Source organism: Dermacentor variabilis, chromosome 5, assembly GCF_050947875.1.
Source record: "Dermacentor variabilis isolate Ectoservices chromosome 5, ASM5094787v1, whole genome shotgun sequence".
NCBI classification, from domain to species: Eukaryota; Metazoa; Arthropoda; class Arachnida; order Ixodida; family Ixodidae; genus Dermacentor; species Dermacentor variabilis.
The window spans coordinates 62,336,747-62,480,834 of NC_134572.1; the positions used below are offsets into that span (position 1 = coordinate 62,336,747).

Sequence of the window (144,088 nt, forward strand, 5' to 3'; positions counted from 1 at the left end):
CTCAATATTCATGAGGGTTTACTGTATTGTAAACGTAGTGGGGTTGCCACTCCTTTCTAATAAAGCAGCTGTCTGGTGTGGGTACTCGACTCCACCCTAATGTATGTGTTTTGAAGTGTGGCATGCAACGAGAGGCGCACATTACACCATGGCCAACACCTCATTTTTCTTCTTTTTTGCCACAGATTAAGGCTTGCGAAGTGTGCAGTGTTTCCGCAAATATTAGCTTCACAGGCTCTTTGATGTGAAGTGTACTATTCCTTTATTCTGCACACAAGTACAAACCACAACCTCGAGCACTGCAGAATGTTCTGGAACTGCGTTGGCTACACATTATTCAATATTGATGTGCTGCATGATGTTAATATTAGCCAAGGTGTAATGGCACTGTGTGACAATGTGGTGACATTTCACATGTATTGGCACAGGTATTTGACAGGTACTTAAATGCCTACAATATTCAACATCTGCATTTACAATGGACTCTTCTATACATGAGCTGATGCAACTACTTGTATATGTTGTGCTGTCTGCATGTGTTGCATATAAAAATTTCGTAAAAGCAATTTTTTTTTTAAAAGGCATATGACTAAGGTGTCTTGTAGCAGTGTGTGTGCCATTGAATGTGCATATACAACAGTGCATTGCATTGTGTATAGCCACATTGCCCATTCAAAAATGCATAGCATAACCCACTGGCACAACATTAGACCGAGCCCCAAGGCAGCATGGTTTTAAAGCTGAGGGTTATTGAAAATAGAGTTGGGCACACGACACAGCAAAAACAATTGGTATGTGGTATTACGTGGTAGAATGCCAGCAAATGGGAAGGAAACCAGAAAAAACATGAGTAAGAAACAGGCAAAGTGACGGTAAGAGTGCTTACTCTGTTTTTTCTGGTTTCCTTCCCATTTGTTGGCATTCTACCACGTAATACCATGTACCAACTTAACCAAAAAGCAACCTTTATTTGCCTCTTCTCTGTACTGAACTGTCTTGCATGTTGGGTCCTGGATGGTCAGGGCTCTGCTGGCTGTTGTCTTGCATGACTGCTTGATCTTGTAGATAGTAGAAACCAAGGTGGTTTAGGGCAACCAGGGACAATTGACATTGGTCCCGTAGGTGGCGCAAACTGAAGAAGCTTGGGGCAAGCAGGGCTTCACCCTTTAACAATGAAACAGGAAAATACCCCAAAAAAGTGTTCGTTCTGCATAGCAATATGCAAAATACACCAAGAACAAGGATACTTCAACAGAAAGAAAGAAAAAAAAAAATTCTGGGAACATTTAGGCAATGCGTTTCTTGCCTGTGGGCACCTCCAGGCAGAATACTGGAAGCAAGCTTCACCCCGAGAACCCTATGGCTTCATTTGCAAGTTGTACATGAAGTTCTCGTTGAGTGCGAAACAAGTGTTCATTTCATTTCCTCTGCATTAGCAGTGGGATACCACTGCAGCCAGGTATTTATTATCTTTTTTTTTGCATTGGTCCTCCTTTTCTAACTGCACTTTCAAAAGAAAGTGAGTCATGTACCAAACTATTTACTCATCCTTTGTTGCTGCTCTAATCCAACAAATGATGCTTGCTGCCTATCATTGAATGTTGGCTGAAGACATTTAGCTAGAAACTTCATACCCTGAGCTGAAATTTGGAATGAAAAAAAAAAAAATTTTTTTTTTGTTGCCTGTAGGCAATACTTGTCTATAAAGGGTTAAACACCAGTCCAGCATGTAGCGCAATCCCAGGCAGCCTGTGGCAACCAGGGTCTTATACAATGAACGCACATGCGAGCTCTAACACAAGCAAAATGAGGATGAATTGTGTATTTAGTGCGGAGGAGACATTGGCTCGAAAACAGCGTTGACCAAAGCAAGGGTGTCTTCGATATGACCGCTGCAGTAGCTCAGTGGCTATGGCGTCACACTGCTGAGCTTGGGTTCATTATTCAAAGGAAAAAGATTTTTAGAAGACCCCTTCCAAAACCTTGGCTTCAATTTGACCCTTCCAGTAATTCTTTCCTTTGGGGCTACCATACTGTGTTACAGCCACATCAGCGTTTGTGTAGGCCTCTGCGTCTCTGTGCGAGACAATGAGAATTTTTCTTAATATTTATTATGCTCGCATAACTTTTTTCTGTAATATTTAGATATTTGATCAATCATACCTGTAATAGTAGACACTTCAAATCCCATTTACAGGATGCTTATTTTCATTTCTCCGTACTGTGCCTTTATTCACTATCCTTTAAAAAAAAAAAAAACTTTACCACCCAATTTATGGTTGATCCCCCAAGGGGGTTGTGCTATTTCACTAAGGAACAAGAACGTCACAAGTTTGATCCCAGTTGCGGCGGCTACATTCTGATGGGGGGAAAATGCAAAAATGCTTGTGTCCCCTGTATTGGGTGCATGTTAATGGGGGACACTGGTTTTAGAGACCAAGGTATTGTGAAAGAATTGATTTTTAAAAAAAATTGTATTTGGACATCTGTCGGCAGGTTGATTATATGCCTAGTGGCTACTTGCTGTCTAGCAATGTAAATATTCCCAGGTGGCCAAAATTAATCTCCACTAAGTCTTCCACATTGGCATACCTCATAATCGGATTGCAGTTTTGGCATGTAAACCCCAGAATTACATTTTTACGTTTGAAGTGCACAGTGAAGCATAGCTTATAATGTGAGCTTGTGCTGGGTCGTAATTCTTGTGGACATGAAGTGGAGCTAGCAGCGATGAGCATTGAGGAGCATGGTGAACATTTTACCCACAAACGTGAAACAAGTGTCTATATGCAACAAAGAATAGCTTGGAATGACCGGTCCTTGCTAGACTTCACTCGTCAAATAAAGTTGTTTGTATACATGTGATTTTTCCATGGGGCGAACTTTCAAATAAAGAAATTGATTGCACACATGCTTGTTAATCCGAATGCAGGTAGCGTCAATGCGCAGCAATGCAACAGCAATGAAAGGAGAGGTGTTTTCAGGTAGAAACATGACAAACTTTGTCCTGTGCTCTATAGTTGTTAATGGTTGCTAAACAAGAATGGTGAATGGTGTTGAAGAATAATAAAGTGAAACTAAGCTAATTGTTGGCGCCACTGTTTGTGCATTATTTTACAAGGTAGGCCTGACTTACCTTTCCTCCACTAATAGCAAAAATATTTTAAGAAGTTCTGAGAGGGTGGTCTATTGGTGCCAATTGATTTTGGGTTTCAACCAAGTAAACGTGTAGCAAGTTGGAGCTTCGTACCACATAAATTTTCTTCTGCAAATATTTCTGGCTCTGAGCAGTTCAGCATTTTTGTTACGAGTGCCTTTATACATAGCCAACGCAGTTGCAGAAGTTTGAAGTAGCGTGACCCTATAGGCGGCCACTGCGAGCTTAAAGACTTCCACATATGATAATTGATATGATAACTGGTGCTTTTAACGGAGTAGTGACACAAAGGTTTCCGAGTTGTCATTTTTTTTACCTTAAATGGAGGTCTAACCCCTGCATTCAGAAATGTGCCTTAATTAGAAGCCCTTGCTTGACTTGGTGAATACAACACATGGCATGAACATGCCCAAGAAGCTCATTGCCTTTCCTTGGACGTGTTAACGTAGGGCATCCACTTGATCGAGTCGGGCTTCAAGGCGCATTTCTGAACATGGGGGTAAGTAATCTAAACATTCAAAATTATGCTAGCAAATGTCAGAGCACGCTAAATAATTACCATAATACTTGTTCGTATGAACCAGTTTCAGTTTTGGTGCCCAGGAAGCGTATGCGTATATGCTTTATGATCTGATGCACTGACCTGCTCTGTTTCTGCTATTATTGCTACTGCTACCTAGCGCAGCCAGAAGAAATGCAAGCATAACTTGTTTTTTATGAGAAATGTCATCATGTCTAACCTTAGTGCCCCACACTATCAGTAAATTTTGTTCATTATCATAATGTCATGATAATGTCAATGGCATGTATACCTGGCATTTTGAGACCAACTTTAGCATTAAATTACGATACCTGATGCTTCCCAACCTTCTTGCAAGTGTCATCTCTTTATCTATGAGAAGTGTGTGGTAGGGTTTCTTCTACTTTCAAAATATATGTTGGTACTTCTTTAAAGGTTGCATGTCCGGTTTCATGAAACTGCAACAGGCTCTAAATGCAAGCTTGCACGAGCTCACTTGCCAGTTTCTTAATGTTCATGTGTTTCTGTGGTTTGGCAAGTCAGTATGCTACTTTACGAACTAGCTTTTACTTTTGTCTACTATGAGTTTATGTCCTCCATTTGCTGTAAAGTTTTATATAGCATACACAAAGCCACTTTAGCATTGTTGGCAATTTCAATCTTGTCGTGCCTCCATCAGGGGTGGCATGCAACTTTGCTCGGATCTTGCAGTCTAGGCTTTACAAGGGGAGCAAGTAAAGAACAAGTGCTACCACGCAGCTGCTTGTGCCATGTGTAACAATACATAATCAGATTGCAAAGTAGGCGAGGTACTTGAAGAATTAGCATTTTAGTGCTAACGAGGATTGCCTGCACAGCTGCAAGTGCCATATCACTTTTGGGGACCTTACTAACAGTACACATGCATTGGATAACTTGGTCGACAGGAAGCCTATCACTCAAATGAGGTATAACATTGAATATTGTGTCATACAAAAGTGAAAGTATCGCTGTTAATGAAAGACTGAAAATACAACCGCAGGCCTTATGGTACAATGGCTTGGTACAGGCCTTAGGAGTGTGGATATTTGAAGAAGGTTGCACACAAGCATGTGAAAGAGGCAACCAGAGTGTTCATGCCCATGACCTGAATGTGAGCAATGGATTTTCCTAAAGTTGCCAAGGGGAAATGAAGCTTAGAAGCAGAGATTCCAGAGCACTAAATGGCTGAGCAGGTAGCAGTGCAGATTCCAAACCACTTTTCTTTTTTTAGGATACTGTGACATGAGTGCATGGAAACATTACATAATATAGCTATGCATTGCAGTTTCAATTTAACTTTTATCTTTCAATGTTCGCATTGCATACTTCGAACACCACTTTTGGGACCAAAACCAACCATGACTACATTCATTATTGCATACGCTTGCATCATTTTCTTGATTCCAATGTACACAGTACTTGGGGGGAAAGAAAGCAGTTCTTTTTGCCTAAAATGAAATATGGCACAGCTATAAGTAACACATAAGTAGCACAATGCACTACTTATTAATTTGAGGTTTTTCTTACATAAATGACAAATTCCCCATGTTTGAAATTTTGCTACAGTCATACTCCCCTTTCAACACCAACAGGCACATTTAGAAGTGCATCAGGTCAAATAAACATTGCAGAGATGGAAGCAGAAACCTAGCCAGTGAATACACACGCACACACATGCATGCACACAAAAATTCATTGAAGTTGGATTTCATTCAAAAGCCCTTTACCTAGCCCTTCAGCTCCATTAGAGAAATTAAGCAGAAACAGCAGTATACAAAGCACAAGAGAGGGCAACTACCTAGGACAGTTGATGACACCGTGATGCACAGAATGGCTAACAAGACTATGCTTTTCCATTGTTGGCAGTTCTGCGCTGTCTATGCCCATGTGAGACTAACACTGTATGTAACACTGTATTAGCATTCAACCAGTAATTTGCAAGCACTACACAAGCATGGTACACTGCACCTTTTAAAGCAGATAAATCACACACCAGCTATTCTTGTTAGGTCGTTTTTATTTCTAGACTGTTACATGTTGGCAAAGAAACAATAGGATGATGCCAGTGGCGTAAGCCTTCACCATGAAGCTGAGAAGAGTACACACTCCAAAGAAACATTGCAGATGCATCCAAGTGTTCAAAGCTGTGCATGCTTAGTGATGTGCACCACATTCTACAACAATATCAGAGAAAAATAAACATCTTGGTAATGCAACTCAACTGCAAGCTACAAACATTATGGTCTAATACTTAAAACAGCAAGTTTCTTTCGCCATTTAAAGGAGATAAAAAAAAAACTGCTGACACACACTACATCTATGTGAATGCGACATTGCTGGACACCAACTCTGGTGATAAGTGCTGTCAGATTACTTTTCAAGCACAGCTAAAAGCACTCTAGTGGTTGCACAGCCAAGAATATGAAGGATTTATGACTTCCAAAGTATACATCTTCATCTTGACAGGCAGAGCAGGATTTGAGGTTCCATGTCTCATGGTTAAAAATTCTGTGCATACTCATGCTAATAAAATTTTAGCTAAACAAAGGTGAAGGCAGGCAGTATGATGGCATAAAAAATGTTTAAATAGAGACTCCTATTGGTAACACAAGAATATAACATCAGCAGAAAGCATGAAACCAATAGAAGACGTGCAAAGCATGAAGATAAATTTAGTCGAAAGAACACATGAAAGGACGTGCTGTGGGAGGGCCTTCCATGGGCGTTGTAGTGGACCAGCTTTCAACATTGGCATTGATGAGTTCTTCAATGACTTTCTGGATGTCTCCTGAATGTTTCTTAAGCAGGACTGAGTTGAGCTCCCGATTCCTGAAGCCCATCTCAAAGAGCTTGTTCTCAGGTGCAAGGTGTGTTGGTGGAATCCACTGCGACGAGCTCATTCGCTGCCTCTCTTGTTGGATTCCTGTGAAGACTGTCTTGGCTGTATTGAACACTGTGGCTGCAGCATTCAAGGCTCCAGTGACAAGTGCTTCTGGAAGTGCATCACCAACTGCTTCCACTTTGTAGGTCTTTCGAGTCGAAAATGCTGGCTTCGTCGCCGATGTCGCAGCATCTGGGTTGTCGCCAGTTGAGCTGGCTTCATTTCGCTTCTCATCATGGTCGGAAGGCCCTTTGATGTCACCTGTGCTTGTCTGGGTTGTTGCGGTTGAAGAGTTTGATGCATTAGACTCAGTCAGAGGATCTCTGAACCGCAGAGGGAGGATAGGAGTACCAGCATTCTCTCCTTCATTATCGCTGTATCCCTGAGGAGGTGCAACAGCAGATGAAGACATGCACTGTAGTGGATCACAGTAGTTGCATTTGGGAGGCTTGGCAATCACTTCGCAAGAAGTTGCCGCACTCTGCAGGGCAGATTCACTTCTTTCCTCAGCAGGCTTTGGCTCTGTGAGATTGAATGGGATGTTGAGATTGAAGCATGATGGCAGAGGCACAACTTCAAAGTCAGCCTCTGTCTCCACGCTGCTCAGGCTGAGCACACTGGCAGACTCTTCAGTATCGTGAAGGATTGGCATGTCCAGGATCGACATGTTTGAACCAAGAGCTGCTACGTTACTCTCTTCCACCTCTTCAGGTTCAGGTGATTTGCGAGGAGTAACTGCAGCTGGAGTATTGAACGGGGTTGCAGTGTGCGACACAATGTTCGCTTTGAGTCCAGTGGCGAAGTCCTCTGGCTTGAGAGTAGGTTCATGGCTGAAATCGTCATCTGCTCCAGCAACAACCTTAAGGCTGGACATGTGCTTCTGTTTTGGCTCAAGGGTGAGAGCAGGGTCCACAACAACATTGCACCACAGTCGGTGCCCAAAGTAGCCTTGTGGACTGAACATCCTCCAGTGGGTCTGGTAGTGGCCGGGCTCGTGGGGTGCTGTGAACTGCACTTCCAGCATGCCTTCTTCGTTCGGCAACAGTCGAGGTGCCTCAATGTCCGTGTCATTCGGCATAAGCCCTAAGGTGCCCCAGCAATACTTCAGAAGGATGTTTTCGTCCCAAGCTCTGTTCCCCGAGTTTCGCACTTTCCACCGCTTCGTGAAGCGCGTTCCCGGTTGGACGTGAGTCCAGTCCGGGATGGTGTCGTCGCAGACGAACTCGGAATCATAGGCGTCGGGATTCAAATAGTTCTCGGAGCTTGACGACGCGCCAGGGAGTCTGTAGATGTTACTGTCCCTGAGATTATACTTTTCGAGCTTCTTCATAAGCTTCTGCATTTTCATCTCTTGCTTCATTTCCCGGATCGCGGACGCGCGATTTGGCGAACGTATCGGCCGGAAGGTGCAGCCGTTGGACCTCTTGCGACGCGGGATCTGCTGCTGAGAGCCAGCGGGTTTGCGAATTTTCAGCATTGCGTGAGAGCTGTCGTGTACGCTGGGCAACGATTCGCACACCTCACACAAGTCATAATTCGGGCAAATCCAGCACCTGTAGCGGACTCCCTGAACCTGGCAGCGGCAATTACCGCACGTCGGCGCGTCCGGGAATGCCTCTGCGGCGGTGGCTGCCGCCGTCCACTTGTCGACCTTGCGCTCGTCGAGCCGCTTGAAAACCTCTGCCGTAACTTCATCCTTGAGCTCGTTCCTGAGCGTTCGCACAAAGTCGACGAACCAGGCTGGTGGGCTTGTACCACCGTCACCTGCGTCGGCTCGAGGAAGGGCTGACGACGTCTCCGATGAAGCGATGGCTGGTGCAACCGACGCGTCTGTCCGCGTCTCCGACGCGTTGTTTCCGCCAACAAACACGAACTCCCCAGAGACGCTGCCGCTGTGGAGGCTACTTAACGGCTGCGTCGCAGCGCTCGAAGACAGCACATCTTCTTCTGTGATCTGTACTTGAAGTACGTTGCCTTTCAATTCGGCGATGCGGATTGCTTCTTGCATTTCGAGCTCCGAAGAAAGCAGCACCCTCTCGTCCTCGTCATCGGCATACGTTACGCGGACGGCAGACGCAGTCGGGGACAAGCCACAGCCTTGCAGCAGCGTGCTCTGTACTGTAGCCCAGCTTGAGTCACTCGGCAAACTCAGTTGAAATCGTATGGGGCGCGGCGTAAACTCCACAACGAAGCGAGTCTCAGCCATGTTCACATAATTTTCGTCATCAACGAGTGCAGCTGATATGCGCATTTTCCTGTCCTCCTGCCCAGCCAGGGTTTAGCTATGACGTCATGAGAAAGACGGTTACCGCCAGGCCGCGCGCTATGCGTGATGCGTGAAGCATCGCAGCGCCATCAAGTTTCAGTTTCGATTTCGGGTAGCTGAAAACGAGCAATGCTCGCGTTTGGCAATCGCTGAGCTAATCTGAATTGAATTTGCTGTATTTAAAAGAAAATAGGTTAGCCTATAGGAGCTCTATGAAGCAGTTGTACATGAAACAGTTTTAAAATTCGACATCAATAACCAATGTAGCAACAAACTAAGTCTATCAGAACTTCTAAACTGGACAAATCTCATAATATATTAATTTGCACTTTGCACGAAATCGTATCTGCGCATTATTATAGTATGTTTCTGAACAATATCAATTCTGTCTGCTTCAGAGGAAGCATTTGGCAGAATTTTGCAGGACTTTAGCGTGTTTTGTGATAGCCGAGGTAATGTTGCGAACCTGATGCTGCCATTAAAAAAAAAAAGAACTTGTTATTCAGTCATTTTTACATGAGCAGATCACAAGAAGAAACATATATTCCCTCATAAACTAAAATTCCTATTTTTATTTCAAATGTGCAACAGTTAATCCAGGTCGGTAATGAATGAATGAATAGAATTTATTGATAGGAAAGACAGAGAGGTCGACCTGAGCTAGTGCGCTCTAGTCTGCTACTCTGCACTGGGGAAGAGGGAAGGGGAGTGAAAGTATTCGAATGGATGATGATGATAAGAGAAGTGGTGAGTGCTTATGTACATGAGACAGTTGCCTCGTAAAAATCGTTCATGTGCTCATCAGAAAAACGACGTGCCAAAGTTAAAGCGACAGCAGGAGCATAAAGTCAAACGATTGAACTATATAATTATCTAATAGTAGGCCAACTGCATGTCTAGGAGATAAAGTGATGGTACGCTAACGCACGTCCTCTCTTGCCTAAGAATGCAGATCAACAACCAACGGCAAAAAGGCAAGGCTGCTCCTTGATCCTTCCTGAGTAGCATCGGCCGGTTCGTCCTACAGAGTTGTGGATGCAGGACAGCCCGATGTCGTGAATGACCGCCCACGAGGTGCTGCGAGTGCTTCATGCGCATTTGCTCGCATTGTTCCAGAGTTGTTCGACGCACAAGCTAAAATGCTTAAAAGAAGTTCGGCGGCGGATCATTCGATGTGGCTATGTGGCCTCTCACAGTGTCGTTTTCGCAGCTCGAGAGGTGAGCCATGACATATAAGAGTTGTTGAAACGTTGAAGGCATGCGAAGACACTTTGCGAGAGAGGAATGGTTGTCCCAACAATCAAGGCTGCAAGAAGTCGATGGCCATACGGTCATAGAAAACGCACGGAGGGATATCAAAGGCATATTCAAGGATAATCAAAGAAAAGGACAAAATTAAGCGGTAATGCGGTATGAAGCGAGTGACTGGCTGGCTGCCGCTTGTCCAATTCGATCGCATCTTATTAGAGTGCGAAGGAACTATTTTCGCTCTTTCTTTTCATCGTCGTCACTGTTTTTCACGATAATCGCTGAAAGCGGTTGAAAGCAATGAACGGATATACAATGCGTTCGGATTGCGTACGTTGGCGCGTAGTGCTTCGTGACACGTCCTGATGTGCCACTTGTTTCTCAGGGTCGGCTTATCCAGTGAGCCGGCCCGTACATTTGCCCTTATCACTTTGGCGGGACCATATAGCTCCATATAGAGTACGGGGATCTTTGGCGAAGAGGATTAACTGATTCGTGTAATAAAATGTCTATAAGTGACACCGGGAATATGAGAGGAGGGCTCTGGATTAAATTTGACGCGCTGTGGTGTCTCGAGCATTTTCGCAGTGCGCCTCTATCAAAATGCAGTCGCCGTGGCCAAGATTCGAGCACGTGACCTCGTGATCTGCAGCAGGACGTGGTATACCCACTGAGCCAGCGTGGTGGATTGGGGATAAGAAATGGGCCGCATCGACAAAGACGTGCTGCATATTGCTTTTCAATATTTGACACTTGTTACCAGTACCCATAAGGACGGTGCTGCGCGAATAATTACAATATATAAGCTGTTTTGGTAACGATGTTAGAGGGTGCGTTAAGTAACAAAGTACTCTTACAAAAACATAAGTGTCTGCGGGCACGTCGACTATATATATATATATATATATATATATATATATATATATATATATATATATATATATATATATATATATATATATATATATAACACCAGCAGTGAGTGAGCACGCAAATGATTTCTATTACAGTGTTAATTGGAGTCGCTTGATTTCGCTCAAAAATATACTCATTCTTTTTTTCTAATTTTACAAATTGGGGTTGGAATTCAAATACCACAGTAGGTTTTTCATTTCAACCGCGAATGGAGAGTGTAAAGCTTGCTGTACCTTTGTGCAGCTTAAGCCGGCTTTCAGCTTCACGGCTGACAGGGTTTGACTGTACTCGAAGACTGACGGCAAAAGCTAAGTCCCGAAAGAAAAAAAAAAAAGAAAGCACTCTGCCACGTTTTGTAACCTGGCAGAATGACTTTTGAGGTCCAAAAACGAAACGTTTTCCTTAGGTGCCCCCCACGAAAGTAACTCCGTTCAGGACACTCCTGAACCGTTGACTTTAGGCGGACAACCATCCGTTCTGGCTAAAAAGGGCGCGCAGGGAAAAAAAAAAAGAAAGCCGCAAGAGGTAATCAGAAGCTTATGCAGTACTGCATAACAGTGAACACTGAATGCGTCAGTGAGAGCCCCGCAGGGGCGCTTGCTGTCTGCAGGCGTTTGGTGTGTTGCGACACCACGGACCCGAGCACATGTGCGTTGGACCCACCCCCACCGTGCCATGCGGCGGGGCTTTGCTGTGTCTGGGAAAAAAATGGAGCTGGTGGCTGCGCCGACGCCAGAAGCATTATGTATACTGTCACGAGTAAAAGTGTAGATCATAGATGCCGCGAGAAAAACTTTATTTTTCCTTCGCAGGCTAGGCATCGTTGCGACGCCTGTTTCTCGAACCTCAACTGACGTTACTATTGGGTAGCGTGGCGTTGTCGGCAGGCTGCAGGCGTCCGGTAGACCATGGCGAGCAGGCAAGGACGAGACGATTTCTAGTGCGAAACTTGCACTGTTTATTCAATGGTTGGTGAAGGATAAGAAGGAGATAATGAATGAATATAAAAAAGTACACTGCGGGGCCCCTTAAATTGGCCCACTAAAATCGTAGGCGGGATCTTGCTCAGGTCAACGTCACGTGACATGCACTGAGTTCCCCTCGTCGCTTTTTGGCTGCTCCCACTTTCCTGGACGATGTTTTCCCGAGCTTGCCTCCGCTGGTGACAACCCGCGGGTCTGGTTGGTGTTGGGTGGCTGATCCATTATCCCAGGTGATGTTTTCCCGAGCTTGCCTCCGCTGGCGGCAACCCGGGGGTCCTGTCTGGTTCGCGGGAAGCGTTCTCCCCTAGAGTTGGACAGTTCGCGGAGAGTTCTCCCCTTGGTCGCACACACACAAAGGGGCCTGTCATCACTCCGGGGTGCCTGCCAGACCGGCAACCACTGGAGACAACCATGGCAAATTAGAAATGCATCCTCCGTTTCGGCTAGGCATGATCTTTGAGCATCCTTTTTGCTCGGGGTGTTACACGCCAACCGTAACAGCATGCAGGTTGAAGTCAAGCAGCGCAGCCTACGCACGTGCGCCTCTTCGGTCAGTGTAATGCGTTGAGACATTTCCGCATGGTACCGCTGTGCTAGCAGAATTTTAATTTTTATTGCGCCAGCGCTTATGAGGACACGCCAATCGAATTTCCATACAACATCGCGGCCGCGCGCCGTATGCCGTATATATATGTGCGAGCGACAGCTTGCGAGGGTGAGCCGAATAGTATGATGGCTATGTGATGATAGCTTGCAATGCGGAGGTGTCTTCTCGCGCTCGCGAAGGAGGAAGGCGGGGAGGGTGCGCGCCGTCTTCTGACGCGCGCAAGGCGGGCGGGGGTAGACGGGCGGGGGTTATCTGCAGGTTAGTACGCATCTGCTCTGCTATTCACGATGCGGCGGCTGAGCGCGGCCGCGGGTGTTCTATCTTGGAAGCAATCTGCGCTGGGTTCCAAGGCTAGCCGGTCGGATATAGCTAATGACTTCTCGTGCGCTGTGTTCTCGCGCTCCTAGTTTTCATTCAAGCGATAGGCAGCACGAAGGGGAATTTGCTCGCCGCTGCTGCCGCTCTGCATCACGCCAGCGTTCTCACAGCGAGTGTCCGCGGTCATCGAGTAAGATGTGTTCGTGTCTGCCTGTGCGCGCGTGACAACGAGCTTTTTAATTTAGTTGGTAGAGAATGTTTAGAGCAGTTTATGCAGTTGATAAAACGATTAACCCTACTTCGTTTAGCTGTCTAATAATTTGCTGTCGCAATCAACGCTTCGCCCGTCGGGCGAAACTGTTACTTTTTTGCTGCTGCCGTCGAGTGCAGACTTTTGTTCTCGACTCTAACATTACAGTCTCTAGGTGAAGGCTTTTGAACGTCACTATTTTCTTAGTTTTGTTCTCGACTCTAACATTACAGTCTCTAGGTGAAGGCTTTTGAACGTCACTATTTTCTTAGTTTGACGACTGTACAAAATGGAAAGAGCTCTCGGAGGCGATATTGTCAAAGGGTGCCAACAAAACGTGTTGTGGGGCATGTAGGTCAATAGCCAGCATGTGTACAGCGTGGCAGCATTATTTTAAATGATTAAAAATGACAGAAATGCACAATAAACCGAAAAATGCTTGCTTGCAATTGTTGACCTACGTTGATTAGGTGTAGCCCTTTCAAACAATATATGTGCATCTACTTAACGCACCGATAGTAAGGGAAATATAGATCAAGAGAGAAGAGGTAGGAATATGGTCTGAACTGCTCTGTTCAAACCTTTGGAATGAGAAAGAAGAGAGGAGAGGGGGTGTATAGAGAAGGAAGAGTACAGATGCGCATGAATATATATAAAAAAGAAACTGTAAAAGCAGTATTACAGTCGCGTATCAAGTTATTTCCCTGAGAAAAAGCAACACTGGCCTTCATGGCCTGACATCTAGAGTATTTCGGCCATGGACCTAAAAGAAAACATTCAGAAAGTGGATGGTTGTCGATGTGTACCAAATACCATCCAGCCATTGACCGTATCTCTTACAAGTGCAGCGTGCACGCACAAAGCACGTGCTCTGTATAGTCTCCGGCACGGTGCAGTTCCCATAACACGGAAGGCCAATAAGATGGCGATAGTGTTGAGTAAAGGCCGCGCCAAATCTCAATCTGTGTGGTATGCGTGTGTGCTTGCGCGGCTTGCGTGCAGGTTATCGCAGCTGAGAATATTTTGACATACTTGAAAGAGTGGACCACTTCCTTAGTGCTTGCTCCTATTACTCGCACGAACGGCAGGCGTTGACTGAACCTCTGTCCACAATCGGCAGTCGACCGCTGACTGAAGACGTCCTACTGGTATACCTTGGCCAGACTCTATATCTAGTTGCAAAGTAGTTCATGCGTTATCTGCATTCCCACGCAACACGACGCTCGAATCGTCGCTCTGTAGTGGGCCCATTTGGGATAAGTACATCTGACAAACAAACAGAAGAATGACAAATAATCAACCATTGTTTAGGCGAGACTGGAATGAGGAGCTGCAGGCGTAGGGAGCGCTTTTACGAAATGGATCCATGTCACCGGGGAGCGGGCACACTAGGCTTATGCACGCAGCTTTCTCCTTTTATGTGAACAATGCACATCTGTACACCATGACAACAACCATTAACATGTGAGCAGCGCTTTGGCCGCAGACTGGCCACGAAAATTCTTTAAATTTTTATTTGCTGGTATACGGTTATACACCTTTCCATCCGACACCATCACTTGATGACAACTTCGTGATAAACTCAAAAGGAGAAGAATAAAAAGAAGAAAGAAGGAAACAAAGAAATACCTTTAGAAAGATCGAGGATGCTGACTTCAATAAGAAGCAAGCCCGGCTGACGCCCTGCCGCGCTAATCGAAGTCAGGGCAGGGCATTAGTACCTACAAGTAATAGACGTCCTACACGAATGCTAGTCAAAGAAGATCCCTTAGCTATGCGTGATATTTTCTGTGTTCACAGTTAAAATACCTTTTGAAGCACTAATATACCTGGTTTTGTGAGCAACTGCGCCACTCAAATCGAAAATCACAAATAATTCAATCATCCAATAAGAGTCTATGGGTTCAGCTTCTTCTGCTCAGTGCACCAAATGAGAAGTGTTTCAGCACGAGTCCTCCCTTTAACCACGCATGCCACGTGAGCATACTTACTACTTATTGCTTCCCACATAGAATCGTACGCACATGTGGACTTGGTTACTGTGCACCAAGGAGCGGATACACTGCATGCGCGTATACTCCCGCAAGCAATACGAATGGATGGATGAATGCTATAAGCGTCCCCTTTGGAACGGGATGGTGGGCTGCGCCACCAAGCTCTTCATGCGCACTAGAAAACACCCCCCCCCCCCCAAAAAAAAAAAAAAAAAGTACGGTAGCTTTACCGTGGCAAAATTTCTGTACCCCTCGAAGCATAAGCATGGGAGCAAAACGGTTCTTTCGTTTTTCCGCCCACTACAGACGCCTGCTGTGCTAATCGTGTCCAAGGCGAACTCGTCATTTTCCCCTCATGCCGGCGATTGCGCGCGATATATATGGAACCGAAGAAGGGAAGTGTAGGGAAGTCGGCTGAGCGCTCGCCTGTAATCCAAGATGATCGAGTGAAAGCCAAGACTCAGACATGGGGGGCAGGGAATTAAGAGGCCGAGGAACGGATTAGAGCGGATTCCAGGGACTAACTCGTGCTCCTGGCTCGTTGGGCGCATCTTTCTCCTGACGATGCAGCCATCAGGCTTCAACGGGAAGCACGCGCGACTGGTCGCACAAGCTGTTTACTTTTCATACCTGCTTTTTGCCGCGAAGCAGTTGTGCGACTATATAGAAGCGCTCAAAAGCGGTATATGTCAGTTATCACGGCTTTCTGAAAAAGCTAGATCACTCTCAAACTTTACGTTTTGAGGAAATGTGGAGAATGTTAGGGGCAATATGCAGGTAAATTGCGAAGTGTGCGTGCGTGTGTGTGCGTGCGTGCTAATTGTCTTCTTTTTTTTTTTCATTTTGAAGAGGCCTGCCTTACGGCATCAAAAAAAGTACCAAAAAACAGCTTATAAATTTGGACACAAGCCTGCATCACACAGGAAGTCCAACCAGGCTCTGTATTTAGAACCGTCTTGACTCCACTTGCTGAAGTCAGCATGCCAGTTGCTGCGGACGCCAGCCTGTCTGAGCAAGATCTACCGGGTAAGTCTTGGGGCAAGTATACAGCAGGCGATACACATGCGTGTGTGTGTGCTAATTAGGCGTTGAAAGGAAATTGCTATACAGTCGATTTGGACCCGGTTAGATGTGTTATATGAAACTCTTACAAAGCTTCCTCGCTTCCCTGGAAGCCCCACCAAGAACGGCAGAAATATTATATTATAGAAGATGGGAGCCACTATATGAATGACGTATACCGAGAGATTGAAGTGTGTAGGTTAATTATGGGTTTTAGAACAATTACTGAATACTCGTCTTTTTTATGCGTTATACTAGACATGGAGTTGCTTCTTACCGGTCTCCTCGGTGAACAATACTAGGCACGTTGTTTATATTTCGTTGAAGCAGAAAGTATGTTGTGAGTGACGAACGATGTCCGTAAATTAATTACATCCTTTGTTGAAAGTTATTTAAGGGTTCCAACGTGTCATATACCGCCGTTATCCGTACTGCTTCCAAGAGCCTTAAAAGAACTGTAAAATACAGCAACTTCCCATTAAGTGAAGAATAGGGAGAATGTCGAGTGTAATGTGTGGCGAAACTTTCACGTTCTTGTACTGATTAGAAGTTTTGCAAACACCTTGCTACTGAACTATCATTTCTTCCCTATATTTCATGCGTATTTCGTGCGAGATTTTTCTCTTCACCCCTTGAGAAAAAGTGAGCTTTGCTGGCGTATGCCAGTCCCAACAAATCACATGAAAGACAGCCGAAGCGGTATAAGGGATTCTCACACACTCCGGGAGTCCTAAGGGTCCGTTTTGTCTCTTCCCGAAATCTACCCAAGGCTTTGAAAGCCTATACTTTATCCCCCGGCTTTGTACCGACGTCGGCGTCTGGCCGAGCGGTTCGACGGCCTGGTAGGGCTATACGTTGCTGACTGTTATACAGTCAAACGCCTTTATAACGAAACGCTTGGGACCTCCAAAAACCTTCGTTATACAGGTCGATCACTTCGTTGTAAAGGTCACGCACCGTACACGCTCTCAATAGAGCAGGCTAAGTAAGCTTACCAGAAGGAAACCTTTATTTATCATGAACCCAAGAGCGACTTTGTGGATCAAGTCGCTAATTTTTTTTCTGCACACTTCGTCCGGCGGAAATGTGCAACTGCAGCCGACGCTATATGACATCGAGGTTCGCGGCGTGCTCAGCCGTGAAATCCGGGCTGAAGCAATTAAGGTACAGGGGCTGCAGAGCTTCGAATGCGGCTATTACCATGCTGCCCCATCAGAATTCTTAGTTTGTCACGCACGCTCTTCGTCATTGCTTCGTTCGTCGACTTTCGCTTTCATCACATACTTGATGGCCTCTACGATGTCGTCAGTACGAGCAGATAATCACGTTGGTTTAAAGTAAGAAGAAGAAGGAGGAAGGGGGATGGGGCTGTTGTTGCCATGGCTACAACGGTGTCGACAGGCGCTTCCTATGCGTGCCGCCGCTCTGTGGTGCACTGCGGAGGGAAGTGGCGGTGCTGCGATAAGTGCGTTTGTTGCAAACCAACAAATCAGCTCTCGGGGACGCCTGTACTACTTCGTCGTACAGGCAGTACAGGCGTTCGACTGTAGCTCATCACCCATGACGGCGTCCGGCTGTCCGTTCTCGCCAAAGCGTTGCCTGGTCATATACGGTCTCTATACGGAGTTAGGACGCGGTATGCGTTGCTGATTGCTCTACGATTGACATTTGGTACCGGCCGAACGACAAGAAAACCATTTGGGATACTCCCCTTAACAAATTCGTTGTGTTAAATCCCGGCGCAAAACGATTCACGTTCACAAAATCGATGATGTACTGCCTCCGAGTCAGGATTAAGGCGCGTTATACACACTGTTTCTTTTGGAGCGCCTAGGCTGCCAGTTCCTGCGTCGAGCGCCGGCATGCGTAATTAACAAAAATCCATTACTTAACTCTAGCATTAGTGTCTTGTGGACAGTTATCTAAATGGCAAATTTGGAGGCAATAACATTTTCATGCACATCCACCTTTCAAAGAATCTTGAAAATCGCACCTAATTCGAGATATTCATCATCAAATTCCCTAAGCTGAATTTTGTTTAATTATGGGGTTTTACGTGCCAAAACCACTTTCTGATTATGAGGCACGCCGTAGTTGAGGACTCCGGAAATTTTGACTACCTGGGGTTCTTTAACGTGCACCTAAATCTAAGTACACGGGTGTTTTCGCATTTCGCCTCCATCGAAATGCGGCCGCCGTGGCCGGACCTCGCGACCTCGCGACCTCGTGCTCAGCAGCCCAACACCATAGCCACTGAGAAACCACGGCGGGTCCTAAGCTGAATCGAGGCGATATCGAGGATGAGCGCATCTCGCTGCGCGTCAGACGGCAGCGCCCCGTAAAGAAGTGTGGGGTGACGTTTGAAAGACGGCATGCCGCGGCACTGCCCGGACCCGACGTATACAGTCGCACATGCTTGCCAGACAAAGCGTGACGTATCGGCAGCTGCCGCGACTGGACGAGGCGTTCGCTTTTCAACTCCCTCGCACTTATCGTCACGGGGCGTTTCGCTCCGATATGATAGTGCACTCCCGTGGCACTCGCTTTCGATATTTGTCTGGATTCACCGTTGATGTTCAATTAGAAATATCTCGAATTAGGTGCACCTTTCTAGATTTTCGAAAAACTGAGGGTGCATTAAATGTGGATGTCAAGTAAGCCATTAAAACACCCTAAGGCACTAACAAGAAAAGTAATTGATACATCTTATTAATTGCTTTTCTGAAGCTCACGTTATTAGAGACAAAGTGTGTCCTCCTCGCCTAGGTGCTCGTCTACAAAAACGCCACGTTCGCTGCGATTATAACCTTTTTAAAAAAAGATCGGTATTGTCCAAAAAAAAAAAAAAGCACCCTGTATATTTTGTGTGATAACGAGAGCGCATATAGTACGAGCTGTCGCGAATGTTTAATGCATTCATAGGGGGCCAAGGCCATAATTTCTATCGCGCTTCCTTATGAAAAATCATCCATATGCAGCCCCTCATCATGAATGCGCAATGTTCATACTTCAACCGTCTTCGTTTTTTTTTTTTTTTTTGGTATGGTTACCATTCCTGAACCTGAAGTACCTATCGTGCAGCCAGCACAATAATGTGACATCAAAAGCCTATTGCAAGGTTATAGCTGGAGCCACAAAAAGTTACTCGTTGGAAATGAGAATGTACAGAGAATAGGGGGAGTTATCGTGTGGTTGATGAGATGGAGAAAATCCCGGAATCGGGCGCCTTTTAGAAGAATGGCAATTCGTAATCCACGCCGGACACGTCGCCACCGAATTGTGGCGTCAAGCTTTGTCTGAAGCCACAATTCGGATGCAGACAGTATAGTAACACGAACACAGATGATCGCAGCAGTCGCTCATCTTACTTCCTGTTGCTTTGCGCACTTCACTTTTTTTATTTTTTTGGTAAGGAGCCAAACTGTGTAGACCAAACTGCTTATGAGCTGTGTGGCCCAAATTTATAGCCGGACCTACACGTCGCAGGAGATCGCAGGTTCGAAATCTGTTGTAGACGGTCATCCACCGAAATAAAAAAAAATATATATATATGCGGATCCCACGCACTGTGGGAATCGATGTAAGTGACCGTTTCCGCGATGGTGTACCACTGTGGGAAGGACGTTGCACCCCCAAAATCTTGTCTACATATCTCTAATTATAGCACGACAAACCTATTCGCCTGGTACCGAAACAAGTTCGGAAGCAGGGCCGGGCCGAAATAAATTTCTTCGTGAAGACGGTACCAGGACGTTTATTGCGTTACTTTTTTTTTCCAACTGCGAAACTCGCTTTCTGAGCACACCAAAACAAACCGCTTTGTATTCGGATGTGGAGTCAGGAGAATGAAATTCTTTTTTCTCGCATGCTTTTATTTTGTTTGGTGTCATCTGCACTGTCAGGTCAAACAGTACGCAGACAAAAAAAAAGTTAGTCCTGAGTCATCCGGCCGATCGGAGTGTAATCGCAAGGGCCCGTTATCGCCTCGCGCGGGACTGAAGTGTCTCCGCGGCGTCGTCACGCAAACGATTGCGAGGACGTGACGAGAGCCACGCCGGGGGAGCGTCTCGGCGGCCTCTTCGCACCGAGCTTATCGCTGCCTTGATACGGCGGTGACGTCTAGACACCTGTTCCACGGATCGCATTACAACATTGTTGCTGTACAAACAGTTTTTTCACGTGGTGACCTAGACATTGATCGCTTATCTCGCATGACGTGCACATTGCTCAATGCACACGCGAGCTGAGTCACGAGAAGCGAATGAGTGAGATTATCGCGGAACGCCCACGCCAAGCCTTGTATACCTTATCAACGCGGTCACACGTCATCGCACTTCGTTACGCAACGGAAGAAGGTAGCGCTTCTCCGGTACATAAACCGTGATGCACGTCTGCAGAGCGCGTGCACAAACACGTGCACTCACTCGTTCTGTCATTAAATCAATTAAAGACTGTGGTTTTACGAGCCAAAACCACCATCTGATTACGAGGCGCGCCGTAGTGGCGTTGGCAGGGAAGGGGGGGGGGGAGTTCTCGGGTTACTTTTGGCTACCTGGAGTTTTCTAACGTACACCCGATGACCGCTACACGAGCGCTTTTGCATTCCGCCCCCATCGGAATGCGGCGGGGATCGAACGCGCGTTACCTCGAGCTCGGCAGCACAATGCTATATAGCATGTTTTGGTGGAGGTCATTGTGCCATATATCGAATGGGCTACCGTGGCAGGTTACTTGTATTCTGACTGAAATCAAAGCAAACAAGCAGAATCGCGCAGTGCGTTGCAATGCATGGAATACAAACCCGATGACCGATTTGAATAACGGAGTTCGTGAAAGGCAGACGCTGCCCAGAGCGCCACGAGTCAGATGTAGTGGTGAAATGAGGGAATTAATTGGCAGGTAAAGGGTGGACATAGCCTGGCGAAAGACCGAGGGCAGTTATACACGCGCTCTAAGAAGAAAAGGAGAAAATGGGGTATTGAGGTTGCTACTTTAGGCAAGGAACTGGTCTGCCACAACCATTCCTCCCTTTAGGGGGTAAGGATATGCGAGGGGATGAACTGTTACTCCCCATGCGGTTACTCCTTCGAGGACTAACTGTTGCTCTTTGCCGATGTCCCTCAAACGAATAACGGTCATTGTTTCCGATGGTCCGCAAAGATGGAGTTAACGAAATTAGCGGTTTATACCCTGATAAAAAATTACTGAGATGAAAAAAAAGAAAAAAGAAAATGTACCCCAAAGTGGGATTCGAACTCACGTCCTCTCGCTCACAAGTCAGGCCTTCCAACCACTTCACTTCTTTTTTTCTTTATTGGCTCATTTGCAAGTGCACTCATTATCAACACAAGAGTTAAGACAAGCACGTGAAATGCATATGTAACATCTACCAACAAGCATGATTGCAATCACATCAAAATTCTCTTAGTTTTGTCAAGGGTTCTAACCTCGACAACCATTCCGGAGGGAATTCTTTCGTTTTTTGCACCTCCAGGTAGGCGTTTATATTTTCTCGGAAGTACATTCGCCTCGGTCGTGCGTCTGGATCACAGTAATACACAGCCATTCTGGCGCGCCAGAGGCTGTGAAGGCCAACGAGCATTAGGGGATCAAACGGAAGCCCATCTTCATCGTTTTCTATATACCTGATGCCGTGGGGCTCTAGCGGGAGTTCTTTTTTAACTGTCTTTTGTAAAACATCCCTCAAAAAACACTCCTTCCCAACAAAGCAGGAAAACATGATCTATGGTCTCGGGATGTTTACAGATTAAACAATGAGTAGTCTAACCTAGGTAGGGCATTAGGCAGTATAGTAGCAAGAGCTTGGTGGCGCAACCAACCGCCCCGTTCCAAAGGGGACGGTCATAACATCCATCCATCCATCCATCCATCCATCCATCCATCCATCCATCCATCCATCCATCCATCCATCCATCCACGGCGGCGACAACCGCGCGGAAAAAAAAACAAAAACAGAAAGCGTGCCTACACACATTCGTGGCTGCATGGTAACGAAAAAGTAAACGCTTTTTAAACGAGCAACGTAAACGAGCAACGAGATGCATTGGATTCGAATTCTGCTACGTTCGTAAGCGCATGCTGCCTCTGAATGCATGATGCGTTCAAGGCGTCCGTCGTACTTGCTGGTAGTCGGCAAGTCTGCTTAACAAAAGGCTAGGTATAGTTTGTGTGCGCCCACGCTTGTGTGTGTGTGTGTGCACGCGTACTCGTGTTTCGACTCTCTATGCACTCACACAAAGCTTTGCTGTGTAGTACACATTACAACTTGTTGGATCTGCCGCAATAATTTTCTCTATCTCGTTCCTTTATATATGCATGCTGTTTTCTTAACAAAATCAGTTGAGAGTGTCAGCGCGTGGTGGTCGTAGTCTTTGCCTGTTTTTATTGCGACAGCAATTATATGAACTATCCAGGCACATTTCTGCTGTCGGTGTCACCGTGAGGTTCCATATAAAGTCCAAGGGCGATAAAATCGTCGCCGCGCGCCGCATACTGCATGTTCGATTGAAAGCGTGCGAGGGTGAGCAGGCGATCGCGGCTCAACTCACGCAGACGAGGGAGGAAAGCGGGAGGAAGCGCGCCGTCTTCCGTCGCGCGCAGGGCTCCGTGGGGACGGAGCGTATACGGCGGACAGAGTCTGCCGTGCGCTGCGTTTTTGCGGCTCAGTTCGCGCTGATGCGAGGAGGTCAATTCACTCGCAACTGCTGCTGTGCTTCCTCACTCCAACGTTCTGACAGCGAGTTTCCATGATCATCGAGGGGAGTTTATTCATGTTTACTTGTGCTCGCCTGGCACCTTGCTTGTTAATTTAGCATGCCTATGTTTACGAGTTCATAAGGTTAATAAAACTACCATCCTCACTTCGTATAGCTGTCCACTAATTTGCTATCACAATCAGGGCTTCGCTTTCAAGCGAAACTGCGACTTTTTACCCTGTTCGTTCGTGCTGCGTTACAATTATTACTAGTTTTAAAATTAACTATTCGTGTGCTACTGTTCCCTTGTTGGATTAACGACTGCAACGTCAGATTTCGCGCTGTGGCAATATTAGCGTTGACCTCCTTCGGTTTTTGTTATCGCGAATCGTTCACGGCCCATTCTTTACGTTTGATCTCTTGTTTGTTTCTCCGATCGCTGACTTGCAAAAGATAAGAGCGACGTCGTAGACCCTGCTATTTGTGCAGGGCCATGTGAAAGCCGTGCTCGGTCTACTTCACACTGTCAAACAAAGAGGAAAGATAAAGAAACGATAGTGTGAACTGAGTGAGTGTCGAGTAATGCAGAGAGAGAAAGAGAGAGAGAGAAACAGAAAAAGAAACCTGAATATTATTTTATCTTTATATTATGGGCGACGTCACCGACCCTCCGCTCGCGTGTTGCAAGTCTTAGTGAGTGCAAATGTGATAAAACTGGGGGAAACATACAACCTGGATTTTACAAATCTTAATGCCGACATGATGGCAGGCATTAACAGAAGCGCCAACAAAGTGCTTCCGGGGAATGCCCATGCTTGAACTGGAACTGCCATTCTGACCTGCTGCTTCTTTGATTCGCGAAGCGTTGTGAAACAACGGTATAGTCGATCTCCGTAAGAACTCTAGAAGATAACTTTCGATGCCTAAACTGACCAGCAGCTGTAGTAGTGTATATAAATGCTCCCGTCGTGCATGTTATGTTATTCCTTGCCTACCTTGCCATGTTATGTCCTCAACGGTAATAAAAGACTCAAACTGAGTTTTTTTTTTGATAACTGAGCTATTTTTCATTTTTATTTTTCTCTCTCTCGTTATAAAGACGACGAAGTAAAAATTGAGAAGCCAGGCCGAAGCTTTTACTTCGCACGTAGTCCGGAATATAAGTTCGTCATCATCATCATCATCATTACTATTATTATTCGTATTTATTATTATTTGTTTTGAACAAATATACAATTAACAGGAAAGGAAAAGCGAGGAGCAGACTGGCGACTGCCACCAGAAGGGGCACAACGCCTGCCTACTCTTCATAAGGGAGATGACAGCAACACAGAAATGGAAGATAGGAACGAGAGGAGGAAAGAGGAAAGGATACAACAGGACAAGTCTAAATAATAAAGTAGAACACACAGTACAGATCACACACAGTCGGACCGGTCACTGAAGGCCACGCTACTACAGAATGTTGAATAGAATAGTTTCGACGCTACAAACGTGAACCGAAGTTAGTTAACGCCAGAAAAGTAAGTAGAGCGCGATGAGCGTGATCACGTTTAGACGCACAACCAATGGGGTACAAACATTCGTCGAGTGTCGTACACCGCAGGCCAAGGAGATGATAGTTTATCACTATAGCGACGTGCGCTGCGCACTGAAAGCGGGACACTCAAACATAGTGTGCTGAAGCAGCCACAAGACGTACACGATGGACTGGCCACTTGTCCTTGTCTGTACAAACGTTCGCGCACGTTCACGCAGCCAGCCCTCAGCTTGAGTATATATATATATATATATATATATATATATATATATATATATATATATATATATATATATATATATATATATATATAGTTGCGCTTTAGCGCGACGAGGCAAGCTTCGACCGCGAACACAGGGCGGGAACGTTCCACTGGCGACGCGCTGGTCTGGATGCTGCTTGAGTAGGTGGCGACGAATCAGCAGACGAGCGTCATCAAGCTTGCGCAAACTTTCTGGGCCGTCACAGTTGTTATGAGCGCAAGTTGAAGCCAGTTGATCAGTCTTCATTTCTGGCGATTTTTACGTGTGAAGGTATCCACTGAGCAACGAGATATACCCCACGTGATGAAATTTTGCTCGCAGAGTCAGTATAATGCCGCGCACAACTGGGCAATCAACCTCACTGCGCTGTAACCTGCTAAGGGAGGGCAGCGCGGGAATCCGTAAAGATGGCAATCTTCGATGCGGTTAACTCCTCGTGCACAGATTTCAGTGCAACATTAATCGCTGCGAACTCCGCAGTTGTTGACGAAGCTGGATGAGGTACTTGAAAAAATACACCGTACTTGAGTCGAAGGGCAGAATAAAGCTGCAGAGGCGTCGTGACCGTCGCTGCGTACAGATGCATCTGTGAACACTTGAAGATAATCTGGAAACCTTTCGAAAATGTGAGACTGAGCCAATTGGAATATTGCCGAAACAGGCATATCGGACATTTTGTGTATGTCAGGGATTGTGAGGTAAATAAGGAATACGTGTTTCGTGATATCTTTTGGAGGCCGAGGCGTAACTGAAACAGCATATTGAGAAATGGCAGCTATATTAATAAATAATGCCGCCTTTTTGCCCATGCGAGATAACGGACGGTGAATGAGACGATCGTCCCATTCATCATCGGCGCACATTCAGTTAACACACAGTAAATAGTAACCGGATGCGTTTCCGTTGTCCGACAAAAATTGGAAAAAAAAAAACGAATTAAAGAAGAATAGGCACGCATGAGGGAAGTAGTGCAATTGTTCTACATCAGATCGACTAATTGAAAAGGCAGCCATCACTTTCACGACACATTAGAATGTACACATAAGCTAATGAACAAAAATGAACTAATTAGCTTATTAATTATTTATTTACTGCACATGTGGAGTAAGAACCAGGCAGTACTCAAGCACGTCTGTATAGCAGAAATAAAAAAGGCAAACCAAAACTAGCGATAGCTTCGACACACACACACACACACACACACACACACACACACACACACACACACACACACACACACACACACACACACACACACACACACACACACATATATATATATATATATATATATATATATATATATATATATATATATATATATATATATATATATATATATATAGATATAAGGTGCGCTTTGAAATACGCTGGTTAACATTTTCTTGTAAAGTCTCCCTAGAATGGTTTGAAACAAAGCAAAACAAGCGACAATAAACTGAGAATCAGATGGGAGAAACTCGCTATTAAAACTTTGTTGAATAAGCGGAAGTAACTGCTTTAAGGTGTTTCGCACGCGTCAATGCCAATGCTTGATAGCTGGAAGCTAAAAAAAGAATCATGCGGGTCACACGCACTGCGGGAATGTAAGCGAAGCTTTCCGTGCTGTTTACGATGCTTGGTGGTAAGCGGCCGGGTTTGTTGACGGCGAAGCACCGCACCGCCTGTGTTTGTCTGCGTAGTACACAGAACACACGGTGAGGCGTGTTTGCTTGAGGAGTAGTTGTGTGCCACTGTTCGCAGCCTGCTAGAAGGTTAGCTTAATAGGTTATCGGGACACACGCGTATAGTAGGCAAGCTATGTGACATGAAAGGTTAGCACTGTCAATTAATGAGTTTCAGTAGTGGCGCACCCAAGCGTTTTTGCGTAATCAGAACGCCACATCCTGCTCGCGTTCTTTTGTACGCCCGGCCTTATTTTTTTCTCCTGTATTTATTTTTTTCACTCGTCCCATTCCCTTCCTCACATAGGCTAATCCTGCACGTGTGTACAAACGTAAGCGCTGCAGCTTCTGCAATGCTTTTGTGGGAGGTTCAGGGAGCTCCATTGGGCACTGTGGCGACGCCTAGGCAACCCTCGTTGGAAAGGTCCAATAGACCCAAAACGAGGCAGGCTTTTTGACGCCGGCTTTTTGACGCCGGCTTTCCCCACTCCAGCAATATTGCCATTTAGATTATACATGTCCTCTTCCGAGGATGCAATTACATTTGTTATACATTAGAGTTGGCGAGGGGTTTCTTGAACTTGTGGGGTTTATACGCGGTAAGCCAATAAATAACGCTAATAAATACATACAAATAAATAAAACAATTCTGGCCTAAAGAGAATGAATGAATAGAATTTATTGATAGGAAAGACAGAGAGGTCGACCTGAGCTAGTGCGCTCTAGTCTGCTACTCTGCACTGGGGAAGAGGGAAGGGGAGTGAAAGTATTGGAATGGATGATGGTGATAAGAGAAGTGGTGAGTGCTTATGTACATGAGACAGTTGCCTCGCTAGAGCCGCTCGTCGAGCTTGGTGTCCTGCAGGAACTTCAACAATACTTTTGTTGCACGCATTAAAATTGCAGTGTCAGGCCATGGGCCGAGGATAGCTTCCTCCGACAGTAGTTGCCTGCCAACGCTGGCTAAGAAACTGTCTAACGTCCTTCGCTCCAGCATATATGCTGGGCAGTCGCACAGTACGTGTTGCAGTGTTTCGGGCATCTGGCAGTGTGCACAATCAGGGCTGTTCGATTGGCCGATGAGGTGTGCGTAGCGACGGGTGAAAGCAACGCCGAGCCGAATCCTGTGTAGCAATGATGTTTTGCTCCGCGTAAGCTTCGGGGGCAAACAGAATTTACCTTCTGGGTCAATCATATGTAGACGTCTGAGAATGTTATCAGAGTGGGCTCTGTAAGCCTTTGTAAGGTCCTGCATGAGTGCCTTGATCATGGAGTTGGTGTCAGGTCGCGAGTAGGCAATCCGTACCTCATCAGAGGAAGAGGAGGCCGATCTTGCCTCACTGTCAGCGAGTTCATTACCAAAAACACCACAATGGCTAGGCACCCATTGAAAGGTGATCACGTGGCCACTTAACTCGGCACTGTGATAAAGTTCGACGATTTCCAGCACGAGCAGATAGTATGGTCCTTTGTTTAAAAAGTATTTTAGCGCCTGTAGCGCTGATTTGGCATCGCACAATATTGTCCATTTATGGGGTGTCTGCGTTCTCATAAAACGGACAGCCTCCCGTATTCCCGCAGGTTCCGCAGCCGTAGATGTCGATTTGAGGTCTAATCGAAATCGCTGAGTAATTCCAAGTTGTGGGATGACAAATGCGGCCGTTGTGGCAGATGGCGTGACCGAACCATCGGTATATACTTGTACAGTCCCACTATATAAAGTAAATATATGGGACAGGGTGAGCTGCTTCAAGCCAATGGAGGAAACGTGAGATTTCTTCCTAATTCCGGGTATCTGAAGCCTCACTAGTGGTCTTGGCAATGTCCATGGAGGTGTCGCGGGGATGTCGGTTGCCTGGAATCTTGCAGGTACAATGCTTGCGTGACATGCAATAGCTTTAGAAAAAGCACAGTCAAGGTTGATGCTTGGAAGCGTTGACAATGGATGGTGGGAGTGTCTGGTTAGCAGGCGAAGATATGTTCGCACAGGTTCACAAGACCTGTATATGTCGATAGGACAAGCCCGTGCTTCCGCTATTGTGCCCTTAGTTGACGTGCAGCGTGGTAAGCCAAGACATATACGTAGTGCTTGAGCCTGAAGGCTCTCCAGCGTGCGTATACAAGATGACCCCATGTTAGATAACACAGGCATGCTGTAGCGTATGTAGTCCACAAAAAGTGCCTGGTACACTTGGAGCAAACTTCGCTCAGAGGGGCCCCAGCTCAGTCCTGATATTACACGAAGAACGTGTATGAAGTTGGTCAGTTTAGCCCTAAGCGCAGTAACATGTTTGGTCCAAGAAAGACTGCGGTCTATTATCACGCCAAGAAATCTGTGGTGGGTGACTAAAGGGAGCGCCGTTCCGTCGACAAAGATTGGATAATTTGACATCGATTTGCGCGTAAATGCCATGACTGCACACTTAGTTGCTGAGAGTTGCAGGCCTCTACGGCGCAAGTACTTCGCCGTTATGGTAACCGCACTTTGAAGCCTTGCACGCACTTGTGGACGTGTGACCCCGGATGACCAAATACAGATATCATCCGCGTACGTACTGATACGCGCTGTTTCAGGTAGCTCGTCTGCAAGGCCCACCAGTATCATATTGAACAATACTGGGCTAAGGACACCACCCTGCGGAACACCCCTGCGAACTTCATGTCTATCAGTCTCGCCATCCGAAGTGGACATGAAAATGGTGCGGCCACTGAGGTAACGCTGCAGCCATGCATACATCCGGCCACCAACACCAATATGCTCAAGCGCCTGAAGAATCGAATGGTGGAAGACGTTGTCGTAGGCACTTTTGATGTCCAGAAATATTGCGCATACCAGACGACGGCGTCTCTTTTCCTGTTGAACAGAAGATACTAGGCCGATCACACCGTCAATGGATGATCGGCCTCTTCTGAATCCATTGATGAAATCAGGAAGTCCACCACTTTTCTCTAGTAGCCATTCCAGTCTGCTCAGTACCATCCGCTCCATCACTTTACCGACACAGCTTGCCAAGGCTATTGGCCGATAATGTGAAAGATCATGCGGGCATTTCCCAGGTTTTAGCAAAGCCACAAGACGACTGCACTTCCAGTGATTAGGCACAGTTGCTGTGTCCCACGTAGAATTGTACAGCGCCAGGAGAATTTCTCGAGCTGCTACTCCAAGATGACAAATCGCGGAGTATATTTAGGAAAAGTCATTACGATCGTTCGTTAACTATCTAACGTACGTATAAGTCGCTGTGCGCATTCATTTGGGGCACACGCGTAAAGTAAGCAAGTCATGTGACATGGAAGGGTAGTTCGTGCTGGCGGGCGGGCGTCGTAAATCACGTGCGTTGACTGAAGAACAGACGTCATACGTAAACCTCGAGCATAAGTTCCACCTACTTTAGGCTTATTAAATCTTATTATGACACGTGATTTGTAGAGGAGGTTACACTATTACACTATTCTATTCCTCAACCGCTGCGAAGCTGCCCTGTGTATGAGGTGGCCAGGTTCCCCTCAAGCTGCAACCTGTAGCTTTTCCGCCTGGTCATCTTTCTAACATTCATTCAGAATACATTCAATTCAATTCACTTCAATTCAGTTCGCCAACGTTCATTGCCCTCCATTTTGCCATGTTATGCACCGGTGCGATCCTCTGCGTAATGCGATGTGGTCTCCTCCTGAAGAGCTGTGATATTAAGAAAGTCTGTAGTATGAGTTACCACAGACGTCGCTATAAACGAGCAAGATTACGTATATACGTATCTATGTCGGATGAGAGCTCTAACAGCCATCGCCAGCCATCGCTTTAGAACGCTGTCAAGCACACCGTCACCTTGTGCATGTTTGTCAGAAAGTGTGTTAGATGGAGCAACATAACAGCCTTGGTCCCCTCAGATATACAGACTGACTGACTGCAGACCGACAATCGTTTTGTTTACACAGCGGAGTCATGTCTTTTGCGTTCACCCAAATTCAGCGTATGTTTTGGTTGTAAGGGGTTGATATACTTTCGTTATACTTGGACGATGTTGGAGTTAACGTAACTTGAACAAAGACGCAGCTCCTTAGCGTCCATGACAACCACATATATGTTAACACTCAGCTTTTCGCCAAACGCTCACGCGTACATTTTTAGGCATCCCTATATTGCCAAAAAAATAAAATTTAAATGCACAAAATCGTGCCTCTATAAATATTTGCAAACTGCTGAAGCGTTCTGCGAGTCGGAAACGGCGGAACTGCGGTCGATGCGCGGAAACCACAGCCTTCCTGTCTCCTCACCACAAAGAAAGAAAGAAAAAGGAAACAACCCACTCATCGACATACGTTTATAACTGCTGAAATTCACGTGGGTATAAAGAAAGAATAAAGTGCACGCCATTCCTCACATCCTCATCGGCGGTTTTCCTAATGCCACTCGCCCTGCTTCGCGGAAGCACAGCAACTTTGACGTCATTTACAAAAATACACGTTGTGTTTCATTATTTTTGGTGATATTTGCGCACCTTCGACAGAGGCGTGCTACAAAGTGATTTCCACACCGCTCGCTCCCTAATCAACCTTCCTTTCTTCCTTTGCCAGAAGTTCCGTAGCTCTAGAGGGCAGCGTCTTCCATATATAGCGAAGCTTTTCGGAGGTGACCTTGTCGAGGATGCCCCGCTAAATGTTCACCACCGCACGTGGTGGGCCCGTCATCCGTGTGGTTTGTTGATGTTTCGACAGGACACGCGCCTTGCGTTAATCTCGACTTTGCGTCAGGCTATATAGCGACGCAGCCTGTGACGCAACTCAGTGAGCAGCATCGTACACCGTCACGTGGAAATCCACGATTTATTTACAAAATACCCGCAAATATCTCCGAAGGCCCGCTCCTGTTTTTGGTCACCACCTTCTGCTCACTGCACGGCATTTTCTTTCCTGTTGTAACCTGCTAAGGTCGGGAAGGCTAGCGTGTTAAATCTCTCCGTTGCTTTATTAAGAAATATCCTCAAGCTATTATAGATGTATATATGTCCCACTCACTAAATATATCTGCAGAAGAAAGGCGTTGCTGAGCAGCCATAAGGCGACATTTGTACACCGGACTAATGACCGCGCCAAGGTTTGCTAAATTTGTTTCGTTTATCGAAAAGCTTGCAGGGTTTTTTTTTTTTTGCATGCTAAATTGTTTTATTTTTGTTCACATAATCATGATTGTATAGATATCCAGACCGATGGCCAGGGAAGGCTAGTTTCCAGTCCAGTGTCAAAATATACCAGACAGCTCAGGTGCAGATTTTAACAGCAGATTATTCCGCAACACGTCTAGATTTAAAACAGACAAGAAACATTCTGAAATACTTCTAATTAATCAATGGAACCAAGTTATACATACTCATTATCAAGAAAAAAAAAAGGATTTGCTACATTGCTTAAAATTACGTGCCGTTTTAACCTCTAGGGGGAACATATTCCAGATTTTTGTGCCACTGAATTCAATTACCATTTCGCCGTAGACACTGAAACGCTTTGGTAAGCTGATGTTACCTTTTAAAGCGTGTCTAGTACTGCGAGTTAGAAAAGAAAAGACGTTTCGAAGAATAATAAAGTTACTGCACAAAATATTATTCACTGAAATTGAGATCTTATGATTACTTAGTGCCTTAACCGATAACACACGTGTTTGGAAAATATCATTAGATGTATCACTGCTGTAGTACGAAATAATAATTATTTTCAGGGCCCTTTTCTGTAGTTCTTGTAACGGTTGTAAGTATGTCATGTAAGTCAAGCTCATTATTCTAAGCGATAACTAATATGGCTATGACAAGACGCATAGTAAACAGATTTGAGTGCTTCACGAGGGAAATATTGCGTTGCTTTAATTAGGGAGTGACAACCGTATGAGACCTTCTTGCATACATTATGAATATCTGCTTACAAGTGTATATGTTGGGCCAAATATGACACCCGGATGTATAAACGAATCGGCTTCTTGAACGGGGCTATTATTTAACTTAACATTTATTTGTCTGGCGTCAACATTGTTTCTCCTTGATCGAAAAACTACACATTTTTATCTTATTGCTATTTAAAGTTAAATTGCTTTCTACAAACCACGAGAAAATTCTTGATAACTCGACCAGCACATCTGTTTGCAGTGAAGAGAATGTGTCACCCGTAGCTAAAGCTGTGTCATCTGCATACAATAGAACGTTTAAGTTGTGAAGAGCATCAGGGAGGTAATTAATGTACAACGAGAATAACACGGGATAGAGCACAAAACCTTGTGGGACTCCACTGGTGACTGTTCTGTATGTAGAATAATAAGAACTCATTGCTACTATTTGTTTCCGTGAGGATAAATAGCTGGAAAAAAAATTTGAGAGAGTTTTTTTGTAACATCTGTAAGAGTTACAAGAGTTGTTTTGTTTTTGCAAGAGTTGGGGTCGGGCATGCCGAAAGGGGTAGCTGGCCTCTGCCACCGTCCGGCTTATCCACGCTAAGGACGTTGTTGAAGGGGGGAACGTGTTCACATCGAGAACTAGGAGTACTGGGTTTATTTACAATATCTACATGAAGAGTCGAGAATGTTGCTTCTCATCAGTCTAGCATGACTGAAGTGAAGCACACCGAGGAACCCAAAAAGTTCGCTTAAAGCCCCCCTGTCCTCCCTAGATCCCTAAGCGAGGGAAATCTGCTCCCCCTCGCCCCCTCGTCCAATCGGAGCGTCCGAAGTTGTCGAAGGACCCGCGTTGAGGGCGAAGGTTCGCACAAGCACTCCCGCACCTTTGTTCACTGAACTCCCAGAAAGGAGGGGAGCTTCGTAGACGGGGATTGCCACGCTCGACTCAAGCTGGCGCGTCTTGGTTTCTGGGATGACCCTGCAGTTAGCTGTAGCGTCTGTCAAATGACCGTGGCGGTTACCGGAGTCCGTGAGGAAACGCCTTGTAGCACCCGTTTCCAGGAGCTTTCCTGCTCTCATTGGTCCGTGAAGGCGACAGTGAACCAACACGCCATACTCGGTCCGCCAAAAGTGTCTCGCCTTGCTGTCGCCGCAGGTCTGTCCGAGGGCGACGCATTGTTAGCTTCACGAAGCGATTCGTCGCAGTGGGGCAGGAAAGGCTAGAAGGTCATTACCCCGCTGACCGATCATAACACACCATAACTTTCCAGTTTTGCAATACTATAGAGTGAGAAACAGTATCAACTGATTTTTTTATCGAAAAGCTATTCCTATAATTAGTTTATTTTGATGAAGTGCAGAATTTATTAGTTGCGAAAGGGTTAAGACTGCAGTTGATGTCGATCTAGAAGGAACAAAGCCATGCTGCTGCGGTCAAATTACATTGTTTTCGTTTAGAGTTTGCTTCAATCTCTTGGAAATTAGGTTTTCAAAAACTGTGTTTATGACACTCAGAACAGAAATTGGTCTATAACCCTCTGGCTGGTTCGAATTCTCGGACTTGTATGCGGAATGACTCTGGCGGTTTTCAATATATCCGGATACGTGCTGGAAGCAAACGCTAGATTAAGTACATGTCAAAAGGGACCGCAGAGAAGGTCACTATTCTCTTTTCAAATCTTAGTGAGTATACCATCACGACCAGCCGCTTTCGTTAGATGTATTTCTTTATTGTTGATGTAAGTTGGTTATGCGTTATTTCTTCTATGTGAAAATCGTGTTCAACTATTCTAGGTAAGACTGGTGCGGGCTTGCAGGATAAAAACGGATTAGCTAAGTTCATTTCTGTATTAGCAAAATAATAAGTACAATTGCTAGCTACTTGCGTCGACGATTTATCAGGTTGAATGCTCTGTATTTTGCCTTTGCCTTTAATTTCTTTTATAATTTCCCATATCATTTTCGTGTTACCGCTCTCATCCTTAATAAGGTTGGTATAGTATTGCTTTTTCGATTTTCTAATCAAACGAATTGAGATACTACTAAAGTATTTAAGCTCTCTCTATAATTTGATTTATTGCGTTTCCATTTACCGTAAAAATAGCATTTTTGTTTTAAAGTTTACAGTATTGTATTGGTTATCCAATGAAACACTGATCGCCCATAATTGTGGTGCTCATATACCCTTGTGGATAGCTTAAGAGCATTGCACATACATCAAATAAGTGTTTCACACTGAGTATGCATGTGCGCCACACAAATCAAATACTTTCTGAAAGTCTACACAATGAAGCAATCGTCGTATTTCTGCATAATTTATACAAGTATATATTCTAGCCCGTGTATTACACAAAAAGGACATGTATTTATGAGGTAAGAAGAGAAACGTAGAGTTGTGATCTGCATGGTAACATTATAAACACTAGCTAATGCACTAAATTCAGAATTGCACCAGATGTGATCAATAAGGAGATTCGGAGTGCTTTGCAATAAGTGTTGGAAAAGAGATGACTTTTTTAGATTGAGTGATTCAAGTAAAAATATGTAATCATAACAATTTTGTTTCAAAAGGTCAGTATTGAAATATCCGCAAAACGACTATAGTCTCATCCGAGGAAATAAGGCGCACGATTATTATTTTTTTGTCCTTGTAATAAAATCATTTATGTTTGAAGAAGGAGGCCGGTAAACGACTGCTACTGTGGCACCGCATTTCAACTGAACAAATATAATTTCAGCATGTGATTGACAAATTGAGTTATTGCCATCCCCACCGCTGATTGCCTATTATCAGACACTGAGGTTATAATTTAGATTACGAGGACAACATACAATTACACGTGCCGTGTAGCGCGCATGCAGAAATGATCTGTTGACTAACAGGATGTGGCACCAAGAGGAAGGCGACGCATTCCAGGTTATGTCTGCTAGATACAGTGATGAGACTTCGGTCTTCGTCGGATAGGGATAATCGGAGATTTCTGAGAGCGGTCTTTGTCTTGCACTTGGCAAATAAATTAACAAACGATGATTGTCTTAGATCTAAAACAACTTAGTCGCTGTCTAGCTAGCACTGCTGGAGTTAGCCCGGCGGATTTACAGCTTGGCGGAATGGGCCAGCGATTGCTATGCCTATAAGCGACTCCTTAGGGGCTCGAGGATGTGTCAACATTTGTTCGTCACTTTGGTTTCTTGTAAAGAGAGAGAGAGAGAGAGAGAGAGAGAGCTTTATTTGACCAAGGGATTCGGGAACGTAGGCCCCAGGGTCTTCGCGCGGCCCCACTGCACTACACGTGTGTGAGCTCATGGAGTTGCATGACGCGGCCGGCCCGGTCAGTGGCGATCTTCTGCCTGTCCGGGTCCGTCGAGCGCAGCAGGGTTTACCATTCCTCCCATGTGGTCAGGAGCGCCGGGCATTCGAATAGAATGTGGGTAAGGGCAGCACGGGGGTGAGTGCATTGAGCACAGGAGGGGGTGTGTACGCTCCCGGGTGGATGCGGGAGAAGAAATAGTAGATACGCGAGGAAAGACGTGAGATTTCCTCGCTCAGTATTCGCCGTTCTCTCGGTAACACTAAACTTGTATGCCGAACTGGGCGACAGCAAGCACTTCATCCGGTCCTTCGGGCACTTCATTGTTGCGCTGAAGGGGTCACTTGATAACGCGAGAAGAACAGTGGCACGAAAGAAAGAGAAAGCTGTGACGTCAACGAAGACAGAAGTACCGGTTGGCTGGTGTACATAGTGGAGGGGGAGGAAACGTAGGAATAGAAGCAGACAATTTAATATAGAGACTGCTTATTACATGCGCACAGCCGTCAATATATAGCTTCATATAGCATGAAAGCGTCAGAAGCCAGTCTGCAGAAGTCTGTTTGTCTAGAGAAGCACAAGCACTTCCACATGCCTGTGCTTAACTTAATGTGGAATGAGAGCATTACTTACGTTACATACCAGAGTTAAAAGCGAGGTAATGAATAAACTTTCAGTAATTAACGTTTGATTAAATATATTATGTGACACATTGGAACTACTGGATTAAAGCACATCACAGTTCAAGGCGTGCTCATTTATACTGACACGATTTGAGACGCTTAGGTGAATTCCAATACTCAATTTGGCACCAGTTTCGTGATACGGGTGCGTAAAATGTGCGTCGATAACATGTCTGATCACGTATGACTCCCCTGAGAAGTATTATACAACTGCGGATCAAAAACTAGGCGGAACGTCTATGCGTCACGTGATTCATTACAGGGACGGGTGTCTTCAAAACGATTTTATAGTTTCGGAATTCCCGATCACCCCATACGCTTCAAGCTCCGATCAGCTTCATTCTCACCTTTTCGACATGTGCGTTAAGGTGATCGCTTCAAAGGGAAATAGTAAAGTATCCTAACTAATTTAGAATACAGGTTTTGTCGAGCAAGTACTATTCGCCTCCTGAAGCACATCAGCTGTTGTGGTGAAATCGAGCTTGCTGCCACGCAACTAGTGACTAAATGGTATCCATGGTTCCATAAAAGAAAAAAAATAAAGCGGAATAAAGCTCTTAGCCAGCCAGCGCAAATTACTTTAAATGTGGGTCATGGTTGTCTCTTTAGCAACTGCCTTAACTCAGACGCGCCATGTTTATAAACAGCCCTAACAGATATTCTTCATTGATACCGAGGTGTCCGGGAGCAAGTCCTACTAGTATACTTTAAATGTACAGGTTTCGGAATGCGACTTTGCGACCAGCGTTAGTATGTGCACGCGTGTCTGTGGATGTGTAACACAATGTGGATCATTGTGTACATTTCTTCACCGAACAGCTTGAGTATAGCATGCCAGGCCATCAGCTATAGGCAGACGTCTGCAGTTTTTTATAAGGGTCAGCATCTCTCTCTTCGTTAATTTCATGCTCTCATCATCCTTTCTTTTTTTTTTCTGGCAGCCTCTAAGGGATCGAAAAAAAAACAACAACAGCAGTGCATTCTAACGTACGAAACTTTGATGAGACATCAAGCCTCCGTTTGCCGATCTTCAGCATCATAATCGTCTCTCTTTGCCTCGGCTTTGCGATAGAGGCTCTTCGCGGTGGCTTCAACTAACCCCACAAATCACTAAGCTCAAGAGACAAAGAGGGCGCCACGCAGCGCTGCACTTCCAGCAGAGTTCATATAAAAAGAATACTACACGTATGCAGTGTCAAGGTGCAGCCGTAGTTGGACCTGCGCAGGTGAGCAAACGACGTTTTAACAAGAACAACGAACAAAATCGTACACTTTCGCGCACTGTCAAGAAATCTGAGCTCCTTTTTCGATTAGGGACTAGGAATAAATTAATGCGTGTGGCCCTCGCCAAGATGCATCTTTTTCGCTTCACGTATTTCTCGCGTAAGGAGGTATTCGGGCTTAACGATAATTTTTTTTTTGTGGTGCATTGTTTAACTGTCAAGGAAGGGGGTTAACCGAGGGGCCCGAGTTTTTTTAAAATCCTGTCATGAGAAGCTAACAAACAAAGACACCAAGGAAAACATAGGGGAAATTACTTGTACTTACTAATTACTAATGAAAGTGGATGAAAAAACGTCTTCGCATTACGCGTGCGATGCTCTCGCATTACGCCTGCAAGAGCATCGCACGCGTAATGCGAAGACGTGGGATCGTTCCCCACCTGCGGCAAGTTGTTTTTCCATCCACTTTCATTGCCACAAATTTATGATTTCTTTAATTCAATTAGTAAGTACGAGTAATTTCCCCTATGTTTTCCTTGGTGTGTTTGTTTGTTGGCTTCTCACGATACTGCTTGACTGTACGACTCAACAGAGATAATGATTTTATCACGTATATTTGTAGCGTCTTTTGCAAACAAACGTTGTTACAAGAGTAGCATTCTGTGGCTTTCCTTTCCGTCCTCTGTACGTTGAATCTTGTTATCTTTGTTGAAACCATGATACACACACAAGTTCAAGCGCCTACGCTTGTGCTTCAAGAAAAGCTAGGGGCCTAAATGTTGCTGTGAACGATTGGTATATTCAAATATTGCACAAAACTGAAGCGTTTATCGCTCCAGTTTCGCGCAGCACAGTTTTAATACGGTGCAATACGCTTCAGTCTCGTGCTGGACGTGTGTTTAGCAGTGCGTCATTGCCTCTAAGAAAACTGTGAGCAGCAGAGCAGTACAGAGATTACTTTGTTCATTCATCATTTTGGAGAAGTTGATATTCGACAATTTCTAATATTCGTAATAGCCGCACATTAAATTTTCTGGAGCCCTAAGCACGTGCAACTTGTGTGTGCCTGTGGTCGCTTGTCTCAGCTAAGCAGCCAGGCGTGTAGACACTTCTGCAGCTCCTGTTCTGAGTGGAGTGAGTGTCTTCTGCTGCAGGAGACATCTGTTATGTCGCGTTCGTGCTCATATCTTGAAGCAGAAATAGCGCAATAAGAACGAACGAGTTATGCCAGCAGCACCTTGGGTATACCGCAAGCCTATGACGTTGCAGTCACGCGGTCGCCCATTTTTGTTGGCCACGGCTTGCCGGTGACGCATCAACGTCGCTGCTGCGCCGAGAGGGCGATTTAGCTAGGCGGCATGAGGTGTAGTTAAGGCTGCACCGGAAAGGCTTATGACGTAACTGACTCTCAATATTGTGCGGACTTAGCTCGATTTACGAGTAGCCAGTCGGTGTCTGCTTTATGCAGCCACCTGTATTGCCTCACCATAACGCAGGTTGACTGAATGAATTTGGCCCCACAAGCGAATAGACCTTTAAACGCCATCCCAACTAAGTCGCGTGGCTTGTACGACAGTTATTAGTCACAATAAAGCATATTATTTTTGAAAGTTTGCCTTTGTTCAAACAAATTATATTTGCACTAATCGATATATATATATATATATATATATATATATATATATATATATATATATATATATATATATATATATATATATATATATATATATATATATATATATATATATATAAGGTTTTTTATTATTTTTGTGATAACTTTGTGATATCGTCTTCTATTGACTTGAAAATCTCCACAGGCGCTCTCTGCTCCTCGCCGCATACTTCTAGAGGAGACACGTGTACACACACTACGTCAGTACCGCTGGCGTTCTTTTCTTGCTTGACGGCACCGCCAACTCCCCAACTATCAGGACTCCTCCGCTTTACGGCTGCACAATGCTGGCGCCTCGCGTGCAATGCAAAGCACGCTACATTAGGCCGAATCAGTTGATTGCAGACGACAGACAACTGCAGGACGACGAGGAAGAGTAGGCGTGTGGCTGGCATGGCGAAGGCGTGCTAGCAGACGGATTGGAAATGTTCTCCCTCGCATATGAACCTATCGACACTTTTCACTTTTGGTGACGTGGCGTGCGTGATCTTGTTGGCGTCACGACGTGCGGAGATGGGAGCTGAACGGCCCCGAATAAGAAGCGCACGATTTCGTCTTTTTTTTTTTTAATATCAGAGGTTGTTTAGGGGGCGTGAAGGAAGGAAATCAATTAGGAGGGAGCATTGCGTCGCGCAGCCTGCCTTGGCAAGCCGACTCTATGTGAAGCCATTCCCTTCGCTTTTTTCCTTCAAGAAACCGGCCCAGCACGTCAAGTCTGAATCGTTGCGTATTGGCCGATAATATTTGGTTCTTGACAGCGTTTAACCGACACGCACTTGTTCAGCCTGCAAAGCATGTATTGTGCGCGGACGGACCGGGAGCACTTCAACCTACCGCGCACTATCACGTGACGATCGCGCATTGGGCCGACTCCTTTGGCTTCATTATAGCGTTGCCACAATGCTCCCCCTGTAGTTCTTTCCTTCCTCCGTGCTTAGGGGCCCTTTAAGCAAGGCGGCTGTAAAAAGCAGGATGTATAGCTGCACGTGGGCAGGTTCTGTTCTCTTTCTGCCGCGGGAAGAATCTTTTGTTAGCATCTCGTTAAGTCGTTGTGGTCCATGTTTTGTTTTCTCCCCAGCAGCACGCGGCGTGCACGCCACATTTATTCGATCAGTTGCTTTGTGAGTTTTAGGGGCAGGGTCGATCACGGTGTGTTTCTCTTTCTCTTTTATTTTTGTGCACGTATGTGTGTGCGTGTGCAATGACAATGCGCTTCTCTCAAGGATACTTTAACGTGAAGGATAAATTAATGTAGGTTGTTAACTTATTCCTTCAAACACTTCTCTACATGTCTACGGCGCAAATGAAAACTAATCGTCTATTTTCTGAATTTCCATTTTTTGAATTTCGCGCCAGCCTGCACGAAGTCGTGTCGACGTCCATAATTCATAGCATTTCCGCCTTTTATCTGCAGAAAAATTCACAATGGTTGTTACGCTGAGTTGGATTTCATTCTTCTTTTTGTAATTTAGCACTTTCTTTCTTCAGCAAACATGCAACTAGCCTAAGCCAGAACTGCCAAGCTCGTTGACATCATAAAGAAGTGCTAAGGAAATCGCAACTATAGCTTTGCTCCCCACGGATCTCGTTTTTTTTGCCCTTTGTGGAGTGCCTACGCTTCGACTTGCCTATTTAGGTTGCAAGACTCACCGAGCTGGTTCAGCGGCTATGACGTTCTGCTGCCAACTACGAAGTTGTGGGTTCAATTTCCAGCCTCGGCGGCAGCATTCCCGTACCGCTGGTTTGCGAAATATTTGCAGTAGTGAGTTCGTTCGGGTGCATGTTAAATAACCCCCTGTTAAATTTCTGCCGTAGACCTTTCCCCTCCTTCTCTCATAGCCACTCTTCTTCGGGCCCTTAAACTAAACTAACTAACTAACTAACTAACTAACTAACTAACTAACTAACTAACTAACTAACTAACTAACTAACTAACTAACTAACTAACTAACTAACTAACTAACTAACTAACTAACTAACTAACCTTTTATGCCAGACAAATCTGTCAATGCGACTTGGCTTTATATTTTGCTACGTGTCTCTTTAATATGTGAGCACAATATGCGACCACGTAATTCTTGCAAAATACGAGCGAGTTGAAATCAATTTTTGCCTCGTTTGATGCCATAGATTATTTTGCCTTGACTGAGGCACAGATATAGGATAGAGGAAAGCAGTAAGCAGGTGGGTCGGAGGAGCGGACTTTGTTTTCCCACTCCGCACAGGGAAGAAGGTCAAGCTTCGCCAGAGAAGGCAATCAAGATCAGATGCGGGGTTCCGATACAGGTTCACGCTTTGGGCTGTGTGCATAGAGGACAAAACGTTGCTGTGCGGTAGGTGCGACATCGACTTGCTAAGAGACGACAAGCACCTGGGGGCCTGGATTCGCCTGCACGTATCGCACACCGAGCACCGAAAACTATATAGAGTCAAAAGGCAGAAAGCCGGTTGGTATATACGCGTCACCTTTATTTAATACAGAATATCATCCAGCTTGAACGGTGTCCCAGCACGAGAAGATAAAGATGCCGTCACGTTTCCGAGAAGCCGCTTCTTAGGGGATTGTCTCGCAGTTGTGCGCCCTGACTATATAGAGGAAAGATGGGAAGCAGGGCTCATCGCACACAGGGACTTAGGGTTACTTCGCTTTGCTCTACAATAAAGCTTGTCGGCGACACAAATGTATTCAATCGCCTTCACGTTTGACGCGCGGTAAAAGAGTCCTCGAACCTATAGCTTGTGCTTTGCGCGAGATTAGCTGAAAAAGAAAAGAAACGTCAAGGCAAAGTTAAGCGGAGCACATAGGTCGTAGGCTAAATGAATAAAAATGACAATGGGGATCGAGTGACAACGGAGAGTCGCTGGGTGCTGGGAGATTAAGGATGCTGTGATCACCGAACCTCCACGCGTCTATTCTTTTTCACAATCCTCTCCCATGCAAATCGAAACTCTCTCGTCGAAATTCACAATTTCGGCGATGTACGTATAGCCCGAGCAATGCGATATTGCACCGTCATCGCTCGAAAAGCCCCGAGCTTTCGCGAAAATACCCGCTATCCGGTGAAAAAAGTAATAAAATGCGTTAATTGATAGTCGGTCTGGGCCAGTGGTGTCGGTGTAAAGCTTTACTAACGCTATATTTGGCGAGCTCAGGTAAGACGCTTAAGCTCTATAGAGACTAGTGATTTCACTCCGAACTTTCAAATGTTAATGGCGCCGTTAGAATCCGGACGTTCGAGATTGTTGCACTTCACGGCTGGGCGAGTCCTCAGCCCGCCTAGGTATGCGGCTACATAATTCGACGCGTTTTCTAAGAGGATTACGAAAAAAAAAGGTCTGAAAGGCTTGGACGACAAAGGCGCGCATGCTTGGACGAAATAACTTGCGAAGTTCTCGGTGAAGGAGCGCCCAATTCAGGAACAAGGCGGGACAGACTTAGAGCCAAGCGGGACACTCGCTGCGAAACGAGCAGCCCAATTTGCATGAAACGCATTTATGGGGACCTTCGGCCGAACAGTATTCGAGACGCAGCGCAGCCGCTTGGTGAGCTTCTGCCGGCTAACTCCTTCGCTCATCCGGGGAGGTCCTCTGTGATTACAGAAGCGTCGGTTCTGCACTGTGAGAGGCTAGGCTATCATACAGGCAATCAAGAAGCCGATGACAAACCACGCGTCAAACGTGAATATACAGTCGTTTATTTCAGCACCGGATGGTGCGGTCCGATCGAAAATGGAGTAAATGGGGATATGAGTAGTATCTAAATGCGCACCGCGATACTTTCACTATGCGCATTATTGTTTGCTCGCAGAAATATCCTCCGGTTTTCATTGTTCGCGAGCTCGGAATAATTCTCACAGTCAAGCGTATTGGGTATTGCCTTGTTTTACAAATAGGCTAGGAGGAACGAATGTAACTTGCTTTCCATAACAGGATGTCTCGTTGCTTAGCACCTCGTGGTTTACTATACGTTGTCTTAGCTAAAAGAAAGTAGGCAGGATCGGTCGAAAAAAAATGGGTGTGATGCCGTTTTTCTTCGTCATGTCTTCTTGCGCTTTGTCATTGTAGCGAGAAAGATCGTGGAGAAGTCGTGTGTCGCCGCCACTAGAGGGGTCGGCCGGTGGTCGCTTTCATTCGAACGACGTGTCCTTGTAATCCTCGGAAGCTTTCCTGGAACAATAACAACAACATACAAAATGAACGCCAGTTATTCACAACGGTGCATAGTCATACGTGCCATACGGCATACAATAAAGAATACCGCTTACAGAAAACTGCACCAGCATCTTATGTTTTTCTACGAAAATATTTTTTAATAAAAAAATGTTTTTCTCAGGCATACCTTTAATGAAGATAAGTATGGCAGACTTGCGATGCGGGGTCACGGAACCCGGGGTCACGGAGCCCTTTAAGTTCGAACAATCGGCGTGCTAAGCCCAATATAGCCTGACTTAAAAAAAAGAAAAAAAAGAGGGGCGTGCTCCGCGATATGGCCCGCTATTGTGACATGCAAACAAGACATACGGTTGCAGTATCAGCCGTTGCGTCGGAACTTCTCGCAGGTCACAGAAACACGCTCAGCGACCGTTCCCCTTATCCACTTTTCTTTCCGTCGTCAAAGCTGTATTGTGTATTTTCCTCACTTTAGTGCCGAATAATGCCTCCTGCGTGTAATGGACTCGGGAGCTCGCTATCACCGTTTGTTTCTTTTTCCTCTTACTTCTTTTCTTGTTTTCGGGAGGGGGAGGCGGAAGGGGGAGGGGAAAGTGGCGCATTTATCGCGGAACCTCTTTCGGACAGTTGACAGCCTTCCGCGATAAACAGTCAGGCCGCTGTGTTTTCCTGCACCTGAAGTGCTCTTCGTCTTCATTGAGGGGACAACCGAAAGTCTAGTGTAGCGATCGACGAAGTGGTGCAATTGTTGTCTATACGCAGCTGTGCGACTAGTCATAATTTAAACCACGTACAGCGCGAAGGACGCCGACTAAAAGAGGCGATACACAGCGTTGGTTTTAATTATGAATAACGTGTTTTTATTCATCAATAACCAACTAGCCCAAGTCTCCAGTCTTATGCGGCTGCGTGGAACCGTTTGAATATGCAGACTATAAGTGTTCTCATATAAGCCGCTGTTGCTCCCTAACTGACTACGACACACTTGAACAAGACCGTGAACGTCATATCCTCTGGAAATATGGCCTATATTGTCGTTTTTACCCTTAGTAACGACGAAAACGCCGCTAACTTCTGAGGCGGTGGTATCGAATGAATCAATATTCAGTTAATAAATAGCTAATAGTTATTTCGATAGTAATCTAGTTTCCAAGTGGACTGACGTTTTTTGCATTCCGCCACTATGGAAGCGCTAACCGCGGCGGCTCAGTGGCTGTGGCGGCATCCGTTTATTTGATGAGAGAGGAATGCAGTAATGCTCGCGTACTTTGAGTCTACCACTACGGCGTACCTCACCACCCATTTTGCAGGTTTGGGACGTCAAATCCAACAAATAAATTCGAATGCGACCTCGGTGGCCCAGGAAGTGAACCTACGGCTTCATACTCAGCAGCAGGACTAACTAACTAACTAACTAACTAACTAACTAACTAACTAACTAACTAACTAACTAACTAACTAACTAACTAACTAACTAACTAACTAACTAACTAACTAACTAACTAACTAACTAACTAACTAACTAACTAACTAACTAACTAACTAACTAACTAACTAATAACTCACTAACCGACTGACTGACTAACTGAGTGACTGACTGACTGACTGACTTGAATGAATGAATAGAATTTATTGACAGGAAAGACAGAGAGGTCGACCTGAGCTAGTGCGCTCTAGTCTGCTACTCTGCACTGGGGAAGAGGGAAGGGGAGTGAAAGTATTGGAATGGATGATGATGATAAGAGAAGTGGTGAGTGCTTATGTACATGAGACAGTTGCCTCGCTAGAGCCGCTCGTCGAGCTTTGTGTCCTGCAGAAACTCCAACAATACTTTTGTTGCACGCATCGAAATTGCAGTGTCAGGCCATGGGCCGAGGATAGCTTCCTCCGACAGTAGTTGCCTGCCAACACTGGCTAAGAAACTGTCTAACGTCCTTCGCTCCAGTATATATGCTGGGCAGTCGCACAGTACGTGTTGCAGTGTTTCGGGCATAAGTAACTAACTAGTTAAGCTAATAATATGAACAAATATAGCAAAGCGCCCGGGCAAACTACCGCGCTACAACAGCTGATACGCCGTCTGACCGACGCTGCCGCGGGACAGAGACCGCGCACGTTTACCATTCCAAGCTTTCCTTTTAACTCGGCGTTCTATTATGGCTTAACGTGCGGCCAGGCTGGCTGTTTCCATCTATGGGGCCAAATGGTGTGACCATTTATATATGGACCTCATCTTCCTCATCGCATCGCTTCGCGTCGTCGTCTTCTGCACGTTACAGCTATAGCTTTCCTGAAATAGAGCATCGGCTCAACGATTGCTTTATAATATAAGTAAAGGTGGTGCTCTGTTGCGGGCTCCCTTGTATTTTTTCCTCTACGTTTTGTTTGCTAACGGACCCCTCTGTGGCGAGGTCAGTCTGTCAGACTTCCGGGAGGCGTTGCGGAGCCATGAAGTAATGTGCGCGAGCGTAGATAAAACCACTCGCAGCCGCAACGCGCCAGGCACGCTCTCATTTGCGGCGTTCTGTCGCGCACGACTGTCGGCCGCGTGATGCGCCACTTTCGCGCCGGAGGAAACACACAGACATCGCTATCGTTCTGTCGCTTTGTTTTGTCGCTTTACTCCTCTCTCTCTCTCCTAGCTTAGGTTTCGCGCTTGGCGGGTGCTCAGAGCACAGCGCGACAACGGTTGCTGGCTAACGAGTGCACAATTAGCGCGCCCTGTGTCTGGGTGCCGTGCCTGTGGGCCTGGAGTCCAGACGCACGCCGTACTTCACGAAGAAGTTGCACCGTTCGCAGAGAGTTCTGCAAGTCTGGGCAGCACTCAAATTTGGAGCCTGCTGTTCCATATACGGTATGGTATGGTATGGTATGAAGAACTTTATTTAGGTCCTGAGGGATCAGTCTGGGACAGCAAAAACTAAAATAGGGCAGGTAAAAAAAAAAAGAAGAAGCACACACTATAGCAGTTATATTAGACGGCACGCGCAAACATTCCCGGGTCATTCGGTATTACTGCTTTCAGTATCTTTTATATAGCATCTCTCCTATGCTGCTTTTCGTTCTTTATGTCGTTAGCTTATGCTGAGTCGCTGAAACGTCGCTAAGTGAATTGTCAAGGGGCCTCTGTTTAAAACTTCGCGTTATGTACACCATTGTAAGCATGCCAAACCTCTTCATGGCTGGTCGTGAAGGTTACCACAGAACTAGGTCAAATACCATAGAGCGAGGCACTGGCTGACGAACGTTCGTAAGCGGCCTAACGTTGCGGCTGCTGCGGGAACGCTAACGATGATGGGTAGATTAGTATACGTGCTATGGCATGCGGCAGTAATAAGGATACGAACTCTGAGAAAGGGTTCAACCGGCAACAGGGGCCTTTGGTTCTGGGATCATCCTGTCGTGTGTCCTGCTGCCACCGCTCATCTGTGGTCACCATTGCCAGAAAAGCGGAGGAACAGCCGCCGTGTAATGGCTGCACTCTTGGCCACTCCAGTGATAACGATGAGCTGCTGGCCTTGTTGTCGAGAGGCGCCATCGTAATTTCGTGATTACCGTATACGAATGTCGTATCGTATGTTTTTTTTTTTGCCTGCTTGGCCTTGACCTCATCCAAAACAAATAGCAAACAAACAGACAAACAAGTAGCCAAGCAACCAAAGAGAAACAGATAGAAACAATAGACAGTTTTAGAATATCATTTGTCGCCTTATGTACGTTAAACGTAAACACCTTTGCGGGGCGTTACGGTGCGCCTCCTTTCAAGTATTTTAGTTTACCGTACGGAAACGCAAACGTAAAGAAGACGTTATAAAACAGGGCGCCGCCTGGTGCCGATATCGTACCAAACGTATCCAAGCCAATTAAGACGATCCATTAGCAACCATCCTGCTGTTGCTATGCGGATGCGTCTCGTTAGGTCTACGGGCGCCAGAATCGCCGAACGATCTCATAAAATGGACGCGCTTTGCGCTCATAACTAACCTTTCAGATGAGTTTAGGGAAAGCGAAGGCTTCTTAAAATAGTTACTGGCGATCAACGCGAGCGAAAGCGTAGCCATCACGAGAATTCGCGCTGAAGCGGAAACCATGGGTGCCGCCATGTTTGACAACGCCATTTCTTAGCGTTCTTTAACATCACGAACGTTAAACTCACAAAATAACGTAGGTTATCATAGCACACGTAAACCACAGAAACCCAATAACGTTCGGAACATGCGCAGTGAGGACGACGCTATTTCTTTACGTAAGTAATGCGTTTACATTTGATTGCAAACGATATTCTAAAACTGTCTAATAATAGGAATGAAAGCAGGGATGTCAGCCAGTTGAAAAAGAAAAAGAAAGAAAAGAAAACGTCCGGTTGGTTAGGTTACTCTGGGCGAAAGAAAAAGAGGCGTAGAAACACGAAACGAAGTACTTAATAAAGAAAAAGAAGCGAACAACCTCACAAAATAAGGGATAAAAGCAAAGGAAGAAACAAACGGAACCTTTCTGAGTAGCATTTTTTGCCTGTTTCACGCTTGCGCGCACACACGCACACACACACATGCTCACTCACTCTCTCTATCTCTATCTCTACCTCAATTTCTCCACAGCAACCGTCGCATAACAAAACACCAAACGTTTGAACGAAGCTGAGATCGCCAGAGGCAACAAATGAAGTAAAAAAAAATTCGGCACATGAGAGACGCGTTGATAATGCATCTTTCCGTGTGACTCCTTAATAAGGAGTGCCTATCCCCGAAAATTTATTTCTTTGACTCGGAAATTCAACTTCGTGCTGTATGCGACAGCGGAGGTGTAACATTGTGACGCATTTACTTCGAAAACAGAATCTGCCCCCGACCTTGTCATACTCTCGAAGGGATAACTAAGAAGACGCAGAATGAACAGACAAAGTGTTGCGGCATTTGCGTAGTTGCCGCAACGTGTCAAGATGCGGTGTTTCTCGATCATCATAATCATCTATAAGCCTGTCGGTGCACCACATAGCATTTGGAGGGAATGCTCCGCTGGGCCATCACTTCTCCCTTGGGTGCTGTCGCCTGCCACTTAACTGCAGCCGGCTGTCTGCCAAACAATTGGTTTACCTCCAGTGCGCGCTCAACGGCATGCGGGAAAGATAACGACGCACGGAATGACGTGTGCTGAATCCAATTACGCGGGGTTGTACGGACGCGTGAAAAACAAAACTCTGTCAATTCGTAAGAACATCTTGTGAGAAGAAGTTCCCGGCCTCGTTTTATTGTTACCCTTTCCTCATTTGTTACGGCACCAACATTTGTGCGATACTTGACTTAGGGCATGCGGCGAGTGGTGAAGGGAACTGCAGCTTAAAAGACTACCGTCCCCCTTTGATCTTACTGCAGGCGGTTTGCAGTGCTCACGAAGTCCGGTCAGGTGACTGTGACGTAGTTGTACGCGTGTGTTCACGATAACGCAACGCGTGATTCTTCTCGGTTACGCGGCCCATATCGCCCGCCACTATCGCCTATTGTACTTATGAGCGCCTGCCGAAATGCCGGTGCGAGCGTTTCTTTTTTTCTGGTAACCTTCTGTTTGTCGTTATGGTTGCTGCAACGTGGAATAACTCATGTTTGAGTATGCTCTGCCTCTTTTCTTGCGGAAGTCCACAAACACGACAGTGACGAGTGTTACGCTTTACCGAGCAAGGTGTCTTACCGCGCTTAAAGCCATGGACATGGGCACTGTGTCGTTTTTCAACTAGAGTATAGCAACTTCTCCTAGCGAACCGTTTTTCATAATCTTAAACAGAATGAAAAAAAAAAAACGCGGGGTGGTTTCAGCACACGATTATTATAAATCTAAATTCTTCGTTTTTTAAAGTTTTATGAGATTATCTAACCTGTCATGATAATTACTAAATGACCGAAACGTTTCCTGCATTGTAGAACAATGTGCTTTGCCATACCTTCAACGGCTCCCTCTGGGCTTCTTTCTTTCTTTCTTTCTTTCTTTCTTTCTTTCTTTCTTTCTTTCTTTCTTTCTTTCTTTCTTTCTTTCTTTCTTTCTTGACAAACTTTATTCTTACGAAGACTTGTCCAAGAAAGGATGAAAAAGCACCACCCTCGCTCCGTAGAAGTTTGAATGCGAGGCCTAGAAAGTGCATCTTTTCTATAACCTAGCCTAACCTTCCTAGCCCAATCCTCTATCTTTGAACTCGCTTTAAAAGAGAACGGTAAAAGAGCAAAAGGAGTTATTAGAGAACTAACGCGTCTGGTTGATATTCTCCTGGAGTTAAAGAACAAGAAGGGGAGTTGTGCGAGTCATTTAATGCGTAGAGCATTAACCAGGTAGTCCTTTAGAGTAGCATAATGGGTGCCAAAGGAAGGGAAACGTGGTCGTGGAAGCAAATGAATAATGGAGTAGTGAGATTTTAAAGTTTTCAGGCATATGCTGGACTCAGCTGACCCAGTGCAGGTGCTATCGGATACAACTTGGAGAGGCCTACGCCCTGCTGTGGACATTATATAGGCTGACGGTGACCGCCTGCTGCTGTCTAGGCTTGTCTCGATTTTTTTTTTTGTTTGGTCGTCAGATTGGGCCGGCTTACCTGGAACACCTGTAGATGTCCGCGAATCCCGTGTAGGTGCAGGATATGCTCGAGTCTCCGAAGAAGTTCACCGTCAGGTCTCTGGATACACCTGGATGGGGGAAGAAAAAAGAAGGAAGTTACAGGGTGCACTGCAGATAAGACACCTTCGTCGTAAAAAGAGAGATAGAAATAAAGAAAAAAAGAAAGAAAGAAAGGGAGAGAGAGAGGGGGGATTTGTCGAGGGCCTGGAGGCACGTATGAGCATGAGGTGCCTTTTTATAACACTAATTTCTATCAACATTCGATGCGGAAGCGGGAAACTTCCTAGTGAATGCGCTTTTATAAAAGTGAGACCGACTGATCGACGTTGCTCATTGTACGCCAAGGAACATTCTCTAAACGCTGCCGTCATTTCTGGGCTTCGTCCTTATCGAAATTGGGCCGTTGTGATACACCCCATTGTTAGAAGAACATTTGAACTTTATCGTCCCTCGGCCACACCGGTGAGTTCTTCTGGGTTGCATGTCTTCGATTACCTAGGACGTCCGAGATCACAGCCACACTATACTCCGTTCCATAGATATCAGTCAACGCTGTGGAGGCTAGAGAGACTTCTTGCAGTGGCTTCGTTCGCACTTGGATACAGTTCGTTGTTCTTTGACCGTATAACTGTGCGCAACTGTTGTTTATATAGGCTCAGTATCGAATGAAATAAGTTTTAATCCTTAGTAACAAACACACTATGGTATACTGCTGCTAATGAGTTGTTTTAGATCATTATTTTTGTTGTTTTTCTCGGTATTTTTTACATTTGCAATCCGTCGCGAAAAGCGTCACGTGCATGCTTGCGCGAGCGAACGATGTTGGCGCACAGCGAAGCATGGAATGAGCGCCCAGCGAAGTATACATAGACGAAACGCGCAGAGTGATAACTTTTCTTGACCGAACTTCTTGCATAGCTTACACAGCGTTGACTGCTATGTATAGAACGGAATATAGTATGGCTGTGTGACGTGTATAGTGTGGCTGTGTCAGGGAACACATAGAAAACTTTGGTCTTCAGAAATCCGCACGGTGGAAAGGCTTTAAAGAAAGGATAGGTTATCATCCACCTGCTTGTATCAAAACGCTACCGAGAAGTAGAACGTTACAGAGAAAGTTCATTCAGCGATAACAAATGAGCGCACTCGGGATTATTCTAGCTCCAGTGACAATGTCGCTTCCTCAACGTTGACACAAATTTCTTTATTTAGCGATGAATGCGAGGATCTGCACGCGAAAGACCTTTGACAATAGCTGTCTCCAAAGCTGTTTGACCTACAGGCATCACCTTATAAATATTTCTATGTAGTTGTTCTGAAGCGTCTTTGATAATCAATTTACCGACGAGGCTGATATTTGATCACGGCATTAGCTGAGGCATTCAAAAGACTGAGGGGATAATGGTTTCGTTTCAAGGTTCCCAAGTAATGAAAAAGACTCATTAGCCTGCGTGATGTTCCAGTGGCTAGGATGACCGGCTATTACTTAACGTCACAGCCGCATTAGGGCCATTCATGGGCGGCTCTTTACGAAGCGGCCAATAAGTTATAGCTTCTTGAAATACTGCTGAATTGATTCGTTCTCGCTGACCTAGAACCATCGGAAATGTAACGTATTTTCCAACATATGTATGCTCAATGTTTAGTACTCTGCACGTGTTCTATGAATTATTGGGGCGCTATATGTAGGGTTTCAGAAATAACGAAAGCAAGCTGCTTAGCGTATACGAAGGGAAAAAAAAGCGCACACAAATCCTGCTCTTTTTCTTGAAGTTACCTAATTTCTGAGTAGGAACGGCGATGTCGTGCAGGTCCAGCTGGTGGCATTTTTACAATTGCTAGTAGGTACAGCGGGGCGTGGCGTTTCTCGCTGCGCTCGACGTTTCTGCGCAGGCGCGAGTAAGAGCGGGTGGGAGAGAGAAAATTTCGGGAACTTTGCTCCTTGAACATGTGACTCTACCTAGCCACCACGGAGCAGGTTTCTTAGCGAGTGTTGTATGCGTTTGTCCCCTAAACATGCCGGCATTGCGGAGTGCGGTAGAGTTTGTTTATGCTCCGCCGCTGGCTGCCCGCACGGTGAGGCAGTGAACACAGACGCCCAATTTGGTGACCGCTGTGTCTGAAGGGGCAAGGTTTTGACTGGTGTTGTTTGAGCCGCGGGTCGCTTTTTTCGTCGCGAAGATAGATTGCATTTTTTACAAGCACTGCTCCAGGAGGGCACATGTAACCGGCAAACGGAGGCCTCAGGAGAGGACCTGAGGTTATAATAAAGCAGGCGGCGCAGGATCTCCAGGGCTCCCAAGGGGTAGCGGGGGGGGGGAGGGAGGAGGGGATCAAAGCTGGAAGCACGGTGGCCCGTGGGTTGGGGCCGTGGAAGATGAAGCGTGCCAGGGTGTGTTCGCATACAGAATAGGCTGTCCGCGATAGCGGACAGCCGATGTTATAAACCCTTGGCACGCGCAAGCCTTGGCGAGCCCCAACCCACGGACCAGTCTGGGTTCTAGCATTGGTGCCCCGTTGCCGCTTTGGTGTCCTGGAGGCGCCACCAATACTGCGAAATAATGACACGTTGTTTCAATGAGCTAAAAACACGACTGAATTAATATAATTACGCCCAGCCGGCAACTTGCGACGCTCAGTTCAGCCCTACCACACCCCGCGACTTCTGCCGGCACGCCTATGGACAAACGCATACAACACGCGCTAAGAAACTCATCCGCAGTGCCCAGGCAGAGTCACATATTCAAGGAGCAAAAGTCCCCACATTTCCTCTCTCGCACCCGCTCTTACTCGCGCATGCGCGCAAACGTCCGGCGTCTCCGCAAGTGCCACGCCCCACTGTACCTACTGGCAGTTGTAAGTACGCCGCCCGGTGCAGACGGGTCCACGCCATGCGCGGGGAGGAAACGCTTCTCCCGCAAGCAGGCTCACGAAGAAAGTCGGAATATTCAGAAGACTCCGTCAAGAAAAGAGAAAAAAAAAAACGTTTAGATATGTCAACAAGCGTCAGAAAAGTCACTACTATAGAGAGATACCTGCCCGGCTAGGGGACACTACAGCGCAACTCTTGACCACTTGCTGTTACAATTACGAACTTTCCACACTCATCGCTCTATGCCGCTGAGCAAGTTCCAGCAACTTAATGTTTCTCCATGTGCGATCAATGCTTTCTTGTTTCTGAGAGGTCGTGCTTCAACCCGATACGAGGCTTCACAAATCTGCACTAGAATTCCCCTCACACGGAACCGGACCCTCGTCTACAGCGCTCGTACTTTGCGTGTGATGTGATGTGGTGGGCCTCGCTCTCCTTTCGCTTTTTTTATCTCCTTCCTCTCGTTTGTTATTTTTTCTCTCCTTTTCAAGCTTCTTTCTTTTTCTACCTATGTGGTGTTCATGTAAGATTACACGATTAACAATAAAGGCTTATTTTATACACAGGGACGATAACATCTGTTAACTCTGCGTCATTAACGATAGAACAAAAATGATATGCGTAGCGTTAAGAGACAGGAAGACAGGAATGGTGGATTAAAGAGCAAACTGGGGTGGCCGACGTAACAGTTGGTATTAAGAGCAAGATATGAAATCGGGCAGCAATGCAATTCGTAGGGCACACAACCGGTGGTATATCTATTAGAGCTACAGAATGGGTGCTAAAGGAAAGGAAGCTGAGTCGAGGACAGCGGAGGACTAGGTGGTACGATAAAATTGGGGAAATAAAAGTGCTCGGAAAGTGTCAGCCGGCGCGAAACGGGAGACGGGGGGCAGGGGAGGGATCAGAGATCTCCGTGAGAAGCCTTCGTTCTGCAATGGACATAAATGATGATGATGATGATGATGATGAGTTTGGGCCTGCTGTTGCTAAAGCTCTCTACTACTTCGATCGTATTCAGTATGAGTTGCGTGAACATAGTTTTACGTCCCACGGGACCCATCCCCGTAATTTCCGCGTCGTTAGCTTTAGACAAAATATAAAAAAATTTTTTTAATAAGGCTGCTCATTAGCCTAAGACAATTCTCAAATATATCGATATAATCTTCCTGAATGGCCTTCAGGAACAAGGCCTTTTATAAACAAATGCAGTTAAGGCACCCTCAGGCGCAGTTACTGTAAAATTGAGCGCAGTTCTGCTTCCCGAAAGGTGTTTGCACCGCACAAACAGTGAACCCAAAACTGGGATACTTTCACAGCCTGACGATGAAACAAAAAAATTACAAATAAAGTTTAAGAGTGCGCTTGGTTCATTACACATTTGTTTATTTTCAGTTGCACTCTGTGCACAGCCTGTCGTCGGAAGCAACATTAACGAAAGAGTGTTCGACGGCGATAACGACTGATGCGGTAAGACAAATACCAGGCTGCTTCTTAGACCTTTTTTTTTTTGAGACATAAAGAGTGTATAAGAAGGTCTGAAAGTACACTAATACGAAGCACACGTGTTGCGAGTACATTCCCTTCCTCCGCTCTCCCCGCACGTGTTCACCCTCTCTCTCTTATTAACATCGAAGCCCGAAAAAGATATCCATGTATTATAATCTTGTGCGGTGACCCATTCCGGCAAAAAAAAAAAAAGAAAGAACGGGGGGGGGGGGGCTGTGTGGTTTGCGCTTGCTTCGGACGCTGACTAATTGTCTGTCACCAGTTGCTAACTCGGGAATAGCGAACAGCAGTCAAGATGCCCCGTGAGAAGGATGCCCCCACCCCCCTACCCCTCAAGAAAGGGCCCCCTGGCAGCACTCGTTAAGGCATCGTGTCCAACGCAATCAACGAGGTCGCGGAAGGATTCTCCCGGAGGCGATGACGTTACTTGTCGGCTCACGCAGATGCCGGCTGATAGCGTTGCGAATCGCCGGGTCAGCCGGGTCGACACAGTTTGTGGAGACAAACGACACGTCCAGTTAGTCGCTTCCGATTTCCTGAGCGGATTTCGCGCGCCTTCGCCTGTATTACTTTCTTTTCTGTATTTGTGTACGGGGAAGCCAAGGCCACGCTCCGGTGTTAATTTTGGGTTGTTTGGCAATCGTTAAGCTTTGTAAACTGCCTTTTTTCTTGGGCTGGTTAATTCACCACGCAGTAACTTAATAATAATAACAATAATAAAGCGCAGTTGTGTAGCATCTTCCATGAACGAATTCCACGGCACACGTCCGCCTTTCCTTACCTTTCTGACATTACCCTGCCGTCAGCCTCCCAGAATCGCCTAGCAGCTACCGCAGTGATGCACTTAACCTAATTCGTATGCAAATTTGCCGGCTGTACTTTGACGAAATGGTCTGTTTCAGAAGCGACTAAAGGTAGCCAATGCTTGGTCTGTGTGAATTAGTGTAAAGGAGAAATAGAAGAGTGAGAGGCGCACAAGGGTGGAAGTCTTGGGCGAGTTGGTGATTCGATATCGACATGTTTGCACGGCGCAAAAGACGAGCGCCCGTGTTGTGCCCTTCCTTCGGTCCTCGTCTTTTGCGCTGTGCAAACATAGAGAGGCGCAAGTCACGTTTAATCTCACCTGAAATAAAATTACGTAACAGGGAGAAGGAGGTCTCGGCGAACACCTGGAGGGAAGTCCTGATTTAATTGACTACGCGCCAGTACTGCTCCGATTAAGGCGAGCGCCGAAATCGCACCGAGCGAAACTGGCGCCAGACACTTTGTTTCATTTTGATCCATTCGCTGCGGCGCCACTGGGAGCCTATAAGCCTGAATCCACTGGCTCATTGGTCTCTAGCACGTCGTTTCTTTCTTTGCTGTCGATTCACTTGAGCTTCCTCATCAAGGATAGCTTCGGCAAAGGCCGCGTGTCTGGGGTCACAGACGGTGAGGTAATCGGATTTACTGCAATAATCCATTCGAACACGTTAATTCCGCGTTCAATAGCGTAAAGGCAGAAAATAAATCTAAGGAAGAACTTTGCGTTGCCTTTTTCTTCTTCCTATTTTTTTTTGTGGTAGCTTCAACACGCTTGTTCAATATGGCCAAATTGCGCCGTTTCTTTTGAAACACTCATACAGCTCTACAAACGCTTTTAATGCAGGGAGACACCGCTTAGTGCCGCGTATGTTAAGGAAACAGCATATTTCAGCGGCCTTTACGTCTTGACTAGTTGAACGCCAACATAGCTCGAATAGAACTGGGCTCAAGCTCCCAAGATTTTTTTTTTTCTGTAGACCTCTCAGTAACAGCAGGTGTCGGCCAGTTGTGATGTTATACGTATTATAGCAAATGTGGCTGGCAAGTGGTGAACAGTTTGCAAAAAAAGAGTTTGTGAATTCAGTCACTCAGGCCGCATAGTTTGTGTGACGAAAGTGGCTAGCGACAACAGAAACCATGAACAGCAGAGCAGATGCCTTTTCTTATAAGACAGACCAAAGGCTGTATACTTGGCTCAATAATTCAATACCTTTCCTGTGACAAGCGGCAAATATTTCCTATTAACACCGCCTCATTTCCGTAGGAACAGCGTATTTATATAAGTATTTATATAGCGCTTCATGCGGAGCGGCATAGAAGAGTGTAGATTATGATTTGGGAATTCCACCCAGGTGTCATTGTTCCGCAGAAATAGATGACTTAGTTCAGAAACTGAAGGTCAGATTTTATATCTTTTTTAAATTCCAACTCAAGCTGGGATGCTAATTCTGTCATGTCACGTCGCGTACTTTCTTACCTTTCTCTTCCTTTACATTTCTGCCGAGGAGGACGTAGAAAATCGCCAGCTTGAATTTTAGATTGGTTTAGAGCGCGCCACTAGTTCTCTTAAGTAACGAACGAATAGCCAGACTAGGCGAGGCGTCGTCAAAAAATGTGTCCCCTTACGTTCAGTGGAACTAGATTGCCAACTCAAAGTCGGCACCACCACTCCTTTTGTGAATACGGGCAGGTTAACCGCTGTAGCGATATTTTTCGGTGGTGGTGGTGGTGTTACAGCAGGCGGGGTTAGTCTGGCATACATAGCCGGCAATTGTTCCGCTTGGGCCTCCTATGAGTGTCACAGTGTTTGTTTCACCAGGTGTCGAAGAGCGCCGTGTCGAGCATGAAGGCGATCAGCAGTCGTTGCACCTACTTCCTGATTGCCGCAAGCCCTCCGGGGAAAACGACGTCTTCAGAGCTTCGGTGCGAAAGACCATTCTTTTGCAGGCTGTCGAACATCGCTTTCCTTTCTGTGTCAAACTGCGGGCATACCAAAATGAAATGTTCGATGTCGGCGATATCACCACAGAAGGCACAGAACGGGGAAGCGCATCGTCCAGCCTTGAATAACGAAGCCGGGGTGTACGCGCAGTCGGTCCGGATGCGATACAACAGCGTTGTTTCTTCCCGAGTAAGTCCATGGGTCACACAATCTGGGTGTGGAGTCTGGTAGATCGCCTTAAAGTGAACGCGGATTGCATCCTTAGGGTTGTGAAAAATCTTTGGCGTTCTTGCTTTTGGAAAACATGTCAGTTCCTGGCGTGAAAGAACGTCACCTTTTTCATTTCCTTCAATTCCGATGTGGGATGTGACCCACTGAGATTTTACGTTAAATTCCTTGCTCATTAAGACTTTGATCAGTGCTTTCCTTGTAAACGTGTCTCGAGGTAGGCCACGGTGTAATCGTTGTAACGATGATTTTGAGTATGTCAGCAGCACGACGTTGACTTGCGCCTCACTCGCGGGAAAAGCATGAAGGCAGATTTTTCCGCTGATAAAAATATGCCAAGCGTCGATAAGTCGCGATCGATGACCAAGACTGCCCTCTGAGCTATCCGGGCCAAACATTTACGTTGGTACCTCGAGATCCAAATGCAGATGCCATTTGTGTAGATGGAGATCTTAACAGCCGTCTAACCTACCTTCAATGCGTCTGGAATGGTGGCCATGGCAGCGTTAAAAAACAAGGGAGATAGGACACTTCCTTGCGGAACGCCGAGGAAAATTCGTCGTTATTCGCTCATTATATCTGCGAGCTTAACCTGAACATGTCACTCTCTTACAAATTCTTGGGCTAATCGAAGAGCATATCGAGAGACACCCAGGGCTTGGAGTCCGTAGATGATCCTAGTATGAAGCACACAGTCATATGAGTTGGTAATGTCCACAAAGAGGGTAAGTGTAGAAAGGTTGTCACGCGAAGGTGCCCGATGTGGCTTAGCAAGTCCAAAACACCGTCCTCGACACTCAACCGTGGGCGAAATCCAGTCATACACGATGGCAATCTCTTTCCTTGCTCAAGATACCAAGTTAACCTCGTACATATTAGTAGTGTCATCAACTTTGATACGCATGATTTTAGCGATACTGGCCGATATGAGGCAAGGTTCCCAGGACCCTTTGCAGACTTGAGCACTGGCACCATCCACGCTGTCTTCCATGTTTGGGGGATCTCTCCTGTGCTCCAGACGCGATTAAATATCTCCAGAAGGACTCGCCTTTGCTCGTATGGTAGATTTGTCAGCATTTTATTGTCGATCAAATCGGAACCTGCAGCACACCGTCTTTTTAATCTGCTAAGCGCCAAATCCAACTCACGAAAGGTGAATGGCGTATCTGTCGTATGGAGTAATGGAGATGACAGAGGGTTCGCCGTTCCTGCTGATCTGCCAGATGTGTATACATCTGCAAAATCTTCTGTAAGGATTGGTAAATATTTTCCTTGCTTTAAAGCAAGTGATTAATTAAAGGAAAATGAGACACCCACCCATGCGTAGCAATTGCTACAAAGGAAACCCATACGGGTTCCTCGAAAGAAAAGCCTTGCAGTTGAAGAAAAAAAATTCTTCTTCGTCCGGGACTCTAACCCAGGACCACCGGCTTTCCAGGGCAGGCGCTCTACCATTTGAGCTAAGCAGGTGGCTGGCATATGGCAGGGTGAAGTCGAATTTGTCAAAATCTCGAAGCAAAGGCAAGGGTTTGACGTAATAGTTCTGCGGAAACCCGCAAGGTGCAGGGAAGTAATTAATGAAGGGAAAATGAGACATCCACCCATTCGTAGCAGTTGCTACGAAGGAAAACCTTTGTAGCAATTGCTACAAATGAATGGATGTCTCATTCTTCTCACATGGAATACTCCCTAAGGTCTCAGGTACGTGAGCAGCTTCTCCTTCATCCGAGTACCATTTTGGGACTCCCCTAACAATGTATGTACGTGCTTTTCGTATAGCTGGGTGGAATGCGGGCAGATATGGCTATGCCACCGATATTCTTGGTCTCTAGAAGGACGTTAGCTCGTCCTTCTGTCTCTACATCCAAGAGCAATGCTCCCTGCGCTGTGAAATGGTCTCAACTGGCGCTCCACCGAGAATCATTTCAATCTCAGAATATAGGACAATAGGGTTCACTTGCTCTAAATCAGCTCTTTCTGACCCTGCAGTGATTTCGTCCTGTTTTTACGATGGCGCACGATTCGGAATCCAGCCTCGTCCATATGTAGGTCTGAAAGGTTCAGCTCGTCGTTATCGCCGATGATTGTTGACTCGTCCTCAGATTCCCCAGTGTGTTGTAGCTTGTAGTCAGGCAGGCTTGAACAAACCAGCTTGCGTTTCTGAGCCGATGTCACCCTTTGAAAGGTCATAGCGGAGTGCTCGTCGGTGCCATCTTGGGTTCTTCTAGCATTTTGTGAGGCGACAGGGGGCGCTGCACCTCTCGGTGTCTGGTGCGGAAGCTATTATTTTTTCAAGTCGTCCGACGTCTTGAGCAGTTCCGACCCGTAAGATGGCCAGAAAATAACGATATTTTTGAGCTATCGATGGTAGTTTCGGTTAGGGGTTAGGTTTCTCGAACTACGTACATTTACGAATGAGAACAAATTGGTGCGCATAGAGATTATGACACCCAGTGGCATAACAAAAAAAAAAAGAACAATATTAGTTTTCTTGTCTATTCTGAGCACCGCTGCAGGAAGAGGAGGAGGGGAGGAGGTGTTGATTGCTGCAGACGGACCTACCTTTGCAAAAGTCGCTGGAAATTGCCCCACCTGAACACCACCTATCAACTGCGATGCGGTCTTACACGGTCCAGCTAACAAGACCAATTTTCAAAAACAAATTGACACGGAGCCCATTACGCTGCTCGTTTTCCAAACCATGACGGCACACACCAATACATGTAGCCAACAGATCTGAAGAAGAAAAAAATAAGAAGGCGCGATTAATACAGTAGTGTATACGTTATGTACCGAAGCATCGGCAGCGTTACCCTCCGCCAATCTCGACCTTCCTCGACCTCTCTCGATCCCACTTAATCTTTATTTTCCCACTCCCTTACCTCAGCACAGGGTAGCCAGCCGGTTCATGCACCGGCTAACCTCACAGTAGCCCTCCTCCTCCTCCTCCTCCTCCTCCTCCTCCTCCTCCTCCTCCTCCTCCTCGTTTTGTTTTGGGTATCCTACCTTCCTTGTTTCAAATGTTACGTAAATGTCCGGTCGTCGTTCTGGAGCTAAACATTTGAAACGCTTGCTCGAACACGACATAAATATCGCATTTCGTTTGAATAGAGCGAAGGAACGTAACTTGAACAAAAATTAACCCGAGAACGGACAATTTCCGCTCGACGCGCTCACCAGCGAGAGGCGGCGTGACGCTCCGGCGGCCGTACCGTCCGTTGGGCACGAACTGGGGCGTGCCCTTGGCCGCTGAGGTCACGCTCAGCACAAGCAGGGCGAGCAGGGCGACGGCCCACGCGCGGGCGTTCAACATGGCGATGGCTGCTGTTGCTGATGGGGAACCTGCGGCGAGAACAAGAGAGGCCGCGCTGTCGAATGCGCTACCGTTTGCGGACGAATACGAACAAAGCCAAACGGGAGAAGAGGCGGCGCACATTTGTTGTTGGAGCACAGCTCACTCTACTTAAGGTGTCCTCTGCGAACAAAGCTGTGATGCACTTCTCCACGGCCACTGGGCTAGACGAGCGCTTGTCACTGCACATGAGTGAACATTCTCCCTCGGGTGCGCGCACAGACTCTCCTTTATCCATCTTATCCTTATCTACTTCTATTTCTATGATTTTCCCCAGATTTAGGGAAGTCAACCAGGCGCGACCATCATCAACTTTCCGGCTTTTTCTATTTATTATTATTTCAGTGTCTATAAAGAGAGAGAGAGAGAGAGAGAGTATGAGACAAGAAAAAGAAAAGAAGGAAGACAGGGAGGTTAGCCAGGAAAGAAAAAGGTTTGCTACCGTTCACGGGGAAAGGGAAGACGGACGGAGAGAGGCTTAGAGAAAGACGAGTATGAAAGCGGAAATTAGTGCACAATGTCTGAGGCGGCAAACATTAGTGTCATAGAATATCTCGCAGGCCTGTGGACCGCCGGAGGTGAACTGGCTTTCTAGCTACCTTTATTTAGTGCCAGTTTCGACCAACGTCAGTTTCGACCAATTTTTTGACGCCTTTTTGTTCTGACCGTGTTTTTCAGCGGAGTATATTTAGTACGGGACAAAGCATATACCTCTCCGTGCTATATAACACGGGCGGATACACAGAATACGTGCAATTGTCTCGTCACAGATACAGGTGCCTATTCATTCACTGAAGAGGACGTCCTCCAGCGCGCTTCGTATTCCAATATCGACTAAAGATGACTAAGTGATTGACTGACTCGTGAGGCGTTGGCCCTCGAAGTTTCACTTTGCTGAAAAACGCGCCAGACAGTGCCGAAGATTAAAAAAAATGACACGAGTGCAGCAGAGGTTCCGATCGCTTCTTACGATTCGTGGTTTTTAATCCCATGCTGAGAAAACTCGGTACATTGACGTTTTAGTTTTCTGAATTATAGGAATATGGCCACTGGTGGTCAAAAATCCGCTGTCAATCATTTTTTTTTGCAGCAAACAGTAACTGCTTCATTAATTAAAGCGTGCTAATTTACCACAGAAATTTGGAACTGGCGCGAGACTGCAAATTTCTCTACAGATTCTGACGAACTCTGTTTACTGTCCGCGTTAGATAATGCTTGGTAGGTATTTGACAATACTAGCGAGCTTCTTATTCGTACTTTCTTTGTTCGTTGGTGGGCCTCAACGGCTTAACGCAACGCTCCAGCTACGAGACACGCCGTACAAGTAAGCCCCGAATTATTTTTGCCCAGGGGTCAGTTAACTTACACCTAAAGCTTGGTGGACAAGAGTTCTTCCACGGGGGGATTCTACAGTCCGGAATTTAGTTTAACTAATTAGTGAGCCACCACGTGGCGGATTCTCTGACTGATTTGATTTGGCTTATCTGATGATATCGATTATGTAGGCAACTTTCGTCGCCGGCTTTTTCTCAAAATTTGATTATTTTTCGAACATGTAGAAATGAAATGACATACGCACACAAAATGACGAGTACTTGGCGTCAGGGAAAACGAAATAGATGAGCGTTCTAGAAAAACGAAATTCGGCACCGATGTGCACATAAGTGTTCCAACAAAGAAAACGAGCGATTAAAGAAAACAGTTGAATACACAAAGTACGAATCTGTCACAAATCTACAGGGACGCTTGCCAAATGAATGCAGAGATTCGTGTTATTCGAACAAATTCGAGTTACACATAATAAAAAACAGCATACGGAGGAATAAATTAACAAACTAATTATTCAGCAATTGAACATAAAAAAAAGAAAAGAGAAAAGATTGAAGTGCTTATCATCAGTCAGAAGTAATGCCACTGCCCGTTCAGAAACTTGTTAAAGCTTAGAGGGCTCTAGATAGAACTTGATAATTTCTCAGAACTACGCTAAATTATATGTGGTTACTTGCTAGCATCCTCGTTTCTTTTCTTTTTTTTTACACAGATAACGACTGAGCAAATGCATATGCATGATTCAGAGAAGGCGTTGCGTTGCACCCTTTACTCCACTGTGCCTGATTAGAATCTTAAATAAATACGCTGCCTGCTTTCACAAGCTACACCTTTATGCAGTTACATGCCGGGAATTTCGTTTGTAAGAGAAACCTTGGATTATATATTAAGTGACTACCGAAATATGGGCGCGTATACTTAAGCAAATGCATTTTTTGTGCACTACAGCGTTTTGTAAGGGTATACAGAAGGCATATATATTGGGGACAATTTTTCTGCGTCATTAAAGACGCTTCTCACGAGCTCTTGACCGTATAGGGACTCTCGCATGGCCCGGTATCGTGCAACGCGATCGCCGAAACCCTTCGCGTAACAGTGCAGTGCGTCGTTAATCTACTGCCAGAGGCGTCGTTATGTGGACGCTAATAGCACTCCGTTTTCTGAAGCTGCGGTCAGCCTCGGACAGCGAAATTGAACCATACGTCTCCAACGCCGCGGGAGCTGGGCGTTGTGGGTATAACATTCTTTTTTTTTTTTACGAGGCCATCGTGTTGCCCGTAACTTCTTGCAACTCACGCGAGCCTACAGCGGCACCACCAACTTGTGCTAGAACCTAGCGCGGCTGATCGCTTCTAGGATAGATGGTCGTTCTTTAATCTCACGTAATTATGCATTAACTCTTTGAGACCTACGGCGTGAGACTGTTATCTTAGCGTGTTGCACTTGCCAACAATTCGACCTAAACGTTCTCGTGACCCTCAGTTACGTGCAGCATGGTTATCAGTTATTTATGACCGTAACGTAACTGAACTCACATGCACCGAAAAACACAGAGCAGTGCTAAGTTTGTTTGAAATAAAGACATGGCGCTAGAAGTTTGCTACATGACCAACGTTGTTCAGCTTCCGTCACCTATCAAGGCCTCAAACTTAGGCTTCACATAGCGGAGGAGCAGACCAGGTGCTATACTGACCAGACAGCTCACACGCTTGAGTGCTGCGCACGTGAAGTCACCGGGAAATCGTGATAGCGATCATATGAATAGTGGCACAGTGTGAAATAGTCATTTTGAGTAGAACAGTGTGGATATGGTCACTGTTTAAGTGCAATGAATGTGAAGAAAGCGAGAGAAATGGATGGATGGATGGATGGATGGATGGATGGATGGATGGATGGATGGATGGATGGATGGATGGATGGACGGACGGACGGACGGACGGACGGTTGGACGGACGAATAGATAGATAGATAGATAGATAGATAGATAGATAGATAGATAGATAGATAGATAGATAGATAGATAGATAGATAGATAGATAGATAGATAGATAGATAGATAGATAGATAGAATATACACAAACGTCAACACGTTGAACTATGGTGAGATTAACTGCGGTATTATAGTGCATACCTACAAGAATGAAGAGTCTCCGCGTGTTCCTCCCTGTTTCTCTTTCAATGACCTGACGGGTAGTATTGAAAACAGTGCAGCACATGAACACAGAAAATTGTAACAAAGAAAGAAAACAACAACAACAGCAGTATGAAAGGGCAGGAGGACATGGAGGAGTGATAGGGCTAATGCGGATCTCGAGAGCTCCGATTCGACTTCTTGATTCTCGGGCCACTGTCTTGAAGAAGCGATTGTAATGAGCAGCTACTAGGAAAGAGTGCAACAGCTTGTTATAGAAACCGTGCAGTTTAGCACTTCGGACTTTTATTTCTTTTTGTGGTACCATTATGAACTGCGGACACTCGATTCTCTATATATCCCTTCCTTCGGGGTCCGAAGATCCGGTCGTGCATCGCGAACAGCAGACGGCGACGTAGGCGTCGAAATTTCTGGAGCATTCGGTTCTCATAGGGCATTAGTAGCGGGCGTAGAGCCTGAACGAATCAACGGTTCCGTTTGCCGAGCGTAGGCCTAAGCCGATCACCTTAAACAGGAAGCGTGCATTTTTTCGGCTCCTTATCACTAGGAGCTAGTGAAGTGTCTCTTTGATATCGATAATCGAAAGTTTTGTCAGGAAGTAAACTCATATTTAGGAAAAGGAACACAGAAAGCCGACTAAGGTTCTATGCTCAGATAGGTTAGGCCTTTGGGCTTCCACACGGAAGCCTTGTTCACTAATCTAAAAGGCTCGAAACATCGGGGTTAAGCTTGTTTCAGTAAACGGTCCGGGCATCTTGCATAGGCAGGCAAGAGATTAACATTGTTAACAGTAAAGGTTACCAACTATTGCTGTTGCATTCATTTATTTTCCGGATCTCTCTCTCTCTCTCTCTCTCTCTCTCTCTGCAGGGCAAAATGCTCTCCGTGAAGTTATGGGAATCGGAAGGACATCGATGATAACAATGTATGACGCTGCATGCTCGCAAGCAGCTTTTCAATCTCTGAACCAAGGCGGCACCGGCTCGTCCTTTGCAGTTTTGACCGAAAAGATAAGAACTTCGCTGAAATGAGAAACTGACACTTGGGAAAAATTGTCGCCTCGTTGAAGTGGCTGCTAGCGCGTATTTTGAAAGCTGGTGTTCTTGTTCGCCGTCGCCTATCCCATCAATCTTCGCTGCAATCGCTTTCTCTCGAAACAATATTGGCATAAAAAAGCAGCGAATACAATTTATAATTCCGCGATCAAGGAAGACTTGAATTTTCCCTGCTCCTATTCTTCAGTGGTCAAAATTTCTTTGGTTTTCTCAGTTGTTTCGTTTCATCGTCTTTCGCGAGCGCATCGCTTTTTTGACCTTTGGTAAGTTGGCTGCGTCGCACAAATGGTACATCGGTGGGTGAGCTCGCTTTAGGGATAAAAAAAAGGAAATAAGGAACATGATTTACAGTCAAGAGGCGTGCCAGTGTTGTTCAGCCTTCTCTGGCCAGGGCGCTATACGTAATGACGGAGGAAAATACGATTAATGGAAAAGGCAGCAGGGAGATGAAAAGGGGAGAGAAGAATTCAGTTCAAAGCAAGCTTATTGCATGGATAAAATGAAGAAAAATGAATTAATAATGGGGACGAGAGGGAATGGAGGAGGGGAGGGATTCAACGGCACAGCATGTCGGAAAATAGGAACAAGAGAAGCCGGGAACAGCACAGCGTTCGGACGAAAGTGTATGAGTGAAATGAATACGTTGAAAGTTGTTTTTGTGCACTGTAATCTCGAGAGCTTTAGTCGAACCGAGGCAACAAAAGTCGGTAGCCTCATAGAACGAAGCAAACAAGCCATTCGTGGCTCCTGTATAATCTCTTGTGAATCTTCAGATGCAGTAAAAAAAAAAAAAACAGCCAGATGTGTTATACCGTGCAGTTGGATCGACGCGTAATCTAGTTTATGGACGCTTTAATAATAATAATAATAATAATAATAATAATAATAATAATAATAATAATAATAATAATAATAATAATAATAATAATAAACTGCTAGGAGACTAATGTGCTAATCGCGCGCATAGAAGTGTTCGCTGGGACAGTAAAATAATAATTTGTGCCATTCATGGAACGATAAATTCTTAACAAATGACAAACACCATCAAAGTCGTCAGAGAGCTGAAAACGTGAGCTGCTATAAAATAAAAAATAAAAAGTGCAAGGAAAGGAAACTCAGTCGTTGGCGAAATTAACGATGCTTGTGTTAGCATCTCTTAACCGAGCGGACATAGAAGGGGCACTGGAATTCACTGGAACTGAAAGCCTCCTTTTTTTTTTTCAGTCGAGCTATGACACGTGTAAGCGGTCACACATAGCATGTGAACTTTGCACTTCACGCACGGCACTCTTTTCTTTCAAGTCTTGCTCAACTTAAATCATCAGTGTCCTCCTTGTTCGCAAAGAATGACGCTAGTTCTCCCAACCAGGGCTGCAGGTAAGTTTTTCACGGCTTCGCTGATTTACTTGAAGAAGTGGTTGCGGCAACCGAAGAGCAAGTTGCTTGCTCGAGACACTTAGCTGGCCCTTTTTCTCACTTCTTTTTCAAGCTCGGGTTCTTTTCGCCATGAGAGATTCTAATCCGAAGGGTGAGTTGCTTTCCAAACGCATTTTAATTCTCAAACGAACTCGTTCAACCAAGCTTTTATGAGGAGTGACAGGCACTCGTGCTCTCACGCTTTGCTTGCTTTATTACTGCTATTTTTTCTTTCCTCACTTGTAGCGTCACACTTTGAAAATGAAAACACTGAAGGGGCAAAGTGGATGCGTGAATGAGATGAGCATTGAGAAACTCTTGAGACTGGAATATTGCGGAGAGGCATGACACCTTCGCGTCGTGTCCCTTTGTAATCAAGTTTGCACCGGACTTGCGATGGCGTCGGAGGCGCCATTATCTTGAACCAACCTATGCCTGCGTTATGGGAACGTCGCTATCTTCCCGCTTGTGCAGGGCCACATAGGCATATAATTTTTTTTCGGTCACCTTAAATTTGTTTAGGCTAAATGAGCTGTGATATTTTTTCTTGTAAAGCATGCCACAACAAACATAAATTGCAGGGTGCTTGCTATGGTCTTTCTTCTTGCGTCACATAGTCCACACATTCAAACATAAAGACTGAGGGAATTTAAACGCAATAATCTGAAGCTAAAAGAGGCATATCAAATTGGCGTTTCTATGCACTGGTGCTCAAAATTTAATGCCAGCTAGTGTTATATTACATGCAATTTGCTCTATAGGAACAGATACAACACCTTTAGTCAAAGACAGACTAAATATCGGCATTCAGTTTTCATTGCACAGCTGTAAGTTACTCCATGCGCAGTTTCAACTAAGTCTACATGCATAGTAAATGTAACTAGTTTCAAAAGGTAAAGAAAGTATGAATTGGCAAGTTTTCTGCTCCTTTGATAACCACTGTAACCTGAATATAACGGCCTAATGAACTTTCCCGTGTGTGTGTGTGTGTGTGTGTGTGTGTGTGTGTGTGTGTGTGTGTGTGTGTGTGTGTGTGTGTGTGTGTGTGTGTGTGTGTGTGTGTGTGTGTGTGTGTGTGTGTGTGTGTGTGTGTGTGTGTGTGAAAGAGTTCGAACTAGGTGGCCCTTTCGTATCAGCAATTACCTGTACTCAATTGCTTTGTATATGGCATGTCTTTCTTTCTTTGCAAGCCGCAATGTCATTAACTTCCTAAGGTTAATAACCATCAAAACTCATTGTTCAGCCTAATATCCAGCAAAACTCATTGCTTGCGCGATATGCGGCGCATGTAGTACGTACGCACGTCCGCATACCTGTGGCATCCGGGCCGGGGCCCGAACTTACGAAGCTTTCCGTTCGTAACTTCGCTTCGCTAATGGCAGGTCGCCTTCGCGAATACATCCAGCATCGGGGATTGGATGAAGTTTTCTCTTGCGCGCAACACTAGCGTTAAAGCTTTTTGTGAATACGGGCCACGGCTCGTAATTAACGAAGTGTGTCTGTAGCTAAGCTCGGTGCTCATGGTGCTTATACATATACGGAGGGTGACCGTCCGCTGCGCTTGAGGCCCGCAGTGCCAAAACAAACGCCCCGAAACGTGGCGCGAGAAGCGAGCGTTGCTGCGCAAAATGTTTTCCCGTTGACATTACGGGCCCGTACGAACGACACAGCAGTCCAGGAAGCGCCGACACCGGATGCTCTTGCGAGAAGCAGTTGCTATTGAGGGGAGCCCACTTGAGGTAAGCACTCGTACCTGGAACGAGCGGACCTCGAGTGCGCAGGCGTGAGGATGACATGTAAGATCGCTCTGCGAGCTTCGTCTGAAACTACCGGTCCTTCGCGAGCCATGCAGTGCGATGATAAGTTGAAGAAAGAGTTCCTCATTGAAGCGCGCAGCTTTTGATGTCGCGTGTGTGGCTGCTTACACGATACTATGAATGCGCAGGCAGTCGGGGGCGTTCAGAGAAGCTTTGTAGACAGTAGAGCAGTGAAAGATAAATAACGAAACCGGAGCAGAAAGGCGTGAAAGGAAATAAAAGAATGTTATCCTGGTATATACGTTTGAAGTAGGCGAAAACAAAAAAAGAATGTTTTCACCATTTCCAACGACCTATGAAATCGAAGTTATAAGCGGGCACCTCTGTATTTAAATTGATAGGTATTATTTAATGTATTTTCTGTCTCCTCTTGTTTCATTGTTTTTTGTAGTGTTGCTGGAAGGAGACCCGTTTATTCAGTCTTCTTCTGCACCCTTCTATCTTGAAGCATTAGCATCTGGTGATTTGTTAAAGGAGATTGTTAAAAATTATAGTGCTTGAAATTGCATATCGCTGAAATATAAAGGAAACTGAGTTACGTCTGTGTTATTGAGCACTAAATTGTACATGCGCTTCCACTAAAACCTTCATATAGAAGCCACAAACATCTAACATTCGCAGTATAAGATATTTCTTCGAGAGGTGCATAATTGTGTTCGTTTCATCTGAGAGCCGTCCTGTTGGCGAAAGTGCGCCGAAGATTGCCGCATTGTCCGCCTCTGAAGCTTTGTCTAAACTTCGCTTGTATAAGCTGATGTCACGAGGCTAAGGTATAGCTTGCCGGTTATGCAATTACGACCCCATAGTTGGAAAAGGCCATACACAACTCGGAAAGTAAAAAAAAAAAGCTTCATGGAAGCTTGTAATTAGAGTAATTTAGGCTTCTTATGTAAGAAGTCGAGATGATCTTGTTTGCAGTTGAAATTATCATTATAATGGATAACCTTTCAACATCCTGTGAAAAGAGAAAGAAAAGAGCCGCTGATCTTTACGCATATTGTTCTCTATCTTTTTCTTTTCGTAACCTGATTTGCGTTTGGTCGAAGCTATAGAAACAATTTTTGTTGAATCTTAGAGAGAGAATAAAATGCACATTTCGTGCTGTAATTCTTTCACCGCAGGTTTTGGTGTGCCAACTTTGAACGTAGAAAGGGCGCCGCGTATTGACGTTCCCTATATTTTCGAATTAAGCAGGATGCTCTGTGAAGGTTCGTTCGGGAAGAGGTTTCGGTGGCTGCACTCAAATGAACAGCGGTCAGCCGCAGCCAGACTAATACAACAAAAAGACACATTCAAATTAAACCAGGCGTTACGTGCTTCCCCTGCTCAATAAACACTCGCGCATTACAAAAAAATGTCGTGAGTTGTGCAGAGAGAGAGAGAGAGAGAGAGAGAGAGAGAGAGAGAGAGAGAACTTTTATTCTGATCAAGCGCAGTTTGCGCCCTAGGTGGGTAGCCTCCTTATTTTTATTAAGGGGAAAAAAAATTCTACCATTTGATGTTTCAAGCTGATAATCTTGCCATCTTTCTCGTTTCGCCGCAGACAGTCGCGCCCGTCATGTTGTTTCAACTTGCGCTTCCTTGCACTGCGTAACGAGCTCGCAAATTATGCGAGCGTGCGCGCATTTGCCGCGGCTGCGTTTCCAGCTTCGGCCGGTGTACAGCAAAGACCAGTTGCTTGCATGCGTACGTGCCTAGGGACAGGTAATGTCCGGTACCGAGCAGTTTCGCGATGCGCGCGCTCCGCGCTGTATCCCCGGCTGCAGCCCACGTAGACAAGCGCCGGTTACCGTCAACTGGAAACCGCTGCGTCAATATTGACACTGCGCTCCAGCAGAGAACTGCGCTCTGAGCCGCGCGTATACGCGAGCGGACGCCGTGGGTTTTCTCTCGCGCCTCGGAGCGCACGGCGCCGGCGCGTTCATTTCATTACCATGTGGTCAGCGCACCTCGGTGATCAGCAAAGTGAGGTGCGAAAGGGATGCAGCAAGAGGGCAAGCGCACGTGGTTCTGTGCGAGAACCTAGGCATTCTGAGGTGCCTGAGATTTGCTGCTGCTGTTCAGGCTCTTCCGTAGGGCGTGTTTGTTAGCGTTTGGAACTTTTCTTTTATTTCTTATGTTTTGTTTTAACCTGTTGATTACGCGAGAAAGAGTTCGAGCGAAGCAGCCAAACGCGACGTCGTGGGCTGCCTAAATTATGCACGGAGCAGGGTCTGTTCCCTCGTGTATCCCTTGCGTCGTGGTGGTGTTGGCACATAGGTGTGAGACGCTGAAAAAATGAAAGCGTAGTGGGTTGCCGAAAAAACGACCCACAATAGGGACACCCCCGCAATGTTGTCCTTTACGCTTGAAGGCAGCCCTAAAACACGCGCGGTGTCATCCTTTGATGTCCACGTTTGAAATACGAGGCTGGCTGTTGGCGAAGAAGCGCGTTCAGAACTCCAATCTCTTTATAACCTTGTCCCCAAATTTTTAACAGAACGCGGAAGAGGAAGACGTTTTTGTAGCGCTCAGTGGAAGAAAAGAAAGGCATCGCTGCAAGCGGACATCACGCTGGCAAACACATTCAGAGGCTTTCAACTTGTTTTCCTCACTGTTGCCGGGAACAAAGTTGCGATTTAGGGTCGCGATGCACGGGTTAATTTTTGTAGCCAGCCGTTAAAAACTGATCTGGCATCAACACCTGAACTCAACGAATAATCATAGCAAGGTATTCGTGATGTGATCAAGAGATGCTGAAGCAGCGAACGCTTTGATTCATGTAGAGAAGATGCACCGGCATGTGTAGGGCTTGCACATCAAGCGTTGCTCAAGGTGAGGGTGTGATTCCTACAGACTTTCAGAAAAGCGAACGTGAAAATCTTGTTCGCTCTCTATGCTACGACGTGGATGTTTTTCGTAATAGCTCAAAATGTCGTGGAACCGCTCGACATTCCGCGTGTACTCCGTGCGTGTATGTGCCTGACATCGTTAATGCGTGGTTACTTACGTGTGTACATAAGTGAAAATTGCGCAACCCTATCTATGTCGCAGGGCGAAATGCGGCAACATACAAAAATTGTACTTTAACTTTATTATTTTTTTTACACAATGAGTGCCTCGCTCTGATACACACGGCCGTCTGTAGCGCGTGCTTGTCCGCGCATGGGAATGTTTTGACGTCAAGATCCCAGCAGTTGTTGAGCTGCTGACGCTTGCACAAACTATTTCTCCCAGACCACTTCAAAGTGATTTCACAATGTCTGTAGGCCATAAAAAATTTGGCGACAGATGCGGATAGATGGAAAGCAACACGGAACAAGGCCCGTACTCACACACAAACAAAAAAAATTCTCTTTAGCTCCATTTGTTCGTAAAAGAAAATGTCAATCAGTCGGGTTGCTGGACATATAATTAGCGAAGGCAGTCGTGCAATGGGAAGCACAACTTGCAAACGAAGAGCTTAGAGAATTCGGCCCTAACGTTTCATTTTTATTTCACGCACGGCAATCAGTAAGAATGTGTTACAGTTTGCTGCAATACCTAAATACAACACGTTGCATCGAGACACTGCATCAGTGGAAGACAGAGCCACTAAATAAGCGGAGAAGTCACTTTTCTCTTCGACAATTATGTCAGTCAAGAGTTGTCTTATAAAGGCTTCCTCCGTTAGATATTTCTTTTTCAGTAGACACGAAAAACTCTTGATTATGAAATTATGAAAAAAAAATGAAGTAGATTGCGCTAACTGCTTCGGTCGTGAGGTGGAGGAACGCAAGATGACAGTCCAGTCGAGGCCCGCCTATGAAAACAGCCTAAATGTTCAGTGCTCGCCGCGCTGTGCTGCAAAGCTAGAGAGAGAAAAAAAAACAATAAAAAGACAGTGATGTTATCCAGAAAAGTGTATGTTGGACACCCCGTCCTGGGAAAAGGGAAGCGGGAATATGAAGAGAGAGAGAGAGAGGATGCGATGAATGTGTGCACATGTGCGGACGGCACTACGCAGTCAAAGGCGCTTGCACAAGCTAGTCGTTTTCAGAAAGTACAACAGTGCCTTCACTGCAGAGTTGCCAGATGCTGCCGAGCAAATAAGCAAATAACCACCCCAAAACAAGCCCAAAAAAAAGCGGCGCGACTTTTGCTAAGAAGCCCAAAAGAAGCGGACATTAACAAATTTTCCGATTCTTGCAAATCGTTTAATTACAGTATCAAAAAAACGCACAAATATGAAGGGAAGGCGAACAAATCATTTTAATTATTTTCAACAGCAACAATATCCGCAAGAATGAGCGAAAACACTCATGTAGTTTTTTAACATTGTCCCCAGGGTAGTCTGCACCCTGGTCATTGCGCGTTGGCCTGTACATGAATGAAGTTACTTGTTGACTCATCCAGCCTATGGTTCATTTCACGGCTCAACTACACACAGTCATCGTCGGATGTGTTCGACTCATCAGGAAAATCATCCGCGTCCACTTCGGAACCATACATATTTTTAGAGTTGAATAGCTGCAACATATTTAATGTCGGTTGAAAGTCCCGGCAGCAAACACCTCGAAACTTTAGGCCATAACGTACGTGCAGGATGCCGCTCAACATTGGATTCTTCATTCTGTTTCGGTGGCGCGACTTCACCAGGTTCATGTGCGAGAACACGCGCTCGACATCGGCATTGCTAAGGGGCATGGCCAACAACGACAGAGCGAACTCTGCTATTTCCTTGAAACAACTTTCGCCGCTTGCATCCTTGAAATCTAGCACTTCTACCCAGAAAGAAGCGCCGTCCTTGTTTACATTTTTCCAAGGAAGGAGGCACAGCCGTCTATACTGTGTATCCAGGAGTCCTACATCTCCCTTGAACAGTTTGAGGAGAGGCACGTCCTGAAGGGGCAGTTTTACCTGGCTCAATACGTTCTCGGGCGAGAATGATTTCATAGAATGCCATAGCTGAATGTTGGGAGGAAGCCTAAGCTGCACTTGCTTTGCAGCCTCAAAAATGAAATCCCGGCATCTCAATTTAACGTCTTTTTCTTGCTCAGCGTTAAGTTTGGATGCTGCCACTTCGATGTTGAACAGCACTCCAAAGTCCACAGCAGAAAGTGGAAGGTGGGTCGCACTGTCCTCCAGGTTGACTTCCAGAAGTCTTTCTCCTGCAGCTGGGATGTACAACGGGTTGAGCACTCTGCAAATCAATGACCGGAAAAGGTTCTGAAGGCAATCAACCAGTTTCAGTGGATTTCCAGTTTCAAGTTGGAACAGCTTATTGATTCTTGAGAATTCTTGCAGCAATGGGTTCAGGAACACAAGGTACAGCTTGTTGACAGGATCCCGATACATTTCGGACAGATTCTCAGCGTCATAGCAACGGTACTTGTCCTTGCAGATGGTGAAGTGAAGCTTGAGTTCCTCCCATTGTTCCAGTATACGTTTACAGCAGCCGGAGATTGACAGCCACCGCGTTCCCGACAGCTGAACCAACTTTAATGGTTCTTTGCCGTTGTTCATCAGTCTGTAAATTTTGCCGTATTCCTGAAGCCGCAGTGAACTATGCGAAAACCAACTGTACGAACGGCCAACCAGGAATTCTAGGCTCCGGGGCAGCACTTCTACTGCCTTGCTTGCACATAGTTGAATCGAGTGACACACGCACTTGACTAGCATGAGGTTCTCATTTTTTCGACGCAAGTGTGTGTACACAGAATTGTTCCTCCCAACCATAACATTGCAGCCGTCGGTTCCAATTCCGATACACCTTATGAAATCCAGACCAACACTGGTCAAGAAGTCTAAGAGGCCTTGTGCAATCTGTTGGGCACTTGAACCCTCGAGCGTGAACAGTCCCAGGAACGTGGACACTACTTTTTTTAGTGAGGTGCTGAAATATCGAACCACGACAGCGACCTGCTTTTCATTTGCTACGTCAGTACTTTCGTCAATCAATAATGAGTACTGCGAGGCACCTATATCCTTCACGAGATCCTCAAGCAGGCAACGGGCAAGAACTTTTGTTATTAGTGCTGCACATTTTGTTCGGTGCAGCTTTACCTCGCACGCCGTGGACGACTGTAACAGCTCGCCGAGATGATCCACAGAGTTGATAGTGGCATGACACGCCGAGTAACATGCCAGCTTGAGCTCCAATTCTGGTGTTGTCGTTGGAGGCGATGATTTGGTGAAGCCCATGGTTGTCAAACGTGCACTGGAAAGTGGCCGGGAGTTCTTCGCATGTTTTTCTGTTGCCATGTGCTGAACGAGGTCGGCATGATGAGCGCGGATTTCACACTTGCAATACTTGCATGCAGCTTTTTTATCGTCTCCGGTGACTGGGCGTAACCAGTCCTTGAGCTGCGCTTCCTTTTCCCACTCTTTACAATATCGTTTGCCATATTTCGACCACTTCGAAGCCATTTTGCACAAAGAACACCACCAACACACTACGACATAGACGACCACGAGTGCTGGCAAGGCGTCAAAACATTGATGAATAGATAGGGACAGTTTCGTACTTTGTGACTCCTGCTACTATCACGTATATTTAATGACAAACGCGCGCGACGGGCATTAAAATAACAATATTTGCAGGAAAATCGCGAGTAAGCCCAAAAAAACGCGACAAGCGACTGTAAAAATTTATAAGCGACTCGGTGAAAAAAGAAGCCCACATTCGCTTATATTAAGCGGAACTGGCAACCCTGCTTCACTGCCTTCTAGGTCAGTGATCGGTGGGGACGGTGTTCCAGTAGTGTCGGTTCGCTCAGTGGACGGTCATATAATTACCTCAATGTATCGGGCGTAGAGTGAATATTCAAGTCACGGCGCTTCGGTAGTGTAGTTACATAACTATAGAGAATCATCTTGAAGTGTTTGAGGCCAGAGAATGCGCAAATCATTACCTCCATAAGTCACGTGTATGCCTCTCTCTCTCTCTCTCTCTTTCACTCCCCATTCCCCTCCCCATGTGTAGGGTAGCAAACTGGACTCAGTCTGGTTAACCTCTCTGCCTTTCCTTCTTCCCTTCTCTCTCTCTCTCTCAAGCTGAGAAAGATAGAGAAGATAAGGAAATGCAGGGACTTTAACAAGTCGGTTGGCTGTACCTTGCGCAAGAGAAAAGGGATGAAAGATTGAAAGAAATGATAAGAAGGCAGAGGCAAAACGGGTGAGAGTTTGCGTGCACAGTGGCAGACACAGGGTGTTTACAAGCGTATTCTCTGCTCCGTTGATATTCTGGGCTGATGATGGGTGAAGTCGTGTACCCAAAATCATTGCCTCTCTGGAGTGTCGACCATCGAGTTGGCTGAGCACGACCCGAGGGGACTGAGGTTGGACTTCGAACCGGGTGCAGTGGCGGAGCATAGAGCCCGAAGGTCCCTTCACATTTTCAGTGGCCGCATATTGGGAGTAGTCTATTCTAATGAAGAAAGAGTACGAACTTGTGAAGGTTACATCCAGTCGTAGGGAGCGCTGCAGCGTAGTGTAATCGGCCATTACCATCACCTTTCTCCTGGTGCGACGCTCTGATAACTGAGATCACTGCAACAACTGCAACTGTGGTTAGTAATCGCTGTTGGAGTGTCGGATCAAGCACGATCGTACGGAGGTTGGAAATCTTCGGAGTCTTGCAAATAGAGCTGAGCACCGCTCAAATACAGAACTAGAAAAATGGAACGCCGTTGGGAATTGCAGTGAAAGAGGCTTCATGATTGTCGTGCCATGCAGCACGCTCAATAACGCTTCTTCACGCGCTCCTATGAGCATCAAGAAAGCTGCTCTCCTTGAGAAGCACTAAAATCCAATGCTGCTCAGAACGACAGAAAGCTGAGCGAGTTGGAGCAATGCTGGCCCTCACCGACAAGTCGTAGCCGTTTGTTACTTTATTTTTCACCGCTGCCTTGAAGCCGAGGGCAATGATTCCGTGTAGCGCAATCGCAAGCTCAAAGCAATCACTCGCAGGCTGTTTACAAACTCCGCATCTTTGAAATGCAAATTAGATTTCGCAGCTCTGCGAGCCCGTTTTCTGCTTCTCCTTGGGGGTGCAGCTTTTGTTTTCTTCTTGTACCTTGGGAAGATTTAGCAAAACAACTCAAAACTCCGTGAATCTGGGGCAGTGGCGCAGGCTATTTCTTCTCGTGCGTGTAAACAACGTTGGTTCCATTTCGTTGCGTAACTCGCAGTGGAGCCACAATCCCTGCACATTAGCGATGACACCGTCCTCTCGGTACGGAAAACAGCGTGCCCAATAACCTTGTGGCATCGAGAAAGCAAATGTTGCCCCAAGCTCAATACACGCGGGTACTTCGTGCCTTCCCTCTGGAACTCTTCAGCGAGTGATGGTGCAACTTAGAGACTGAGAATCTATTTGCAAGTAGCAAATTTTTCCTTCAACCAACATAAACAAGAACTGCAGATACTTGCATATGTTTTCACAAGATTGGTCGCTCGATTCTTGAGTCGGACTGCGAACTTGTTTAAATTTGGCAACAAGTCCCGGCCATGTTGTTTGGATTTTGGCGGCTTTGAATTTTGTCTGTTCAGAGTGCAGAAGTGCGCAGGGAAATAAGCCGCGGTGTATTTTTTGTATACTTCTCAAAGTCCTGTCGCGTTTACTTTTCCTCGTTTAAGTCCACAATGTTATCCCAAGTCCTAGCGAAGTGCATCGACATCTTAATACACATGCCGCTGAACTGCCTAGCAGTGATATCCTTAGAAAACGACAGTGCCTGCTTTTACTGTGAAACACATTGCTGCATTGATTTTGAGGAACTCGCGACCTGGCAAGCATTTGCTTCATTGCGACATATGTCGTGCATACTGGTTGTGACACTTTTCGATGGACGGCAAGTGGACACGCGGATGCACTGCAGTTTTTCTGAGCCAGTGATGAACAGCCAGTGCAGCCTCCCGGATATTTAATAATATCGCGCAAACGCCCATCGCATGGCTTGTAAGCACCTTATACGGCTATAAATGGCGAGATGTGCTGCATCTCGCCGTTATATAAGGCGCTGACATGCCGCGCGCGGTTGTAGCTCACGAGGTATTATTAAACATACGGGAGGCTGTGCAATGAGTACCACGTATTAAGAGTAAAACAAAAAGCACTAGTTTTTGTGTGTTCTGTAGGCTGCAATGGTAATTTAAAGAGACCCCCCCCCCTTCTTATTCTTGTTTCACACAACGCATGGGGCTTTAAAATCTAAAGTTCCTTTCTCTTGTAGTTCTCTTGTAGTTTCTTTCTTTCTCTTGTCCAACACTTGCAGTGCGCTACGAGCTGCCGGAGTGTCCATGTTTGTCAGTAGTAGATGCATGACATTCGTGAGGGATTTGAGCACAGCAATCACTTGTGAATCCTTGTCTCGCATTTGGTCACCTGAAGTGACATTTGACGTTAGATGGCGAGTCATGCGGTGTGGCTCTCGCGCGTGGCATGTCTTGGGCAGTGCTGGCCACACCTCACTTGATGAAGCAGGAATAGCAGGGCCGCTTTTATCGTTGACATTCGTGCTCTTACTGGACACAGATGGAACAGGAGGCGGCGTTGCCTGACGATACTTTTCCCTTGAACCGGAAGAGGATTTCGTGGACTTTCGTTTCCGGGAGCGATGTCACCTTATCGCTGCAGAAGCATCTCTGGCCATTTTTCGCAAGATTTTCTGCTCTTTCTTTAGGCGTGGACATTCTTTTGAGGATGCGGCGTGCGAGCCTTGACAATTTGGGCACTTGAGCTCTGTTGCACGGCAAGTGTCAGTGTCGTGTTGTTCTGAACATCGTGGGCATGTCGCAGTATTTCGGCAGACAGCACTCACATGTCCAATTCTTTGACACCTTCTGCACTGAAGGGGTTTGGCTACGAAAGGTCGTACTACATGCCGAAAGTGGCCGACCTTTGCATGTGATGGTAGGCAGTCACCTTTAAACACGAGCCTTACACTGGTAGACTTGCCAAGGCGCCGAGCTTGTAGTAAGGCAACACCATCTGTGGCAGGTTTGATTAAAATTGGCAGGTCGCTGTCGCTAATCGATGTGCCAATATCATAAACGACACCAGCCGTGGTTTCGTTGTCCTGCGGAAAGAGGTAGTGGACATTGATGTTGCCCAGGAGCTTTACTGCCATCAAAGCTTTGATTGCGCTTTGGTTGTGGACATCAATAACCAGGACGTTCTTTCGAGTATTAATTCTGATATCCTTGATTTCTCCTGGGACAAGAGCCTCCAGAGAAACGGAAATCGCTTGTCTATTAAGGCGGTTGGGGTTGTTGGGAGGTGTGCCGGCACAAAAAGAATTCTGTGCGCCGATGGCCTTCGCTGTGGAATGACGGTAGACTTACTTGATGAAGATCGTCCGCTGATGTTTCTTCCCTTGGCCTTGCGATGTACCACTCTTTCGAAGCCTTCGTCATCTGAGGCGTCATCGCTTGAGCAGGAGTACAGCAGTCAGCTTGACTAGGAGGGCACTTTCTCTTCCACGGGCCGGTACCTGCCGAAGCAGTCACGTCGCGTCGGCATTCTGCCAACTCCACTTCCATTGCCGTGGCAATGGGAGGGGCGTCTCCCAGTAAAACACGGGAAAAAGCCGAAAATACTGCAGCGCGAAGGAACAGTGGAACAGATCCTGTGAATTCTACGAGCTGATTTGCTTGATGAAATCGCTATTGAAAATTAGGGCTGCTTTTGCGGGCTTAAAGATAATGTGAGAAGTGCTGCGGACAGTAACAGGCAAGAAGCACTCGGGCTTCGCCTGTGGACTTTCGCGACATGAACAAAGGTGATTTGTTATTCCAGGCTTCGTGCAAATCTGCATCTGTTCAAATTCCTCTGCCGATGTCAGCGGCTTCCATCGCCTTTTGAAGTCGAGCTCTCTGGTTCTGCTGATTCTTCGCAAATACTACCGAGTTCTCAATAACATGAGTCACAGTGCGCTTGACTATAAAACTTTTTAATCAGTCCGAGCTTCACGTGTTGATAACGACTCGCGCGCTGGTTCCTCCTTTGGTAGTCATGATGCCGACAAAGGTATGGCTGAGAACAGTGATGTCATTGCTGGTATTGTTCGTGTTGTTTTCACAGTGACTACGCTGTTTAGCTTAATGCGAATCGCATTCAATGTGTGTTGCACGCAGTGTTTAAGATGCGCAGGTGTTGTCAATATGACAGCGGAGCCAAATGCTGAGAAAGCACCAATAAAAAACACCGCCAAAATGCACGCATTACCTTTAAGTACCTAACGATCATTGTTTTCGAGTCAGCCTGAAAGAGAAAGGAGCAACGAAATGGGGAGAATGTGATATATTTATCACAACAAGAGGCTCGGGCGTGTTTAAAATATGGAAGGCTGCAGTGGAGGGGCCCGGAAACTTGGTAGTCACAGGAACCAGTATCACAAGCTCGCTGTCTTCCAGATTGATTATTCAACCCCCTTGCACGCAACATAGGAGTTATTCTACGACACAGGTGCCATTAGCGCAAAATTCCGTACAACACTCCGCGCGTTGGACTTTAGCAATGACTAAGCGCAACTGAGAGTAAGGTGCTCTCTTTTGAGTGCTGACGGTATTTTCACTGTATATACACCAACCGGTAATAATCTTGAATTTCTCAGTTGATTCGAACTGGATATCATACATTGCTTTGAATAAAGTGTAAACATGCGAACGACAAATCGGTCCGATGCTATGACGTTGTTTCTTTTCCTTTTCTTACTACATATATTTTTACATTGTTGTTGCTGCTATGCGAAAAGGAGTAGCCGTCACCATTATAAAGTGACTACGTCTCTTTATATTATTTTCATTCCAATAAAGAAAAAAACCGGCCTGTGCCGATGTGTAGATGTGCTGGTACACCGGCGAGCCATACAGGGCAGGACACCGACACACGCTACTTCCGGCATTTGCTGGAACAAGCGTACCCAGTCGCTTTGGGTGTTTGCGCTTTTGTTGTAACAATGAAGAAACAACAAAGCCAATATTTCACTCTAGTGGTTACTCTCCTATGAGTGAGGCTTGCACATAAAAATATTATATATCTTGGGCAATGCTACATCAGACACGATCACTAACGAAAGCGCCACGGACAAAGCAAATTTTCGTCTGCAGCGAATGTTTTTTTGGCAGTGCGAACCGAAACCAAAAGTTTTTGAACTGAATAAATATCTGCATCGTCCGAAATTGCGCATGCGAATTTATCTACGTTTCTATTTCTGCTTCTCTTCCAACGAAATATAAAAAAAAATATTCTCTCCGACAATAGTGTGGAACTCTCTCTATTCAAAGGTTTCACCTGAGGCAAGATTGAACTCTCACTGTTGACTGCTCAGCTACTGTGATGTTCTCTCGTTTTTTTTTCGAGTCTCGATTGAACTCGTACCGAACCGAAGGTAGGTTTGCTTTTCGTGTTTCGTTTTCCTCTCTGGCTTTCCCGCGTCCGTGCTAGGATGCGAGAACGCACACTCGTGGAGATTGCCACGAACGCGTGTTTTCGTCCAGCTCAGCGAGCTACAATTTTCCTGCTAGAGGGACCACGTATGACTTCTAGTCCGGCAATATTCTAACCTTCAAAAGTGCAGTTTATTATTCACTGCCTACATTCTCTTTGCTATGCGTTTCTTCTCTATAACGCATTCACGATGCCGTAGACGTCCATACAGGTCGCACGCTTGGGAACTCGCGTCTACAGGACAGGATGAAGTTCAAACAAGTGGCTTTGTTGAAGCAGTCCAATGAAAGTGACTTCCTGACTTTGTTCTCCATGCTGGAATTGACCTTTCTTTGATATGCTGAATCGGTTTTCGAGTTATGTGCATGTAATTTCTATTCGTGACGGTGTTGAACGTTTGATTAAACGTCGCTCGGGAGGAAACTATCCCACTGAATTGTGCTATTGCAAATAGTTTTCTCGGCTTAGAGGACTGTTGGTTACGTTTACATTTCTGTTCTGCACGTTCAAAATTTAGCACCGGGGAACAAGTTGGCCAACGTGATCCACCAATCTCTACCACACAGCGAAAAAAAATAAAAAGTTGGCCAACGTGTCGCCATATAATTTATTAGACAAATCTTCAATAAAAATATGTCACACGGAAAGCATGTTGGAAACATGATGGCGTTAGTCGAAGCTGTAACTACAGTCATTTTTTGTCTGTTTCCCTGCCGTTTTCAAATAGCCATTATACTTCTGAAACAATAATGTCGCAAGAGCCTCAACTTCGCCGGAAATACTGCTGGCATCGGTACTGCCTGCATTATTATAGAAAGAAATGACTTGGTAGTGACTGAGGTGCAGTGATTAAAATACCGTACTATTGATCTAAACGTCGATGTTACCGCACGGAAAGACTGCATTGCAAATAAAGCTTGCATATAAAAGCACAAATGCGCAGCAATGTGTTCGTGATACTCCCGAAAGACACCTGCACTGGGAAGGAAAGTAAGCCACCAGTGCCATCACAAATACGTGCAGCCATCCTATTGCAACCTAGACTGTCTCACGTCACCTAAATTACTTGTAGAGTGGCCAGAACAAACTTCAGTTCATGCAGTTGTAGTAAAAAGAAGAAAGAAAAGACAGTCATGAGAATCCGTGATTGAGTGAGCAATCGAACGAGTGATTTCCGGAGGGAAGAAGGGGGGGGTTGAGTTGCAGCAGGCCAATCTAGCCTTGCCTATACTGCTGGCAATTTTCAAAGTTGAACGCCTCTCATTGTATGCGTACCTATACACACCACGCTTTCTATGATCTGTGAGATTAGTGTACTTCCAGAAGACGAAGAAGAAAACGCGACACACCCCGCTTAACGAGCCTGCAGCCTTCTTGATCGAACAGGTGGAACGCATTACTGACGTGATAGCCTCGTCAGCACCCTTTCGTATCAGCGTATCTCGCTTTCTACCATGCAGTCCCAAGTACGAAGAAAAGCAAATAATTTACCATTAAGCAAGAAATCTGCTCTTGTAGCTTATCGATTCTTGTGCTATTGTCTACTGAGCGTTGTGCAATTTCGGTTCGTGCCAACGACTACAACTCCTGAACAAGATTTGTGCGTTTAAATGTGCCCCGTAAAGCGTGCTTTGCCTGTAGAGCAATCGCGCAGTGTGGCAAAACCAAACAATTGCGAAGACACACAAGCATGAATTTTCGCACACTGACACACGGCGTGAACGAGGAGGAGAGACAAGAGGAACCCTGTCAGACTTATCACGAAATAGCCCATAGGCATCACTTGAGGGGTCGCGCGCTCCCACCACCGGCCAAGTAACTCGACAAAACGCAAGCGGTCGCGTTTGGGCGACTCCAGACAGACACATACCCACACCCAAAGTACATTAACAAAATCACAGGGGGCGAGGAAAGCGACCTATGTAGGCTCTGTTCACAAAGAGGAACACTCACGCATGTAATGTGGGAATGCACCTTGCTCCCGTTTTCTCATCCCCCCGTCAGCAGCGAAACTGACTGGACAGCCTGGCTCAGTTCCGGGGACGTCGACAGACAGCTTGAACTGGTGGACGGGGCGGGGAAGGCCAAGCAGGCCCGGGGCCTTACTTGAGCCCGATCTCTCAGCCACCTCCCGCTTTCCCTTTCCCCTTTTCAATAAAGTTTACGACACATAGAAAAATGCCCACGAACGCGCGCACGCACGCACGTACGTCTTCGTTATCCGGACGTGGCAAAATGTGCGTCCCTGTGCTTCGTCCTGAACACTGAATTTTTCTGCCCATCAGTTCAACGACGTTTCATTTAATTAATCAACACGCTTCCTTTCTGCAGGGGCACCTGTACGTAAGTAGTGCGCTTAATTCAGAAGAAATGGCGAACGCTGAGAGTCAATCGCTGCAACCAGTCGAAAGCGTGTCGCAGTGCTAGCGGTCAGTGGGCCTAAATGAATGGGCTTTGTTTCGATACTTAACTTGTCTCTGTCTCTCGTTCGACACTCGCGCCTACGGACACCAAAACTCTGCAACAAGCTGGCGCTCTGTTAGGCGCAACTATTACGCTGTCAGTGGGTGCGACATGCTTTCGAAATGACCAGTACTAACGTGCCTGCGTTGGTGGCTGTGGCCGTAAGTAGAATGGTGGCGTGATATCTCGCGACGGCCATATTTTTCTTGTGTAATAATACTAAGGTACCGTATTATTTCTCGATTGGGCGTGTGCGTTATTTAGTTTTATTCAGTCGGGCCTGTCAGGCGCTGTTCGAATATGAAGACAGAAAAAGGTCCCTGGGGGCCATTATCAGAAAGACAACTTAGAGGTTGGAACTTGCATTAGGAGAGTTTATAACCATGAGTATTGGTTAACTTTAGTAAGTTGAATTTAGTAAATTAAAATCGTGACTCAATAGAGCGTTTCATGCTTAGTATATCGTTATCAACATTACCGCAGAATCCGGCTAAGTACGCAAATGCGTCGACATTGCGAGGTAACCAAAGTGTGTGTTTTGCATTTCAGCCGCTTCCAGAAACTTTGCAAACCGTGAGTCGTGTCGTGAAGGCAAGCATCATTACGCCTATTTAACGAATAATAATGTGCTTTGAATGAATTACCATAACTAATGAGCGGGAAAAGGGGCGAAAGAAGAGTCAGCGAGAAAATACGTTTATTTTTACGCGGTAATGCCGCGGTAAAACACACATGGCATTGTCACCGTGGTGAGAATGCCATGTGTATTTTACCGCGACATTACCGCGTAAAAATAAACGTCTTTCTTTCCCTCCTCGCAGCATGCTGTGGAATGTGATCAGGTCATGCAGTGAACGATTGTAAAGATCAGAACAGAAGAAGTCAAAATTAAGGCCACACTGTACCAGATTTTTATGAAGGCTAACTGTAACAAATAATTAAACCGCGTAGAGATCCTAGCTTCAGAGAGGGTCGATGTAGAGCTGCATTCGCAGCTCAGCGGCATGACCTTCGAGATCAAGTAGCGCCAAAGGCGCGTTGAGGAATATAGTAGGCGACTTGCTAGGATTTACGTCACGCCTGTTAACCACCAAGTGTACGTGTCTTCTGCTTAAGTGATATTTAATGTCTAGGAATATTAAAATTCAACGAATACAAATTTAATTGAATTCTGAGGTTTTATGTGCCAAAATCACGATATGATTATGAAACACGCCCTAGTGAGGTACTACGAATTCATTTTCGCCACCTGGGGTTCTTTGACGTGCTCCGAATGCACCCATCGGTTTTGCCCCCATCGAAATGCTGCAGTCGGGGCCAAAATTTTGACCCCGTGACCTCGTGCTGTATTAACAGCGCTACGCCATAGCCGCTAAGCCACCTCTAGGATAGACAAATACCAGCCCTGCAACTTGCCGAAGGTCGATGCAATAGTGTATACTCCTCATTTAAAACCAATTCAGACAAGCTGAAGTTTTGTTGCTTCTGGCTCTTTAACTGCATTGTTCTGCTTCCCGTCAGCTCGAGTGCCGTTAATTTCTTTCCACCTGGTTTGCCTTGCAGATGATACAAGCACTTGCCTTGCACTTTCAAATGGATTCAAGCGATTTAGCCCCAGTTATTTTCTTTCGTTGTTCTACTCTCTAAAAAGAAGGTATGGGTGATATTTAAATTCAAGCATACAACTAAATCACTTCCCCCTGTGGAATAACAAGAAGGTTTAGTGCTAACTGTGATGGTCCCTAGTTATATAAGTTGATTAAGTCTCTATGACCCACTGTGTTAGCGTAGTGGTTTGAGCGTTGCGTTGCTAAGAATGGTTTTCTAAAGTGTGCGTCAGTGGCAACAAGTAATTGCATGTTTTTAAGCATAAACGGGCAAATGCCTATAAAATTCCGTCCGCAGTCTGGCAAAGCGTGTAAGCCTTTGCATACATTTCACCTACATGTACAAGCTGCCTATCCCATCACGCGTTTGCAACAAAGTTACGACTCAGTGTTTTTACACAATAATACTTTTATATGAATCTATTTACCTGTGCCTCAATTTCTACTTCACGAATTTCTCATTATATCATGCTGAAGTCAGTACATTGCACATATTACATAACAGTGGTACTTTTTTTTTTACTTCGTCCACAGTATGCTAAATCGCAGTCAAACATTTATTTACCTTATTGTGTGCTATATATATTTTGTACATAATCTTGTGTATTGTCGCAGAGGCATTTAGGAAATCAATCAATCAATCAATCAATATGGCTTTATTATGTGAAAGTATTGATGACAAATAACCACGCGCACGAATAACATAGGGAATACTGAAGAGTTTAACTCACGCTACTGAAAGAAAATATGAAATGATATTACAGCGTGTGCCAGGACATGTTGGTATAGCAGGCAATGAATTAGCGGACCCGTTTGCCAAACCGGCCTATAAAGATGCAGAGATTCAACTCATCCCTTTATCACCTGGTTCAATGAAAACACTAAGGAATTGATTCTTTACGAAGTGGACCCTCAACCCGCCTGGGTGCAGAACTTTAGAATAAACCGAGACACTAATTCATCGACTGCGCTTTCGAACAGCATACACCAAACATTTTCTATGTCGAATAAAACGGGCTTCTTCCCCGGCTTGCTCCTGTGGCAGCGACGAGGAGGATGTTCGCCTTCTTCTCCTCGAATGCCCCAGGCAAGCCACGCAAAGATGGCCGTCAGAACAGGTGCTACATTTCATTGATCCTCACCGACCTATTTCACTCGCAAAATTGCTGGGCCCATGACCATCGAAAATAACACAGCGAAAAGCGTTGAATGCTCTAGAACATTTTTACGAAGATACAGAAATCATTAACAAGTACTAGATATCGCACTGAATAGACACAGAATGTTACTACAACTTGCTTTCATTATTTGTAATTATTAGCGCTTGCATATTACATGTCATACTCTTTTGTATTCTGTAGTGAAACTCACTCCTGACTGTCATATTCTGTGCATGTAATATTTTAACTCTGTAACTCCTCTTCTGTTCACGTGCTCATCGCATTCTATATCACGGCCGCTTCTGTGACTTTGTTTGTGACTTCGTTTATAAACTCATTGTGGTGCTACTTGCCTTTGACTTTTATGTCTATATGTTCGTGGATGTATAGGACTGTGTGCTGTGGATTTATGACCCCGTGACGTCGTTTCTTCTCATTTTCTTAGTGCATGTTTTTCTTTATATATTGGCACTTGTGCTATGAGATCTGCTATGAGAAAAGGAGCAGCCGTCACTATTAGATGGTGACTACATCTCTTTCTATTATTTTAATTTCAATAAAATAAATAAATAAATAAATAAATAAATAAATAAATAAATAAATAAATAAATAAATCAATCAATCAATCAATCAATCAATCAATCAATCAGTGTATTTTTTCAAATAACTTGTTACGCAATCGGAAGGTTTTTTTGTGGAAATAGAGAGCAACACGCAGTGCAGTCGGGAATGCACACCTCTTGTTTAGGTTGATCGGCTTAGACCTACGCACACAAGAAAGTGAAGCGATAATCTATTCAGCTGCTACACCTTCTACTACAGAGGCATGAGTACGGAAAGCTTGAGAAGTTTCATGGCCTACGTCGCTGTCTGCTGCTCTCGATGTACAGACGAGATCTTTGGATTCTTAAGGAGCAGGAATATCGGGAATGTAGTCTATTGGGCATTCCTAACGGTAACCAAACCAAAAAGCACGAAAAAAAGCAAGAAGAAATAAAAAGTACCAGACTGCACGGTTTCTATAACAAGCTGTCTCATTCCCATATAGTAGCTGCTCATTACAAACACTTCCTTCAGGACAGTGAACAGAAAATCAAGAATTTGAACTAAAGGGCAGAAGCCTGATGTCTTCGAATCGGAGCTCAAGAGATCAGCATAAGCCCTATCGCCAGTCCATTTTTTCTCCGGCCCTACATACGTTTTAACTTTTTTTTTTCTTATTTAAAAGTTGCACTGTTTTCAGTGTTACTGCCAGGTCATTGACAGGCAAACAGGGAGGAGCACGCAGCAAAAGTGTAGTTACGTCACTCCCTGCTTCGTATGCCACAGTTCCTTGTGTCTCAAGGGCTCTAACGGGGCAGCGGCGCTCTAGTCAACTTTAGCATCTGACATATTCTGGATATCGTATCATTCTTTCGCAATGCACTATAATGCTCATAGCACACGTCATGTGTCATCGCCATAATCTTATTACACATAGACTTTACGCACTTTAGAGCAATCATTTTAAGGCCCCTTTACAGCCACGTCACATCAACATCAAAGAACTCATAACTACACTGCGAACTCATTACCACGGGCATAGCGCTCTTTGGCCATACCCGGCACTTGCGCCATCAAACATTCATTCATGCCACAGTTGCCGCTTCCTGGCAACTGCAGCTTATGCAACCGTAATATTTACCGGGAAACAGTTGCCACGAACGCTATGCGCGGAGGCGAACTTTCTTTCTTTTTTTTTTCGGCAAGGCCGCCGACGCCACTGCCGCGGATGCGCAGAGGTGAGCGCCATCTACTGGTGCTGCAGGGAACCCAGCGGCGCACGCGGCTCGCTCCTTCCCGAGTTTTGCCTACGGACATGACAGACCCATCGGAACATAAGGATATACAGCTTTCACTGTAATAAGTTGCAGTGACGTCTCACTTCGTGCTATAGTGCACACGAAGCTCGGTGCACCTAGACGTCTAGACTGTCCGCATCGCAGATAACTTTAAAGACAGGGCTCGCGCGGCCGCGCCATACGCAGCAGCCGCAGGAGTAAAGCGGCTGCTGTTTGTTCACAATATCACTCAAGCTGTAATTCCTAGTAGGCTGTAGTTTTATTTGCCATTTACAATAGGGGGGGGGGGCGACGTTCAAAAGGCAGATACAGGACACCGTACGCTTCAGTTCGGGGGAAGAGAATTTTTCGCGGATCTAAACTGCGCTCGTCGAGCTGCTGTGTGGCGTGGCGTCGGATGCATCTGATGCGCTGCTTTACCTTCATGGAGGAAGGAAAAAGTTGAGAGAGAATTACGTCGCGCAGACAGCCTTGGCAAGTGAAGGCTCCGTGAAGCCATCCCTTTGCTCAGTGGCGGCCGAACACCTGACCTGTTGCGTCGAGATCACGGCGCAAGAATCAAGATTTGCTGAGACGTCTGGTCGCCCTTCCTTCAGACGCTTTTCTTCTTTTAGCTGGGCAGTGCGCTCGATCTCCCTGGCGTCTTTCGCTGCCTGTTGTGCCGCCTTCAGCCGGTTTTGTTCTTCTAGCTGGGTAGCTTCCCTATAGACCAGTGCACAGTATGGCATATAGTGCGCTCTGGTGTGGTGGGGTGTGCCGTGGCGAACATGAATTACACCCATTTTAAAATTGTGGCTAGTACCATCTCCAACCAGTCTGCTTCGCCGGTTGCCATTTCATGCTTACATATACTGTCGATGACGGGAGAGCCAGCAATCTTTACTTGTCCGTAGCGGGCTACATAGAATTAGTTTCAGAATATGGAAGGAGAAAAGGAAAGGAAAAAAGTAAGAAGGAAGGAAGGAAAGAGAAAAGCAGAAGGCAGGGAGGTTAACCATAATAACGTCCGGTTGGCTACCCTACAGCAGGGGAATGGGAAAGGGGAAAACAAAGATTACAGGGAGAGAGAGGAGGGAAGGAAAGAAGGGAATTATTGGTGAGTTCGCTGACGCGTGTGGTCTAATAGTAATTGCACTAATAGTCACAGACGTTCACACTAGCCCGTCGTCCTCAAGAAGCACATAAGTGCCTTCACCGCTTTATGGGCCGATTGGAGGAGAGTTATGAATCACCATCGTGGTAACTGATTCTTTGGACGGTACGCCCGAGATGGTGAAGACTGGTGGATGTGGCCGGAGTTTGAGGATCATCCAAGAATTTCCTTAGCGACCGCCATAGCGTGCTTGCGACCGCAGCAGTGTTTTGCAGACTCGGTATGCTGCCGGCGTGCTGCAGCCTAAGAGGGATGAGGAGTAATGTTCATGGAGTTGGGGCTAGTGAGGAGGTAGCAGCACCAGTGGTGTTTGTCTTGGCCTGTTACTTCCATGGTATCGCACAACTAACTGAATTTGCATGTTTTCAGGTAGGTAATCAATCATGCCCCAATCATGCAGGCGACAGGCATGCAGGCTGAGTATTTTTTTTTTTTTTGCCAGAGAGGTGGTCGTGCGCGCGTATTTGCAGCTTTTAAAGGCAGCTTGAGAGTCCTTAAAGACTGTAGTGAGGCTTGCCGGCGCTTGACATTTTGTGACCAGCGTACTCGGCACGTCTGGCAAAGTCTAGGATGGCATACAGCTTTGCCGTAGAACACTAAACGGCGTGTTTCGTGAGGTGGAGCTTGCTTGTCCATTAGGTTGCTGTCATATTTGTAGACGCCGTAATATTGGCTGCTCCTCCAGTCCTCGGACAGATGCGCCCACATAAACTCTATAAGAACTGCCAGCGAGGAAGTTGCTTTCACGCAGTTACAGAGTATGTTTCTCGTGGCGCTTGGTGTGGGCCTGTTTCCTTGTCAACATAATTTTTCCCGTGCTTTTTGGCAGCGGCTTGAAGTCCGCTATTCCTATCTTCTCTCAAGTAGGAGCTATATATGCCGCGTATATATGCATGCCAGTGCCTAAAAGAGCAGTCATTTTCGCACCGTAAAAATTCAGGTTGACTTCCTCGAGATCCAGAATTCAGCGTTTCATCCAAATTCCATCTTGGCGCTCAATACTACTTCGTGCCGCGTGTGCACGCTACCTCAGACAGAGATGCATTTTAAAAGACCGCAAGAAAGCTTCTTGCTGACTCAGCTGTTTCTTTACCTTTTCCCACGCTGTTTCTACATTTTCGACCATTCCGTGCGCTCTCGATCAGGCCCAGCGAAATGCTGGCTTTTCTTGCCATATTTGTTCGCTGATGCGCGATTATGCTGAGTCACTCGCATATATGTCGTATGTATATCACGAGTAACGCAGCAGACCGTACACGTGTGTCGTACATTCAACAGGTACAGCAGCAGTTTCAAATGCGCTGTCAGCATTAGGCTGTGGAAGTACACTCATCGCGCTGAACGCTTGCGGCTTTTCTCGACGACGACGACGACGATGGTCATGATCCATCGCCAAGTAACTTTGCATCAACGTCGGCTGTCATCACTGCGGCGAGATTCAGAAGATTTGCTATAACATATAAATTCGCCAAACCATCGTTATTCGTACCTGATTTCCCGAATCTAAATTTTTCTTGGAACAAGTGGCCCTCCATTAAAATACCTGATGTATCGAATACAAGAATATGATGATGATGATGATGATGATGATGATGATGATTTAATGGTACAAAAAATGGATAGGCCACAAACCAGGTGATAATATGATTAAAAAAGACAAGGGAAAGATACATAATCGGAGATGAGAAAGACACCGATCATAAATGAAATAAAATATTGTGTAATAAGGTAGTCAGCCTTGCATAAACAGGCAGAGTAACATCAACTTTATATTAAGAAAGCGTAAAGTAAATGGTCGACATAAAGAACAAGTAAGTAAAATTCTGAGTAATGATATTATCAATATTATGACTGTGAATTTGTCTTTTTGATATTTGAATTTTTTTATTTGTGAATTATGGAAGGCGAAATAAATCAATTGTGGAAAATGGAAAACGTTAAAAAGGTAGTCTTTTTGTGTCACAGAGACAATAATAAATGGCCAGGCAAACTTTCCAGTGGCTGTATCCTAATATCGATGCTCCAAATGAGAGTAGAACAGCACTGCGTAAAGGCAGCCATAGATTATGAAGCGAAATTACCAAACATCGTTTTCTTTGAGTAGAAAACTACCGCCACGATATCAAGAGTGACGAATGGATTCTGGTTCATTGCAGAGGTAGCATAAGGGGGTACCGCCAGACCAAATCGGTACAAGTAAATATTTTAGGGGTGGAATACGGGAACGCAGCCTTGTAAATAATACCTCGAATCGTCGCATAGGGCACCATTTTCGGTTCCAAGAATAACTTAGATGCGTAAAGTCAGCAGAAGGAGAGGCTATTGCTGAGTCCCTCCACTGAACTTTTATCTTCATAGTCTGGTCAAGATATATCAGCTTCGCGTCCTTTGAGCAGTGAGAGTGAATCTCTGCAACATTTATTTTTGCCATGTCGCTGGTTCAATATAAAAATGAAGATATTTTAGAAGAACCCTTGCAGAACCATGGCTCGGATTTGACTTTACCGGCTTTATCTTGTGTCTAATTGTACTGGATTATAGCCACTTGAAAACTTCTCATACCCTCTCCAATTTTCTGCGCGAGACAAAGAATTCCACGCTGGAATTATTCTTTTTCATTTCTGTTTGGCTCACAAACATCTAGTGCAATATTTAGATATTTTATCCTTCATCTCTCTAATAGTTGACATTTTATTTCACAAAGTTACTTATTTAAGTTAACCTTATGTTCCTTTTAAACTAAAAATTTGGAGGACGCTTAAGCTTCGCCTTCAAGAGTGGAACGCCGATAGCATTCAAAGATCCCCGACTGCTTCTCACGCTTCCCGGCAACTGCAGCGTATATAGCCGTAATGCTTACCAAGGAAGCGATCGCGGTGAACGCTATGCCTGAAGGCGGTCTTTCTGGTAGAAACGCGGCCTCTTGCGTTGGGCGCGATGCGGTAAGCTAGGTCGGCCTCTCCTTCTCCTGGCATTCTCGCAGCTCACTCTTTCTCTCGGAGCTCGCTTTCGCAGTTCGGTCGTTCGCTCGGAAGCCACCCATAGAGTTACACGAGGTGAGACAGTAAAAATTGTTGTTGGGTGTTTGCGCATGAATGTTTACCGTATTTAAGGCTTGATTATTTTGTGCTGTGCTAGTATAGCGATGAGGGAACGCTATGAAACTGGTAGAAGCAGACGCTTTTTCAGTGCGTAACTGCGCGCTTTCTTTTTTTTTGGGGGGGGGGGTCGGCTGTTTGCTTCCAGTTAGAAGAAGGCTTTTGAAGCTAGTTTGGTGGACAAATTCCTTTTAGTGTCGAGTACTAGCACAAAAATCAGAATTACTTGTCTCGCCAATGATGATTATACGTAATGTACACGATGTTTATATACATGCCAGAGCTTTGTTTGAGTGTCACGTCGTTCACGGTCATGCATTGTACTCGTAGGCAAAAACACTGTCGCGGCTTGCACAGATCAACCCGCTTCGCGTGTTATTTTTATTGCATTGATCAGATGCTTTATTTGACTTTCTAAAGACACTTGCCCGGCGCGAAAAGTCTGCGATGAAGGTTTCGCCGGTACACGCCAAAGGCGATGCGCTCTCGTGTGTGCAGCACTGTGTAGCTGCCGATTCAACAACTCGGATGCGTTTGCGGTGCTCGAATTGCGTACGTGTGTACTTGCGCGTACCCAATCGGCTGTCGTGTGTCCGACTTGTGCAGCTTCATAATTTAATCATTTTAGTACCATGATGACCAAACACAAGGCGCGTGACATATTAGTTTGGATCACGCGAGCGTAATGTAGAAGCGTGCACGATCAACGCGGAGCATCTCAGCTATGCTCGTCTTTTCGTCATGACGCTGGCATCTCTTTATGCAGTGAAACTGGTCCTACGCTTGTATGACAAACTGGTACCGTTGGCTCTCAAGCGCAAACATCACAGTCGAAGGTGTACTTCATTTGTGAACAAAGCGTATCCAAGGACGAAAGTTACACATAGGAATGATTTCCATCAATGAGCACTTTCCTCCCTTGCGCAGTTCTAAGTCAACATGAACCAACAAACTCGTGCACCACTTTATCCTGCCGAGACGGCGAATCGGAGAAAGCCTGCTCACAAAAGTCAAAATCGTTTGCACTGGTAGTGAGGAGCTTGCCTCCACAAAATATATTTGCAGCGCCTAACAAAAGCATGGATTGATAAAGCTACATACTCTGAGTACTACAACAATAACGCGTGTTACGTCTCTAGCACGATATATGACAGAACGCAGCCTACGCACTCCATAGCTTCATACACCTGTCGACGATAGCGCGATCAGGAAAACAAATCTGAACGAGTACCGAAAATAGCACCCACGCGTAAGCTTACCCATGCCTCAGCTCCGTACCCTGTCAACAAAGAAAAAAAGCTCCGTTCGTACACGTTTGCTCCTCCAGTAATCCTAAAATCATCCCTAACATAAAACAAAACAAAAAAGTGAGTTCTTCACTAACGCAGTTAGCCATGTAACTTAGCCAAAACATCCGAAATCCCTTGCAAAAGCCTCGCCGCGGAAACTCGACGGGGAACTGCCATGATGGTGAGTGCACGGATACGCGGGAACGAAGAAACAATAGAGAAAAGGGCACGAAAAATGGCACGTGACGGGCGCTCAACCAATTGGGGGACGCAGACCTTCTCTCCTACCTCTTCGCATGCTCCTCGCAGCAGCGGCAGCGGCAAGATATTGTCTCTACCTTTTAGTTTTACTCAGGGACCTTACGATGCGGCGGAGTCGAACGCCATTGGGAAGTGTTTGAAGGAAGCGGGCACGCAGCTATTCGGACTCCGAGATATTCACCCACCGGCGCACGCATATCGCGGACATCGTTGGCGGTCTATGAATTGTAGAAACGCTGGAAAAGGGATTTGTTTGAGTTTTCGCGTCACCGAATTACGTTTTCACGTATATCCGAATTACAATATGAGAGCTATCATGTCTGTAGGTTGCGTGTAAATCGCACTTTACAATTTTTCTACACATTTTAGCTTGAGAAATGCTAAATGCATTAGTTCAGTAAGTTCCTTGAGTCGCATGGAGGGCCCGGCTATGGGAGGTTCGAAAAAACACTTTGCCGAAACGACACCTGACGCCGACACCGGGTTTTCTGCGACACGCGCTCCTTAACACTATCGCGTTAAAATAATAACGATCACATAACGATCAGAGTGGGTTGCGCCCCATTTCACTGAGGAACAGCAGGAGTAATTTTGCAACGCACCGCAGCTGTAGTCGTTGGCGGCGCTGGTATTGGTACCGCGGTGTCTGAGGCGTTGTGCTGCTGAGCACGAAGTCGCCACGTTTCTATTCCCGGCGGTGACTGCCACATCGCGATAGAACCTGAATGTCAACACGCTTGTGTACCGTACGCGCTTCGGGTGCACGTTGGAGAAACACGGGTGGACAAATTTATTCCTTAGCCCACAATACGGTGTCTATGTGTATTGCTCTGAGACTCGAAGCCGCAAGGATCCCTCAGCAAGCCTAAGTTGCACTTTATTTCGGGCATCAGGATGTCACGTGCAACTTGTGCCAGGAAGGACCAGCAACACTTAAACACACGCTGTGAGAGTGCAGTGTAGTTATAGGAAGGATGGCACTTGCCCCGGAGACCCTGTCGTCGAGGTGGGCTGCTGTTCTGCGCAGCTCAGACCTCGGAATCCAGACGTGGGCAGTCGAACAAGCCCAAGAGGCGGCGTTGAGGCAGGGCCTTGACGTTCCCCCGTGAGAGACCTGAACCCGGGTCGCGTTAAACCTTGCCGGACGTACAAGAAACTTGTCTCAATCCATCCATCCAGGGTTTATGGCGGTCACAGTCGTTGTTGCTGGCTTTACTAATGTATGCAAGTCCGTGTGCCCGCGGTAGCACCTTCCGATCGTTTCGGCTCACGAAATGAAGCGAGCTACATGATCCAGCTGCGATGTAGTCTCTATGCATGTACAAGGTTAAGGCTATCGGAAAAATAAGTTCCTATACAGTTGTACTGCTGCACGCTTCTCTTGGGGCAACGTTGTCAAAAAAGATATGAAAGAAAGTAACAGGTGCGCGTGTTTTACAATTTAATGTGCGCGTAGTTTAGAGCTCCTTCTTTTTTTCTATAGTAGGCCAGGAATTGATTACTTTCGGGAATGGTGAGTTGTCACGCCCAACGAATGTCGTTTCAGTGCCTATTACCAATCACCGGCACATTTGTCGCAAAGGTGTGTTGGTATCAATGGCGATTACGGCGCGACGTAATGAAAGAACTCTTATCACGAAAAAATAAAGCATACGAAATGTATCCGTCTCTTTCCATTTTTTTTTGTATAGAAGTGGACGTACTTCTAACTCTCCTCGTTTGATGTTTGTGAAGCAGCCAATTCGCACTGCATTGATACATTCTGTTTGATTAAAAGAGCATGTACAATTTTGTTACTTTTAGCCAATAAGGCTATGCCGTCAGTGGAACGCACGCCCATCCCGTCGTTGCGCGGACGAAAAAAAAAAAAAAGCAAAGCTCAACTTGCTGCATTTCTCCCAAAGAAGGCCTTTTGAACATATGCTCTCCTTCCATTTCGCATCTTCGAAATCGTCGACGTATTTTTGCCTTGCCGTCCGAGGTTACAGGTCCGTGCAGCGAGTGCCTAACGAATGCGTTGGTTCGTCGTCTTCGGCTTTCACGCGTGATCAATGAAGCCGCGCCGGAAGGTCTATATAGCATCATTAAAACGAGCGTTGAGCTTTGAAATCTGTGCATGTTTGGCGCACAGCTTATATTATTTGTAGGTCGCTTAACACTAAAAAGAGGGGTGAAAGAAAAGAGGTGACGGTTTAGCTTTGAAGTCACGCGTAAAGTCACGCGTAATTAGGACATGGAAAGGGGGCGGGGTGGGGGGGGAGATGTCATTTTTGGAGCGTCCAGGCGCCTAGATAAATGATTGCCGTGAACGAGACAACACACCTGCAGCCCAAATATTAGATGTAGAAGTGAGAGAGGTTCAGTTAAAATCCTCTTGCGACAGTCACCTAGGATTAATTGATTGACTCGCCGTCGGAAGCCGGGTCCCTACTGTGAGTGGCATTTAAGAGCTTTGAAGCTGGCCAGCTTCAAAGCTACCCCCCCCCCCCCCCCCCCTCCGCCGTTTGCGTGTTTGAGACGTCTGCTTGGAAACTTTCTCTCTGAGGAAAGAGGGCCGAACTCGGTATCCCTGCATTTACATAGTGGGCCGATACTGTAGGTGGTCTATTGAAAAAAAACAAAGGCCGATCTTGTATATGGTGTACAATACAAAAAATCACCGCTCCTTCCAGTCCGTGTTGATGGTCGAACAGCGAAGCTGTGCCAGTTACACCGAGTGTTAGGCCATGAAAGTCAAACTTCGCAAGCGCTCTATATTGTATACCTTTTGTTTCACCATTCTTTCACATCATTTCCGCTTTTGCGTGCTTCGCGTGGTGTGCATACTTTAGGAGTGCCTTTTTCTCCGGTATGGTATGGTATGAAGAACTTTATTGGGTCCTGAAGGTCAACCCTAGGTTGACGTCTCCCGGTGTTTTTTCGTCTTCTTTTTTTTGCGCTTGAGGCAGGTCCTACGACGACGAGCCCGTTCACGAGCCAACTCTTGCTGAGGCTCGCGGTAGGCAGCTTCTTCCTCAGGAGCACGGACTATTCGTGGTCTTCCCAATGGAATGTGCGGAACCACGAATCCAAAGCTCCGTGTGTTAGGCTCAAGGCCCACCACTGGAGATGCGGGCGCTGCAATTGTTTTGACGATTGACGTCTTTGTGTCTCTTAATGAGTTTAACACACGTTCGCCTGCGACGGAGAATGCGACGTCAGTGACGGTATGTCCGAAGTCCGCCGTTTTCGCTTGCGTTCGATGTCTCGAGTTAGCTCGGTTGCGGGGTTTAGTAGCATCCGCCCGGCATTGCGGCTTGCGATTCTTAAAAATTAAATTGCTTCAGAATTAATTTTGTCCGTTACGTAAGACAATGAATGGCTCATACCTCCTTAAGCAATGGCTCATACCCCTGTAAACGCGGCCTCACCATTACGACGACAGAAGTTAAATTCCAGCTTTCTCAAGGATCGCACTGCAAAAATACATTTTGGGGACATTAAAAGCGGACAATTTCAATTAGGTACAGGGGGCACCCCTCAGGGTGCGGTCCTCTCCTCCTTCCTTTTCAATGTGACCATGCGAAACCTGCCTCCATTACTGGAAAGGATCCCGCATATCAAGCACTCCATCTATGCCGATGATATCACCATCTGGACCAATAGCGGTTCCGATGGAGAAATCACGGAAGCATTACAAGCAGCCGCGGATACCGTACAAAATTTTATGCGGCAGAATGGTCTAGCGTGCTCGCCGACAAAGTCGAAGCTTCTCGTCATCCGAGATAAATCAACCAAACACGCCGCTGAAAGGGACGCCACCTCACCTATACGAGTCAGTATGGAAGACGGCACAGTTCCGCTCGTACTGACAATAAGAGTCCTGGGCATGTTAATTCAACATAACACCGATAATTCTGAGGCGATTGTCCGATTACGGACCACAGCCCGCCAAATATGTGGCCTAATCAGACGAGTAGCTACACGACACCGCGGTATGAAGGAGGCTGATATCTGCCATCTGACGCAGGCTTTCCTGATCAGTCGCATCGTGAATTCCTTCCCCTACTACCACCTACGCCTTTCTGACAAGGAAAAGGTTAACAGCGTCATTCGCACAGCTCATAAAGCTGCCCTTGGTCTCCCCAGGTATGCGAACACCGAACGATTACTTGAGCTAGGTATATGCAGTACCCTAGACGAACTCGTGGAGGCCCATAAAACAGCCCAACGTGAACGACTCTCCAGCACCGCAACTGGCAGGGTCATTCTAAGTAAACTCGGGCTGAATCCCGTTATGAATTCAGCAGGAAGAACAACATTACTCGGTGCGGTCAAACGCCGTTTGGTTATAAAACCGTTACCCAAGAACATGCTCCCTGGGAGACACGACAAGAAGTGGTCTGCCAGAGCCAAGGCCCTTCAAGGAAGGTACAAAAGCAACCAGCACACCGCTTATGTCGATGCAGCAAAGCAAAATAACCAAACTTACGTAGTGAGCGTCGTGACCGGAGAGGGAAGTATCCTCAACGCCGCGACCATAGAAACAGCGTCCACCGTGGAAGCGGAAGAGGCTGCCATTGCTTTGGCCATCATGAATCCCTCCGTGCAAACTATCATAAGCGACTCCAATAGGGCAATCGTCAACTTTTCGAGAGGCAGCATAGGCGTCTGTGCAGCGCGAGTCCTACGGGACTTTACAAATGAAAATACTGCTGAACTCGTATGGGTCCCTGCCCATTCGGGGAATCAAGGGAATGAGGAGGCGCACTGGGTAGCCCGAGGTCTAATCAACCGGCAGGTGTTCCCCTCAGACTCGGATCCCATGGATGAGGCACCGACGACGTACCACGAGATAACAAACTACTACAAGCAAAAAAGGCGAATCTACCCGCCTCCAAACGCAAGCCTCACGCGAGCGCAAGCCTCGATCCTGCGTCGAATCCAAACTAAGTCGTTCCCCAGCGCACATTGGCTGGCCATAATTACCAACGGGTAATGGAACCCAATATGTCAAAACTGCAAAAATCAAACATTGGCTACCCAAAATCACATTCTTTGAGGGGGCGATGGCTTACCCCCTCCCAGGTCGCTCCTGCCAGCTCCCTCAGAACAGACGTGGGAGGAGCTGCTCAGAAGGCCGGATGAAAAACTAGAAAAAGCCCTCGTTGCCTAGGCCGAAAGGGTCGCTCCTCGTGAGGGGCCATCCTAGGACTCGGGCCTGCCAGATCATAACTGAGCAGAATCTCATTAAAGTTGTTACCACCTACGCAGGAATGACAAGCGGTAACGGAGCCAGCTGTGGAAGACGATGACGACGAACGCGGGAGCAGCGGCACTAGCGCGTTCGTGCGGTAACGCCGAGGGACGACGACGAGCCAGCTGTGGAAGACGGCGGCGCTTGGGCCACTGCTGATGACGATAGTTTTAGCAAACCCCGACATCGACGACACAGGGTCCGCATAAACAGCTTCGCTGTAAAAGTAGCAGGCCTGCGAGGCATATGCGGCACAGTCACCGCATAAGCTGGAGGAGCGCCTCCGTAGGGGCTCCATTTTCGGCAGCACGCACTGGAGGGTTCGTACCTTGCGAGGAGGTACCTTAAGTTGTACCGAAGATGAATCACAGGTAACGAGACTATGCAGCGCGCATGACAAATCCCTGGACCCGTCGTACGATACGATGCTGTTGTTGATGGTGATGATGATTACTTATTTGCATCCCATTTGAAACGAGGTGGTGACAAATATTCACCTAGCCCGCTTGAGTTGACCAGGCCCTGCTACATGCAACATGCAAGTTCTACACGCGACTGCTACATGCAGCCGCTACAAACTTGCTGGAATATAACACAATTGGAATGCAAAATTTGCGCGTAACGACGCTACGCGGAGCGCATGTCAATTTGGGACAAGTGGCACGAAATGATGCTGATGATGATTATGATGATTTATTGGCATCCCCTTTGTAATAGGGCGGTGACAAACAATCACCTAGCCTGCTTGATTTATTCAGGTATCCTATACATGTTTTTCATTCCGGTAATTTTGTACACATCTCCTTAATCTTTTTCTCCCTCAAGGCTTCTCTATCCACCACGTACAACTATGAATGCAACTGCTACATGGCATTCCACCTTGTGTAATAGTATGCAACTGAAATGCAAATTGTGCACCTGTCAACGCTACGCGGCGCGCATCTCACATCGCGTGTCTCGTCGCGCGCTAGGACGCGTGTGTGATGAAACCCGAGTGCGGAGCAATGGGAGGGAGTGCTCTCCGGCGATCGCCAGGTCGACCAAGAAGGTCTGATTCGGCGAGCACAACTGGCAGCAGCATCCAGCGGAGCACTGGACTAAGGACAACCGACCGTTGTGCTAGAAGATGGACGAAGCCATCTGAACACCGCAGAAGACCAGCGAATCTAGAGGTAATAAAGTTTTTCACTCACTCACTCACTCACTCACTCACTCACTCACTCACTCACTCACTCACTCACTCACTCACTCACTCACTCACTCACTCACTCACTCACTCACTCACTCACTCACTCACTCACTCACTCACTCACTCACTCACTCACTCACTCACTCACTCACTCACTCACTTTGTGTGACTTTTTCTTTGCATGTACTTTGCATGTACTTTGCTTATGACCACCTGGTGCTCGTATTATTGTAAATAGTTCATGTAGATATATAATTTCATTCATCGCGCGAACCCTTACGACCGCTGCTCAAGGTCGTCAAAAGCTGCGGCATGACAGTGGCGCGCTTACACCACTTTTTCCGACTGGTTCCCTTGTTTTGTTGTGGGCCCCACCTCATAGCCCTGACCTTTGAACTAAACTCCTTGCACGCTATGACGGCCCCTACCACGTTATATATCGTACCTCCGCTGTCACCTATGTTGTAGAACATGTGACACGATCACCCGACCTTAGGCATCGCGTGCGTGATGCGGCTCATGTCAACCGACTTAAGCCGTACTATGACCCGCTCATCCTACCTACGCCGTAAGTCGCCAGGATGGCTCCTCTTCTCTCCCGGGGGCCATTGTGGTGAAGAGGAGGACGAAGAACACGTGCTGCTGTGCGCGCGATCAGCGCTCGTGTACTGCCCGTGCAACTAGACTGTGCCTAGTGTCTCGTAATAAATCAATCAACACATTTCAATCGTAATAAAATCCATGTTAAAAAATGCGCTGTCATGACTCCGTGGTAGAGTAGCTGACTCCCGCGCAGCGGGCTAGTGTTTTATCCCGGCGCGGGAACTGGGAATTTTTTTTTTCTAATTTCCGGCGATAGCTGTTGCGCGCACACGTTGGCGGCGGCGGACACCATCGCCAACCGAAGCGACTATTAGAATTAGCCCATAACAGCTTGCGATGTAAAAGTGAGGTTCACTGTACTCGGATGCGCTGTGCTTTCGTCTTACTCGTGAGAGGACGGGTGCTTAGAGTTTATCCCGATGCGTATGGAGGGGGGAAGAGGGGGGGGGGCTCGCTCTAGGCTATAAACTATGGTTCACGCAGTATCTCTCGCGCGTAATGTACTGGTAATTTTACCATAGAGTTTCTTACAAAAAATACTAGAGGGAGCTGTGGCCCTAGCGTCTGCATGGGCCGCAAGCATGGCGGTTCGATCAGAATGGGTAGTAGATGGATTTGACCAAACGTCATCCCTCCGGCTTCGTGCAGCTTTGTGACTACGCAAATTTATCGCTTCCAACAAGATACTGCGTTATTGCAAAAGCTTGCGATAACTAATGTTTAATGCCAGACGTCGTGAATATATGCAGGAAAACCGACAAATCAGAAATAAAGACGAGACAAGAAAGAACATAACTAATCATTTGATCGTACTTACATGTGTGTGTTACTAAGCGCTTGTCACCAACTGCCCTCAAGAAACATTGCAGTCTTGTTTAGGGATATCATCGGTGCACGTAGGAGATTGTGGACGCCAGAGTAAAGAGTAGTGATGTTTATGAGTGCGTCAGCTCACCGTTTCATTTGTTATCTCCCAAAGAAATAAATTTTTCTGAAGGCAGTTGGTGACAAGCGCTTAGTAACGAACACATATTAGTATGTGATGTTCTCTCTTGTCTTCTCTCTGTTTTTCTGTATTTAATCGCGACGTCTGGCATTAAAAATTGGTTGGAAGTTAGCGCCTGTCCCGTTCGTGTCCCTTTGTGTTTTTTGTAGATTCTTCGCTAAAACAGTGTTAAATATGTATTACCAACTAGCCCCAACCAGCGCTTTGCTAAGTACAGGGTCTTTTCGTCCCATTGAGGCGCGGTTGCCGTCGCCTGGATTCGAACCCGCGACCTCAAGTTTAGCAGCCCAACACCAAAGCAACTAAGCAACTACGGCGGGTCGCCACCAGAATGTCGTCTGAACTGTTTTAAGCAGCCAAGCACGTCTCGTAGCTATAGGCTGGCGCAATGCCAGATTATTGTGAAGTCAGGGTGCTATAACGTAAGGCTATTCCAGTTTGTTGGTAGTTCATTTCTGCCAATAGCCCTACGTGATCGGTCGATAAGTTTTCTGGCAACCCCCACTTGGCCTGTATACCACGTGACGTCAGCAAAATCGCGAAAACTCCCTATCTGATATGACGTATACATACTGATTATGCAGAATCCCAAACGAAGGAAAATAATTTTCTATTCTACAATTTGTTCACCATTAGCCCTCCGCTATAAGTAAGAATATTTTGGGCTGCGCCCACTTTGTCTACCTGTCACACGTCGCCACAAAACCGCGAGAACTCACTGCTTCAAAGTGACGTTTACGCACTAAAGAGCCCATTCGGCACGTGTACGACATCGTTCTGCCAACTCTTCCTCGACAAGGATCTGTTTTAGCGGCATTTTACATGTTTCTTTGTACGCCACCGCGATTTTCAACGAGCCACCGCAAGCTAAGCAAGGGGAAGTGGACCAATCGTAGTCGCCGGTACTATGCTCCTAATCCAGTTATCTACTTTCACTATGCTCGCTCGGCCCCACCGAGCCCTTTCCACTTCTGAGCGCTCCTCGCCTCTTGTCAAACAATGATATATGGAAACCCTGTCAAGGTAGGCAATGCTGTTCGCTTTGAAAGCAAAGAAAAGCGGCCGCCCATGAATGAAGACCGCGTTTGATTGGCCTGTGGCCAAGCTAAGTGGAAAAAAAGGTGTCCATGATATAGACACTGTGGGTTGCCTTTCCCTTTCTGCTGTTCTTATTTTGCTGCTGCTTGTGTACTGCGCCTAAAGGTGAATCATCGTAAAGAAATGCATATGTATTCCACAAAAGTTGTGTGCTCTTCCTCTCCCGACGCCTTTTTGTCATGTCCGCAGAATCTTTATGAATTTTAATGTTCCCAGGTTCGCAGGTGTGCCGTTTGATGCGATTACAGCTTTGTGCTCTGTTACACAGATAAAATGTCTTTACGGTACCTTGAGCAGACGTCTGCTAATCGTTGGAAGATTTTACAAACCTGCATATTTTTTAATATGTTCCTGCTTATAGACGGTTAGTGCATTTGCTAACGTATTGGTCACCAATCGTAATTGGCTATTACGAGCACGCCAGATAGTTAATAATATTCTCTTCTCGCGCACAGCGTTTTACTGTTCATTTATGATTACCCGAGGTTATACCTGCAGCTGCAAGTACTCTCCAAAATTCTGTCAGACCGATTGTGGTGCGGCATTGCGCTGCATGACTCAGTCTTTTTGCTAGAAATTGAGTAAACGGAGAAAAAACAAACGCAATTCCATATACAACGTGGTACACAAAGAGACGGTAAACAATGCACAAAAGGCCGACACACAAAACCACGCGTTTGTGATCAGCTGGAAAAAGCAGTTCCTATATTCATTCGTTCACGACTGCGACAACGTCGCGCATTGTGACAAGTGAAATTCTTTTCATAAGCAGGGTTTCCTGCTCGCGTCATAGCTCTGTTAACTCGTCCATAACACGCGCCGTCGAGAATCGGCTGTCTGGAGCGCACATTAAGAAAAACAGGAAGCGAACTTTACTCTGACAGACACGTCGCGAATTCGTAACCGTTCCCGGAGCTATCACGTGATAGCGGAAGTTTCGTACAATGCTTAACGCGAGGCGTGCACTACGCGTCGCGTGTATAGTTCAAGCATGTACGAGAAGAGAGCGTCGTGATTCTGGTCGGACAGCGTGTCCAAAGCCCCAAAATGAGATTAACTCCATGTCAGTTGCTGCGCGAGCCAGTAATGCATATGCCGCGAAATGGAGGGAGCACCTCTTGCGAGAAGGTTCTATTCGCACCGTCTCTAGTAAGGCACGAATTAGCCAGCGACGCACTGCTACTGTGCCTGGCATATATACGCTGTGCGCCTAATCAAATAACGTCGTCGAGTAACGACCTCGCCATAGCATATAACGTAACAGCAGTGCCAAAAGTAGTTTCCAAATGACTAACCATGGGCGTCGAGCGTTGCGACGGGAACTTCTGTCAGTAACGCTTGCTATATTTGTTTATGTAGGCAATGTGTTACTGCAACAACAACAAAAAATGTTAGGAATGAGACGCGAAGAGGAGGCGTTCTAGTTTTCTAACAGGGTGTTCATAGCGCACTGCACTCCAAACACAGTCGTCAAGTTGTAAAAAAAAGTGGGTAGATCAGCACTACACACATTCTCTACACGCGCTTGTTCAGAATGCACCACCAAAGTTAACCTGGAGAAAATATCGCACGTATTAGTACGTTGCGCCTTCCGCATCTTGGCACGTTAGTATGGGTAACTTATTCGTTGAGCTTTTTCGACAAAATGCGCATTATATGAAAATGAATGCAAGCACTCGAATCGTAGTGCTTCGCCTCTCGTAAAAATGTTGGAGCTGGCCGAATGAGAACAGCGACAATGCGACGGCGACGACTTCCTGGATGTAGGCCAATAGAGTTTCAGCCTTTGGCGGTGAGATAAATATCGTCGCGAACCGTTTCTGAGCACCGCATTGGCTGGGGGAAGCGTTGCGGTTAAGGCGATAAGATTTCTGGAGGAGCAATGGTGCTACACAGAAAAAAAAAATGTAATTCAAAAGCATGCTCCCGCTTTGAAACTTGGCAGTTAAATAGGTGGTCTCTGCAACGGCGTTGTGCCTCAATGCAGGCGGCGTTCCTCGTAAGAACGCCGCATGTCCAATTATCTCCAGGGCCAACTGTTTGGCAGCAAACAATGCACAAGACACCGCGCTTGCTTACTCATTCTGTACAAGCTAATTAATGGTCGAACGTAAGCGCATCTTCCACTGCGTGTACACGCCTTCTCACAAGGAAACGCTCGGTGGGAAGGCGAGAGAGAGAGAGAAGGAAATGCTCACCGCAAATGGTGCGAATTTTCGCCCCGGCTTGAAACTGATAACAAATGAGCTATTTCTTAAGAGGCAGCGCGTAATGGAGTGTGAATAAAAAAAATCGGTTCTTATTTCACGAAAAAAGGGTATTTTTCCTTTGTTTCTTCGGCGCTTAAGCAAAGGAGGCCTACGGCTTTCATTGCTTAGAGCTTCTTTCTCGCCGTTAGATCGAACATTCGGGAAAACTGGCGCAGTCGGTGTGGGTATCGTGTTAAAGTATGCTATGTGTTGAAATAGTCTCGACTTTTGCGAACTGCTCCGTAGTCACATTTGACGCTTTATGTTACCGCCTTGCTTTGACTGATTGTAAATGAAATGTCACCTCAACTGAATAAAGGGACGCTTGTGGTATGGGGACTTTTTAAACCCTTTCCGTTCCACACAGCTTCTCTACTGCATCTCTGGTAACGCTGGCCTTGGGTTCTTTTGTCTCATTTGCGAGCAATATTACAAGTTAGAACGTAAGAAACCAACTATATTGAAGTAGGTCTCAATTGCTGTGTGCTTCTGACACGTTTTTTTTTTTTTCGGGGGGGGGGGGGGGGGCTTGCAGGCTAATGTCAGCCAAATTTGAGTGGTGGGTCAGCTACCAAGCTGCAGATTATTAATGCTGACACACTGTGAGCCAGAAAGGGCAATAAAGTAACCTACTCATTTTGTTATTCACCAAGCCCAACTGGAGCAGCACGCTAAGAGCGCCGCCAGGCAAATCTCTCCAAAATTCTTTAAAGAGTCTCTCTCTTTCTGTCCTGCAAAAATGTTAAGTCTTTCCATCCCAGCAAAATGCATGCAGTGTAGATGGGTACCTTGAGCACTGAGTCTCCAGAGTCTTATCACAACAATTCTTGCGTTTTGTTGATAGTGTTTGAAAGAATTTTCCATGGGTTGTAGTATGAAAAAAAATGTCGTTTACAATTTTTCGTCGCCGCATTTGCACACCGATATTTTCATAAAAGAGACATCTTCGCTGTAAATATATCTGCGCGTGTTAACGTCATGGTCTATTATAGAATAACGCGCAGATAATTATGACAGAGTTCTTGAACGGTTCTCTAGTTCAGTTTTAAACACTTTTGTACAAGTGTTCACTTGACTGCCCTACTCGCATCTTTGAGTGATCTTTAGGCCTTCAAACAATGTTGAATCATTCGATTTAACAATTTGTTCTCTGCTCTAACGCTAAACAGGTCATCCTTACAACATATTAAGAGAAGAAACTTCGTAACTTTGAGTGTCCTGTCGAGAGGTAGCTCATGCTGAAGGGACTGACTAAAGAACAGAATATTTCTATAGGAACGTCGTCTTGAATGCGGTTCGTAGCTCATCATAACAAGCAGGTGATCAAGACATCTCACTCACAGCTTCTCAGAGGCGGCGTCGGTGGTTCGAATGGGTCCCGGTGTCGGCGGCCCGAGTCGGAATAAAAACTCCGGAGCTCTGTCGCTAGGCGAGAGATGGCGCTGCACTGCCTTCTTCGATGTGTCTGTCTCCTGCTTCCCCGCTGCTTGGCACTGCTCGCACCGCGCGAGGTCCAAGTTTTTTCGTCAGCTCTCGCGACTCGTTTTATACCGATATACGAGTCGGCTGCACGCCTCTGCGCGGACGACGTCACCGTGGCACGTGACCTGGGCCTGTCGCGCTCATTGGCGCTCGACAGCGGGGGCGTCGTCCAATCGCCACAGCGCTCGCGCTCGTCTCGGCGCACTCTGACTCCTCTTATTGGGCGCCTTTCTAATTTTTGCTTCTCCGCTACGCTAAAGTTTGCCTTCGCAAGACGCTCTTGCGCGAACTATGCTGCGTCATTCGATTTTTTTTTATGCAACGAGCGCTTCTTCTTGGCCTTTTCCGCGCGACTTGAACGCACGATACGTCCAAGCAAAAGACGACGAGGTCCTTTTGCCGCGCAGAACTTATGGGTGCGCCTTGGCTAGTTCAGCACTGGTGGTTAAAGTTAAACTGAGTAGGAAGAGAAGGGTTTATTGCAGCTAGCTGTTTCTCGTCACTGCAGAAGCTTGAAAATCAAAATAGAAATTGGTTCACAGTTTGTAGTATGAATAACGATACGCGTGTGTATTAACGGACCCGAGGACTCACACAACCCACTGCAGATCATTAGCGCATTGCGAAAAAAAAAGACCTTGCAACTTGTGGTATGATGGCTGTGGTTAATTTTGAACATGAATATGCAGATGGAAAAGGTGATGACTTTTCGTTTGTGCTGCTGGTGACATGCGATAGTGGTTCCTTCCCGTGTTGAGTTTTTGCACTTCGATTCACAACTTAAGCGAACAGGCAGTTCGTTTAGGTTGTTAAGGCCGTTAAGCTTAAGAAACAAAAAGCCCAACGACGTTAACGCTATTACTGTGGATGGACTACCTCAAGGGCTAGACTATAAGCACAATATTATTTGCCGAAGGCACCGCGAAGGACTTTAGCTTAACAAGCACTTTCGCAAACTGGTGGCGCGCGGCGCTGGTTGTCAGAAGCATAATATTTTACCTTGGAGTCCCGTTGAAAGTTGCGGTTGGACATCGACATATGCATATGAGTTTTCATAGCTTTGTAGTAGGCTTTACGACATACTTCACTGAAACAGGAAAATGTTTCGTTTAATGAATTGAAAGCGCGCAATGGATACGCTTTTAAGAGCCGTTAGTTTGTTAATTTTATATAAAAATGCTGCATTGATCGTATGCAATTTTGCACTACGTCGCTACTAAATGCATCGCAGACATCGTTCAGACTTAGCTGGGTATCAGTTTCCTTTTGCTTTCTTTTTTCCTCGACCGTTGAAAATAGATTATGTGCCAGAAAAGAATAAATCTACTTGCGTAATGGTTTACTTGAATGTACAACAAATGCAAAGACTGTAAAGGCTAACTTTTATGTAGCATTCTGTAGCTGGCGCCCCTTCACTACTAAGTGAAGAAAAAGAAAAGGATTAACCATAAAATAGGACAATTTGGTTTCGTAACCACCCAATTATTGGTCTATCCTCAATAAAACTCGCGTTGCCACAACTTCCAAACAAGGTTTGCGTGTTTGAATGAGTCCTGTAAGGCGTGCTTTGTCTGTGAAGCACTGTCGCACTGCGGCAAAGCAAAGAAATGTGGACGGGAAAACGCACGCATGCATGCACGTGTACACAAAAAATCAAACGAACGAACGAATGAACAAACAAACAAACATACAAACAAACAACAGGCGCGCGAACAACAAATGCAAACATTACGAACGCCGGTACTGAAAAGGACGTCTCGGCTAACTGAAACAATAGAAGAAACTCTAAAAGTAGGTACTGCTCTTTTTTGTCTCTATAATTACGCGGAAGGTTTGTAAATGCTGATTAGTTTTAAGATCTATAGTTTACGTAAGAAATTTATGCAATCCACACAGCTCTGTATTTTCGTTTAATTCTACGTTTTCTTGCCATCATTCGTTTAAAGTGCCTCAGGGAGGTTTACTATATCGGTGCAACTTTAAATAACAAAACAGTGCATAGCTGATTGGTTGCAACAAACAGGAAAGCACACATGCTTACTGGCTTCTGAGCAATTTGTTTTTGTGGAAACAGCAGCCATATAAGTGTAATTTATTCTGCAGAGCTAGAGGACGACGTGCTTAAGATTGGTCTAAAACTTTGCTGACCGGAAACGCATAAGAAGACTAACTTCTTCGTTTTTCTTTCTCTCTCTCTCTCTCTTTGTTTCTTTGTTTCTTTCTTTCGTTCGTTCGTTCGTTTGCTCTTTCGTTCTTTTCTTTATCCTTCTTTCTTTTGAATTTACTTCCTTAATAAGGTCGGCAATGTGAAATTAGTTTAAAAAAACTCATAGCTCCTTGAATAAAACTGTGACTGAAAGAATTTGCTTTAGGGACTTCGTGTGCATCCTGTACGTGGTGTTTCTGAAGTAGGTATGTCCCCTTGCTCATCAATCGCCATGCCTGGTGCAGGTTAACGAACTTTCGCTAGGAAAGCGCTGATACAACGTGCCTTGGTGCACCTTTTGTGTTTTCTGCGGCGCCGTACTGGGCGATGTCATCTGTTAAGTCTTCTGCGAATGACGGTTCTCCCCTTCAGTATTTCCGCGTGTGCAACATCGCGCCACTTTCCGCCTCCTGATGCTTTTATCATTTTTCGGGGAACTTCGTGCACTTTTCGAAATGATGTCCGTTTCACGCCAACTTGAGTCGCTGGTGATTTGCCACCGCGTATGTGCCCGGATAGACTGTTTGGAAATAAACAACTTGGTCAATTGGGTATACGCAACTGGGTATGCGCCCGAATAGACAACTTTGGCTATTGAATATGTGCGACTACGCGTGAGACACTAAGCATGTTAAAATTCTTGGACATTCCCCCAAAATGGGCAAATGCCATAGGTGCCACAGGGTGGGCTCTGGTAAAGACAAGCGGAACAGGAAGTAAGAAGCGAAGGGAGGCACTGGAGGCAAGTGAGTGAATGAGTAAAAACTTTATTGAAGATAAATGAAATAAGCCACGATGGTTAGGGCCCCCATTCCAGGGCCCCACTGGCACGAGCAAGAAGCAAAAAGAAAGAAAAATCAGTTACAGAGAAGTCAGAAAGTGGGAATCAAAAGCAGCCCATTGTTGAGAAAGAAGCGGACAGAGTGGTGCCAGAGCGTCCATCGAGCGAGGAGCGTCGAGCCAAAGAGAAGCGAAGACGTCGGTAACCGAAAAATTGAAGAAGTCGGCTACACAGAAGCGCAGAATTTGGTAGTAAGTACTGTCACTACATTGCTTCAACACTAATCGAATCCACGAAGACATTCATCGTGAGATGGATTCTGTCGCAATTTTCTGTGTTATTTTTTTGCGTTGTTAGACCTATGAAACACAGAAAAGTTTCAGACAAGACGACACGAACCAGTCCAAACAATCAGTACAAATTACTATCGCTATCAAAACCGACATTCTTGTGCGCTGTCCTTCGTGATGGGCGCATTCCATTTACTGGACGCACCCAAGCTACGTAAGCACTAGACTAGACTAGATATGGCAGCATGGAAGTCATGGTGAACAAGGACAAACGCAAGGCGTTCTCAATGACAGAAATTTTGCGATGGCAGTGGTTCTGTATTCCGTTGCAGTGAGATTACTTTGGAGCGCAGCTGCCAATGAATGTCCTCAAGGAAGGTTTATCTTGTAGTAAGAAACATTTCGCGTGTGCAGCTACTACTGAAATAGCTGCTCGATGGCAGTTTTTTAATGCAGTAGAACTGAACTAATACCACTTTCTCAAACCTACTTGGTCCACTACTAAAACGCGTTGAGGAAAGAGAGAGAGAAAGAGATAAAGAGGAAAGGCAGGGAGGTTAACCAGATATCAGTCTGCAGTTTGCTACCCTACACTGGGGATGGGGCATAGGGGTTAGAAAGGGGACAGATAGGAAATCGTTAAACACACACACACGCACACACCCACCCACCCACCCACCCACCCACACACGCACACGCACAAACACACACACACACACACACACACACACACACACACACACACACACACACACACACACACACACACACACACACACACACACACACACACGCACACACACACACACACACACACACGCACACGCACGCACACGCACGCACACACACACACACACACACACACACACACACACACACACACACACACACACACACACACACACACACACACACACACACACACACACACACACACACACACACACACACACACACACACACACACACACACACACACACACACACAAGAGGCTTTTTGCGATCTACCGGCCTTTGTGAGCATTGAGATATGTTCACTGGTCATAAAAAAGGTCTAGGTCGAGTCGTTGACCATTCTACTCCCGACCTTGGAATTTCTTGCTGCTTTAGTGCAAGCAGCACTGTTGTGGCAGAGACAATTTCCGTAGTTTTAACGCGTGGATAGTCATGAGGCATTCCAAGCACAAACCAGTGTTATTTTGATCCGGTTTATCACAGTGCGTGGTTGGAGGATAACCAGAATGGAGCAAGCAGTGCCTCGCCTGGCTGCCAGCCACTTTTGGTGGTAGATCTCTCGTCGTTATCATATAGAGCGGCACCGGAGTGCCTCTTGATAAAACTCCATGCTTGGAGCCTCGGCCATCTGGATCATGTCTTTCAATATTTATTTTATCACAACATTATAGCCGCTATTGCATCGTTGAGCGCACAGTCAACATAGAATAATGTTGCCATTTATTACTGAACCCTAATTGATAAATTTAGCCACAGTCAGTACATTCTTGGTGGATGAACAAACAATAAAAATTAACCTTACATAATAAACAATATTCACGACTCCTTGACATCTCACGAAACTTCATCCGTGCCATGAGCTAGTCCAAGCGAGAGAGCTCAATCGAAACGTAAGGTCACGCTGTGGTTTTGATTTCTCAGTATTCATCGACATACATGGTCCTTCGTATTTCGGGCGTTATCGCCCATCGTAAACTTTCAGAGTGTTCGGGACAGGCGTGGCTAATAGAACGCCCGGTCAGAATCTCAGCGCCTACATGGAGCGAGGAAGATCAGCAACACCACACTTGACTCCGTCTCACATGTCGCTTGCAGCCCTGTGGAAGCTGCAGGACTCCTTAGCCAACAGAAAGGGCGAATGCCCCTCGAGGTGTGTTCATCCGCGCCGCGTCGTCTGCTTACCACCACAGTAATTCGCGGTATACAACGCGCATGCGCAAAGGTCCTAACATGTCACGTATCGCTGTAACGTATCATGCATCGAACAAAAATAAAACTCCATAATCCCGCCAATATTCACAATTACGGCTGGAATTATATAGCACTGCGCAAGAATATTGCCTGTGTACGCCTCATACCTTCGGCAGGGCTGGAAACGACTCGTTATATGACGTATAGGTGCCGATTGAAACACTATAGAAGCCGCTGTAACGATAGGTTACGTCAATATCTGAGCTACGGTGGCCCGCTTGCTCCTATGAGCTACTGATCAAACTCCTGATATGTGAACCGCTGTGCGGCGGTTCTTGAAACGATCATGAGCCATTGCACTCCGTGAAGGCGGTTGACCAGCGAAGCTTCTTTAGCACACGACACGGAGGTGACACAATTTTGAACAAAGGTGCAAACTAATTTATTGTCTTGATCGGTCTTCATCGTGACGAGAGGTGCGCACACTCATTTAGTGTCATCATCGGTGGTCATTATTTCACTCGCAACTGCAATCACATTCTTTGATAATGTCAAATCGATGCAGGCACGCCGCTAGGTGGCCGGTTGGGCCGGATCGGAGTGGAATCGCAAGGGATATGTCTGCAACAGGGTATGCGTAAGCCGCTCCCTTTCGGTACTGACATATCCACATTCAAATCACCGACAACGACGACAGGGGTAGTGTGATCGCAGCTAATTCACGCAAAGTGAGTAGCCATGAACCTTACGGCACTATGAGCCATTGCATTTTTTGCTTGCTTACTGGGGTTTGAGCCATTGCTCACGGGCTATGAGCCATTGATGACGACAGTTTTCGACATGCCGTTTTGTATGTTGTATGCGTGTTTAGAAAGATTTTCAGCACAGTTCTTATCACTTTGCTGAGTTCCGTAGCCTCTGCCTTACGGGGCTAGGAGCCATTGTAGTTTTGCTTGCTTAAGGGAGTATAAATGCTTACGGGAGTATGAGCTATTGATGATAGTTTTTTTTTTCACGGAGAACAAATGTGCTTGGAACCCAAGCCATATACAGCTTCGCTGTAAAAGAAATAACTTCTAATTCCACTTATCGCAGTAGCTATAGCGTCTATGGCGTGTTGTAGATGCGTACGAGGTGCAGAGTTAGGATGACAAGCGCGATGGGTCGTTTCCCAAGGGAAGTTGACATGAGGATGAAAAAGCTGCAGTAGAAGAGACAGGTGTGTTAATTGTTGCATGTCCGCGTCTTGGTCTTTTCGAGCATATTTGTTGTTTCGAGATCGCTATTTTATTGCAGGAGTATGGTAAGCGACCAAACAAAGCGCTATGTAACGTATAGTTTCTACTTTTTCATAACTTATAGATATTTATGAAAAGGTCACGGAAGAAACACACACACACACACACACACACACACACACACACACACACACACACACACACACACACACACACACACACACACACACACACACACACACACACACACACACACACACACACACACACACACACACACACACACACACACACACACACACACACACACACACACACACACACACACACACAAACACACACACACATATATATATATATATATATATATATATATTGTACGACACCAACAAAGACAACATAGGGTAATTATTTGTACTTACTAACTCAATTAAAGAAATGATACATAACGGAAATGAAATTGGATCAAAAAACAACTTGCCGTAGGTGCGGAGCAATCCCACGCCTTCACATTACGTGTGCGATTCTCTTACCAATTGAGCTACCACGGCGCCGTTTTCCTATCTACTTTCTGGGGTATTTATGCTTTACTCCCAAGCAAAACCTAGGAGTGTTAGCCAGTTCCACCACTCAGAAACCTTGGAGGCGGATGGGGAGCATCCTTTCTGCTGCAGGCGTCACGAGTACATGATCTCTTAGGGTGAAGGCAACAGGTTAATAAACCCACACATGCTACCTGAAGGCATCAATGTTGCCGGATTCGAGAGCTTTGTTATGTAACGAACGAGAAGAAAGAGGTTTAACCGAGGAGCCCGATTTTTATTAATCATATCATAAGAAGCCAACAAAAACACCAAGGACAACATAGGGGAAATTACTAGTACTTACTAATTGAATTAAAGAAATTATAAATTTATGTCGTTTACCGTTTATATCGTTTATATCGTTACGTTTATATCGTTTACTATTTACCGTTATACTGGTTATATAAAAAACTACAATTTTAATAAAAAAGGAATGATAGAAAACCATCTCTGCAAGTAAAGGAAGTTGTAGATAAATTCGCGGCTGTTATTTCAGCACTATACCCACTGTTTCCACATAAAGGCTCTTTATGAGTCAATGCAGCAGCTCCCACAGCGCTTCGCGCCTAGGTTAGTTTGGAAATGGTACCAAATATCACAATGTTGCAGAACGTGAAGTCACAAAGCTTTGAACAAAGTGAACGTGCGACAAGAAGTAACTTTATTGGGTAGACTACTTTAAAACTTTATGAAAAGGCCATACGTGCAAAAAGAACAAAAGAAGAGAGAACCTAATCAACCGGACAGAAACATTCAATATACGAAACTCCAAAACTATTCTTAGGTGGCCAAGCGAACTTGTGTAAGTTTTGTTCCTCTTTTTCTAAGCTATTAAAAGTGACAATCACTTGTGGATAGCTGCGCGAAATCGATTGTTTGCCTCAACAAAAAATTGTGTATCTTTGTTGCTAAACTTCGTGCTTCCAAGGAGTGCCTGTTATGGCCATGTATAGGAAACGGCTACACATTTTGAGTGCGCTGAGGTCCAGCAAAATTCCTTCTTACAAACTTGAGGGGTTATTGAACAAAAGAAAGAGAGAGAGACAGAAATCTCTATAATAAGCGTTAAAAGCTGGAACGCAAGGTATCCAGCTCGTATTAGTTTATTCGTCCCTTAAAAAAAAGAAAAGAAAAAAGCTTGTTTTGTTTTGACGTCCACTGCTTGCGTGTCTTATTAATGCGCGAGTCTAAATTTTCGCCAGAACGACGACTGAATATATTTTCCGCAGCCGTATGATATTTCATCCGTTCCGTATAGCGCAACGTGTATGCATTTTTGTTCATTAAAGCCGAAGTTCTTAAAGCCGTACGCGCAGTAGAACTCGCTGACTTTTGCAGCAATTTTACATCGACAGTAATTTTACACCCCTAAATGCAGAAAGAGGAATGCTTGCTTAGCTCGCCGAGATTGAAGCCCTGCTTTATAAGGAGTGATGGCTGCGAAACAGGAGCTATACTCTGGCAGTGGAAGGCCCGTTGCATGCTTGCTGTTTGTGAGACAAAAGGCTGGTAATGGCATACTTCTTCGAAAGAGACGTCGAATCACCGGTCCTTCTCGTGGGGGCAGTGCTTAGCCTACAGCGGTCGAAACCACCAGCTTCTGCTTTTATTGAACCGCCAACAGAGACCCATAGTTTGCGAATTGTCGTAAAACGCTCGTGGACAAAAGCCAGGGCTCGCCATTACGCGGATCGCACGCCGGAGGCAGCCCTCGAAGAAGGATCAGGCTGGTCTGACGGCTGTCAGGCATTCATTGAAGTGAGAGGGGGCAGTTATGCACTACACGACTTGTGACTTTTGACTTTGCCTCCACTTCTTGTAGAATAGTCGAGTTTGTGCTTGTGCGATACGCGAGGTGCCTAGGCTTTAAGAGTGCTGCATCTTGTTCGCCTGCTTTGTGCGCCATGTTGGCTCTTATGTACGACGCTGAAGCAAGAGAGCCAAGCGCTACGTGAAGGATAGGGATATACCGCGGATGGGCTTTGCGTGATAAAGAACAGCGCGTTTATCGACCGGGCCCTGCTGCAAGTGCTTCGTCTCTTGGCTTGTCAAATCACTCAAAACGGTACTTGACCACTGTTTCGTATAACGCTGAATATGCCCAAGAGGATAACTCTTTGCGTCTTGCTCTACGCATGGTCCCTCCGTCAGTTAGTTTGGTTACGTTCGAACGGTTCACCAAACCAGAAAGAGACATGCCTTGTTCTCATTCGATAATTATCTCTGATTACCTATCCACTGATATGTTTGTTGATTGATTGATTGATTGATTGATTGATTGAGCCTTGATCACTTGGATTTCGAAGTGAAGCAGTTGTCTAGGCCACTAATTACAAACATTTCATGGGTCAAGTAGTAACGAGGAACCTTAATGAAAAAGAAATGTGCAGATTAATGAATAAAACATACGCTCAAGTACAATGGACATGCACACTCTAATTATGAACGCCATCATAGCAATATGCTTGAAAATAAAACTTATCTCTGCGTCTTGTCTTGGGGCAAGAACTTGGAGGTCAAGCGCGCGCGCGAGAGAGAGAGAGAGAGAGAGAGAGAGAGAAAGAGAGAGAGAGAGAGAGCTGGGTGAGCAAAGGCAGCGAAGTCAACATGACGAGCGTCCAGTTTGCTACCCTACACAGGGGTAAAAAAAGGGAGAATAGAAAGTGGAAAAGAGGGATAGAATAAACACTGCGTGCAGCAGGCAGGAGGATGCACAGGTGGTGGTAACAACTTTATTTCGAGCAGTAAAACAGCGCTAAACAACAGGACGAGGAGAGAGACACAGACACCAGCGCTTATTAACAACCAAGTGTCTTTATTCTTTCAGTCAGCATCTCAAAGCACAGAATCAACAGAATTTAGCATGCGCAGGGGAAAAAATGCCATTAATGCGATAGGAAGGCAATCTCCGTCGGAAAGAATGAAATAGAGGGAAGGCTTACACATGCTTCACCGATAACATGAATCCGTGGATCTGCCTGAGTTTCTCAGCAAGTCCCGCCATGGCAAGGTTGAAAAGCATAGGGGAGATGACCGAGCCTTGGGGGGGTGCCCCTGCTCTCCAGCGAGAGTGTCTCCGTGGAAAGGTCGGCAAATCGGAGCGTAGCCGTCCTGTTACCCAAGAATGACTTGACGTACGCGTGGAATCTAGCTCCGAGGTTGAGTTCGGAAATAGTGTCCAGAATGTATTGTTGAGACAGGTTATCGAACGCTTTCTCGATATCCAACCCGAGAATGGCCTTGGCGTTTCTAATGGGGTCATCAAGGATTTGGTGCTTCATTAAAATCATGTGTCTTGAGTTGATAGAGCGGGTCTAAATCCGATGAGGGTGTCTGGTAACAGTCCCTTGTTTTCGAGGAATCTGGAGATTCTGTTCTGAACGGCGTGTTCCGCCACCTTACCCACGCATGACATGAGTGATATGGGTCTGAGGTTCTCGACGCCGGAAGGCTTGTTGGGCTTTGGGATGAGAACCGTGGTGGCATTCTTCCATTCCTGCGGGACCCTGCCGGAAGCCCAGACCTGATTGATTCGATCCGCTAGGATCCGGAAGGAGCCTTCGTCCAAGTTACGAAGGGCCTTGTTACTGATACCGTCCGGACCTGGGGCCGACGTGTCATTCAGGTTTTGCAGGACGGTCCTGATTTATTCCAGGGTGAAGGGTTCATCGAGGTCGGGGTTGTCCGCTCCCGTGTACGGGGAACCGGGTGCCTCGGCCTCGTTTTCGTGGCTGCTCGAGAGTGGCATGTATCTCTTGGCAAGTCTTGCCATAAATTCCTGGTCGTTGGAGTTTTGGAGTTCGCGTTTCGCTATCTTGTCAACCGCCTTGGTCTGGGAGCTCCTGGTTTGACTTTTGGTTAAAGGGACACTAAATTGAAAAATGGTTTCTTCTGCGTCCGTAAATTACCTTTCTACAACACCAAAAACACCACTCTTACAACGATAAGACGTTTCGTAAGCCAGAAAAAGCGTAAGAAGGAAATACGGGTGGCGACCCCTACTCAAGTTCCCGCACCTGTTGGCTGTGGCGTCTTGGATTTTGATGGCATCTTCTAGGGCCCACTAAATATATATCGCGGTACAGATTGACCTCATTGTGTTCTAAAGGAACCAAATATTAAACATGGCAAGTTTTGGGAAGCTTTACTCAGTCAACGCGGCCCAAATGCGAAAACATACTTTGGAATCCCTGACGTCACGCTGACGTACCGGTGCTGGGGTTTGGGCCCGAAATTCAAATACTCATATTTGGATCTTCATTTTCTCATCTAATAATCGAACTATATTTTTAAATGACTGCCTGCAGGGTTCTCAAACAATCCTTCATTAGTCTAAATTGACTTATTGTTTCGTTTTAGTGTCCCTTTAAGAAGGTGTTGAGAATGTTTAACAGTCTCGGAAGAGAACAGCAGTTTGCGATAGGTAGCGAGGCACTGGAAGTGGTAAGGGAATACATCTACTTAGGACAGGTAGTGACTGCGGATCCGGATCATGAGGCTGAAATAATCAGAAGAATAAGAATGGGCTGGGGTGCGTTTGGCAGGCATTCTGAGATTATGAATAGCAGGTTGCCATTATTCCTCAAGAGAAAAATGTATAATAGCTATGTCTTACCAGTACTCACGTACTGGGCAGAAACATGGAGGCTTACGAAAAGGGTTCTACTTAAATTAAGGACGACGCAACGAGCTATGGAAGGAAGAATGACAGGTGTAACGTTAAGGCATAAGAAAAGAGCAGATTGGGTGAGGGAACAAACGCGAGTTAATGACATCTTAGTTGAAATCAAGAATAAATGGGCATTGGCAGGACATCTAATGAGGAAGGAAGGTAATCGATGGTCATTATGGGTTACGGGCTGGATTCCAAGGGAAGGGAAATGTAGCAGGGGGCGGCAGAAAGTTAGGTGGGTGGATGAGATTAAGAAGTTTGCAGGGACAACATGGCCACAATTAGTACATGAGCGGGGTAGTTGGAGAACTATAGGAGAGGCCTTTGCTCTGCAGTGGGCGTAACCAGGCTGATTATTATTATTATTATTATTATTATTATTATTATTATTATTATTATTATTATTATTATTATTATTATTATTATTATTATTATTATTATTATTATGGAGGTGTCTGAGCAGGTTCCAGGTTTTTCCCGATGTTATGCTGCCATCGGCCCTTGCGCATACTTCGTCCCATTATTGGTTGGAGAGTACTACACAGTGGTGCTCAGTGTCCTTGTTCAGTGTTGCGATCTTTTTCCTAAGTCTTCTATTGAGTCTCTGGGTACGCCATCTCTGCAGTATGGATCTTTTCGCTTCCAGCAGGTGAGCGAGCTTAGCGTCCATCCCAATTTTCTGGACATCTGTTTCTATTTCTTTGGTCGCGTTGCGGGAGTCCGCCTTGAGTTCTTGCGTCCACTGTTCTAGTGTAGCGCGCTTGTCGGTACGTTCCTTTCTTACCTTTCTAAACGCATCCCAATCCGTGTATCTCCAGTTTCGTCGTGGTTTCAAGGCGATTGCTATGGACGTTTGCACAATGTAATGGTGGCTGCCGAGGTCGTCTACGGTATTATGCCAGGTGGCCCCCTCGGTGTTGAGGACGAACGTGAGGTCTGGGGTGGTGTCCCTCGAGACCGAGTTGCCCATCCTGGTGGGGTAGAGCGCGGACGTGATAAGGTTGATGCCCATCTCTTCCGAATTGGTGGCAAGATTTCTGCCTTTGGCGCTGGTGACGCCGTAGCCCCCTTCTACGTTTGGGGCGTTGAAATCTCCGGCAATAATGAGCGGGTTGTCCACGGCATTGTCCCTGGCCTTCTTCAACAGTCTTCTGAAACTTTGCGTTCTGTGGTTCGGGCTACCGTACGTGTTGAGTGCTAGTATGCTCTTGGCCTTCTTGCCTTTGGGAAAGACTTCGATGAATAAGTGCTCGCATTTGCTTTCCGGATTACTTCTGTCAATTTCGGCCCACGCGAGCCTGTTACTGACAAACGTCGCTACGCTGCCGCAGGCTTTTGTGGGTGGAACGGCAATTGTTTCATATTCCGGAAGTCTGGGTGCGTCGGTGTTGGTTTCTTGAATAAGTATGATGTCTGACTTGTCTGTAGTGTGTCTAATGTGTTGTTGCAGGACCGATTTCTTGTTGCGGAACCCGCGACAATTCCATTGCCAGATTATAAGCTTGCCTTGATGGCTGGTGCCTTTCGGCTGGTTCTCGTTTATTTGCCTTCTCCATTTTTGCTTTCTACTTTGGTTGCGGACTTTACCGCCATTTCGGGTGTGACGACATCGCTTGTTGCAGTGTTCCTTCTGACCATGGGGGAGGCGGGGTAGTTGACCGGTGCCGCGGAGTGAGTATAGACGGTTCTCTCGAGACCCTCGATCCTGGCGCCGAAGCCCTTCTCCCTCACTTGTACCCTGCTCGTTAAGCCGTCGACCGCCTCTACTAGTCTGTCGTGCCCCTTCTTTAGTGACTCGATATCGAATTGGAGTTGGCCTAGGGTACTAAGGATCTTGTCCGGTTTACCATCTATGTCCTTGGCGGCCGTGTCGCATTCCGTGGTCTTGGCCTTGCGTTTCTTGGTTGCTGGTGTGCCCGCGGGTGGGGTTTGACTAGCCGTTTCTGATTCCGCTACGCTGGAGGGATTCGGACTGGATGAAGTGTCCATGTGCGTGACCTGTGTCTGTGCATTTGGTGTGCTTATTTGCGTTTTAAGCAATCTATTCTCGTTAGCCAGTTCTGTCATTGTGCGCCTGAGTTAAGCGTTCTCGTGCTCGAGTGCTTTGATTCTCTCTAAGATGTGCTTGTGTACATTATTCTCTGGCCGCGCTTGTAAGCTCACCTGAGACATGTAGAAAGAATGTGAGCGTGACGTCAAAGGAAACGCCATGATCCCCGACCACGCCCAACCTGAGGCAAATCAACGTTGTAGTATGTGTAAGGAAATACAAGGTTGTATGTGCAAATAATAATAATAATAATAATAATAATAATAATAATAATAATAATAATAATAATAATAATAATAATAATAATAATAATAATAAATTTGTCAGTCACTTAAGTATCCTTACGCGATTTGAGTGCGAAAGCATTATGCCCTCGAATTGGTTACGTCCACGATACGGGATGTCCTACATTGTCACTTTTCCTTCACAACTCCATTTTAATACACCTTGCTCTAATCTGTACTGAAGTTAATCCACCTTAATTCACCTTGCACTAATTTGTACCAACCTTAATCCACCTTAATCTACGCTGATGATGATTTTTGGTAGCACTCGTTGAGGAGAACGCCAGCATTCCTGCCTCGTAGGACCTATAGTGCTTTCGAATTACTAATAATAATTCTTGGCCCATCCTCTGTTGCGCGTTAATGCCTTGTTTCAGCCTTATCCTAATCAGCATCATCAGAAGTTCAATGAGCGCGTGCGCAGCACCAGTAGAAGAAGAAGAAGAACCCATGAAAGGACGTGGCCGCATACTTGATTGCATACGAGCCATGTTTTAGGCTACAAAACCAATATACTTGGTAGGAAACAACAACGACGGCACGCATCGTTCTCGTCCACGTTCTACCAGAGGCGAAGTGCATTTAAGACCGCTAGTGCGTTCCCTAAGCACTGGTAGCCTGTGCTCTGCTATGAACGCACGCCGACAAGGTAAGGGAATGGTGTGATGTCATTCGAGTATAGCGCATGTTGGCCGCATTCGAGTCGATATATCATGAATCGCGTGACGCTTGAAATCAACTTCGCGCAGAGAGCCACCCTGCACCTTTATCACTGCAGACACTGTCGAAACTGTCCTTTCAACATATGCCTTGGTAAAGTGCTTACAAAGCTTTCCTTCTTTCTTTTTTTTTGTAGCTCCGGAAGCTGTGGCAAAAGGTTGTCTTGTTCTTGTCTGCATCAACTCGACGATACATAATAGCCGCTGTGGCCACCTCGTATCAGTCATGGAGACTGTACCCAAAGCGACCGTACCTGCCGAAACGTCGGATGGCCGCCCAGCACAAGATGGTCTACCTGAAGGCCAAGGCGGAATAGGAAACGAAGCCACAGCCGGCGCGACATCAGTGGTCTTTCACGAGAGCCCAGTGACCGCCGTCAACAGTGAATCAGCTCCGACGTTCCTTACGTGTAGCAGGCTGGCTAATCTTCCGGTAGACCAGGCTACTGGAATCGTGACCGCAAGACCACCACCGGGAGACATTTCTCTAAGTAAAAGCAGCAAAAGCAGAGCGGACCGCTCGGCGACTTCGCCCACGGAGCAGGAGCAAGTCGTCACAAAGCCCGAGGTCTCTCCTCCACCATTGCTGCATTGCAACCTGACTTCTCGAGGGTTTGAGCATAGGCACAACAATTACTTGTCTCTTACGCCAAGCCGAAATCCGGATAGCGAAGCCACGGCGGCCACGCTGTCATTGACTCATTCAAAGCCACGTGAGCTGAAAGATGTCACCAGCGTAGCTGCATGCCTGCCCAGCGAGAGCAAGTTCCAGCCTAGCCGAATCCTCTCCGAAGACGCGGCTGAAGTGACCAGGGCCGACCCCGACAGAGTCGCCAAAACGGAAGTCGAAGCGGAAGGCAAGACTAGCGACGGACACAAATACGAAGCAGAAACCATCGGAGCGTACAGCAGAGCAGGGCGCGGAACTGCCAGCGAATCGAAGGCTGCTTTGGCGAAAGCCGTTTCACTGCAGGTAGAGACGCGTGATGCGGGTCCCAGCAACGCCGGGAGCGAACCAGCGACCTTCACGATGTCCAAGACACCCCGCAACAAGAAAACCGGGTTCGAACGCCAATTTTTTGAGATGTCGGATGCGCATCAGCGTTCTCCAGTAGCATGTTCCACGCCCAAAGACCAGGCAAGTAGTATACGAATGCATCAAAGATCTCCTTCCTATCCCGGAGAACAGGAAACGACTATTCTACGCCCAAGGTCCCAGAATCATGCGACCGATATTACACGTTTCATCAACGTTTATTGCAATAACCCGGTCATGTAGCAGGGACTGGGAAGTTTCTCGATTCAAGATATCTGAATAAATTTTTTTTTCGGGCCGAAGCAGTCGTTATGGCATAAAAAAATCACGAGCAATGTTAGACTTGAAATTCAGTTCCAGAAGAAAATTCCAGCAATTGCTGCTTCAACCACAAAACCGATGTATTTGAAGGACTACGACCTCGGCCATAATTTTCGTTGTACTCATCTACAAAGTAAAAAAAAAATACATATTGCACACGGTTCAAATTACGGAAGGCTGACTCGCTATCATCTATAGTTATAAGAATTTCGGTATTGCTTGCCATACTGCTCTTCGCAATAGCTTCATGCGAACACTGGTTTGACGGCACCACCAGTACGCAAAACCAAACACCACTGATTTATGAATTTCACGCTTTCGACCCAGTCTTTCCACGCCTGGAAGAATCTCGCTGAGCGCGCTGATGCGATTAAAACAATATTCTAATGTGAACAGTCGGACGAAGGCACTTTTCAAATCAGAACATGTGCAATCGACAAACCCAAATTTTAACGCAATCACAGTGGTGTCGTGGGTGAGTTGTAGTGTTGTGGTGGTCTGGTGTCGCCACACCATTACAGATCTTAAATAACTCGTTATTATTTTTGTTGTTACGGTAGGTTTTTGTGTGACCAGAAACAAAAGAAAAAAAAGCTGCGAAAGTGTTTCTGCGTTTGTAAAGGGAACGCAAGATGCCATAGCATGTTAATCAATCACGTTTACTCGCCTTTTCTTCCCGTAGCCGTCTTTTTGTGCATGTGAATGTCCGTGGTTAGCTCAGCGCGCAAGCGCATTAGTGCATTTGTCGAGTCCCTCTGCAGTGAACTTCTTCGCATCGCAGGCGACGACGCTGAGAACCGAATCGGTGGTACCTTTCTCCGATGGCTTCCAACGCTCGTCGACGCTGAAAAACGTGCGCTATCACGTCCTACGGTTTGTGGCACTTGCTGTGCTGATCATGATCGGCGTGGTCCTGCTGGCGTCTCTTCGAGGAGTCACCAGGACTCAGATTATCACTGCTTGCCGCTCGCCCGCCTGCTTGGCGCACTCGAAGGCATTCGAGGGCGTGCTCAACTACAGCGTCGACCCCTGCGTCGACATGGACGCGTTCGTTTGCTCCAAAGGAGCGGGATACCACACCGCTGGCTGGCGCACTCCGCCGAGTCTAGTGGCGCACGTCATCAGGCAGTACGAACTGCAGATCGTGGAGTTGTTTCTGCATGGCAACACCAAGTTCGCGGCATCCAAGTAAGCTTGCCGCCCGCACTCCAGCTCGATTCTCGCCTAGCCAGGCGTAGTGAAGCGTGTGCCGCTTTCCAGTGTGCAGCCGTCAGCAACATGAAAGTGGAAAACGAATCTTTTATTTAAAACGACGATAACTCATGATACGTCGGTTCAAATCTAGGAATTTGACTCGTAACGATTAGTTTTCCTGTTGAACACTTATTCTCATAGGATATTTATATAAAGGACATGTCAGTTTAGCCACTAAGGTTCTTTAAAAAAAAAGAGTTGGCGTTCCCTTTCATGTTGTTGATGACTCTACATGATGCGTTCAAGGAAACATTTGGTGCAACAGAGATGACGCAGAGAATTAACATTTATTTCGTCCTGCGTTGTAGACATTTAGCATATTTATGCTTCCTGTACCGTTTATTCTATATTAGAAAAGGTGGGACTTTTGAAAACACAGTCAAAATATCGTATGCTTTTCCGTCATCTTAATCGTTACAAAAAGCGTCTGTCAAGGAATATGGCGGCCCTCTGGCTGCTCAGCTCACCTACTGCGTGAAACTTCCTCTGACAACTGAGTCGCACGTGAGGCTTTGGCCTTATCTCTTGCCGATAGCAATATTTCAGCGACAAACTAGACGTTGACATAAATCCGACAAAAGCAAGCACAGATGGCTTATTGAGCTGCAAATTGCAAGACGGTTTCATGTACAAAACGCTAAGAAATCAGCTGAGTCAGCTGAAGACCCTTGAATCATTCCAGTCGACACCACAGTTTCTTCGCAAAGCGCTTCCTTTTGCTCAAGAACCTGTCAAAAGTTCAGTGTTTTCCGAGGACCCCTATGCTATAAACTTTTCAAGCAATCTCGAACAGCTTTACAGCCACAAAAAAATATGAACGGTACCGCTCATGCGGCATGTGAAGCTTGGCGCGTAGAAACTATTTTGACCAAGCCTTTTGGTTGCCTGAGTGTCTAGTTCTTTGCAGGAACTAGCCTTAGGCCTGCAGCTTTATAGCATCTGCCTCTACCTCATGGCCGCTAGGGTCGCAAGTTGTTTGATGGTAATTAGGATTCGAGGATTTGATAATACGAACCACAGATCTTAATGGCCCAGAATTAATGCAGCAGTAAGGTATGAAAAAGGAGTTAAGTTCTGGACCGCTTCAGCCTTGTTTCAGAGCAAATCTTCAAATCCCGTGAAATCCTTCCATTCGCCTATCCTAATTCCTGGACTTGACACTGATCGTCATATTGTTACGTGTAGAAAGACCCAGACAAAAGAGGCTATTTACAGGCTATTTACACTGGAGCCAGACAGCCAGGCCGACACTCGCCCGCGCCAAGGCACAGACCAACTTCATTGTCGTTCTCGCGGCGGCTCGTCTCAGGAGTATCTACCGATAATATCGTAATAATATGACCTTAATTAACCAATGCGAAATACAAGTAAACTTCCATAGCCACCACGGGTTTCAAAGACGAGTCCTGCTGTTCGAAACGGGATTGGATTAACCCTTAGGCCATGCCATGATTATATGTGCCACAGATCTGCGGCATTCTTTTGTCATGTAAGGTAACCGGCGATGGGGGGGGTGACATAACTGTCGTTGGTAACTAGTCTTTTCAAACCTAGCCAATGTTACAGCCAAGCGTATGTTTACAAAAAAAAAAGTAGAGCAGAAACTCCTCACTGGGGAATTGTCATATAACCCGTAGCATTCTTCGTAATCATTTGCGACAAGCGTATTTATGAAGCCTATTTATTTAGTACATACTGCAGACCTTTTGGTTCAAGCAAAGGGGTAATATAATGTATACAAACAAAAGAGAACAAATTAGGAACAAGCAAATACAAATTTATACAATTTTTAGTCACACTGTGTACGTAAACTGTCGTTCCAGTCTGATATTGTTCTCGGGAAAAAAAATTTAAACGTGTCAGTTCGAGCATAATAGGGTGTTAGTGAGCCCGGTTGATGCTGTCTTGTGTGCCGTGGTATTGCAGGCGTTATGCAAGTCGATGGTTTAATTTCAAGCCTGTTGTTGAGAAGAAGGTAAAGGAATTCGAGCCTTAGCAGCTTTCGGCGTGATTGAAGAGTGGGTGCGGAATTTTCTGTCATAATTTTAGAGGGAGAGTCCAGTCTTGCGAATTTATGAAATATAAACCTAACTGCCTTTCTTTGTATTTTTTCAAGAAGCGCGATATTTGACTTAGCGTAAGGATCCCATGGTATGCATGCATACTCTAACTTTGGTCTAATAAATTTAAAATAACGCAGTAGTTTCACATTAGAAGTGGCATTTTTCAGTTTGTGTCTCAGGAAACAGAGTTTGCGGAAAGCAGAAGAACAAATATCATTAATGTGCATATTCCACGACAATGTGGAAGTCAAAGTAACACCTAAGTATTTGTAATTGTTAGTCTCCCGCAGAGCTGAAGAACCTAGCGTATAAGAAAAAGTTAGTGTTTTTGTTTACGAGTAATGCGAAAAAATACGAATTTAGCGTTAATAAACATATCATATTCATTACACCACTTCAATATGTTATTTAAGTTCTTTTAGAGGACAGTCTGATTATTCTGACAAGCTATGTCACTGTACAAAATACAATCATCGGCAAACAGTCTAATTTGCACACCAGAAGTTATGGTTTTACCAATGTCATTTATATAGATTAGAAACAGTAAAGGCCCCAAGACACTACCTTGGGGAACCCCTTATGTAACTGGGAGAGTGGCCGAGATATGTTCACCTGTTGTAACGTACTAAGTGCGTTTGCTCAGGTAAGCAATAATCCAGTTTATGAAAATGTCAGGTATGCCAATAATTCTAAGTTTGAAGATTAATTTGTCGTGCGGAACCTTATCGAAGGCTTTTATGAAATCTAAAAATATTACATCTACTTGACCATTATTGTCTAGAGATAAAACAAACGAATGAATCACTTATACCATTTGCGTTACAGTCAAATAACCCTTTCTTAAGGCATGCTGAAACTCCGTGAGCACATTGTTTTCAGCCAAGAATTCTTTGATATAGTTTGCCACAATGTGCTCCAAGAGTTTGCAGCATTGTCATATCAGAGAAATGGGACGATAATTTTGTAATCTTAATCGATCCCCCTTTTTAAATATTGGAACAACTCGGACCACTCTCCATTTATCCGGCAGTTGTGGAGAAAGCACAGAAGCAGAAAAAATTTGTACAAGAAAGCTGGCAATAAGTTCAGAATAACGTTTTAGAAAGATGTTTGGGATTTCGTCAGGGCCACAAGAAGCTTTGGTTTTCAGGTTTACCAACATGTTGACAATTCCAGCATAAGAAATAGAATCCACACCAAATACCTGTTTCACTGGAAGCATAGTAATGCAACCATCTGACACTGCAAAGACACTTTGAAAGTACTCATTAAAATGCTGTGCTATGTCTTCGTCATTAGTTGTTGATGTGCCCTCAATTATTATCTGTGAAATAGTTTTCTTTTTTTCCTGCATATGGTCCCAGAATCTTGTAGGATCATTTTTAATAAAGTTAGGCAGAGAGTTCTTATAATAGTAACCCTTTGCAGCAGTCACCTTCTGTTCGAGAGGGTTCTGCGCCTCTTTTATTTGAACAGGATTCGCATGCTTTCTTTTTAACCTTTTTAACTTGCGTTTAATATGAATAACATCGCTTGTGATCGAAGGTGCATGTTTGCGAACTTTATTTTTACTAGGGATGAATTTGTTCATGCAGTAGTGGCACATAATTTTGAAGCGATTCCACAGAGAACAGGCATCAGCGCTGGTAAAATCAACAAGACAGTTTTTCACGTGCTCTATGATGGACACACCATCGGCAGGAGAATAATCTTTGTAGCTAAGCACTGAGGAACAGTTTTGCGCCATCTGTAAAACTGGTAAGGTAATGCTCACCAGGCGGTGGTCGGAAAGTCCTTCTTCAATACAAACAAAATATTCCGAAAAATCCTGGCTAACAAATACCAAGTCGAGGATGGAACTGCAAGTGCCCTGTGCGCGTGTTGGCTCGCGTACCACCTACTTCAAGTTATAACATAGCATAATGTTGAAGACAATGTTGGTGTGCTTGCTGAACGCGTTTCCAGTACTAAGGCGCTCCCAGTCGATGTTCGGTAAATCAAAGTCACCTGCCAACATAATGTTATTCTTTCTGTGCCTGTTCATTTCATCCTCTAATTTTTGTAAGTATTCGGGAGTAGTATACAGGGTCCTTCAACACTTTTTTGATGAAAAGCATTGAAGTACTCTGCTTACACTCTGCCCTTGAACCCAAGACTGTCGCATATTTGGAGATAAGCAACTACAAAGAATACCACGCACACTAAGACGATCTCTCTGTAAACTCGTTCTTACCGACAATCTCGTGTTTGGTAAGGGAAAGAAATGTACCTATGGTTGCCGTGTTTTTTTTTTCTCATAATTTGCCCGCCTACACGCTCGTCTTCGTTTTAACGCCTCCTCTTCAGAGCTCTCCCTATGGCTCTTCCCTGTTGCAACAGGAAGAAGCTCGGTTGCTCGCGTTTGCCGCGCGTACCTCGACCGCGCAAGCTCTCGCCTGCGTTCTAAACGCTAAATTACACGTACTACGCTTGCCGAAGCGCGAAAGCTGCGCCCCCGTGCTTTGCGTTTGCCGTGCCTCGTGAGGAATGGTGGTTTGAACCTACATGGCGCGCGTCTTGGCTCACTGTTTTCGTCTTGGTAGACGCCATTTCGGATTCTTTTTTTTTTCTTTGAGGTCGTCAGAGCATCAGTATTTGTCTGTAGAAGATATTTATGCTCGTGCCTCGCTTCCACGCGTACGATTTGACCTGCACCATCTTCGCATGCCTGAGTCGCTTGGGGGAGAGCTTTTGCACTGCAGCACGCGTGTGTAGTTTGGCCTCAAGAGGAAGCTTTAGCTCGGGCCCAACTCCGACGCGGCCTTTCAAATACATATAAAACGCAAAAACGCTTTTCTGAGATAACCCGTGGACCTATATTAATGAAATTTGTTGCATTTGAGAGAGAAAGTTATATTCTAGTGACTGCTGCAAGCGTAATTTTGATTTAGGGCCTGAATTTTGTTTAGAAACTTTTTAAAGAATTCGCATGTTCGAAAAGAATAGACTCGCGATCTTTATAAGTCAATAGCTCTGCATCAAGAACAGATATCACGGTTCTGTAAACTACATCCATTAGATCATTCAAGGCGGACAAATTCGATATGTCAATTTATATCTTACGTGAATTTGTTACGTTGCGTACAAGGGGTCTAAAAAAGCTGTATTTCCATATTACTAAATTTTTATAGATTCATGTGTAACATATCAATTTTGTCCGCTTTAGATGTACTATCAGATGCAATTCACGGAATTGATATCGTTTTTCATTGCTGAATTAGAGTTGTGAACTGGATAGTTTCGTTTCCTGAAATTTTTTTATTTTTGGCAATTTTTCAAAAAAACATCGACGATATAAATAAAAATTCGAAACCAGTAGTCACTAGAATATAAGTTTTTCTTTCTAATGCAACAAAACGAATTCTCCTTTTATAAATACTTAGATAGGAGCAGCCAAGCTAAAGCTTCCTCTTAACTGCGCCTCGGTAAGGCCAAATCGAAATGCGCCAAGCGTCTGAACGCATTCGCTTGCCCGCGAGAAATTCATAAGGGCGTTGTATGCCGCTGTCGCATACGTCCATGGCATTATGGTTTTAATGTCGAGCTTCTGTACTAGACGTCTGTGTTAGAATCATGCCGTCGAACAACTTCAATGACGTTTATTTAGTTATTTATGAAACAGTACGGTTTAACATGATATGTTTACAAAGTCGCGAAGTCGTTTGAATGACGAAGTTTAGGCAAATACATGTACTAGCCGTCACTCCCTTGCTGGCAACCAAAATACAGTGTCGAGGTCCGTGCGCCCAAAAGTAGCTAGCGGTAATGCGTGCAGAGGTTTGTGTTTTCACAGAAATTCAAACATAGATGGCGCTGCGGGTTTCTCGAGACACGATACTGAAGTACTAGCCACGGCCGCTGCATAAAAACTCAGTGCCCTTCCACTCTGTGAAGAAGGATGACCAGTGAAGTTGTGTATGTGGGCCCCTTAATGGTCAACCGCACCTCCGCCGCGAATCGGCCCGGCCTTGCACTATCTTCGGGATCGGCCCTCGTATGGGGAGTGCTTAACGCCTGCTTCACCTCCGCAGCGGGTCGGCCCGGCGTTGCACTCTCTTCGGGACCGGACCATGTATGGGCAGTTTGGTGTCTACACACGGACACGATCCTGGGGGAACTAGCCCTTAACAGTTTCGCTGTAAAAAAAAGCGGTGCGGCCTGGCACGTGCATCGGAAACGCTGTCATCAGCCGCGGCGCAATCACTCGGGGATTGTTGTCGGGGATCGGCAAAGAAAATGTGTGAGGAACGCGCTTCGAACGCCATTCAGCCCAGCCAAGCGGCCGAGAATGCAACTACGGCTGGGACATTCGCTCCCCCTGCAGCCCGCCTGACGTGGTAGGCCGTATACCTTTGCTTTTTTATCCAGCGGCCGTGTGCTAGCCAAATTATTTACCCAGCCAAAGAATGCTTCGCATTAAAGATGTTACGAATGGTCACTTTCAACCGAACATGTAGCGAGATCATTTCTGACAACGAAACAAGACAATGACAGTAGTGAAAAAACCACAAGAAACGAAAGAAGCCCTGGTATGGTGCACTGCTCCGGCATCGCCTCTCGTGGCACAAAGGGAAATAAAGCAATCATTTTCTCGAGAGCTGCGTTCTGGATATTTCGCGCGATCCAACTACACGACGAATTCTGGCCGAACGACGACTTCATTTAATTGGCTAATGAGCTTGAGCAAGTGCTGGTGAACAAACAGTGTCGATCAGCGGACTGAGGGAACGTCTCACGACCGTGAAGAATAGAATCCAAAACTGGAATCTCTCGCTGCACAGGATTGTGACAGACTTCTTGCTCGAATGCACGAGCACACACAAGACGCCTCAGGGATTGGACAGTTTCATCGAAATCTTCGATCTCGTGCCCGTGCCATGGCCGTTCGAATACACAGCCACGGCGGAGCTGCACCCCCTTGAGGCTGTGTTGGCGCTCAGCCTGAAGTTTGGCGTCGATACCTGGTTTCGGGCTTACATCGGCAACTCCAGACAGACGACGTCGGATTCCAGCAGTACTCCTGCCTTGTTTATTGAGGTGAGATGGTGCAGACAATGGGAAGTGCGTAAAAAATCGTAGATGTGTGCACTAAGTATTAGTATAATGACGTCAATTACATATGCCCTCGATTCACGAAGCGAACTAGCCGGAACACAAGTGATGACTAAGAAAGAAGAGAAGAGTGCTGACCACCAATTTCGATACCAATTGCGTCTATGTTAATAGAGGGCAACAGTTCGAAGCATATAGTGATAACAAAAAAAGCTACAACGGATAAAGCCTTTATTTTAGTATGTCTCTTTGTCGTGATCTCCTTGGGCATGCCCCTGTGGTTCAGCGGATGCGGCGTTTTATTTTCTGTGTTTTTTCTCACTACAAATATTTGTAATTAGGCAGTAATGGATCTGCGATATTGCCCTTACTAACATTGTTTGTTTCGTGCCTATGCGAAACATATTTATGAATACACACACTGCAACTAAGGCAGGCACAATATTCATGGTAGAAACCAATTGACGAGATACAATACATTTATTCGTACCATCATGCGCGAGGTGGTTTATTCGATTACTTGACGGGGCGGCTGCGTTTCCAAGGAATCATGCGCTAAATCGCTCGCGTGCTTAGATTTACGCGCACGGTAAGGTCCTCCAGGTGTTCCCAAACAACTCCACCATGGCATCTCTAAATGTCCTCGCATTTGATTGGAGACGTCAAAAGTGATCAACAGTTCTTTTTTAGCATCTGTTCTCACCACTGTATCATTACCACTGCATCATTTATTTACATGTGATATATCCGCTTGTATTATATTTTCTTGCACTGTATTATGCGAACCAACTGTTCACAGCACGGATGAAGACCAGCTGACGTAGGATGCGTCAGGACGTTCTGCTGATTCTAAGAGACATCTGTGCCTTTCGGAGCTTACCCTGTCTACAAACAATAATCGCAACTTACAGTGCGCGCCTTTCTCTTTCACGCTGCTCCCTCAACGCTTCCAAGTCACGAGCGTAATGCGCGTGTCAGCGTGACACAGCGTTCTTGACAGTGAAGTAACGAGCGCAGAGTGTTAATAAAGGTAGTGCACGCAAAGGCCGTTGAAGGGAGGGGGGAATTATCGTTTGTGGACGATAGACAACAAAAATAGTGTTTGTTTTTTCACTACTGTCATCACTAGAATCCTTTTCCAGTCCTGTGCGCAGCCTTCCTTATGGCTCAACTTTCTGCGGACTCTGGGCGAGCGACGCGAGCTGTACTTCGAGGAGCTGCACCGGCTTTACAACGCGATGCCGCCGGACGACGAGGATAAGGAGGCTCTGCTGGCGACCGAAAAGGCCGTCCTGCACGTCCTGCACAGCGCCAGGACGTCCGGAGCGCCTGCGGGCCCTGCCGTCGCCACCGTAGTGAAGATCGCGGCTTCCGTGAGCAATTCTACCGTATCGAACTGGCTCGAACCGGTGACGGACGCGCCTGGTGGAAGCACGGCGGACGAAGCGATGCTGGTGTCGCTGGAAGACGTGCGCATCCTGCGGGCAGTCGACGCGCTCCTGTCCACGTTCAGCGCGAGCGCTCTGTCCCAGCACCTGTCGTGGTGGCTCGTGCAGATCCTCACGATTATTGGCTGGTCTCAGGGGTACTACGTCATCGCCGGTAGCCAGGCGGTGAGTCGGAGAGCGAAGGGCGCTATATAGCCATGGAGTGACAGTTCGAATTAAAAAGGCTCAATAAGATACGGCCAAGTGGAAGCTTGGCCACGGCACGTACTTTCTATATCGTCTATTTTCTCGTATTCAAACACACACGAAAAGCCGAAATGCTCTCACTAGGCCACCGCTGAGTGGATGTTTATTAAATATGAAGCGTTAGACTGTGCCGACTGTAGGAAGCAGAATTTTTATTTAGGGTCACTGTTTATAAAAAAGAAGATGTCGGAAATTGGTAATATAAGAAACTGAAGCAGCAGGTTTACAAATATGTAACTCTGTGCCAGTAATAGATATCGCAGTTCGGTAAACTGCATCTGTTAGAGCACCTTAAACGGGCAGATTTTTATATGAGTTTACAACGTTCATGAAATTGTTACAATGTTTACGAGAGTTTTGAAAAGTTTGTACTCCCAAATTGGTATCATTCTTCAGAGTGGTATATACTATATCAATTATGACCGCTTTTAACGCCCCAATAGGTGCAGTTTAGAGAATTATGTTATAGTTCTCTTCTGCTGAATTAGAGAGTTGCAAACTTAATGCTTCAATATTTCATTTTGATCTTGCGATTTTACAGCGGAGCTGTTAGCCTCTCATTGCTTGGCATTTTTCGTGTCAATGCTTGTGGGCAAATATGTAGGCCTATCCCTGAGGTCGTGCAATACCAAGCCGAACCGCGGTGGAGGAGAAGCAGGCTTCAAGCAATCAGCAAAGCGAAACATAAAGTTCGTACATTCCTTGGAATAACGCATACAACCTACATGACATAGTTCGTTTCAATAAAAAAACAAGCACATAACAAGCATCCGAACCACATAATTGATGATAAGGCGCTCCTGATGATAATAAGCATGTAGCGCTTCCCGTATTCACTTCGCGGTAAAGATTACTGTTGCGCAAGCTACTGTGACGACGGCAGCTTGCGCCGTGGCGAGTGACGTCACTAGCCTTTCGTATATAAAAGAACCAGCCTAGCAACTAATTGCATTTTTGTTGCAGCACGGCTGTGGGTAAGCAACGCATAGTTAGGGCTCCCGAGGAGCAGCGTGAATACGAGGACCGGCAAAGGGAAAAAGAAACGGTGATGCGACCAGCGGCGGCGTGCTGCCAAAATTACCATTGCTCCACATTACTCTAAATTATTGCTACCATCAATCTAAAGCAATAAAGCAGCGCATACCCCACTCAGCAGTTGTAGTGGTGGTTTTTCAACAGCCTAGCTGGGCATCCACTTTCGCAGGGCCGGGATGGCGAGTAAAATTTTTAACAATATTTGCAAGAAAATAAGTATGCTATATTGAAAAAATATATATATACTTCTTAAATTCGGTAGATTTCAACTTTCTCTTTTAAGTGCAACATACCTCGACAAAATGGGTACAGTGGATACCGAAAAATGCGATTTCTTTGTTACCATGTATTTTGATAGGAGCGCTTAATGTAAAGCGTCCGCTTAAAGAAAAGTTGTATGCTTGTAAACATTGGGAGTGGCGAGAAATTGTGAAAGCAACAAAGGCTGGTGACGCCATTGGCACGGGGCTTGTACTTCTGGTTCTATTTGTTGGATTTCAATGGCGGCCATCACAGAGGGCCTGGCAACGTTGGTCTCTAATTACACGGATGCACGGAACACTCATCTGATGCTCCGGTGTAATACTTTGTCTTATCTTTGGACTACGAGTTTGTGCAGCTACATTCAGTAGTTCCATCGCTGTGCGTTGCTCTTCTATATCTTGGGTGCAACGTTGACGCTGCGTTTCGACAAATCCGCGCTAATTTTACGCTGCGCGCTGAATGGGAGGAACGAAGAAGCCAATGCGGAAGCAGTGAAGGCTTGGAAACGGGATCCTTTAGCCGAGCCAGCCCGATTCTGCGGATACTGCTCGATACAAGGTTCCAGACAAACAGCGCTTTCCATCGGGCACTCAAGTACAAACTTTTCTTAACCAAGCCACATTATCAGTGAAGGCGAACATGCGGTCGTCTGTTAGTTGACGGACCATCACTGAATATGAAACTGGTGCGTCGTCGCCTATCGACTGTCAAAAAAGTGCGCGGCATGTAAATACGACTAAAAAAGAAAGACGACAAAATAAATATTGTACCGGTTGTAAAGACCTTGTATTTTTGTTGTTTACCGTATGCATAGTCTCTTATTGAGGTAGTGCTCGAATCAGTTTTTATGTAATTTATCATCATTATTTTACTACAGGTGACGTAATAGACACCAAGTTCGAATTAGTTAGACAATAAATGCGCCAAATTCCTGAAATTCGGCATCTTTCAGCCTTTCCAAAATGATATAATTGGTTTAAAACAGGTTATTATATCTGTAACAGAGTAGCAACTTGGGCTGGTTAGTGAAACAATCTTTCGTCGAGAAAAAGCCATACTTATCGCTCAATTCGTGCGGCAGGAAAGAAGGAAAGAAGCTGCCAGATTTGGACAAATTACTCACTTTTTGGCGTCACATATGGACGTAACATTTGGACATAATCACTTTTCGTGCACGTTCACTGGCACCACAGGCGAAAGAGGTGACAAAACACGAATAACAAGAGGTTCATCGGCGGCATTTTGATTTCGCATATAGCTTTAGATTACATAAACACAATGCCCCTTGCCTCAGCGACGCGCTACACGTGACATTAGTTTGAGCAAAAGTGAAAGCAACCTCGGAAACGATTGGCTCAGAACACCAACTCTAGCTATGGAAAGAGGTAAATCACAGCGTATTAGACAATGGGACCACCGCAGAAGCAAGACGAACATCAAGGGGAAATGGGGGTGTGTCCACCTAGTGGAAGTGTCCATTTCGTTTGCTGCTGAAGTGCTGATAAGCTGGGGGCGCCTGTCTCTTTCTGGCGCGTACCCCTACACATATAATCAGAACTGCAGCAGCAGAAGAAATGGACATGTCCACTAGGTGGACACTGGCAGAACACCCCTGCAAGTGCGGCACACAGACTAGCTCAAGCGACGATTCTTCTCAAGACACTCAGAGCGCTGTTTCTGCGGTCGTCACATGTCTAATGCGCTTGTGATTTACCTATTATGCAAAACCAACTAGCTCGAATTTCCGTGGTATAATGTGGTTAGAGGGAAAACGATGTGCTGCAATAGTATATGCTGCTTCAAATGCAGGCGGCGGCAGCCGGGGCCAGCGTGGAGTGTTACTCAATTGCCGCGAGCAAGTTTGGCCTACTGATGGCCTCCGAAAGTGCGGTCAGCCTGTTCACGCAGGAAGCGCGCTTGGAGGTGGACTCCTTCTTCAAAGACCTGACTGCTTTACTGGTGCATGTCGTTGACAAGACGCCGTGGCTGACCAACGATACAAAAGCCGCGATACTCGGAAGGCTGCGTCAACTCGAGGTACGCCTTGAGTGACCAGACCACCCACATTTACGCGCCTTCCAAATCGGCACTAGAACGGTTTCCCTGCTGCTACAGCGTCTGATATCTTAAACATAGTGACACTTAATGTAAGATAATCCCGTCAGAATGTCAGTAGCTGTAAACAAAGTACACATGTGACCTATCGTGATCTCGTAACCGTACCATTATCTCACTTGTATACATACCAAGATCATATATTTCTTACCTTTATTTAGTTTTCCCAACATCCTCTCCTGAAGGAATTTCTCTCCCACATCCTCTCTTATATACAGAGTAGTATGCAGGCGCTTCCATATACACCGCAAGAATTCCCTACATTTCATTAAAGAGTTTTCTCTGGTACAACGGGAAGGCAGAGTGAGAGCTCTGTGCTCCCATGCTAAGGTGGAAAATTATTTCTCGCGCACCTCACGTGCAAGCATACCGAACTCCGCGTCATTCTGGCGCATACAGAAAAGTATAAGCAATGAAGCTTTGAAGAGGACGAAAAATCTCGTCATGCCAGGTACCACTTTGAAGACATACCCCGAGTCATCTCTTCCTATTGAACTGTGGCAGGCCCTTGAAAAAACGCCTCTTATACCTTTGAACATTCAAACTCGCTCACCTATAAGTCGCTGTAACGACTGCGCGACTGAAGCTGGATTCACACGACGGGACGGATTGCCGAATCAGTTCTTGAACGAGCATTACATGTCTCCGCTGGAATGAACAGCGCCGTTAGCAGCATCGTCTGAGGTGCACCTTAATGTGCAGCGTGATTCGGCGGCAGTGATACACGTGGTTCTCGTCCGAAGACTGAATCAGCAATACGAACCCGCTGTGTGTATTGAGCATTAAAGGAGGGAGCGCATTTTGACGTTTCTTCATTTACCGGAAGGTCTGCGTGTGGCCTCCAGACGTGGATCATTCCGACGAGCTGCTCTGGCAGCTGTACTCGGACTTTTGCATCACCAACTGCGAGCGAGGTGGCGGCAACACTACGGCAAAGCTGTCAACCTCTTCGGCATCCACGGTGGCCGCCACAGCTGCTCGTCCGGCCCTGATAGACTACTGGTTGCACACGAGCACCATGCTCTGGCGCAAAACCAGAGACGAGGTCGAGAACATGCAGTTGCGTTGGCAGGGGGACGATCTCGAGGCGGTTCACTACGAGCCGTGGAACAACCGGCTGCGGGTGTCGCACGCGGCGCTGCGAAGCCCCTTTTACCACCCTGGAGGCACCGAAATGTTACCGGCAAACTTCGCCGGTTTCGGAGCCGCTTTTCTGGCGCACGTCCTCCTCATGCTCATGCCGCCGGTGAGCGAGTGGGCGGGGATAAAGGCGTTTCGAAACATGTCCTTCGAGATTGGAGGGAGGGCTCTGCAACGCCCGGGACGCCCGATCTCGGAGGCCCTGTTAGAAGTAACGAGTTTCCTAAGGACTTAATTTCAGAAAAAAACTCTGGGGTTGCAAATCGTTCAGCTACCACCTCAGCCATAGTTAGTGAATTGTATTGCATAATATTCCTGCTTTCTTGCTTCAAATGTTCTTAGGACGTCATTTATGGCGCTTAATTTTACTAAATTTTCAAGCACTCGCTTGTCTGAACGTACCAACGCAATCAATCTATTGGCACGTACGCAATCATCCCGAATTGTTGCACTTGTACAAAAAAAGAAATTAAATTCCGGGGTTTTACTTGCCGTCACCACGATCTGATTATGAAGCATGGCGTAGTTGGGGGCTCCAGAATAGTTTTGACCACCAGGCTCCGGAATAACTTTAACCACCCGCCCACAACGCCCGTTAGAAAACTCACATAGACTGTGACACCAGTTTTCCCTCTAGTTAAGAATGTAGGAAATTGGATAATTTCAACCGTATTGACGGCAGAAAGGTAAAAAAGAGAAGAGGCGGGAGGGTCTCGGGCGTGGAACCGCAGTTGACACCTCTCCCATCACTAATGGTTGCTGCGAAAATCTCAGCGGGCACAATCGGCGCAAGTTAAACGGCAATTCAAAGTTAACATTTTGGAAAATCACAATTGCGAGAAACGCAGCTCGAAATCGCAGCTTGCGTCCACGAACACAGGATCCGAAGATTGACGACGGCATCATCCCGGCACCCTGGACGGACGTTGCCAGTCTCGCGCGCCGGGCGGACGACCTCCAGTGCGACCCCGAGTTATTCGGCAACTTCGCAGACGTCGCCGCCTTGGGATTTGCCTGGCAGGCTTTGAAGAAGGCGGGACAGCTTGGTAGCAGGCCTGCATCGTTGCCGACGCCCAACGTCTTCCTGGCCATCAGGGACGCCGATGGGCTGGAGCACATGTATACCGGCGACCAGCTCTTCTTCCTAACCTACTGCCTGAGCAGGTACTAGGAGCACTCACCTTGCGCATTCCCGCTAGCGTAGTATCTAGGGTTTTAGAGCAAAGCAGTCTTTGCCTTCCCCCCCACGGTGCGCCTCCTGTGACTGATTTGGAACCAGGGCTCCCCAGCCGCAACCGACGATCTGCTCACTAAGCCCCAGACGAATGCATACCGTTCTCGCGACAACTGCAACTGGTGCTTTGATATGATGCTAGCGATGTCACCGTGCTTTTGCTTTTTTAAGCGTGGAAGGTCTGTAAAAAAGATGTGATCAAATTGGCGAGGTTTCTCGGTTTGATGCCCAGTCGTTGGCTCGCGCTCGATGCGCGCGGTGCAAACACAGCGTATTTCGTTCATGTGCATTCCACTTCTCTACGCTGTCGGGGCAGGTGCGGAGAAAAGCGGTCCACCGGTCTTCACGCACCTGGGCCGGATTGTAACCCTGCAGTAAGGAACGTTCGCGGTTTCGCTGGTGCCTTCAACTGTAGTCCCGGATCTCCCATGGCTCCCCAAGTGACGTGCGACATCTCCGAACTCTTCTAAAGGCACGACGCCGAACGAGTGTTACCCCTGTTCGTCGAGACCAACAATGCAGTGCAGTTGTGTTTTACGTGCAACCGCGAACAGCCACTACTCTTTCTCAGATTTGTTCTTGTTTGTTGTGCTTCGCAATATTCGTAATTTATCAACGTTTGTTGCTTGCCTCTTTTCTGTTTTACACGTGTCTGTGCTTTGGTCAGTCATGCATATTTTTATACTTGTTTATTACTGCTTTTTATTTGTTTGCAGCGCGGTTACATTAGTGACTCCTCAAATTGGCTGTGCGTCAGTGACGCCTGAAAGTCTTCATCCTCAGTGGCGTCAATTCTTTCATGTCTCATGGAAAGAATCTGTTTTTTCTCTGTCTCTTCGTTGCTTTTGCCACAATACTGTAATTCTCGTACCTCGTCCATCGTCTAACCAGGCCGTTGTTGCCACTCTGTGCAAGCAAGTCTGAAGCGCCGACCCTCCTCCTCCATTATGACTTTACTAATGCGATGTTCTTTGCAGTCTTTTTTTTTAATTTTTGGCGTGAGGGGCATGTGTCATTTTTCACGCCCGATATGTACGTAATTCTGGTGGACACTTCTGGTTTGACGCGCAAGCTTTCACAGTGGTGTTTGTGCGTTACGTGTTGCTGTAATTGTAGGCTCTTGCGCAAAATTTGCCGCGCTGTGACAAGATTGTGGGATGCCAATGATATGCCGAAGAACAACTGATGGAAGTTTCTCCCTGCCGCAAATGGAAGCTGACAAACTTGTTCGTACTATGCGCGATGAACTCGTATTCGCGGCTTGCTACTTAGTCCGTTATTTGTGAACGTTATCCATGCCTAAAGAAACATGTCAATTTATGTTAAGAACATCTACCACCGTATCTGCTTTAACTCTGTTTTACGTGGAGAGGCATTCTGGGAGCGTGGCCAGAACGTTAACACCAATGTTAGTTTGACGGGTGCCACGCCCTCGTTTTCTGTTGCCATTATCATCACCAGCAGCAACTCTGTTTCAACCATTCAGCTCTGGCTCAACTTGACTTATCAATTAGAAGCGTGTTGTTGGTGTAGCCATAAAGCCATTAGCAAAGGCCTCACGGACACCGAGTCCTCGTTTTCATTCGTCGTCAAAAGCGGCAGCAAGCAACAACGGTCGCCATCTTGTTACAGCCGCCATGTCAGACGCAGGTGAATGGCAAAGGTTCAAAATTTGGAAGTCAAATGCTTAGAGAATTTCAAACATAACGCTAATACATTCGGCTAACGTAGCTCAAAAGTGATTACTGCCACTGTTACTAAGAGAAGCACAAAAATAGAGAAAAAAAGACTCCAGTGATTTCGCTTTCTGTATAAGTGCGTGCGTGCGTGCCTGTCGTGTTTATCCGCTTCCTCTGGAGTGCACGTTTTCATTTGCAGCGTGGTTAGTGGAAGGCACTTTTTTCATTTCTTGTATTTTCTAATCATAGAGGTCTGTGAAATCGCAGCAATCGGGAGCGGCCTTGCATTGTACGGCTATAAGGCTATATCCGCAAGTTTCTTCACGGTTGTTCCCGATATATTACCAGCAGCAGGTGGTACAAATACAAATTCATGCAGCTGAGCCTCGATATACGTCATCCAAATGCAATGAAACGAGCATGCACTTGAATATAAAGTGCTCATTCTATTTTAGTCATCGGAACAAGTAATCCATCCTTCCATGGGTATCTATCCACGGGCGCGCTTTATATAAGAAATAATCACAATTGCTCGACGACTGCAACAGGGCGCTTAAAGGATGCCCTAGGCTGTGTCAAAATGTGCAATTGAAAATAAAAACGTCCCGCCTTTCTAATTACAGCGTAACTGTTACAAACAATATCGAGCAAAAGAGTAAGTGGCGCTTGTGTTTGTTTCGCTTTTGTCTCAACATCCTGCGTACCCCCCCTCCTTTTTTTTTGCGGCAGTGCAATTTTTTGGGTAATCATGTATATATAGGAACTACATTTTAGAGTGCTGGCTCTCTACTTTCAACCATTCATTTTCGTTGCTGTAAGAAAATTACGATTACGACACATGACTTCGTCCCGGCGTGGCGCGACACTATGAAATATGTTCAACAGACACACATATTCAAAGCAGAGATTGCTCAAATATCCGAGCAATTGGTCGCCGGCAGATGGTTAGTTGAGACGCTGAGGTGTGAGCCCTTTTTCCCACCCAGCGTCCGGTGCGGTCTCGTTGCTTACCCGTCGTTTCTCTGCCGACGCTAGCTGTATGCTCTTTTTGTGCATCGCTCTCATTTTGGCAGGCGAGAGTCCGTTAATTGTGACCGAATCGCTTCGTAGAACAAACGACGACGACGAACGGCCGCCGTCACAGGGAGCGAACGCGTCCAAGTGCGCGACTGTCGCGTTAGCCGCGTACGCCAGCCGCCCGCTGAAAAACATCTCGTCAGCCGACGACGCATTGCTGCCGTACAAAGGCCAGACAGGCTGCAGCCGCTCGAAGACGCGGCATCCTCGCACCAAAACCGCGCACGGGTCGAGCAGCGCGACCTCCGACGATCGACGCTCTGTCGAGTGCAGCGCGACCACCGACGAGCGTCGCTCTGTCGAGTGCAGCGCGACGCCGCGAACCCGTGCGTCGCGGCGATCTGTGTCGTGTCGTTCCTTCCGATCGTCGCCTTGAGCGCCGTGACCTGCTTGGCGGCCGCGTGCGGCGATGTCGTTTTCCGCGTCGGCGGCGATTCGTGTGGCTTCGCCGTCGCCGACTCTGCCGCCTAGATTGCGCGGCGAGGTGGCGGCGCGTCGTCCAGCGACGTCGAAGCCCCCGTTGGTCAGTCGGCGGGCGTTGGCGAGGAGCGCGCGCACGTTGACGAAGCAGTCGTCGCGGCGGAGCACGAGCACGAGCGGCACGCTCCACATGCGCGTGGGCACGAACTCGGTCACCAGGGAGCTGAGCGAAGCCAAAGTCCCGACCGGCTGCGCGATCACGTCGTTGTACGCCTTCGCTTCGACCTGCGGTGGGAAACGAAGGGTACACCACCTGTGTTCTTTTAAAATTTAATTTAGGATATACTGCGGTCAAATAGTCCTAGCAGGTGGCGTTACATGAGAATACGTTGCAACATTGTTCATTTCGTTAACATAGTGGTAGTACTACTCGAAACGTAGGTGACCGAACACGTACAGGATCAACCCTGTTATCAGAAATGATCGCACGACGCTAAATAGAGAAACCGTGATAGAAAAACAAACCATCCGTTATACACACCGGTTATACCAACGAAATCTGCAGCTTCGCTAAATTTAGCGAATACGTAAATGCTTTGAGTGTAGCACAAAAGAATTACACATTGAATAGTGACTCAACTACTCGTTCAAAAACACTCGCACAATCAGACATGAAGACATGCGCGAGTAATGCATTCCACTCTTTGACCGTGCGTGGGAAAACAGAATCGGTCAACTCATTCGTACTTGCGAAATAAGGTTCTAGCTTAGCAATTTTAGAATCATGCATAAGTGTTGATGGCGAGTCTGTTGATTTATATTTGTTGGGCCAGTCGGTAATTTGGTTACCAGTTGGTCATTTGGTCATTTAGGACCAGCTGGTTACCTTACCGGTCGTTTCTTTACAGGTTTTCGCGTCTTTTACACTGCGAGAAGTGGAAAACGAGGCTCGCTCGTAGCTCGGACAGGTTATACAGAAATCTCAGCGACCCCTGCAACGACACAGCACGAAGGGCAGTAATCGCGTAACGTTTGCTCGTTTCATGCATAGTGTCCTACAAAAATTGCTATATGGTAAGCTGACGCTATTGCATCTACGGGAGCTCCAGGTACGGAGGTTCAGGCAGCATAAAAATGATGGAAAGTGCACGGATTTGCAGAATATTCGTCTTTCTTACTTCGGACAGCTTTGTGGTTCTGCATTTCGATCGCTTGCAACGAAATATTGCGTTACAAGTACGACGCAATGAATGCGCATGTGTACATTCATCACCATGGTTGTATTTAGATAACTATGATTTCTTGGAAATTTAGCAAGACAAGACGTAATAACGTCGCTAAAACGTTTTGAAGCCGCAAGAGCGAGGATTAAACAAATTCACGAACCTTTCTTGCCGCGATAACTGAACAGACTTATGGCCACAGTTCCTTTAAGTAATTATATGGTAGGAAAATACGTATGGTTTAAAACGGTGTCAACGCTGGTCTTCTCTTGAAAGTCATGACAGCGTTCGTAGTTAGGGATGGTCGCAGCGCTAAAGAGTGACACACGTGGCATTGACTGAAGCTGCTGCGTTTTAAGATTAAATTCTTGGGCTCTGCGTGCCAAATCAACCACGTGATTAGGAGGTACGCCGTAAGGAGTGCGCATTATTCTTGAACACTCGGGTTTTTTTTTTTGTAACTAAATAAAAGTACACGAGTAGATACCTCTACCGATACCGATACGCACCGCCACTGCACGAAAACCGTTGTGGAGCTCCAGTACACAGTTTCACTGCAAGGGGCGCACAGAACTACAACTGCGGTGCCACCGTTAGCAACAGTAGCTGTTATCCACTTTGCAACTTGTTCACATGACTTATTGCTTTGAGCCATACATATTTTATTACCTCTCGGATATGGTATAGCCTGATTACCAGCTGGAGTTCAAGCTGGTATAGTAACTTCCACTATCAACGATGACACCGATGCGTTGCCTCGATCATAATAATAATCATACCAGCGTCATCATCATCATCATTCTCATCATAATAATTAATGTCCATTGCAAGGACGAAAGCCTATCTCAGAAATCTCCAACTACCCGTCCTATGGCAGCTGACACTAATTGTCTTAGGTAATTGGCCTCAGTAGTTTTTCCGAACTTCTTTTCATACTGGTTTTTAAACAGTGCACACACATTGGCAAACAAGTTCGCGCTTTTCTACTGCACTGCTGCATAGTCGCATTGTTTTTAAGATGGACACGTGCGTTCATTTACATGAAAGAGCTTTTGAGCCATATTACATCTCAGTCGTCCGTAGGCGCCCTCTTTGGGAGCGCTTTTCCAGCGCAGGCACTGCTT

At 46.1% G+C, this 144,088-nt stretch overlaps 4 protein-coding genes across 4 annotated transcripts; 1 reads left to right on the top strand and 3 right to left on the bottom strand.

Annotated features, from left to right (window-relative positions):
* Positions 1 to 5,695: 5,695 nt before the first annotated feature.
* Positions 5,696 to 8,878, bottom strand: LOC142582655 (next to BRCA1 gene 1 protein-like). The gene has a single exon (XM_075692577.1). It carries the CDS (start codon positions 8,828 to 8,830, stop codon positions 6,371 to 6,373), a length of 2,460 nt encoding a protein of 819 aa, XP_075548692.1. The 5' UTR covers positions 8,831 to 8,878; the 3' UTR covers positions 5,696 to 6,370.
* A 32,743-nt stretch (positions 8,879 to 41,621) lies between these two features.
* On the bottom strand, positions 41,622 to 106,538 carry LOC142582657 (RYamide neuropeptides-like). The gene is made up of 4 exons (XM_075692579.1): positions 106,428 to 106,538; positions 60,478 to 60,642; positions 49,923 to 50,013; positions 41,622 to 43,342 (listed from the first exon to the last, which is right to left on the bottom strand). Exons 2-4 carry the CDS (start codon positions 60,611 to 60,613, stop codon positions 43,303 to 43,305), a joined length of 267 nt encoding a protein of 88 aa, XP_075548694.1. The 5' UTR covers positions 60,614 to 60,642; positions 106,428 to 106,538; the 3' UTR covers positions 41,622 to 43,302.
* Positions 72,820 to 74,583, bottom strand: LOC142583544 (SCAN domain-containing protein 3-like). Its single transcript, XM_075694030.1, has one exon. It carries the CDS (start codon positions 74,581 to 74,583, stop codon positions 72,820 to 72,822), a length of 1,764 nt encoding a protein of 587 aa, XP_075550145.1.
* A 16,921-nt stretch (positions 106,539 to 123,459) lies between the features above and the next one.
* LOC142581870 (uncharacterized) lies at positions 123,460 to 136,589 on the top strand. Its single transcript, XM_075691316.1, has 4 exons — positions 123,460 to 123,863; positions 130,813 to 131,068; positions 132,226 to 132,696; positions 135,886 to 136,589. Exons 1-4 carry the CDS (start codon positions 123,574 to 123,576, stop codon positions 136,126 to 136,128), a joined length of 1,260 nt encoding a protein of 419 aa, XP_075547431.1. The 5' UTR covers positions 123,460 to 123,573; the 3' UTR covers positions 136,129 to 136,589.
* The last annotated feature ends 7,499 nt before the right edge of the window (positions 136,590 to 144,088 follow it).

Excerpts from the sequence above, each read along its gene's own strand:
- LOC142582655 (XM_075692577.1), bottom strand. The coding sequence starts at position 8,830 with ATGCGCATATCAGCTGCACTCGTTGATGACGAAAATTATGTGAACATG.
- LOC142581870 (XM_075691316.1), top strand. The coding sequence starts at position 123,574 with ATGATCGGCGTGGTCCTGCTGGCGTCTCTTCGAGGAGTCACCAGGACT. Across the intron at positions 123,864-130,812 it reads ACCAAGTTCGCGGCATCCAA|GATTGTGACAGACTTCTTGC; the intron begins GTAAGCTTGCCG and ends CTCGCTGCACAG. Across the intron at positions 132,697-135,885 it reads TCATCGCCGGTAGCCAGGCG|GCGGCGGCAGCCGGGGCCAG; the intron begins GTGAGTCGGAGA and ends CTTCAAATGCAG.
- LOC142583544 (XM_075694030.1), bottom strand. The coding sequence starts at position 74,583 with ATGGGCTTCACCAAATCATCGCCTCCAACGACAACACCAGAATTGGAG.
- LOC142582657 (XM_075692579.1), bottom strand. The coding sequence starts at position 60,613 with ATGTTGAACGCCCGCGCGTGGGCCGTCGCCCTGCTCGCCCTGCTTGTG. Across the intron at positions 50,014-60,477 it reads CGTCACGCCGCCTCTCGCTG|GTGTATCCAGAGACCTGACG; the intron begins GTGAGCGCGTCG and ends TCCCCCATCCAG. Across the intron at positions 43,343-49,922 it reads GACATCTACAGGTGTTCCAG|GAAAGCTTCCGAGGATTACA; the intron begins GTAAGCCGGCCC and ends TTATTGTTCCAG.